The sequence below is a fragment of the Nerophis ophidion genome, linkage group LG05 (genome assembly GCF_033978795.1).
Source record: "Nerophis ophidion isolate RoL-2023_Sa linkage group LG05, RoL_Noph_v1.0, whole genome shotgun sequence".
Taxonomy (NCBI): Eukaryota; Metazoa; Chordata; class Actinopteri; order Syngnathiformes; family Syngnathidae; genus Nerophis; species Nerophis ophidion.
In genome coordinates, this window is record NC_084615.1 from 77,609,429 (window position 1) to 77,736,121 (window position 126,693).

At 40.2% G+C, this 126,693-nt stretch overlaps 1 protein-coding gene across 3 annotated transcripts; it reads right to left on the reverse strand.

Annotated features, from left to right (window-relative positions):
• Positions 1–8,155: 8,155 nt before the first annotated feature.
• spon2a (spondin 2a, extracellular matrix protein) lies at positions 8,156–99,767 on the reverse strand. 3 transcript variants are annotated; one of them, XM_061902068.1, is made up of 8 exons: positions 99,581–99,767; positions 99,132–99,228; positions 94,591–94,711; positions 54,630–54,861; positions 40,105–40,325; positions 17,903–18,094; positions 15,273–15,444; positions 8,156–9,968 (listed from the first exon to the last, which is right to left on the reverse strand). In XM_061902068.1, the coding sequence occupies exons 1-8, from the start codon at positions 99,669–99,671 to the stop codon at positions 9,781–9,783; spliced, it is 1,314 nt and encodes a 437-aa protein (XP_061758052.1). In that variant the 5' UTR covers positions 99,672–99,767; the 3' UTR covers positions 8,156–9,780. The 3 variants fall into 3 exon arrangements, with proteins under 3 accessions (XP_061758052.1, XP_061758055.1, XP_061758053.1); XM_061902071.1 differs by lacking the exons at positions 94,591–94,711; positions 99,132–99,228; positions 99,581–99,767 and adding an exon at positions 83,833–84,037; XM_061902069.1 differs by lacking the exons at positions 94,591–94,711; positions 99,132–99,228; positions 99,581–99,767 and adding an exon at positions 83,829–84,036.
• Positions 99,768–126,693: the final 26,926 nt, after the last annotated feature.

Here is a 126,693-nt window from a genome sequence, read left to right on the forward strand (position 1 = left end):
AGTCGCCAACCCATGGCAGGGCCAACACAGATTGACAGACAACATTCACACCCACATTTTGGAAAAACCTACAATCGAATATTCAATTTCAAAACGAACTAAATATGCGTCATAAACTTCATGACGTCAAATGGACCATAAACCCTTTCGTACACCCGTATAAATTACCAATCATTGGTATGTTTTCATCTACAAAACCATTCTTTGTATCACTCCATCTTATCCATCTTGTCTTTCAACAAAAAAAAACAAGTAAGTCACAATCTGCGTTCAATGAATGTTCTTCAATTTGTCATCCCCAAAGTAAGAACTGAACTGGGCAAGAAAGCATTTAGGTTTTCAGCACCGAAGGCTTGGAATAACCCATCCATCCATCCATTTTTCTATCGCTTATTCCCTTTGGAGTCGCGGGGGGCGCCGGTGACCCTCTCAGCTACAATCAGGCGGAAGGCGGCATACACCCTGGACAAGTCGCCATACCATGGCAGGGCCAACACAGAATGACAGACAATATTCACGCCCACATTTTGGAATAACCTACAATCGAATATTCAATTTCAAAACGAACGAAATATGTGTCACAAACTTCATGACGTCAAATGGACCATAAACACTTTCGTACACCCGTATAAATTACCAATCATTGGTATGTTTTCATCTACAAAACCATTCTTTGTATCACTCCATCTTATCCATCTTGTCATTCAACAAAAAAAGCAAGGAAGTCACAATCTGCGTTCAATGAATGTTCTTCAATTTGTCATCCCCATCCATCCATCCATTTTTTTACCGCTTATTTCCTTTGGGGTCGCGGGGGGTGCCGGTGCCCATCTCAGCTACAATCAGGCGGAAGGCGGCGTACACCCTGGACAAGTCGCCAACCCATGGCAGAGCCAACACAGATTGACAGACAACATTCATGCCCACATTTTGGAATAACCTACAATCGAATATTCAATTTCAAAACGAACGAAATATGTGTCACAAACTTCATGACGTCAAATGGACCATAAACACTTTCGTACACCCGTATAAATTACCAATCATTGGTATGTTTTCATCTACAAAACCATTCTTTGTATCACTCCATCTTATCCATCTTGTCTTTCAACAAAAAAAACAAAAAAGTCACAATCTGCGTTCAATGAATGTTCTTCAATTTGTCATCCCCAAAGTAAGAACTGAGCTGGGCAAGAAAGCATTTAGGTTTTCAGCACCGAAGGCTTGGAATAACACATCCATCCATCCATTTTTTTACCGCTTATTTCCTTTGGGGTCGCGGGGGGCGCCGGTGCCCATCTCAGCTACAATCGGGCGGAAGGCGGCGTACACCCTGGACAAGTCGCCATCCCATGGCAGGGCCAACACAGATTGACAGACAACATTCACGCCAACATTTTGGAATAACCTACAATGGAATATTCAACTTCAAACCCTTGTTACATTGAACGAGTTAAAAGCTTCTGTGAAAGGATTGCAGTCTACCTTGTCTGTATGCACATGTGTCATATGAGCAAGTTTTAATGTTGTAAATGTGATGATTTATGTGTTGTTTACTGTTTTTATTGTAACCTTGCTGCTGCCCTCTTGGCCAGGTCTCCCTTGGAAAACAGATCTTTGATCTCAATGGGGTTATTACCTGGTTAAATAAAGGCTAAATAAAATAAAAACTGTAAAGACTGTGATGGTTGGATACAAGAAGGACATTGATGTTACCTGCACCTTTTGTAACATGCATCCAGAGACTGTTTGGATTGATTGATACTTTTATTAGTAGATTGCACAGTTCAGTACTTATTCCGTACAATTGACCACTAAATGGTAACACCCCAATAAGTTTTTCAACTTTTTTAAGTCGGGGTCCACGTTAATCAATTCATGGTACAAATATATACTATCAACATAATACAGTCATCACACAGGTTAATCGTCATTGTGGAGGGGGTCCGGTCCGATGACCATGGATGAAGTACTGGCTGTCCAGAGTCGAGACCCAGGATGGACCGCTCGCCTGTGTATCGGTTGGGGACATCTCTACGCTGCTGATCCGCTTGAGATGGTTTCCTGTGGACGGGACTCTCGCTGCTGTCTTGGATCCGCTTTGAACTGAACTCTCGCGGCTGTGTTGGAGCCACTATGGATTGAACTTTCACAGTATCATGTTAGACCCGCTCGACATCCATTGCTTTGGGTCCCCTAGAGGGGAGGGGGTTGCCCACATCTGAGGTCCTCTCCAAGGTTTCTCATAGTCAGCATTGTCACTGGCGTCCCACTGGATGTGAATTCTCCCTGCCCACTGGGTGTGAGTTTTCCTTGCCCTTTTGTGGGTTCTTCCGAGGATGTCGTAGTCGTAATGATTTGTGCAGTCCTTTGAGACATTTGTGATTTGGGGCTATATAAATAAACATTGATTGATTGATTGATTGATGCTATAACGAAAAAAATATGACATAACTTACCGTATTTCCTTGAATTGCCGCCGGGGCGCTAATTAATTTAAAACCTCTTCTCACTCCTGCGCTTACCAAAGGCATGCGGTAAAAGTAAGCACGCGCTAATTATTGTAAAACCTCTTCTCACGCCGGCACTTACCAAAGGCATGTAGTAAAAATTTGAGTGTGATGTAAGCTTGGACCTTAAATCCTACTGAATAGCTCTTAATATTCTTCCCTTTATGCGATTTAAAATTACCGGTATTGAAATCAGCCTCCTCCGTTTTGAAAATGATGACAGGGGAAGTGTCACTCGTGACGTCACGAGTTTGAGCAGGCGGTAATACTAAGCATGTGCTAATTATTTTGGGAAGCGGGTTTGACCAAGGCAGGCGCATACTATATACCCTGCGGCAATTCAAGGAAATACGGCATCTGGACTAGAATAGGCTCCAGCACTAGCGGTACAAAATGGATGGATGGATGGATGGAGGGAGGCTCCAGCCACCCCCTGCGACCCCAAGAGGGACAAGCGGTAGAAAAATGGGTGGGTGCATGGATCTTTCAATAACACAAAGCTGTATTTCAGCCTTTTTACCAAATAATTATCAAAGTAGACTTCATATCCTTGTATTTTTTTTAGTATTTGTCCCTTGGTGGACAGTTTGGGCTTCCATAAGAGAAGAGAAAAAGATTGTTATGAATAGCATGACAGTATGAGGAGTAAAATTATGGAAGAGGTTGTGCAAATAATTCAAGACATGTACTAATATGAGCAGCCCGCGACTCTAGAGCCGCATGTGGCTCTTTAGCGCCGCCCTAGTGGCTCTCTGGAGCTCTTTCAAAAATGTATGAAAAATGGAAAAAAATGAGGGGAAAAAAATATATAAAAAAATATTTTTTGTTTTAATAGCGTTTCTGCAGGAGGACAAACATGACACAAACCTCCCTAATTGTTATAAAGCACAATGTTTTTATTAAAGATGCTTCACTGTTTCGAGTATTTGGCGAGCGCCGTTTTGTCCTACTATTTTTGGCGGTCCTTGAACTCACCGCAGTTTGTTTACATCAGGGAAATTTTTTAACGGCACATTTTAAAAATACGATTAAAAAACTACAAAACATAAAGAGTGGTATAAAAGAGCAAACAGGTGACATTTAACAAGAAAATGTTGCAATGTTGTCACTAATAACACAAAGCTGCCATGCAGGATGTTTCTTTCTTTAAAAAAAAAAAGAATCAAAATAAATGTTATTATGAATTATTGACCTATTCAATGCTCCAATTACGTCACATTAAATATTCCATTTTGAGATATTTTTTTGTGTAGAATGTTGCATATTTTGTGTTTGCCACATGTTTTTGTTTTAAAACGAACAAACAAAAAACATAAACAACAATAAAACTTATAATTGGCGGATAGATCTGAAGTTGGTCTCGAGATTATTGTGTTAAAAGTAAACAAAATAATTATAGTTAATTTTTTAACACTTTAATGAGTAGGACCCTTTTGGATCCCCAATAATTTTAGTGTGATTTTTTTCTTTTAAGTGTCACTGCTTAAAAAATAAAAATGAATTAAAATCTATTTTGTTACGACTTATTGACCTTTTTAAAGTTACACTTATTATATAATGTAAAATATTCCACTTAAAAATGTTATTGAATGAAAATATTGCATTTTTTTTTCTATAAAAAAAAATGGTTTTCTTTGACAAAAAGAGCATACAACTTATTTTTTTTTAATGTTATATTGACAGATAGACCTAATGTTGATTTAGAGCAGGGGTCAGCAACCTTTTTGAAACCAAGAGCTACTTCTTGAGTACTGATTAATGCGAAGGGCTACCAGTTTGATACACACTTATATAAATTTCCAGAAATAGCCAATTAGCTCAATTTACCTTTAATAAATAAATCTATATGTATAAAAAAAAATGGGTATTTTTTTTCCTTTTACGGAAGGTTTTTTGTAGAGAACAAATGATGAAAAATACACTTAATTGAACGGCTTAAAGGAGGAGAAAACACGAAAAAAAAGACAATTTAATTTTGAAACATAGTTTATCTTCAATTTCGACTCTTTAAAATTCGAAATTCAACTGAAAAAAAATGAATAGAAAAACGAGCTAATTCGAATATTTTTGAAAAAAAAAAAAAGGAATTTATGGAACATCATTAGTAATTTTTCCTGATTAAGATTAATTTTAGAATTTTGATGACATGTTTTAAATAGGTTAAAATCCAATCTGCACTTTGTTAGAATATATAAAATTGGACCAAGCTATATTTCTAACAAGGACAAATCATTATTTCGTCTAGATTTTCCAGAATTTTTTTTAAAAGAAATTCAAAAGTCTTTGAAACAAGATTTAAATTTGATTCTACAGATTTTCTAAATTTACCAGAATAATTTTTTTGAATGTTAATCATAATAAGTTTGAAGAAGCTAAAATGAAGAATTAAATTAAAATTTACTTAATATTGTTTACAATTAAAAAAAAAAAATTGAACATTGATTTAAATTGTCAGGAAAGAAGAGGAAGGAATTTAAAAGGTACAAATGTATATGTGTTTGAAAATCCTAAAATAATTTATAAAGTTGTATTTTTCTCTAAAATTCTCTTTCTGAAAGTTATAAGAAGCAAAGTAAAAAAATAAATGAATTTATTTAAACAAGTGAAGACCAAGACTTTAAAATATTTTCTTGGATTTTCAAATTCTATTTGAGTTTTGTCTCTCTTAGAATTAAAAATGTCGAGCAAAGTGAGACCAGCTTGCTAGTAAATAAATACAATTTAAACAAAATAGAGGCAGCTCACTGGTAAGTGCTGCTATTTGATCTATTTTTAGAACAAGCCAGCTGGCAACTCATCTGGTCCTTATTGGTGGTGACCACTGATCTAGAGATTTAAGCCTATAATAATAATAATAATAATACTAAATAATGACACATTTTTAATATTTTTTTTTACCAAAACCCTGAGTGGAGGCCTAAATGTATATTTTTCATAAATATATTGAATTGTTTTTTAAAATAAAAAAAATCTCAAAATGGCCCCAGCTTGCTTTGATTTTTCAGTGTTCGGCTCTCAGTGGAAAAAATTTGGACACCCCTGGTTTACATGTAGTTCCTCCTTTCTATGACATGTTTTATGCCACTTCTTTTTCATTTTGTCCACCAAACTTTTAACGTTGTCCATGAATGCACAAAGGTGAGTTTTGTTGATGTTATTGACTTGTGTGGAGTGATAATCAGACATATTTGGTCACTGCATGACTGCAAGCTAATCGATGCTAACATGCTATTTAGGCTAGCTGTATGTACATTTTGCATCATTATGCCTCATTTGTAGCTATATTTGAGCTCATTTGGTTTCCTTTAAGTCCTCATAATTCAATTTATATCTCATGACACAATATCTGTATGTAATATGGCGTTTAATTTTTTACGGCTCCAGACAGATTTGTTTTGGTATTTTTGGTCCAATATGGCTCTTTCAACATTTTACCTTTGAAATGACATTTTTGCGAAAATGACAAATCCATTGCGTTAACCCACATGATTTTCTCCACAACTTTACAACATGTATGTTTTGATAACTATGAAACAATTGCAGTAAATGACTTCATTCTGAGTTCACGCTTTCAGTGCCAGTAGGTGGCACTACCTAAAGTGTCCACTGCATGGCGCTACACAACCAAAAGTATCTCATTGCAGCAGAGGGAGGGGGAGGTAGGGGTCTTGCAGCAAAAAAAAAAAATGGCTTTAATGATTTATCTTCCGTTTTATATGATCAAATAGTCCCTTAGAACAGCGAGCTGGTCCTCCTACACACTTGCAAGTTGTGTTCATTTTGCAAATACATATGAGTTGGGAAATTGTGTTCGATGTAAATATAAACAGAATACAATGATTTGCAAATCCTTTTCAACCCATATTCAGTTGAATATGCTACAAAGACAACATATTTGATGTTCAAACTATTAACTTTTTTTTTTTTGCAGATAATCATTAACTTTAGAATTTGATGCCAGCAACACGTAACAAAGAAGTTGGGAAAAGTGGCAATAAATACTGATAAAGTTGAGGAATGCTCATCAAACGCTTATTTGAAACATCCCGCAGGTGTGCAGGCTAATTGGGAACAGGTGGGTGCCATGATTGGGTAGAAAAGCAGCTTCCATGAAATGCTAAGTAATTCGCAAACAAGGATGGGGTGAGGGTCACCACTTTGTAAGCAAATTGTCAAGCAGATTTAGAACAACATTTCTCAACGAGCTATTGCAAGCAATTTAGGGATTTTACCATCAACGGTCCGTAAAATCATCAAAAGGTTCAGAGAATCTGGAGAAATCACTACACGTAAGCGATGATATTACGGACCTTTGATCCCTCGGGCAGTACTGCAGCAAAAACTGACATCAGTGTGTAAAGGATATCACCACATGGGCTCAGGAACACTTCATAAAACCACTGTCAGTAACTACAGTTGGTCGCTGTATCTTTAAGTGCAAGTTAAAACTCTTACTATGCATAGCGAAAGCCATTTATCAACAACATCCAGAAACGCCGCCTGCTTCGCTGGGCCCGAGCTCATCTAAGATGGACTGATGCAAAGTGGAAAAATGTTCTGTGGTCTGACAAGTCCACATTTCAAATTTATATTTGGAAACTGTGGACGTGGTGTCCTCCGGAACAAAGAGGAAAATAACCATCTGGATTGTAATAGGCGCAAGGTTCAAAAGCCAGCATCTGTGATGGTATGGGGGTGTATTAGTGCTTGGCACTCAGCATTAAGGGTTGGAATTATGGGTTAAATCAAATAAAAAATGATTCCCGGGCGCTGCTGCCACTGCTCCCCTCACCTCCCAGGGGGTGATCAAGGGTGATGGGTCAAATGCAGAGAATAATTTTGCCATATCTAGTATGTGTGTGACAATCATTGGTACTTTAACTTTTTTTATGAGTGCCCAAAGCATAAGTAACTTACACATCTGTGAAGGCACCATTAATGCTGAAAGGTACATACAGGTTTTGGAGCAACATATGTTGTCATCCAAGCAACGTTATCATGGACGCCCCTGCTTATTTCAGCAAAACAATGCCAAGCCACGTGTTACAACAGCGTGGCTTCATAGTAGGAGTGTGGGTACTTTCCTGGCCCACCTGCAGTCCAGACCTGTCTCCCATCGAAAATGTGAAGCGCATTATGAAGCGTAAAATACAACAAGACCCCGGACTGTTGAACAACTTAAACTGTACATCAAGCAAGAATGTTAAAAAATTCCACTTTCAAAGCTTCAACAATTAGTTTCCTCAGTTCCCAAACGTTTATTGAGTGCTGTTAAAAGAAAAGGTGATGTAACACAGTGGTGAACATGCCCTTTCCCAACTACTTTGGCACGTGTTTCAGCCATGAAATTCTAAGTTAATTATTATTTGCCCCAAAAAAATTACGTTTATGAGTTTGAACATCAAATATGTTGTCTTTGTAGTGCATTCAACTGAATATGGGTTGAAAAGGATTTGCAAATCATTGTATTCTGTTTATATTTACATCAAACACAATTTCCCAACTCATATGGAAACGGGGTTTGTACACTGCATATTTTATAGATGGGAAACATAAAGTGTCAATAGTGCAGAATGTTGTCCTAAAACCAAAACATTTAGCTTTTGAATAATGTTCATGCTGAAAACCACACAAAAGTGCCCTACTTGAAAAACACTCCACATTTATTCATGAGTAATACAATATAGTATATACAAAAACATCCACATTAAAATAACAAAATAGATACAAAAAAAAAAAAAATTCTGTAAAAAAACAAACAAAAAACTGCAACTTAGTAGTAAAATAAAGTATTCTTTTTAAACCGGCTAAATATTTCAAACCTTTTCGTCATGGCTTATGTACACTAATGCCTGTAAAAATACATGAAGGGATCAGGGCAATTATTTTGACTCCGGGGGCCAAATTTAGAGAAAAAAAATGTGTCTATTTTTAGGAACACTGATGCAAAACCTCACAAAAATGTCTGATTGAATGCTAAAAACGTTATGACAGACCGCCTTAAAAAACCGAATGGAACTTTCCACTTTTTTTTTTTAACTGAATTAAACACCCAGAATGTACTTGTAAATAAAGTTATTAACTATGAAGGATAAAACACTGAATATTGACAACATATCGTCACATCCCCTTCTCGATCGACATATTGTACAATCAAGTGAAACGCAACAAAAATGCAACAAACATTATTTCTGTAAAAAAACTAACAAAAAAACTGCAACTTAGTAATAAAATAAAATATTCTTTTTAAATCGGCTAAATATTTCAAGCCTTTTCGTCATGGCTTATGTACACTAATGCTTGTAAAAATACATGAAGGGATCAGGGCAATTATTTTGACTCCGGGGGGCCAAATTTAGAGAAAAAAATGTGTCTATTTTTAGGAACACTGATGCAAAACCTCACAATAATGTCTGATTGAATGCTAAAAACTTTATGACAGACCGCCTTAAAAAACAGAATGGAACTTTCCATTTTTTTTTTAACTGAATTAAACACCCAGAATGTACTTGTAAATAAAGTTATTAACTATGAAGGATAAAACACTGAATATTGACAACATATCGTCACATCTCCTTCTTGATCGACATATTGTACAATCAAGTGAAACGCAACTAAAATGCAACAAACACAGCGAAATATGAACGTGAAAGGTACAAAAATAAACCACTTACAATCTGACATAGCTGATATATCACTAAATTTTAGAACTTTGTTCTAAAATTTCAGGCTGGCCGCCCCGGAAACACTTGGTAGAAACGCTCCCCACCCACACCGCTTGGTGCCTGGTCTGAGCTGCTGTGACTTAGATTACCATAGTAACTAATTAGATTACCATAGTAACTAGTATATCATGCAAAAGGGCAGATTCCAACCATTGAAATACTTTGTATAGTTAATTTGAAAACATCACTGCACTTCATAACGGCAGCTACACTTTCCATCTTAAAGATCTAAAAATAAAATATTTGGGAATGTCCTAAGGGCCGGATTGAAAGTCTTCATTTTCCCAGGTCTGGATTGGGTTGTGTGATGGTATGATATGCTTGTCCTACTGCGGGCATGCAAAAAAGGTTTGTTGCATTGGTCCAAGACTCTGCTACACTTACTGAAGGAGACAATAAAACTAGTAGACTAAACAGTGAATACAGTCTTGACAAGGGAATTAAATCCATTGCAATACAGAGAAATAACGCAGTAGAGTTTCTCAGTCCAGCAGTAATATCATGAGTCCCAGTGTCGAATACTGGCAGCACCCACGCTCTGTGGGTTACTGGCGCTTCATGCAGCTGTGTGGCACGCATTCAGCCTGTTCCTCCATCTCAGGACAGGGGACGCCGGTGTTGGCCGGTGGTAGGAGGATGTAGCGTGTGCGATGGCGGACCCCGCCCTTGGAGCAGTGCCCCAGGCACAAGCCCCAGGATGACCAGAGAGACACTTCACAGTCCAGGGGTGTCACTGTGGAAAAAGATGCAAGACAAATAATGACTTTAGAACTTATTGGATCCCACCAGTGACAGGTTTTGTCAGAGGCTTGATGAAATTATGTCTGTCAGGTTCAAACACTGATGACATCTATTAAAGGGGAACATTATCACAATTTCAAAAGGGTTAAAAACAATAAAAATCAGTTCCCTTGTATTTTTTGAAGTTTTTTTCAGAATTTTACCGGTCTCGGAATATCCCTAAATAAAGCTTTAAAGTGCTTGATTTTCGCTATTTGCGATGCGACTATCCATTTCCCTGTGACGTCACACAGTGCTGCCAATGTAAACAAACAATGGGAATACCACAGCAAGATATAGCGACATTAGCTCGGATTCAAACTCGGATTTCAGCGATTTAAGCGATTCAACAGATTACGCATGTATTGAAACAGATGGTTGGAGTATGAAAATATTGAAGAAGAAACTGAAGCTATTGACGCTATTCATAGCCATAGCATGGCCGAATAGCTGCGCTAGCATCGCCGGTAAAATGTGCGGACCAAACGATCAGGACTTTCGTATCTTTTGACACTGGAGCAACTTAAATCCTTTGATTGGTAAGTGTTTGTTTCGCATTAAATGTGGGTGGAAGGAAACGTAATATAGTTGCAAATGCATCTACAGGTTATCCATATGTAACAGGGTCAATTACGTCTTGTAAATAATTTATTTTCTAAAGTTTTATTATTGTTATAATTACACAAAATATGTAAGTTACATGTAAATACCTGAATATTGTTTGATGTTTTGTCAATGTGGAACCATTGTCTCATTGTCCCTCCTACTGCAATAATTACTGTGACACCTGTCTTTTTATATGCGTTAGACACGCCCTCCAACTTCCCTTTTTGTCTACGATAACGGGAGAGGTAGGCGTTCATGCGACGACAGAAAATGTCTTGTTAAAAACTTTAATTCATTTCTTGTTCATTATTATATATTTGTGTAGGGGCTCGACGATGGCACAAAGTTTTGATGACGATTGTATTCTGTTTTATCAGGTATGTTTTTATTTTACTGTGTATGTAACTATGCCGCCCTTTTTGTCTACGATAACGGGAGAGGGGCTCGACGATGGCACAAAGTTTTGATGACGATTGTATTCTGTTTTATCAGTAAAGTGCAGTGGAGAAACCCATGGTGTCGGTCGTCTTATATAAAAAACACACAACGCAGAGGAAAAGACCACCGGTTACACATACATCTCTGTGCCATGTCTGCTTCAGCACCGCCGGTAAATAGCATGTTTGCATCGATTAGCGTAGCATGTTAGCATCGATTAGCTGGCAGTCAACATCAACAAAACTCACCTTTGTGATTTCGTTGACTATCGTTGCAAATGCATCTGCAGGTTATCCATACATCTCTGTGCCATGTCTGTCTTAACATCGCCGGTCAAATGTGGAGACACTCTGGCACATTCAATGGGGGTCTGGCGGCAGACACTTTGGCATCTTTGTGCCAGTGGTGCAACTTGAATCCCTCCCTGTTAGTGTTGTTACACCCTCCGACAACACACCGACGAGGCATGATGTCTCCAAGGTTCCAAAAAATAGTCGAAAAAACGGAAAATAACAGAGCTGAGACCCGGTGTTTGTAATGTGAAAATGAAAATGGTGGGTGTGTTACCTCGGCGACGTCACATTCTGACGTCATCGCCTCCAGCGCGATAAACAGAAAGGCGTTTAATTCGCCAAAATTCACCCATTTAGAGTTCGGAAATCGGTTAAAAAAATAGATGGTCTTTTTTCTGCACCATCAAGGTATATATTGACGCTTACATAGGTCTGCTGATAATGTTCCCCTTTAAACAGACAAAGAAGCAAGGAATTAAACAGAGACAGAATTACATTTGGCTCAACGAGGAGAAATCTATAGACCTGTACCTGTACCCACTGCGCTCTGACGAAAGATTGCACGCCTCCTCTTTTATTTGGACTTTCCCTGATTACATGGCAACAGCTGTTTCTAAAGCAGGGGTCTCAAACACGCGGCTCGCGAGACGTTATTTTGCGGCCCGCACCTTGATATGAAAAGTTAATGTTGGTGCGGCCCACGAGGTTAATACGAATGGCGCTTTACAACGTTATATTTGTATACCTTTGATTTTCCCAGGAGACTCCCAATTTTCAGTGCCCCTCCAGGGGTAATCATTCTCCCAAATTTTACCCATACAACATTATTCTGGTGGTACCGTGGAGGCCTTGCCTTGAAAGCCCTCTACAAACTTTACAGACTGTGTGCCAGCCCAGCCACATGTTGTAAAAATACATAATTCACCCACCTAACTTTAGTTATTAGAGGGTTCCGGTCGGACGTTTTTTCACGGGACACATTTCCGGCGTTATTGCACTCGTGAGCCACGGATAAGGAGACGCTGCTCTGTTCAATCAATCAATCAATGTTTATTTATACAGCCCTAAATCACAAATGTCTCAAAGGACTGCACAAACCACTACGACATCCTCGGAAGAACCCACATTGATTGAAGTAAAGTCTGAATGTCATTAAAACAGTCAGCTCCATCTTTTGACACTTCTTCCACTCCCGTCCTTGCACGCTACACCGCTACAACAAAGATGACGGGGAGAAGACGCTGCCGAAGGTGAGCCACGTAAATAAGACCGCCCACAAAACGGCGCATCCTGAATAGACGCTCAGAAAAAGACTTAAAGATGGTCCGTAAAACATCATCTATGCAACATTTTCACCAAAAAAACCCACCATTACATGTTGTGTAGACCACAAGGAAGTGTTTTACATTTAGAAAAAAAACACAAAAGGACCGCTTTAATGCGCCTTTTGGATGAAAATAGACCTGAATAGACCTGCTCAGGCTTCACGGTGGCAGAGGGGTTAGTGCATCTGCCTCACAATACGAAGGTCCTGCAGTCCTGGGTTCAAATCCAGGCTCGGGATCTTTCTGTGTGGAGTTTGCATGTTCTCCCCGTGAATGCGTGGGTTCCCTCCGGGTACTCCGGCTTCCTCCCACCTCCAAAGACATGCACCTGGGGATAGGTTGATTGGCAACACTAAATGGTCCCTAGTGTGTGAATGTTGTCTGTCTATCTGTGTTGGCCCTGTGATGAGGGGGCGACTTGTCCAGGGTGTACCCCGCCTTCCGCCCGACTGTAGCTGAGATAGGCGCCAGCGCCCCCCGCGACCCCAAAAGGGAATAAGCGGTAGAAAATGGATGGATGGATAGACCTGCTCATCAGCAGTGAGCCTTTCAATCCGGTGCGCCCTATGGTCCGAAAAATAGGGTATTTTGAGTTTTTATATATTTTTCCCTATCCCTTTACATTTTTAACGACTGTTTTTGTCCTTGTTCCCTGCATTTGGATGGTTCATAATGTTACAATGTTCCATTATGAAGATTTTTCATTGACTACAAGCCGTTTAGTTAATGGCTGGAGTTTACAAACCAATACAGTGTAAATGTATCTCATAATGAGGACCATTCAGACTGAAAACAACTTGTTCGTCTGTTTTGTCCAATCTGGGGAATATTCTTACAGGAGAACCTTTGTTTGCAAGTTATTTAGAAGACAGCCATTCATCCGGCATAGACATCATGTAGGATAAGGCTTCTTTTAAAAAACCTTCCCTGCAGATAAATGCTTACTTGAGAGGGACATTCTGGTAGACTCAATTCCAGACATTCTGGTGTAAATAGTGAAATGTAAATACGAAAAAAATAAATAAAATCTGCGATACATTTGGCGGACGGCAGGAAAAGGGAAAGCTCTCAGTATAATGAAGATAACAGCAATAATAAGCAGATACCTTCTTGAGTGTGTAAACCAGGGGTCAGCAACCTTTTTGAAACCAAGAGCTACTTCTTGGGTACTGATTAATACGAAGGGCTACCAGTTTGATACACACTTAAATAAATTGCCAGAAAAAAACAATTTGCTCAATTTACCTTTAATAAATAAATCTATATATATATATAAAAATGGGTATTTCTGTCTGTCATTCCGTCGTATTTTTTCCTTTTACGGAAGGTTTTTTGTAGAGAATAAATGATGAAAAAAACACTTAATTGAACGGTTTAAAAGAAGAGAAAACAGGAAAAAAAATGAAAATTCAATTTTGAAACATAGTTTATCTTCAATTTCAACTCTTTAAAACTCAAAATTCAATCGAAAAAAATTAAGAGAAAAACTAGCTAATTCGAATCTTTTTGAAAAAATTTAAAAAAGAATGTATGGAACATCATTAGTAATTTTTCTTGATTAAGATTAATTTGAAAATGTTGATGACATGTTTTAAATAGGTTAAAATCCAATCTGCCCTTTGTTAGAATATATAACAAATTGGACCAAGCTATATTTCGAACAAAGACAAATCATTATTTCTTCTAGATTTTCCAGAACAAAAATTTTAAAAGAAATTCAAAAGACTTTGAAATAAGATTTAAATTTGATTCTACAGATTTTCTAGATTAGCCAGAAATAATTTTTTTGAATTTTAATCATAATATTCTTAATCGAAAAAACAGAAACTAAAATAAATAATTTAATAAAAATGTATTTATTATTCTTTACAATAAACAAAAAAAAATTACTTGAACATTGAAGTGAAGTGAATTATATTTATATAGCGCTTTTCTCTAGTGACTCAAAGCGCTTTACATAGTGAAACCCAATATCTAAGTGACATTTAAACCAGTGTGGGTGGCACTGGGAGCAGGTGAGTAAAGTGTCTTGCCCAAGGACACAATGGCAGTGACTAGGATGGCGGAAGCGGGAATCGAACCTGCAACCCTCAAGTTGCTGACACCGCCGCTCTACCAACCGAGCTATAACGCCATTGATCAAAATTGTCAAGAAAGAAAAGTAAGGAATTTAAAAGGTAAAAAGCTACATGTGTTTAAAAATCCTAAAATCATTTTTAAGGTTGTATTTTTTATCTAAAATTGTCTTTCTGAAAGTTATAAGAAGCAAAGTAAAAAAAAAAAAAAAAGAATTTATTCAAACAAGTGAAGACCAAGTCTTTCAAATATTTTCTTGGATTTTCAAATTCTATTTGAGTTTTGTCTCTCTTAGAATTAAAAATGCCGAGCAAAGCGAGACCAGCTTGCTAGTAAATAAATACAATTTTAAAAATAGAGGCAGCTCACTGGTAAGTGCTGCTATTTGAGCTATTTTTAGAACAGGCCAGCGGGCGTTGGTGACCCCTGCTGTAAATAAAAACATTACTGTCTTTGGATTTGAGGAGCTATAAGAAATTGCAGTTAAAAAAAAATACTGCAATCTTCTTTGTGCCTCACCTGAGAATCTCTGAGGACTGAAGGAGTTTGGAAGGATGTGATTGGACATGAGGACTTGGCGGTGAAGGGATCTGCTCTGCCGAGTGAGCTTTATGCTGGCAATGGGTGGAAGTTCCTTTAAGCGAGGATAGTAGAAGGAGTTGGCCGGGTGGTTTGGCATTTGAGAGGTGATCTGAAAGACACATCGACACAAAAACATACAGTCAGCCATATTTCTTGGAGAGAGCCAACCAAAGTCCAATTGCCCAACTTTTACTGCCATTTGTTATGTAAGAGTGGTCTTTTTTTTTTTTTACAGGTCAGGTAAAATCTGCCATGGTTTCTCTTTAGAGGAAATGTGGTACAATTTAAGAGGCTGGCGAAGACTGACATCATCTAGTAATTTAATAGTAAAAGCTTATGTTGTTATACTACAAATAGCAAGATTAAACATTGGAAGTTACAATTAAAAATGCTGGATTTTAAGATTATAAGGCGCACTGCCAATGAGCGGGTGTAGTCATGTCTATTTTCATATAAAAGATGCATAATAACTTGAGTTTTTTGGGTGAATAATGTAAACTCACGACACCGGTATGTTTTAGTGCTTTCATGGCGAGTTTACTGTACGATATAAGTAAGAACTTTACACTACTATATAGTACAAAAAGGCAACAGCGGAGGATGAATGTCCCATAACAAGAAGATAAAGAGAAAGAAGAAACTTATCGACTACGGCAGGGGTGTCGAACTCAAATACAGAGTGGGCCAAAATTTGAAACTGAACAAAGCCGCGGGCCAAGGTTGAACAAATTAACCTTTTAATAGGGACCCAAACAAGTTTTGCATTGAATATTGAACGAGCGAGACTTATATAACTTTATAGTCCATCTTCCATCCATCTTCTTCCGCTTATCCGAGGTCGGGTCGCGGGGGCAACAGCCTAAGCAGGGAAACCCAGACTTCCCTCTCCCCAGCCACTTCGTCTAGCTCTTCCCGGGGGATCCCGAGGCGTTCCCAGGCCAGCCGGGAGACATAGTCTTCCCAACGTGTCCTGGGTCTTCCCCGTGGCCTCCTACCGGTTGGACGTGCCCTAAACACCTCCCTAGGGAGGCGTTCGGGTGGCATCCTGACCAGATGCCCGAACCACCTCATCTGGCTCCTCTCCATGTGGAGGAGCAGCGGCTTTACTTTGAGTTCCTCCCGGATGGCAGAGCTTCTCACCCTATCTCTAAGGGAGAGGAAACTCATTTGGGCCGCTTGTACCCGTGATCTTATCCTTTCGGTCATGACCCAAAGCTCATGACCATAGGTGAGGATGGGAACGTAGATCGACCGGTAAATTGAGAGCTTTGCCTTCCGGCTCAGCCCCCTTCTTCACCACAACGGATCGGTACAACGTCCGCATTACTGAAGACGCCGCACCGTGAATGTTTTTATAATGTTTTACATTTTGAACGTTATTTTTAACACTGTGAATACCAGCGGAATTATTAATTACTTATCGTGTTAAGCAATATCAGCAAAGACTTTAAGGTTTTACTACTTACGTATAAAATACTACACGGTCTAGCTCCAGCCTATCTTGCCGATTGTATTGTACCATATGTCCCGGCAAGAAATCTGCGTTCAAAAGACTCTGGCTTATTAGTGATTCCTAGAGCCCAAAAAAAGTCTGCGGGCTATAGAGCGTTTTCCGTTCGGGCTCCAGTACTCTGGAATGCCCTCCCGGTAACAGTTCGAGATGCTACCTCAGTAGAAGCATTTAAGTCTCACCTTAAAACTCATCTGCATACTCTAGCCTTTAAATAGACCTCCTTTTTAGACCAGTTGATCTGCCGCTTGTTTTATTTTTTCTCCTATGTCCCCCCCACCCTTGTGGAGGGGGTCCGGTCCGATGACCATGGATGAAGTACTGGCTGTCCAGAGTCGAGACCCAGGATGGACCGCTCGCCTGTGTATCGGTTGGGGACATCTCTACGCTGCTGATCCGCCTCCGATTGAGATGGTTTCCTGTGGACGGGACTCTCGCTGCTGTCTTGGATCCGCTTTGAACTGAACTCTCGCGGCTGTGTTGGAGCCACTATGGATTGAACTTTCACAGTATCATGTTAGACCCGCTCGACATCCATTGCTTTCGGTCCCCTAGAGGGGGGGGGGGGTTGCCCACATCTGAGGTCCTCTCCAAGGTTTCTCATAGTCAGCATTGTCACTGGCGTCCCACTGGATGTGAATTCTCCCTGCCCACTGGGTGTGAGTTTTCCTTGCCCTTTTGTGGGTTCTTCCGAGGATGTTGTAGTCATAATGATTTGTGCAGTCCTTTGAGACATTTGTGATTTGGGGCTATATAAATAAACATTGATTGATTGATTGATTGATTATCTGAGAGCCAGGTGCAGTCATCAAAAGAGCCACATCTGCTCTAACATAAAATCTGCTTAGTGAGAAGAATGATCTTATCATACAGAAAATAGGCAAATATCACCCTTTTCTGAGATATTTAATCTGACTTAGAATTCAGTTTTTGCAGTACTCTCTTAATAAAATACTTGAATTCCACTTTGCTGTTATGTTTGATTTAATGCCATTACATTTTCTAAAGACAATGAACAGTAAATGAGTAATAAAATATGTATTTTAAGCTGACTGACCTTTGTAATATTTTCCTGTGGGCTCGTGGGGAAGTTGGGGGAAGAGAAGGTGAAGCCGCTGTCCGTCCCAGCATCGAAAGGTTGGAGGTCGATGGTCACGTCCTGTTTCCACTGATCACCCTCGCAAAGGTTGAGGCTGTCTACACCGACGAACCAATCTGGGCTGGGGATCATCTTCACCAACACAGACAGCTGGGGGCAAAAGAGAGGAAATATTCCAAGAATTAATGTCAAATTTTCTAAAATTGTCCTTCAAACTGAGTTTGTTATCAATCAATACAAGAGCGGTATCACGTTAATAATGTTCAAATAACACAGTCAGTCATTAATGCAACGATATGTTGATTAAAGTTAAAGTACCACTGATAGTCACACACAAATTATTCTCTGCATTTGACCCATCACCCTTGATCAACCCCTCGGAGGTGAGGGGAGCAGTGAGCAGCAACGGTGCCGCGCTTGGGAATATTTTTGGTGCTTTAAAGGGGAACATTATCATCAGACCTATGTAAGCGTCAATATATACCTTGATGGTGCAGAAAAAAGACCATCTATTTTTTTAACCAATTTCCGAACTCTAAATGGGTGAATTTTGGCAAATTAAACGCCTTTTCTGTTTATCGCGCTGGAGGCGATGACGTCAGAATGTGACGTCGCCGAGGTAACACACCCACCATTTTCATTTTCACATTACAAACACCGGGTCTCAGCTCTGTTATTTTCCGTTTTTTTGACTATTTTTTGGAACCTTGGAGACATCATGCCTCGTGGGTGTGTTGTCGGAGGGTGTAACAACACTAACAGGGAGGGATTCAAGTTGCACCACTGGCCCCAAGATGCCAAAGTGTCTGCCGCCAGACCCCCATTGAATGTGCCAGAGTGTCTCCACATTTGACCGGCGATGCTAAGACAGACATGGCACAGAGATGTATGGATAACCTGCAGATGCATTTGCAACGATAAAGTCAACGAAATCACAAAGGTGAGTTTTGTTGATGTGACTGCCAGCTAATCGATGCTAACATGCTACGCTAATCGATACTAACATGCTATTTACCGGCGGTGCTGAAGCAGACATGGCACAGAGATGTATGGATAACCTGCAGATGCATTTGCAACTATATTACGTTTCCTTCCACCCACATTTAATGCGAAACAAACACTTACCAATCGACGGATTTAAGTTGCTCCAGTGTCAAAAGATGCGAAAGTCCTGATCGTTTGGTCCGCACATTTTACCGCCGATGCTAACGCAGCTATTCGGCCATGCTATGGCTATGAATAGCGTCAATAGCTATTCGCTCAATAGCTTCAGTTTCTTCTTCAATACTTTCATACTCCAACCATCTGTTTCAATGCATGCGTAATCTGTTGAATCGCTGAAATCCGAGTTTGAATCCGAGCTAATGTCGCTATATCTTGCTGTGGTATTCCCATTGTTTGTTTACATTGGCAGCACTGTGTGACGTCACAGGGAAATGGCCAGTGTTTTCGAAGATAGCGAAAATAAGGCACTTTAAAGCTTTATTTAGGGATATTCCGAAACCGGTAAAATTTTGAAAAAAACTTCAAAAAATACAACAAGCCACTGGGAACTGATTTTTATTGTTTTTAACCCTTTTGAAATTGTGATAATGTTCCCCTTTAACCCCCAATTCCAAGTGTGGGTGTAGTTTGCAGCAGCGACACATTGCATCACACTGAGAGCCATTACTACAATTCCACATTTCAAAACTCAAACTGAGTACGGTTTCAGTTTATTTCCAACATGCATACCCAACAATGTCATGCATCTCATGTTTCCGGTTGTTTCGTTACAGCACGTCTGAAAAGGAGTAGGACGAAGCAGAACAGTTTTACCCCATTTTCCTTCTTCTCAGTTTGTAACAGAACAGTGGCTGAGTAAGTAATAAATAAATATATACACCATAATTAGGTAAACTAATATTAAATACATAAATAATCATCATCTCAATTTTATTTTTAAAAAGGCTTAAAATCTTAGTCATGATTGTTCTTCTATGTTCTTTGTGAACACTTGAACAGTCTCTTAAAAAGGATCATATTTGTCATGATCTGTATCATGTTTTTTATTTTCTGTCAAAGACTCCTTTAGTTCCTGTTTTTTGTGCACCCGTGTTTGTTTTAGTTACCATGGTTACTTATTATTTCCACCTGCCTCTGATTAGTGTTCGCCCGCTCACCTGCTGCCTGAGCACTAATCACAGGCATTATTTAAACCTGCCTTGCCCTACACTCAGTGCTGTATGCTGTGGATTATTCCCTGGATCCTGATTCCTGTGCCTGTTTGCTGTTTCCTGGTTTCTGTTTTCCTTGCCTTTTTTTTTTAACATTAAAACCATGTTTGCGTGTACCAAGCCATCAATTAATCAATCAATCAATCGTTCATTTATATAGCCCTAAATCACAAGTGTCTATAAAGGGCTGCACAAACCACAACGAAATCCTCGGTAGAGCCCACATAAGGGCAAGGAAAAACTCACCCCAGTGGGACGTCGACAATAATGACTATGAGAAACCTTGGAGAGGACCGCATATGTGGAAACCCCCCCCCCCAGGGGACCGAAAGCCTGTACAATATCAGTGCTTTGTTTGATTTCTTTGCTTAATCCAATACATCATTTAATTCTACATACGGATACGCAAAAGGTCTTAAGTGTTGTACATGCATACAAATGTTTTAAATGATATTTTCCTCTAAGGTTATATTTCTCCTCTGTTGTTGAGAAGAATTGTTGCACATTCTTGGGTAGCAGATTATACTTTGCTTTGTACATCATTTTAGCTGTTTGCAAATGCACCAAGTCGAGGAATTTCAATATTTTGGATTCAATAAATAAAATGTTGGTATGTTCTCTATATCCAACATTATGTATTAATCTACGTGATTTTTTTTGTAACACCGTTAGTGAATGAAGTGCACATTTGTAGTGGTTTCCCCATATTGCTACACAATAACTCAGATATGTAACACAAGTGAGCAGTAAAGAATATGAAGTGATTTTTGGTCCAGAACATGTTTTGCTGTACTCATTATTGACGTGTTTCTTGCTACTTTATGTTGTATATTTTTTACATGAGGTTTCCAGTTAATTTTATCATCTATTATTACACCCCAAAATTAATTTTTTTCCTCAGCTTTTCAATATCTACTCTGTCTATTTGTATTCATGTTTGACTTTCTCTTCTACCGTTACTGAATAGCATTATCTTAGTTTTACTGAAATTTAAAGAGTCTGTTTTTTTGTCAAACCATCTTTTATATTTGTTCATTATTTGTATTGTCTTCTGTGTGTTCTCTCCTGAACAAAATGCAGTTGTGTTAGGCTTTTCGCAGCAAATTATTTGTTTGCCCCATTTCGATCTTAAATAGAACTACAGTTTGATTGTATAAGTTGTGAATCAAAGGCTCCAAATGTCAAGAATTATTGGAAATTTAGGCTCTTTACCGAATTCGGTACTTTCATAGGCACAGACTTATTTCCGTCAGTACAAACATGTATCTATTCAGGTAAAATCACACCGTGCCATATTTTAAAACCTTTGTTGCTTGTGACGTTACGTCCGGTTGCAAACTTAACACCGGCTCAGACGGCTCATACACTTAGGGTTGGGGTTAGAGTTAAACCCTAACCCTAAAAAAATCACTCAGAGTGGACTCTAGGTGAGGTACCAATTTTCAATGCCAACCAAGCAACTGATACGCTCTAACGTTCCAAAATGCACTTGCTTGATGCTAATTTAGATTGGCTTTAGGATAGACATGCTACTGATTAACATTAGCAATTTTAAATGGCGATTTTAACACAAAATTTGCTAATGAAAACTACAACTGAAATGGTAAATGGGTGAAACTTGTATATCGCTTTTCTACCCCTTTTTAAGGAGCCCAAAGCGCTTTGACAGTATTTCCACATGAGATGCAAGTTACGATCAAACATCCATCTATCCATTTTCTACCGCTTATTCCCTTTCGGGGTCGCGGGGGGCGCTGGCGCCTATCTCAGCTACAATCGGGCGGAAGGCGGGGTACACCCTGGACAAGTCGCCACCTCATCACAGGGCCAACACAGATAGACAGACAACATTCACACTCACATTCACACACTAGGGACCATTTAGTGTTGCCAATCAACCTATCCCCAGGTGCATGTCTTTGGAGGTGGGAGGAAGCCGGAGTACCCGGAGGGAACCCACGCATTCACGGGGAGAACATGCAAACTCCACACAGAAAGATCCCGAGCCTGGATTTGAACCCAGGACTGCAGGAAAATTCGTATTGTGAGGCAGACGCACTAACCCCTCTTCCACCGTGAAGCCGTTACGATCAAACAGCCAGTGTGTATTAAGTACAAAACTTACAGTATAAAGACTTTGTAGGGCACAACATAAGAATAGACCGGTACATTCCACTTCATGGCAAAAACAGTAGCGTATATGGTGAATGGTTGTACTTGTATACCCCTTTTTTAAGAACCCAGAGCACTTTGACAGTATTTCCATATTCACCCATTCATATAGGCCACACATGGCAGCCTATACAAAATTGGCTACAATGGAATTGCATAGCTTGCACATTCTTGTTTATAATACTTGAAAATGAGACTCATAAAGTGTCAGAAAACAAGTGGACAGCACAGTTGTCATAATCAGCTCATTTCTAAATGTGAAATAAAAAACTAGATTTCCTAATTAAACAATTAACATTTATTAAGACACACAACACCAAAAATCGCTACCATTGAGTACCAGTACCAACTACCAGGTTTCGGGAATTGGAATGGTATCGGTTCAAAGGTGGGAGGTACACAACCCTAATGAAAATACCGTATTTCCTTGAATAGCCGCCGGGCAAAACCCGCTCCCCAAATTAATAAGCGCATGTTTACTTTTACCGCCGGGTCAAATTTGTGACGTCAAGAGTGACTCTTCCCCTGTCGTCATATCAAAACGGTGGAGAAGTTTTTTTTTCTTTTACTGTGTGTAAACCAGGGGTCTTGTTCCACATCCATACAGATCACACTAATGGTTGTGATATAAAACAACTTCAACACTCTTAATAATATGCGCCACACTCTGTGAACCCACACCAAACACATTTCTGGAGAACATATGCCCTGCAAGACACCACAAACGCAACACAACACCTACCCACAATGCAATGCATCCACGACTCCTGGCTACACCGTCCATACACCCGCTGGCACCAAACCCCGCCCCCCTCCGTGCGTTGGTTGAGGTGGGCATGGTTGGGGGCGCGTGTATAACAGCCAAGAGTCACGAATACACGGCATTATGGGTAAGCCCTATGCTGCGTTTTTAATGTGCCACGGAGCCAATGCTCTCCAGAAATGCACTTGGTGTGGGTTCACAGAGTGTGGCGCATATTAGTATGAGTTTTAAAGTTGTTTATATCACAAACATCAGTGTAAAAGGTATGGCTGTTGACCAAGTATGCATTGCAATCTCGTATAAGAAGCAGCGAAACGCCGGTGGGTGCGATGACATGCTGCAGAGCAGTGGTCCCCAACCACCGGGCCGCGGACGCAGAATACATTTTTTAGCATTTATTTTTTATTTATCACACTCAATTTTTTACTGCATGCCATTGGTAAGCGGCATTATGGGTAAGCCCTATGCTGCGTTTTTAATGTGCCACGGAGCCAATGCTCTCCAGAAATGCGCTTGGTGTGGGTTCACAGAGTGTGGCGCATATTAGTATGAGTTTTAAAGTTGTTTATATGACAAACATCAGTGTAAAAGGTATGGCTGTTGACCAAGTATGCATTGCAATCTCGTATAAGAAGCAGCGAAACGCCGGTGGGTGCGATGACATGCTGCAGAGCAGTGGTCCCCAACCACCGGGCCGCGGACGCAGAATAATTTTTTTATCTTTTTTTTTTTTATCACACTCAATTTATTACTGCATGCCATTGGTAAGCCCAGAGGTGAGAAGAGGTTTTAAAATGATTAGTGCCTGCTTACTTTTACCGCATGCTTTGAATAAGCGCAGGAGTGAGAAGAGGTTTTAAATTAATTAGCAATTCGGCGGCTATTCAAGGAAATACGGTATAAACAGTTGGCATCTAAATTGACTTGACAAACAACCACATTGCTTTTGTTCCAGTAGCTGCTTTGAGATGGACTTCTTCTTCTTCTCCTTTTTAAGATCAGGTGGGTGTGCCTAATGTTGTGGCCGATGACTAGAGCAGTGGTTCTTAACCAGGGTTCGATCGAACCCTAGGGGTTCTGTGAGTCGGCCTCAAGGGTTCGGTGGAGCCTCCACTTAAGCCACACCCGACTCATCATGTACATCAAAAGTTCTCCCTATCGGCATATTAGGGATACGGCAACAGGAGAAACCAAACTGATTTGCAGGTGTGTAATTTGTTACGAGTTCATGCACTGTGTTGGTTTTTTTCTTGGAACAAGGTGATGTTCATGCACGGTTGTGCACCAGTAAAAGATCATATAACTTGGTCTTGAATTTGAAAAATATTGTATTTTTCACTAAAGAAGGGTTTGGTGGATGTGCATATGAAACTGAAGGGGTTCAGTACCTCCAACAAGGTTAAGAACCACTGGACTAGAGTGAGTTCAACACGTAAAAAAAACAAGAAGCAGCCTCATTTCCACACACACACACACACACACACACACACACACACACACACACACACACACACACACACACACACACACACACATTCAGTTTAGTGATAAACAATTGCATTTGTGCACACGTATTCCCCCGCTCAGTTTCCTGTGTGATAAATATTTCCGGCGAGCTCATGACCTCATACAGGAAGTGGCCTGGGGGTCAGCACATGCTGCGCTGGCCGACGCCGAGAAAGCAGCAGAATCTCATTATTGTTAAAGGAGCTGCTCTGTACCTACAAAACCCAAAACCAGTGAAGTCGGCACGTTGTTTAAATCGAGAATAAAAAAAACAGAATACAATGATTTTGCAAATCCTTTTCAACCTACATTTAACTGAATAAACTGCAAAGACAAGATACTTAACGTTCGAACTGGAAAAGTTAATTTTTTGCAAATATTAGCTCATTTGTAATTTGTTTCAAAAAAGCTGGCACAAGTGGCAAAAAAACTGAGAAAGTTGAGGAATGCTCATCAAACACTTATTTGGAACATCCCACAGGTGAACAGGCTAATTGGGAACTGGTGGGTGGCATGATTGGGAATAAAAGCAGCTTCGAAGAAATCCTCAGTCATTCACAAACGAAGAAGGGGCGAGGGTCATCACTTTGTGAACAAATGCGTGAGCAAATTGTAAAACATTTCTCAACCAGCTATTGCAAGGAAATTGAGGGATTTTACCATCTACGGTCCGTAATATCATCAAAACGTTTACAGAATATGGAGAAATCACTGCACTTAAGCAGCAATTCTCCAAGACCTTCGATCCCTCAAGCGGTAATGCAAAAAAAAAAAAAAGTGACATCAGTGTGTAAACGATATCACCACATGTGCTAAGGAACACTTCAGAAAACCACCGACAGTAACTACAGTCCGTCGCTACATCTGTAAGTGCAAGTTAAATCTCTACTATGCAAAGCGAAATACATTTATCAACAACACCCAGAAATGCTTCGCTGGGCCTGAGATCATTTAAGATGGACTGATGCAGTGGAAAAGTTTTCTGTGGTCTGACCATAATTCAAATTGTTTTTGGAAACTGCGTGGACGTCGTGTCCTCCGGAACAAAGAGAAAAACAAACATCCGGACTGTTCTAGGCGCAAAGTTGAAAAGCATCTGTAATGGTATGGGGGTGTATTAGTGGCCAAGGCATGGGTAACTTACACATCTGTGAAGACACTATTAATGCTGAAAGGTACATACAGGTTTTGGAGAAACATATTTTGCCATCCAAGTAATGTTATATCATGGACGCCCCTGCTTATTTCAGCAAAACAATGCCAAGCCACGTGTTACAACAGCGTGGCTTCATAGTAAAAGAGTGCGGGTACAACTTAAGCTGTACATAAAACAAGAATGGGAAATAATTCCACCTGATAAGCTTCAAAAGTTGGTCTCCTCAGTTCCCAAACATTTACTGAGTGTTGTTAAAAGGAAAGGCCATGTAACACAGTGGTAAAAAATGCCCCTTTGCCAACTTTTTTGCAATGTGCTGCTGCCATTAAATCAGGGGTGTCAAACTCATTTTAGATGGGGGCCATGTGGAGATAAATCTACTCCCAAGTGAGCTGCACTGGTAAAATCACGGCACGATTACTTAAAAATAAAGACATCTTCACAATAAAAATAATACATTGTACCAATTAAATGTTGTTGGGTTTTGTTTACAATTACCTGCTGCAGTTAATAGTATGATATATTTATTTGTCATTATATATATTTTCTGAATAAATGACGTGATAATGTTCATCAGCCCACTCATTGGTGTTCATTTTCAATCTATCAAGATAAAAAAAATGATATCAAAATCAAATTACAGTATGTTATTTTTGGAGTTTAATAATTTTCGTTGACGGATGTACGAGCAACATGTGGTTTATTTTGTACATATGTGGCATCATCTACAAAGATACAAAGAATTGCTATTGCGACATCCAGTGGACACATTTAGAACAACAGTTTCTTTCATTTAAACATTTCAGGTTCATTCTTATGCTTAGCAAACTTATCCCGCGGGCCGGATAAAACCTGTTCACGGGCCTGATCAGGCCCTCGGGCCGTACGTTTGACACCACTGCATTAAATTCTAAGTTAATGATTATTTGCACAAAAAAAAGTAGTTTCTCAGTTCGAACATTTAATATCTTGTCTTTGCACTCTATTCAATTGAATATAAGTTAAAAAGCATTCGCAAATCACTGTATTCTGTTTTTATTTACAAATTAGAATAGAATAGAATAGACTTTATTGTCATTATATTCGCATATAACAAGATTAAAGACTCCAACTTAAGGTGCGGTTGTGAGAACAAATATGGGGTGAAATAAATAACACAAGAGGTAATAAAGGAAAAACTAACAATTGAAATAAACGGACTACTATCCAATAAAAGTAACAAGCAATCCTGTACAATATACAAAATACTACAGAAATACAAAATACTCCGAGTCCGAGTCCATGGTTCTCGCCCGGAAAAGGGTGGAATGCCATCTCCGGGTTGGGGAGGAGACCCTGCCCCAAGTGGAGGAGTTCAAGTACCTAGGAGTCTTGTTCACGAGTGAGGGAAGAGTGGATCGTGAGATCGACAGGCGGATCGGTGCGGCGTCTTCAGTAATGCGGACGTTGTACCGATCCGTTGTGGTGAAGAAGGAGCTGAGCCGGAAGGCGAAGCTCTCAATTTACCGATCGATCTACGTTCCCATCCTCACCTATTGGTCATGAGCTTTGGGTCATGACCGAAAGGATAAGATCACGGGTACAAGCGGCCAAAATGAGTTTCCAGGTCTCTCCCTTAGAGATAGGGTGAGAAGCTCTGCCATCCGGGAGGAACTCAAAGTAAAGCCGCTGCTCCTCCACATGGAGAGGAGCCAGATGAGGTGGTTCGGGCATCTGGTCAGGATGCCACCCGAACGCCTCCCTAGGGAGGTGTTTAGGGCACGTCCAACCGGTAGGAGGCCACGGGGAAGACCCAGGACACGTTGGGAAGACTATGTCTCCCGGCTGGCCTGGGAACGCCTCGGGATCCCCCGGGAAGAGCTAGACCAGGGGTGGGCATTACGTCGATCGCGATCAACTGGTCGATCTCGGAGGGTGTGTCAGTCGATCTCAAGCCAGGCATTAAAAAATAGACATAAAAATGAGCAATCATCAATCATACCAAGACTTCACTTTCGTCAGTTGTTTGACATTCTCGGCACCCAAGGATCTTGTGAGATGACGCTGGCTGCTGCCAGCTCATATTTAAGAAAACAATCACTAACAGGGCAGACGCAGAGAAACACATTTTATTTCTAGAGACTCCGTACCTACTGTCAAAACTCTAAAGACCGACTGCACACTTCCTGTCTTCACCATAAAAGACCTGTTTCATCCTGCCTGTGCTAACAAAATAAGAGTCTCAGAAAGCTAGCGTGCACAAGCTAGCAAGCTACGGAGTTTGATGCCAATGTATTTCTCCCCCGCCCTCAGCGACCGCTCCCTCTCCTCGCTCGCCCACACACTCACTGACGTCACTCACCTGCTGCCAGACATTAAAGGGCCACACACATATGCTACTCTCATAACAAAGTGTTTAAAAACCAGTATGCAAGTTGGACAAATGAGATGCCAAATCCAACCACTTTCATGTGGTATTGGACAGAAAGGAGGACTTTTTTTTTCCTCCATTTGAAAATGCGGACGTTATCAGCACCACTGTCTAATTCCAATCAATGCAAGTCATCAGAATCAGGTAATACACCAACTTATATTCTTGTCTTCATGAAAGAAAGGAATCTATGTGTGTTAAACATGCTTGTAGTATGATTAAACACCATTAACTTGTTAACAAAAATGTCTCTTTCATAAATAAATACATATAAATTATAAATAGGAATGAGGTAGATCTCCTCGACTTGGTCAATTGAAAAGTAGCTCGCCTGCAGAAAAAGTGTGGGCACCCCTGAGCTAGACGAAGTGGCTGGGGAGAGGGAAGTCTGGGTTTCCCTGCTTAGGCTGCTGCCCCCGCGACCCGACCTCGGATAAGCGGAAGAAGATGGATGGATGGATACAAAATACTGTACAATATACAGAACAAGACAAGAGTACCGAAGTAATAAATAACAATCAGTGTCGGACGTATTGCACTGGAAGGGTAGTATTGCACTGGAAGGGTATTAAGGCAGGATATTGTACAGAAGTGAATTATTATTATTATAAGTTAGAGTTCAACATGGTGACAGCTCTGGGAAAAACCACGTTTAACTCTAACTTATAATAATAATAATTCACTTCTGTACTTTAATTACTCAACGTGCCAACTTCCCTGGTTTTGGGTTTTGTACTTGGACTCGATCGGTCTGGACCTGTGGGTGACACTGCAGAAGATGTCAAACGAGTTCACTGTAAAGTGGATCTGCTGCCTTTCACTTCCTTCCTTTCTCTCCGTGGCCACTGCCCACACCCCTCCCTCTGTCTGCCTTTCACAGCAGGAGACATTTCCAAGGAGCCTTCCTGCCTGCCTGTGTCTTGGACCTGGTGGTTCCATGTCAAAGGTTGCGCAATTTTTACTTTGTCTTCTCCTTGCATAACAACTCTTCCACCGCTAAGAACAAATCCTCCCAGCTTGGAAGCATGTGTTGCAGCTGTTAATGTCCCACTTTATCTGGAAGTTCATGCCCGTTGGCAATCGCTTCAAAAACCAAATGACAATTAAAGCTGCAGGCAGCGATGGACGGGACTGCTTTGGCTGCTGCCCCCGCAACCTAAGCCCAGATAAGCGGTAGAAGATGGATGGATGGATTATTACACAGAGAAAAATTTGTATACACGTGTTATACATCAGTTTCATAGAAGTAACAGTTGTAAAGTGTCTTGGGCATTTTATAAGGACGCCCTGGTGCCGCCCTTTTGAGACTAATGCATGGTGGATGTAATGCAGTTGTTGTATTGAAGTGGGAATAGCAAACTTCCTGTTGATTTTAGTTGGGGGCGGTCAGTGTATGAAATATAGGTCTCAGTGAGACCTATATTGAGGTTTTTGCTTCATGTGTGTATGACAGTCCTACAGTTTTGTCTGAGCAGAAAGTCGCCATTTTGTGACAACAGCAGCAGCGCAATGGTTCTTTGCGAGCTCATAAAATCCAAACCGGGGTAGTAATTAAAACTCTTTATTTAACTTTTAATCAGAAGGGTTCAATTTCTCTTCTGTGCTTATTTGAAGCCAAAACGACAAATGGCCTCAGAGGAGATAATGTTTGAAAAAATGCGACATTTTTTAGCCAACTTTTGTATTGAAGTGGGGAATAGCAAACTTCCTGTTGATTTTAGTTGGGGGCGGTCGGTGTATGAAATATAGGTCTCAGTGAGACCTATATTGAGGTTTTTGTTTCATGTGTGTATGATAGTCCTACAGTTTTGTCTGAGCAGAAAATCGCCATTTTGTGACAACAGCAGCAGCGCAATGGTTCTTTGCGGGCTCATAAAATCCAAACCGGGGTCGTAATTAAAACTCTTTATTTAACTTTTAATCAGAAGGGTTCAATCCCTCTTCTGTGCTTTTTGAAGCCGAAACGACAAACGGCCTAAGAGGAGATAATGTTTGAAAAAATGCGACATTTTTAAGCCAACTTTTGTATTGAAGTGGGGAATAGCAAACTTCCTGTTGATTTTAGTTGGGGGCGGTCGGTGTATGAAATATAGGTCTCAGTGAGACCTATATTGAGGTTTTTGTTTCATGTGTGTATGATAGTCCTACAGTTTTGTCTGAGCAGAAAATCGCCATTTTGTGACAACAGCAGCAGCGCAATGGTTCTTTGCGGGCTCATAAAATCCAAACCGGGGTCGTAATTAAAACTCTTTATTTAACTTTTAATCAGAAGGGTTCAATCCCTCCTCTGTGCTTATTTGAAGCCGAAACGACAAACGGCCTCAGAGGAGATAATGTTTGAAAAAATGCGACATTTTTAAGCCAACTTTTGTATTGAAGTAGGAATAGCAAACTTCCTGTTGATTTTAGTTGGGGGGATCTCAGTGTATGAAATATAGGTCTAACTGAGACCTACATAGTGTTTCATTTTTGTACGACATCCCTACTGGAAGTTACAGACAGTTTTGTCTGTGTTTTCTTCCTAGGGGGCGCTAGAGCGCAATTTTGAGTTTTGGGGTTTGTTTTTTTTGAGTAGATCGCAATTTTCGCCAGTCCTGATGCGTGTGTCAAATTTTGGTGAAGCATGTTAAGGGGGTCAAAATACAGCTCAAAGAGGCGGCCGTATAATAATAAAGAATAATAATAATAAAACCTTAGAAATTCAATAGGGTCCTCTGTCCCAAAGGGACATCGGTGCCTAACAACAATAGCTGGAAGATCATCCGGATTACGGAAACAGGAATCATTGCGTACAAATTGAAAATATTTGCGGCTTTGTACAGGGAAAAGCATGGCCAGTAAAAAAAAATAAAAGCTGCATAAAAGATTAAGCTGTCGGCAGACTCTCATCATGCTGTCATGTTCGACAAACCGCACAAATGTCTGACCCCGGCGTTGCCTTTTCCGCCACATTGTCCGCCCGTCTGGAAAGCAGACGAGCTCATTTGAGAGCAGCCACAAGCGTCAACAAGCTGACGACAACAATGTGCTGAAGAGGCCCGGCGAAGGATTGTTTTGAGTCTTCAAGGCTCTTGAGTTCAGGCAATGGAATAACCAATAAACATATGTAGGTCACCAGACGCACACCTATGTCTTAAACACAACCCTGACCCTCTTAATGGACCACATGTGCTTTACACATAAAATCCTCTATTTCAGTCCGTCTATCTGCGAGGTCACGATCTGTGTTTTTAAGCCTCAACCACAATCCACTGTTGACCTTTTAACATATTAGTATGTGCTGCCGGTCTGGATGACCCCGTACTGCAGGCGTGTCCAAAGTGCGGCTTATTTGTTAATGGCCCCTGGCCCATTCTAAAAAATACTATAATAAAAATTTAAAACATAAAAGAGTGTAATAAAAGAGTAAACAGTGGCTAAAGACGCCGAGATCATTATCCATGCGTTTGTTACGTCTCGCCTCGATTACTGTAACGTATTATTTTCGGGTCTCCCCATGTCTAGCATTAAAAGATTACAGTTGGTACAAAATGCGGCTGCTAGACTTTTGACAAGAACAAGAAAGTTTGATCATATTACGCCTGTACTGTATATACCTTTATATACATATATACATACATATATACCTATACTGTATATACCTTTATATACATATATACATACATATATACCTATACTGTATATACCTTTATATACATATATACATACATATATACCTATACTGTATATACCTTTATATACATATATACATACATATATACCTATACTGTATATACCTTTATATACATACATATATACCTATACTGTATATACCTTTATATACATATATACATACATATATACCTATACTGGCTCACCTGCACTGGCTTCCTGTGCACTTAAGATGTGACTAAGGTTTTACTACTTACGTATAAAATACTACACGGTCTAGCTCCATCCTATCTTGCAGATTGTATTGTACCATATGTCCCGGCAAGAAATCTGCGTTCAAAGGACTCCGGCTTATTAGTGATTCCCAAAGCCCAAAAAAAGTCTGCGGGCTATAGAGCGTTTTAATTTCGGGCTCCAGTACTCTGGAATGCCCTCCCGGTAACAGTTCGAGATGCTACCTCAGTTAGAAGCATTTAAGTCTCACCTTAAAACTCATTTGTATACTCTAGCCTTTAAATAGACTCCCTTTTTAGACCAGTTGATCTGCCGTTTCTTTTCTTTTTCTTCTATGTCCCACTCTCCTTTGTGGAGGGGGTCCGGTCCGATCCGGTGGCCATGTACTGCTTGCCTGTGTATCGGCTGGGGACATCTCTGCGCTGCTGATCTGCCTCCGCTTGGGATGGTTTCCTGCTGGCTCCGCTGTGAACGGGACTCTCGCTGTTGTGTTGGATCCGCTTTGGACTGGACTCTCGCGACTTTGTTGGATCCATTATGGATTGAACTTTCACAGTATCATGTTAGACCCGCTCGACATCCATTGCTTTCCTCCTCTCCAAGGTTCTCATAGTCATCATTGTCACCGACGTCCCACTGGGTGTGAGTTTTCCTTGCCCTTATGTGGGCCTACCGAGGATGTCGTGGTGGTTTGTGCAGCCCTTTGAGACACTAGTGATTTAGGGCTATATAAGTAAACATTGATTGATTGATTGATATAACAAGAAAATGTTGGCACTAATAACACAAAGCTGCCATGTGGACTGTTACTGACCTGCTGAATGCTCCAATTACTTCACTGGAAATTTAGGGGTGTAAAGGTACGTGTATATGTATTGAACCGTTTCGGTACGGGGGTTTCGGTTCGGTTCGGTATTGAGGTGCACCAAACGACACGGACATATTAAGTAGCGCACCGCACGTTTTGTAAACAATGCACACCGAGGCACCATGTATTGATTTACGTGGACCCCGAATTAAACAAGTTCCATCCATCCATTCATCGTCTTCCGCTAATCCGAGGACGGGTCGCGGGGGCAGCAGCCTAATCAGGGAAGCCCAGACTTCCCTCTCCCAACGTGTCCTGGGTCTTCCCCGTGGCCTTCTACCAGTTGGACGTGCCCGAACGCCTCCCTACTTGCGGTCCGCCACTTTAAATGTGCTTTTTTAAACGTGCTAAATATTGCCTGGAAGATTAGTATCACCATATATTCCCTACTCATGTAACAGAGAAGGGAGTTCCTCAAACACGCAAGACTGCACATAAGCACGTAAGGCAGCGCTGTCACAACAGTGTGGTAGCCACATCCATCCCAGGGCAGCTGTGGCTACAAATGTAGCTTACCACCACCCACGTGAGAATGTGAATTAATAATGGGTTCTCAGTTCTCACTGTATCACACTTTGAGTGTCTGGAAACGTGCTTTATAAAATCTAATGCAGGGCTGTCAAACTCATTTTAGCTCAGTGGCCGCATGGAAGAAAATCTATTCCCCCGCGGGCCTGACTGGTAAAATCATGGCATGATAACTTAAAAATACAAAAACTGTTTCCGTATGAGTCGGGAAATTGTGTTAGATGTAAATATAAACAGAATACAATGATTTGCAAATCCTTTTCAACCCATATTCAGTTGAATATGCTACAAAGACTAAATATTTGATGTTCCAACTCATACATTTATTTATTTTTTGCTAATAAAAATTAACTTAAAATTTGAAGGCCGCAACAGGTGCCAAAGTAGTTGGGAAAGGGCATGTTCACCACTGTGTTACATCACCTTTTCTTTTAACAACACTCAATAAATATTTGGGAACTGAGGAAACTAATTGTTGAAGCTTTGAAAGTGGAATTCTTTCCCATTCTTGTTTTATGTAGAGCTTCAGTCCTTCAACAGTCCGTCTCTGAACCTTTCGATGATATTATGGAGCGTAGATGTTGAAATCCCTCAATTTCTTGCAACTGCACTTTGAGAAACGTTGTTCTTAAACTGTTTGACTATTTGCTCACGCAGTTGTGGACAAAGGGGTGTACCTCGCCCCATCCTTTCTTGTGAAAGACTGAGCATTTTTTGGGAAGCTGTTTTTATACCCAATCATGGCACCCACCTGTTTTCAATTAGCCTGCACACCTGTGGGATGTTCCAAATAAGTGTTTGATGAGCATTCCTCACCTTTATCAGTATTTATTGCCACATTTCCCAACTTTCACAAACAAGGTTGGGGCGAGGGTCACCAATTTGTGAACAAATGCGTGAGCAAATTGTCCAACAGTCTAAGAAAAACTTTTCTCAACAAGCTATTGCAAGGAATTTAGGGATTTCCCCATCTATTTTCCGTAATATCATCAAAAGGTTCAGAGAATCAGGAGAAATCACAACACGTGACTTTGAATACCCGTTACCTTCTAACCCGCGGGCAGCGATGCATCCAAAAGCAACAACAGTGTGTAAAGGATATCACCACATGGGCTCAGGAACACTTACAACAACTGTCTGTAACTACAGTTTGTCACTACATCTGTAAGTGCAAGTTAAAACTCTACTATGCAAAGCTAAAGCCATTTATCAACAACACCCAGAAACGTGTTGTGCATTATGAAGCTTAAAATACGACAATGAGGCCTCGTACTGTTGAACAACTTAAGCTGTACATCAAGCAAGAATGGGAAAGAGTTCTACCTAACCCAAAAATTGGTCTCCTCAGTTCTCAAACGTTAACTGAGTGTTGTAAAAAGGAAAGGCCATGTAACACAGTGGTAAAAATGCCCCAGTGCCAACTTTTTTGCAATGTGTCACTGACATTAAATTCTAAGTTAATGATTATTTGCAAAAAAAATTGTGTTTCTCAGTCCAAACATTAAATATATTTCCTTTGCAGTCTATTCAATTGAATATAAGTAGATAAAATCTTTGTATTCTGTTTTTATTTACAAAGTACACAACGAGCCAACTTCACAATTTCAAAAGGGTTAAAAACAATAAAAATCAGTTCCCAGTGGCTTGTTTTATTTTTCGAAGTTTTTTTCAAAATTTTACACCTCCCGGAATATCCCTAAAAAAAGCTTTAAAGTTCTTGATTTTCGCTATTTGCGATGCGACTGTTCATTTCCCTGTGACGTCATACAGTGCTGCCAATAGCTCGGTTTCAGACTCGGATTTCAGCGGCTTAAGCGATTCAACAGATTATGCATGTATTGAAACAGATGGTCGGAGTATGGAGGCAGATAGCGAAAACGAAATTGAAGAAGAAACTGAAGCTATTGAGCGAATAGCTATTGATGCTATTCGGCCATAGCGTAGGTGTACCTAATGAAGTGGCCCATAGCATGGCTGCCTTATTAGCATCGCCGGTAAAATGTGCGGACCAAACGATCAGGACTTTCGCATCTTGTGACACTGGAGCAACATAAATCTGTCAATTGGTAAGTGTTTGTTTTGCATTAAATGTGGGTATCTAGTTTCAAATGTACATACAGCTAGCGTAAATCGCATGTTAGCATCGATTAGCGTAGCATGTTAGCATCGATTAGCTGGCAGTCATGCTGCAACCAAATATATCTGATTAGCACATAAGTCAACAACATCAACAAAACTCACCTTTGTGATTTCGTTGACTTAATGGTTGCAAATGCATCTGCAGGTTATCCATACATCTCTGTGCCATGTCTGTCTTAGCATCGCCGGTCAAATGTGGAGACACTCTGGTACATTCAATGGGGGTCTGGCGGCAGATTTCTTGCCAGTGGTGCAACTTGAATCCCTCGCTGTTAGTGTTGTTACACCCTCCGACAACACACCCACGAGGCATGATGTCTCCAAGGTTCCAAAAAATAGTCGTAAAAACGGAAAATAATTTGTAATGTGAAAATGAAAATGGCGGGTGTGTTACCTCGGTGACGTCACATTCTGATGTCATTGCTAAAAGACCGATAAACAGAAAGGCGTTTAATTCGCCAAAATGCACCCATTTAGAGTTCGGAAATCGGTTAAATAAATACATGGTCTTTTTTCTGCAACATCAAGGTATATATTGACGCTTGCATAGGTTTGGTGATAATGTTCCCCTTTAAAGTGGTCACTGATAGGCTAACAGTGGCAGCTCTTTCCAGGCACTCACACAGGCTAAAAATGCTAAAACACTATCTGTTACTTTGGCATTCAAGCGCCATTTCAGCGGCGTTAAGACTTGTGTAAACAATGTGGCGTAACGGTGGGTCACTTCTTTTTTTACATGAGATGTTGCAAAATGTCTGTGGACTGCACATCCAAACAGATTGGTAGCAGTCTTTTACTTGAAATACAATACAGAAAGTGTTCCATTTGAGAAGCGCGAGTTGAAGAAGTATTTCCAATAAATCCGTGGTTACTATACTGTAAGTCCGTAAGAAAGTTGATCAGTGCCTTTCAAATTTGTGAGACTATTCATTCCACTAATGTCATCTCATGGGCGGACAGAGTTCAGTGAGACAGTCGTTCGGCGAACAGAGCCCAGTCCTTGCAGGATACACTGCAAAAATTCAGTGTTCATAAACAAGAATAAAAAATACAAAAATGAGGGGTATTTTATTTGAACTAAGCAAAATTATCCGCCAATAGAACAAGAAAATTTGGCTCGTCAAGAATTTCCAAAACAAGTAAAATTAGCTAACCTCAATAAACCCCAAAATACCTTAAAATAAGTACATTCTCACTAATAATGTCATGTTCTGTAGTCACGTTTTGTTTAGTTATGTTCTGTTGGTTTAAAACTCTTTTTAGTTCCTGTTTACGCTCCATTGTTTTGTCACCATGACGACCGATTAGTTCACCTGTATTCATTTGGACTCACGCACCTGATTTGTTTAGGACTCACGCACCGGTGTTAATCATGTCACAATTATTAAGGCTTGTAGTTGCCAGGCAGTCGGGCTGGCGTCATTGTTGTTGCTCCATGCTCTGTTCACTCTGGTTATGTATCGCTCTGTTCATTTCCTTCCAAGTAAGTTTTGTTTATTCATGTCCCTTTTAGCCAGTCTTTTGTTTCATATCCGTAGTTTTGCCTTTGTGGTTGTTTTTGTTTTTTAGCCAAGTTTGTTCTCCGCCTTGTGCGCGCCTTTAGTTTGCACTTTTTTTTTTTATGGATAAATTAAATTATGACTTTACCTTCACGCCATGTCCCGTCACCTTCCTTTGCATTCCGGGAAAACAAACCACACCATAGTCCACGTTTTGACAAATAACTGTACTACTATATGAGTAAGTATTTTCTATTGTTTCATTGAAAATAAAACAGCAAAGTCCATTTGGCTGTCATCTGTTTTAATATGAGACATAATTGTGTCGAAGTCATGAATTTTTTTTTTCATGCTTGAAATAAGAAATTATTACTTCAAAAAAATAGTTTTATACTTGTGAGTGTTGATGACACAGCTTATATCAAAAAGTTCTATTTTGGTTTCATCTGACCACATGACATTCTCCCAATCCTCTGCTGTATCATCCATGTATCCATTTTGGTATCAACTCAACTGGTCATGTTTGGAGGAAGAAGAATACTGAGTTGCATCCCAAGAACACCATACCTACTGTGAAGCATGGGGGTGGAAACATCATGCTTTGGGGCTGTTTTTCTGCTAAGGGGACAGGACGATTGATCCGTGTTAAAGGGGAACATTATCAGCAGACCTATGTAAGCGTCAATATATACCTTGATGGTGCAGAAAAAAAGACCATATATTTTTTTAACCGATTTCCGAACTCTAAATGGGTGAATTTTGGCGAATTAAACGCCTTTCTGTTTATCGCGCTGGAAGCGATGACGTCAGAATGGGACGTCGCCGAGGTAACACACCCACCATTTTCATTTTCAACACATTACAAACACCGGGTCTCAGCTCTGTTATTTTCTACTTTTTTGACTATTTTTTGGAACCTTGGAGACATCATGCCTCGTCGGTGTGTTGTCGGAGGGTGTAACAACACTAACAGGGAGGGATTCAAGTTGCACCACTGGCCCCAAGATGCCAAAGTGTCTGCCACCAGACCCCCATTGAATGTACCAGAGTGTCTCCACATTTGACCGGCGATGCTAAGACAGACATGGCACAGAGATGTATGGATAACCTGCAGATGCATTTGCAACGATAGTCAACGAAATCACAAAGGTGAGTTTTGTTGATTTTGACTGCCAGCTAATCGATGCTAACATGCTACGCTAATGGATGCTAACATGCTATTTACTGGCGGTGCTAAAGCAGACATGGCACAGAGATGTATGGATAACCTGCAGATGCATTTGCAACTATATTACGTTTCCTTCCACCCACATTTAATGCGAAACAAACACTTACCAATCGACGGATTTAAGTTGCTCCAGTGTCAAAAGATGCGAAAGTCCTGACCGTTTGGTCCGCACATTTTACCGGCGATGCTAACGCAGCTATTCGGCCATGCTATGGCTATGAATAGCGTCAATAGCTATTCGCTCAATAGCTTCAGTTTCTTCTTCAATACTTTCTTACTCCAACCATCTGTTTCAATACATGCGTAATCTGTTGAATCGCTTAAGTCGCTGAAATCCGAGTTTGAATCCGAGCTAATGTCGCTATATCTTGCTGTGGTATTCCCATTGTTTGTTTACATTGGCAGCACTGTGTGACGTCACAGGGAAATGGCCAGTGTCTTCGCAGAGAGCCGAAAATAAGGCACTTTAAAGCTTTATTTAGGGATATTCCGAGACCGGGAAAATTTTGAAAAAACTTCAAAAACTACAACAAGCCACTGGGAACTGATTTTTATTGTTTTTAACCCTTTTGAAATTGTGATAATGTTCCCCTTTAAGGAAAGAATGAATGGGGCCATGTATCGTGAGATTTGGAGCCAAAACCTCCTTCCATCAGTGAGAGCTTTGAATGGTTGACCAAATACTTATTTTCCACCATCATTTACAAATAAAGTCTTTAAAATTCCTACAATGTGAATTCCTGGATGTTTTGTTCACATTCTGTCTCTCACAGTTGAAGTGTACCTATGATGAAAATTACAGACCTCTGTCATCATTTTAAGTGGGAGAACTTGCACCATCGCTGGCTGACTAAATACTTTTTTGCCCCACTGTACTTTATACTTTCCAAGTCCAAGTCCATGGTTCTCGCCCGGAAAAGGGTGGAGTGCCATGTCCAGGTTGTGGGGGAGATCTTGCCCCAAGTGGAGGAGTTCAAGTATACCTCAGAGTTTTGTTCCCGAGTGAGGGAAGAGTGCATGGTATGGTGAGATCGACAGGCGGATCGTGTATCGATATAACATATATCGCTGCGGTAGAAACACAAGTTTACTGTTCCAAGCCGTACCGTTTTAAATTGAACGACACGATTTGGCGGAAGCGTCTAACCCTCTAGTCTCCTTGGACGTATCCTCGCTCATCCATGCGGACTGGACACTGGCCGAGAGTGGAGTCGGCTGTCTTGGTTGCTTTGTTGGGTCTGCTCCTGTCTCTGGCCATGTTCCCTCCACCCCAGCAGACGATGGCGTGGAACACCGCAGAGGCCACCACAGTGGATATGTTTCTTTTACTTTTTATTCATAGCTGTATGTAGAAGTGTCTGCTTGTATCTGCTGCTTTAATGTCTTTAATGTCCTATGTGTTCTTTGATGTTTGATGTTTCCCTCTTACACACATGTAAGAGGGATGTGTACTATAGCTATGAGTTGTTGTTTTTTTCCCTTGGCCTCAGTCTGCACCCCCTCTCCAGGGCCCAGGCTAAGACCGATTTTTTTAATTTTGTTTTAATCTTCTATTTTTTTCTCCCCCCCTTGTTTACCTGTATCTCATCTTTTTTTGTAAGGGGCGCTGGAAGCCGGCAGACCCGTCAGCGATCCTGTTCTGTCTCCCTTTAATGTTTGTCTGATCTTGAATGGGATTGTGCTGAAAATTGTAATTTTCCTGAAGGAACTCTCCTGACGGAATAAATAAAGTACTATCTAATCTAATCTAATCCAACCCAGTGTGTGCTGTCGTGAATGAGTTGAAGTACCAGTGAGCTCCTGGGCTGCATGAGCAGCTCCGTGGAGCTGTGCCCAATTCCGTTAGGGATGCCGGCCGTCCGGTACATGGCGCCGACTGAGCGTCTCCTCCTAGCATCCTTGGCCGCCTTCATCAGCTCCACCGTAACTCCGAGTTCAGCAAAGTTCTGCACCCCTTCACTGGCCGGAGAATCCTCCTCCCACAGCCGAAAATGGCGATTATGGCTCACCGCTAGAGAGAGAACGACATACAAGACAGCAGTGAGATTCTCCCCCGTTGGAACGCTTCCCAGTGTCAGAGAAGGACCACAGAGCCTCTGCCAGACGCTGAGATCATTTCCATCGCGCTGGAGTTTGTAAGTATTTCGATGGCTGCCTCCAACTTCCTGCATTTAAACAGATCATTCTCAGAAATGCACTGCTCCTGTATAATTGAATATTTTCTCCATCCTGTTCGGATAAAAACCAAATGGCTTTACTGCAACTATTCCAAAACCCTCGTTTTTTAAACAGTAAACCCTCAATGCCTCTTTTTGGGGGGAATTTTGCATATCATTTACTATACCAGGGCTCAGCAACCCAAAACGCTGAACGAGCCACATTGGACCGAGATTACAAAAAAACCAATAAGTGTTATAATGAAGGCAACACATGACGTAAGTGTCTATATTAGCTATTATAGCCTACTATCAAAATGACTATGTGTCGCAGGCTGAAGAAAATCTTCATTGATAGAAATGTTGAAATGTTATATATTTATTCTACACATTTTTACAACATTAGGAAGAGCTGGACGAAGTGGCTGGGGAGAGGGAAGTCTGGGTTTCCCTGCTTAGGCTGTTGCCCCCGTGACCTGACCTCGGATAAACGGAAGAAGATGGATGGATGGATGGATAGAAACCATTAGTAAATCAGATGCTACTCAAAAGGTGAAATAACTCCTGGAAATTACTGTCTTTTAATGGCCAAAGGTAAAGGTGTGTGTATCCAAGTTAAAGGAATCGGCAGGCTGTCTTCTTTTAATAAATTTAGTACAATCTTTGGCAAGCTAGGTAATGTTTGCTGTGGTCTGGAACAACATGGCACACAAACAACTACATTTAAACCAGTGTGGGTGGCACTGGGAGCAGGTGGGTAAAGTGTCTTGCCCAAGGACACAACGGCAGTGACTAGGAGGGCGGAAGCGGGAATCGAACCTGCAACCCTCAAGTTGCTGGCACGGTCACTCTACCAACCGAGCTATGCCGTAAAGGTAAGACCATAATAACGTTTTTTTCTTTACTAAATGTGCTTTTCATGATGGTATCCTTACATTTATCCATCCATCCATTTCCTACCGCTTATTCCCTTTCGGGGTCGCGGGGGGCGCTGGCGCCTATCTCAGCTACAATCGGGCGGAAGGCGGCGTACACCCTGGACAAGTCGCCACCTCATCACAGGGCCAACACAGATAGACAGACAACATTCACACACTAGGGACCATTTAGTGTTGCCAATCAACCTATCCCCAGGTGCATGTCTTTGGAGGTGGGAGGAAGCCGGAGTACCCGGAGGGAACCCACGCATTCACGGGGAGAACATGCAAACTCCACACAGAAAGATCCCGAGCCTGGATTTGAACCCAGGACTGCAGGACCTTCGTATTGTGAGGCAGACGCACTAACCCCTCTGCCACCGTGAAACCCGGTATCCTTACATCACACTCAAATTCATAAGCGCAGGCCTAATTTTACCGCATGCCTTGTGAGAAGAGGTTTTAAAATAATTAGCGGTAAAATACGGTATCCATCAAGTGTTCATTCAAGCATTTTTATCATCCTTAATATCCTGAAAAAAATAAATAAATAAAAAAGACGTGAGTTCCTGTCTCTCATAATGATTGTGAACCATAGGCATAATTCCCGAAAAAGTGGAGTTCCCCTCTAAGCAAACACAATAATTTCACATTGTCAAATTTAGTTCTGGTTCTCTATAAAGAGGCTCGTATTTAGGCTCAACTGGCGCTCCTTATTGGAAACCGCAGAACCACTGGCCTGAGCTTGTGGTTCTAAGGCCAGAGTCGGGTTAGCCAGAAACACGCTGACAAATGCTCTGATGGTTCTGCCTTACCTCACTTTGCAGGGTTGCCTATGCACACACACACACACACACACACACACACACACACACACACACACACACACACACACACACGGTCATACTTAAACAGTCTTGACACATGTATTAATGCACATGCCACATCGAAGCACACACACAACGGCACCAGGACACTTTACACACTATCCTGTTTCTCCCTGCACTGTCATTACTTATGCCCATAATTGCATTTCCATTCCAAGTAGACTCCCACAAGCATCAGGACCTTGAAATGTGATAACACGTCACGTTTTTTGTTTTTTTTCTAAGCCCCACTAAGATGTCAGGGCTTCCCGTACTCTAGTAATTTTTCCGCAGTGTCCTTGAGCCTCGAATGAAAGGAACCTCAAACTACTTCCCCGAACATCTTGACACCCCCTCTACCAAAATCAGGGGTGTCCAAACTTTTTCCACTGAAAAATCAAAGCACGCGGGGTCCAAGTTGATATTTTTTCATGTTCAAAACCAATACAATATACACTTTTTATTATTTTTTTTAATTGTTGGGGCTCCCTCAAGTTAGGTCTTAAAGGCCTACTGAAAGCCACTACTAGCGACCACGCAGTCTGATAGTTTATATATCAATGATGAAATATTAACATTGCAACACATGCCAATACGGCCGCTTTAGTTTACTAAATTGCAATTTTAAATTGAAAACGTCGCGGAATGATGACATCACCGGTGGTAGCGGACATGTTCTTCCAGCACCGATCACGGCTATAAGTAGTCTGTTTTTATCGCATAATTACACAGTATTCTGGACATCTGTGTTGCTGAATCTTTTGCAATTTGTTAAATTAATAATGGAGACATCGAAGAAGAAAGATGTAGGTGAGAAGTGGTGTATTGCGGCTGCCTTCAGCAACACAAACACAGCGGGTGTTCCCCTAAAGATGACGGTGAAGCTTTAATATGGAACAGAGCGGTCAAGCGAACATGGTTCTCTACCACATGTCAACCGGTAGGTTTCAGTGAGAAAATTGTGGTAAAAAGTTGGCTCTGGCCGTAAACATGAGCGGAGCTTGTGTCGTTCCTTCCTATCCAAGAGACAGCTGCGACTTTCTTGGCTCCTCCGTGGCTTCCCTCAGAGACACTGGCGGTCACCACACCCTTCCGACTTTCAGGTATGACTATATAATCTCACTAAAACACTAGTAACACAATAAGCAGATAAGGGATTTTCCAGTATTATCCTAGTAAATGTGTCTAATAACATCTGAATCGCTCCCACTGCCCTCGTCTTTTCTTTTTTTCTTGTAGTCCTTCACTCTCACTATCCTCATCCATGAATCTTTCATCCTCACTCAAATTAATGGGGAAATTTTCACTTTCTCAGTACGAATCGCTCTAGCTGCTGGTGGCCATGATTATAAACAATGTGAGGATGTGAGGAGCTCCACAACCCGTGACGTCACACGCACGTCGTCTGCTACTTCCGGTACAGGCAAGGCTTTTTTAATTAGCGATCAAAAGTTGTGAACTTTATAGTCGATGTTCTCTACTAAATCCTTTCAGGAAAAATGTGGCAATATTGTGAAATTATCAAGTATGACACATAGAATGGACCTGCTATCCCCGTTTAAATAAGAAAATCTCATTTCAGTAGGCCTTTAAGAACCCAAAAGGGTTTTAGTCTTAAAAAAGGTTCAAAATAAGTCATCAATCAATCATTCAATCAATGTTTACTTATATAGCCCTAAATCACTAGTGTCTCAAAGGGCTGCACAAACCACTATGACATCCTCGGTAGGCCCACATAAGGGCAAGGAAAACTCACACCCAGTGGGACGTCGGTGACAATGATGACTATGAGAACCTTGGAGAGGAGGAAAGCAATGGATGTCGAGCGGGTCTAACATGATACTGTGAAAGTTCAATCCATAATGGATCCAACACAGTCGCGAGAGTCCAGTCCAAAGCGGATCCAACACAGCAGCGAGAGTCCCGTTCACAGCGGAGCCAGCAGGAAACCATCCCAAGCGGAGGCGGATCAGCAGCGCAGAGATGTCCCCAGCCGATACACAGGCAAGCAGTACATGGCCACCGGATCGGACCGGACCCCCTCCACAAGGGAGAGTGGGACATAGGAGAAAAAGAAAAGAAGCGGCAGATCAACTGATCTAAAAAGGGAGTCTATTTAAAGGCTAGAGTATACAAATGAGTTTTAAGGTGAGACTTAAATGCTTCTACTGAGGTGGCATCTCGAACTGTTACCGGGAGGGCATTCCAGAGTATTGGAGCCCGAACGGAAAACGCTCTATAGCCCGCAGACTTTTTTTGGGCTTTGGGAATCACTAATAAGCCGGAGTCCTTTGAACGCAGATTTCTTGCCGGGACATATGGTACAATACAATCGGCAAGATAGGATGGAGCTAGACCGTGTAGTATTTTATATGTATGTAGTAAAACCTTAAAGTCACATCTTAAGTGCACAGGAAGCCAGTGCAGGTGAGCCAGTATAGGTATATATGTATGTATATATGTATATAAAGGTATATACAGTACAGGTATATATGTATGTATATATGTATATAAAGGTATATACAGTATAGGTATATATGTATGTATATATGTATATAAAGGTATATATGTATGTATATATGTATATAAAGGTATATACAGTACAGGTATATATGTATGTATATATGTATATAAAGGTATATACAGTATAGGTATATATGTATGTATATATGTATATAAAGGTATATACAGTATAGGTATATATGTATGTATGTATATATGTATATAAAGGTATATACAGTACAGGCGTAATGTGATCAAACTTTCTTGTTCTTGTCAAAAGTCTAGCAGCCGCATTTTGTACCAACTGTAATCTTTTAATGCTAGACATGGGGAGACCCGAAAATAATACGTTACAGTAATCGAGACGAGACGTAACAAACGCATGGATAATGATCTCAGCGTCTTTAGTGGACAAAATGGAGCGAATTTTAGCGATATTACGGAGATGAAAGAAGGCCGTTTTAGTAACGCTTTTAATGTGTGACTCAAAGGAGAGAGTTGGGTGGAAGATAACACCCAGATTCTTTACCGAGTCGATAATATATTGTAATTGGTTTAGTATATTTATAATAACAATCAATAGTATAATTCAGGGGTAGGGAACCTATGGCTCTAGAGCCAGATGTGGCCCTTTTGATGACTTCATCTGGCTCTCAGATAAATGTTAGCTGGCATTGCTTAACACAGGGGTGTCCAAAGTGCGGCCCGCGGGTCATTTTTTTAACGGCCCCACTGCACATTTTCAGAATATAATTTAAAAAAAATTAAAAACAGGTATAAAAGAGCAAACAGGGGAAATGTAACAAGAAATTGTTGCAATGTTTACTCTTATAACACAAAGCTGCCATGCAGGCTGTTTCTTTCTTTAAAAAATAATAATGAATCAAAATCAATGTCATTTTGAAATTTTGACTTATTCAAGGCTTCGATTACATCACATTAAATATTCCACTTTGAGATATCTTTTTGGGGAAAATGTTGCATATTTTGTGTTTTGCCATATAAAAAAGAGAGGGTTTTTTTTGTGTTTTTTTTAAGAATCACCTAAAACAACCAAACAAAACATAAACAACAATAAAACTTAAAATTGATGGATATATCTGAAGTTGATCTCGAGATTATTGTGTTGAAAGTAAACGGTAAATAACATTTCTCATGTACTTTTTAACACTTTAATAATTAGGACACTTTTGGAGTCCCAATTATTTTAGTGTGATTTGTTTTTAAGTGTCATTGCTCCAAAAATAATTATGAATATAAATCCAAAATTAAGGTTCCAATTATTATATAATCTCAAATATTCCACCTTAAATAGTTATTGGGGGAAAATATTGCATATTTTGTGTTTTTTCTAATGTTTATCTAGAGATTTAAAACTTGCTTAATAATAAAAATTATAATACTGAATAATGACACATTTTTAATATTTTTTTTTTACCAAAACCCTTTGGGGTCCCCGGGATCATAACTGAGTGGAGGCCTGAATGTATATTTTTTATACATATATTGTATTGGTTTTTAAAATAAAAATAATGAAAATGGCCCCCGCTTGCTCTGATTTTTCAGTGTGCGGCCCTCAGTGGAAAAAGTTTGGACACCCCTGTCTAAAAACACGATAATTATGAATAATTCCGCTCGTAATCACAGTGCTAAAAATACCGTTCAAAATATAAAACATTCTCATGCATTTTATCCATCCATCCGTTTTCTACCAGACTTGTTCAAGAAGTCGCATTAATGGTAAGAAGTATTTGATTTATTATTGGTTAACTTCGGAATAAGAATGTTATTAAAAAGAATAGGAGATGTATTATACTCCAAACATGTTGGTCTTACTTAAAAATGCACACATTTAGTTGTATTCAGTGTTAAAAAATATTATATGGCTCTCACGGAAATACATTTTAAAATATTTAGCTTTAATGGCTCTTTTGATGACTGCATCTGGCTCTCGGATAAATCTGAGCTGACGTTGCTTAACACGATAAGTAATGAATAATTCCACTTGTAATCACAGTGTTAAAAATAACGTTCAAAATATAAAACATACTCATGCTTTTTGATGTTCAAGAAGTTGCATTAATGGTAAGAAGTAATTTATTTATTATTGGTTGGTGTGGGGCTTGCCCTCCTGGGGGTTCTTCAGACCACCAAGAGCCTGTTTTAGGGTTACAATGTTGTTTTATTTTATTTTTCTCTCAGTTGCTTTCCAGCAATTGTCTTTTTCTCTTTCGTCCTCACTCGCGCTCTGGCTCCAGCCCCAACCCTGTCTCTCCTCCTGGCTGATGCTTATAACAGAGCGAAAGGTGATTAGGTAACAAGGCCCAGGTGGGCCTTCTACGCACCTGTCGCTGATTTCGAGGCCGGTCCTGGCAACATCCTGCTCTGCTGCAGGCCCGCAGGCCACGCCCCCTCCACAGTTAGCTTCAGAATAACAATGTTATTACAAAGAATAAGAGACCTATTATACTCTAGAAATGTTGGTCTTAATTAAAAATGGACGCGTTTAGTTGTGTTCAGTGTTAAAAAAAATGTTATATGGCTCTTAGGGAAATACGTTTTTAGCAGCCAAAAAGGTTCCCGACCCCTGGTATAATTAGTATAATTAGTATTAGTATATAATTAGTATTTAATTTTTTTTTCTAATTTTCATATTTTTATATTTGTTATATTTATGTCCTTTTTGTCCTTAAATCGATCAATAATTTATAGCAACATTGATTTTTATTCGGGCTTCACGGTGGAAGAGGGGTTAGTGCGTCTGCCTCACAATACGAAGGTCCTGCAGTCCTGGGTTCAGATCCAGGCTCTGGATCTTTCTGTGTGGAGTTTGCATGTTCTCCCCGTGAATGCGTGGGTTCCCTCCGGGTACTCCGGCTTCCTCCCACTTGCAAAGACATGCACCTGGGGATAGGCCCCTCCCACCTCCAAAGACATGCACCTGGGGATAGGCTCCTCCCACTTCCAAAGACATGCACCTGGGGATAGGCCCCTCCCACTTCCAAAGACATGCACCTGGGGATAGGTTGATTGGCAACACTAAATGGTCCCTAGTGTGTGAATGTGAGTGTGAATGTTGTCTGTCTATCTGTGTTGGCCCTGCGATGAGGTGGCGACTTGTCCAGGGTGTACACCGCCTTCCGCCCAATTGTAGCTGAGATAGGCGCCAGCGCCCCCCGCGACCCCGAAAGGGAATAAGCGGTAGAAATGGAAAAAAATTGATATAATTAGTATTGATTTTATTCTTCTAATTTTCATATTTTTATATTTGTTGTATTTATGTCCTTTTTGTCCTTAAATCGATCAATAATTTATAGCAACATTGATTTTTATTCATTATTATTTTTGGAGAAATAATTTAAAAAATGGTGTTATTAGAGTCGACAATGCAACTTTTTCTCGTTGCATTTCACCTATTTGCTCTTTTATTCCACTTTTTAATGTTTAAAAAATATATATTTATTTTAGTATTTTTAGAATGATGTGCTGCGGGCCGGTAAAACATTAGCTGCGGGCCGCAAATGTCCCCCGGGCCACACTTTGGACACCCCTGACCTAAATGCAACAGGCCATCATTTTCTGGCAAGACCAGAGTGGTCGAAACGGAAGACAGCCGCAGTCGCCGCAGGCAGTGACGCACAACTCGAGTCTGGCACAAACAAAAAATGGACACACACATCTGACATCCATCACTGGGAGGGGGGGAACAAGGGATGAGCTTTCTTCTCCTCAGAGTCTGACCCCACCACGCCCCGACAGTCATCAACCCACCTTCGCTCAACCCCAAACCTCCCCAGCACTCTTTATCGCCAGTACTGTGGTAAACCAGTGGAAATGTGGGGGGGAAAAAAGACGGATGGAGGGTAATCGAGAAATAGTAAAGATATTACTGGACAAGCGGGAGACAGTTTAGAGCAACACAGAAAGCCATCTGGTAGCGTTTAGGCCGTCTGCGTCTCGCCACTTAGCTCATTAACATCTCGCCACCGATCGTGTCTTTGTGCGAGAAGTGCGTGCTGACAGCAAGGCCGTGAACTGACACTTCATGGAGAGCAAAAAATAATATCCGTCAGCGGGCAATTTGGATGGTTTGGATTGGAAGAGGATGAAGGCGGACTGTCGTTGACTACGAAGGGCCAAACTCCATTAAACAAAGTGGTGCTTTTGAATTAAAGGCGAGGTTGGCAAGTAAAACACCAGATTTTGCCGATTGTATTGTACCATATGTCCCGGCAAGAAATCTGCCTTCAAAAGACTCCGGCTTATTAGTGATTCCTAGAGCCCAAAACAAGTCTGCGGGCTATAGAGCGTTTTCCGTTCGGGCTCCAGTACTCTGGAATGCCCTCCCGGTAACAGTTGGAGATGCTACCTCAGTAGAAGCATTTAAGTCTCACCTTAAAACTCATTTGTATACTCTAGCCTTTAAATAGACCTCCTTTTTAGACCAGTTGATCTGCCGCTTCTTTTCTTTTTTCTCCTATGGATGAAGTACTGGATGGACCGCTCGCCTGTGTATCGGTTGGGGACATCTCTACGCTGCTGATCCGCCTCCGCTTGGGATGGTTTCCTGTGGACGGTACTCTCGCTGCTGTCTTGGATCCGCTTTGAACTGAACTCTCGTGGCTGTGTTGGAGCCACTATGGATTGAACTTTCACAGTATCATGTTAGACCCGCTCCACATCCATTGCTTTCGGTCCCCTAGAGGGGGGGGGGGTTGCCCACATCTGAGGTCCTCTCCAAGGTTTCTCATAGTCAGCATTGTCACTGGCGTCCCACTGGATGTGAATTCTCCCTGCCCACTGGGTGTGAGTTTTCCTCGCCCTTTTGTGGGTTCTTCCGAGGATGTTGTAGTCGTAATGATTTGTGCAGTCCTTTGAGACATTTGTGATTTGGGGCTATATAAATAAACATTGATTGATTGATTGATTAGGGTTTGGAAATAAAAAAAAGCCTGTTGTTTCGTATGATAATAATAATAGTACCGTATTTTCCGAACCATAGGGCGCATCGGATTAAAAGGCGTACTGTCGATGAGCGGGTTTAGTCAGGTCCATTTTCATATATAAGGCGCACCAGATTATAAGGCGCATTTTTAAAGGGGTCATATAATATATTTTTATTTGTAAAAATCACTTTACATTAGATTTAGATTTAGATTTATTGGTCCCTGTTGGGGAAATTCATTTTCACTGCCTTACATTTAAATAAATAGACATTACACATCACAAAACAAAAATAACAAAAAGACATCATACATGACCAACACATTTACAGGCTTTGTCAGACAGTGTTAAAGGCCTACTGAAATGAGATGTTCTTATTTAAACGGGGATAGCAGGTCCATTCTATGTGTCATACTTGATCATTTCGAGATATTGCCTTAATTTTAATGAAAGGATTTAGTAGAGAACATCCACGATAAATTTCGCAACTTTTGGTTGCTAATAAAAAAGCCTTGCCTGTACCGGAAGTAGCAGACGATGTGCGTGTGACGTCACGGGTTGTGGAGCTCCTCACATCCTCACATTGTTTACAATCATGGCCACCAGCAGCGAGAGCGATTCGGACCGGGAAAGCGACAATTTCCCCATTAATTTGAGCGTGGATGAAAGATTCGTGGATGAGGATAATGAGAGTAAAGGACTAGAAAAAAAAAATTAAAAAAAAAAGAAGGCGAGGGCAGTGAGAGCGATTCAGATGTTGTTAGACACATTTACTAGGATAAATCTAGAAAATCCCTTATCTGCCTATTGTGGTACTTGTGTTTTAGTGAGATTATATGGTACCTGAAAGTCGGAGGGGTGTGGCCACGGGTCTGGTGACCGCCAGTGTCTCTGAGGGAAGCGGCATGGCGTAGTGGGTAGAGCGGCCGTGCCAGAAACCTGAGGGTTGCAGGTTCGCTTCCCACCTATTGACATCCAAGTCGCTGCCGTTGTGTCCTTGGGCAGGACACTTCACCCTTTGCCCACACTGGTGAATGAATGATGAATGAATGATAGATGGTGGTCAAAGGGGCCGTAGGCGGAAACTGGCAGCCACACTTCCGTCAGTCTACCCCAGGGCAGCTGTGGCTACTGTTGTAGCTTACCACCACCAGGTGTGAATGAATGATTGGTTCCCACTTCTCTGTGAGCGCTTTGAGTATCTAATAATAGAAAAGCGCGATATAAATCTAATACATTATTATTATTATTATAAACCACGCAGCTACAGCAGGACGCAAGCTCCGCTCATGTCTACGGTAAGAGCCGATTTATTACCACAATTTTCTCACCGAAACCTGCCGGTTGACATGTAGTCGGGATCCATGTTCGCTTGACCGCTCTGTTCCATAGTAAAGCTTCACCGTCGAGAATTTTAAACAAGGAAACACCGGCTGTGTTTGTGTTGCTAAAGGCAGCTGCATTGCACCGTTTCCCACCTACATCTTTCTTCTTTGACGTCTCCATTATTCATTGAACAAATTGCAAAAGATTCAGCAACACAGATGTCCAGAATACTGTGTAATTATGCGATTAAAGCAGACTACTTATAGCTTGGATCGGGCTGGAAAATAATGTCCGCTACAACCCGAGACGTCACGCGCACGGGTCATCATTCCGCGACGTTTTCAACAGGATACCTCGCGGGAAATTTAAAATTGCAATTTAGTAAACTAAAGCGGCCGTATTGTCATGTGTTGCAATGTTAATATTTCATCATTGATATATAAACTATCAGACTGTGTGGTCGCTAGTAGTGGGTTTCAGTAGGACTTTAAGGGCGTCTAGCTGCAAGGATAAGGCTTTTCCAGAGGCGGGCCCTCCAGAATTTGATAGTTCTGAACCTGCGCCCTGGTGGTAGTGTATTTGTGTAGTGGGTGACTGATATGCTGGACTATCGTGTTTGCCAGTCGAATGATGGACCTGTGGTTTAAATCTGAAATGTTACATTGAGCAAACAACCTCAAAGTGCTACAGTGTATTAATAAAAAAATAAAAGTATAATAATAATAAAAAAATAATAAAAATAAATAAAATATAAAAACGGGCTTCACGGTGGCAGAGGGGTTAGTGCGTCTGCCTCACAATACGAAGCTCCTGCAGTCCTGGGTTCAAATCCAGGCTCGGGATCTTTCTGTGTGGAGTTTGCATGTTCTCCCCGTGACTGCGTGGGTTCCCTCCGGGTACTCCGGCTTCCTCCCACCTCCAAAGACATGCACCTGGGGATAGGTTGATTGGCAACACTAAATGGGCCCTAGTGTGTGAATGTTGTCTGTCTATCTGTGTTGGCCCTGAGATGAGGTGGCGACTTGTCCAGGGTGTACCCCGCCTTCCGCCCGACTGTAGCTGAGATAGGCGCCAGCGCCCCCCGCGACCCCAAAAGGGAATAAGCGGTAGAAAATGGATGGATGGAAAATATAAAAACTACAACAGCCTAATAGCTAGAACTACCGTATTTTTCGTACTATAAGTTTTAGTTTTTTTCATAGTTTCATAGTGCGACTTATACTCAGGAGCGACTTATGTGTGAAACTATTAACACATTACCGTAAAATATCAAATTATATTATTTAGCTCATTCACGTAAGAGACTAGACGTATAAGATTTCATGGGATTTATTGATTAGGAGTGAGAGATAGTTTGGTAAAGGTATAGCATGTTCTATATGTTATAGTTATTTGAATGACTCTTACCATAATATGTTAGGTTAACATAGCAGTTGGTTATTTATGCCTCATATAACCTACACTTATTCAGCCTGTTGTTCACTATTCTTTATTTATTTTAAATTGCCTTTCAAATGTCTATTCTTGGTGTTGGGTTTTATCAAATACATTTCCCCCAAAAATGCGACTTATACTCCAGTGCGACTTATATATGTTTTTTTCCTTCTTTATTATGAATTTTCGGCAGGTGCGACATATACTCCGCAGCGACTTATACTCCGAAAAGTAAGGTACATGTTATTATATCAAGTGTGTGTGTATGGCGCGGTGCAGTAGGGGAGGGCCTTCAGGAGTCTTGTACATGGGGCCCAGTATTTGGTGCTTCCAATACACTATTGTGCAACCTACGAGACGTCTTTAAAATTGTTGACAAATAGTAGACATTGTTATCACCAGGAAAGATGAGATCACCTACCTAGGTTCCGTTCTAGAGGCCAATCTTTCCTGTGATAAAATGGCAACAACCAAGGTAATCAAAAAGGTCAACCAAAGAACGACATTCCTCTGCAGAATCTCCTCTCTGGTCAACAAAAGCACCTTGAAGATTCTAGCGGGAACTCTCATTTTAAGGGACGGCGTGGCGCAGTGGAAGAGTGGCCGTGCGCAACCCGAGGGTCCCTGGTTCAATCCCCACCTAGTACCAACCTCGTCACGTCCGTTGTGTCCTGAGCAAGACACTTTACCCTTGTCCTGATGGGTGCTGGTTGGCGCCTTGCATGGCAGCTCCCTCCATCAGTGTGTGAATGTGTGTGTGAATGGGTAAATGTGGAAGTAGTGTCAAAGCGCTTTGAGTACCTTGAAGGTAGAAAAGCGCTTTACAAGTACAACCCATTTATTCAACTCTTTTTCGATTACGCTTGCACCTCCTGGTACCCCAGCACCCCCAAAACCCTCAAATCTAGACTCCAAACATCCCAGAACAAGCTAGTCCGGTTACTTTTAGACCTCCACCCCAGATCACACCTCACTCCAACCCACTTCTCCAAAGTGGGCTGGCTCAGGGTGGAGGACAGAGTAAAACAACTTGCACTGAGCCTGGTCTATAAAATCCGCTACACCTCCCTGATACCGAAGTACATGTCAAACTACTTCCTTAACGTAAATGACCGCCACAAACCACGTTAAACCCAGATTCCGATCTAAGAAAGGTCTTAACTCATTCTCTTTCTATGCCACATCAATGTGGAATGCACTCCCAACAGGTATAAAAGTAAGTGCATCTCTATATTCCTTCAAAACCGCTCTAAAACCACACCTCCAGGCAACTTCAACCCTTTAGCTCGGTTGGTAGAGTGGCCGTGCCAGCAACTTGAGGGTTGCCGGTTCGATTCCCGCTTCCGCCATCCTCGTGACTGCCGTTGTGTCCTTGGGCAAGACACTTTACCCACCTGCTCCCAGTGCCACCCACACTGGTTTAAATGTAACTTAGATATTGGGTTTCACTATGTAAAGCGCTTTGAGTCACTCGAGAAAAGCGCTATATAAATATAATTCACTTCACTTCACTTTACTAATACCCTCCTCCATTCACATTCCATCTCCCCGGATTGTAAATAACCTAATGTAAAAAATCAAATGTACTTCTAATGTATATACTTGTTCTTATGCTATGTGAACTCACTATGTTCTCTGCTGGCTGTACATATCCTACTAAGTAAGACCTAAACAGTTTCAATGTTGATGCAATTGTTGACTGAAGTACTGATATCAACCAAAGCTCCTCATCCCACCCCCCGGATTGTAGATAATGTAAATAATTCAATGTATGTACTATGATGATTAACTTGTGTGATGACTGTATTATGTTGATAGTATATATTTGTACCATGAATTGATTAACGTGGACCCCGACTTAAACAAGTTGAAAAACTTATTGGGGTGTTACCATTTAGTGGTCAATTGTACGGAATATGTACTAAACTGTGCAATCTACCAATGAAAGAATCAATCAATCAATCAAAAGAATATAGACTTTTTCACGGTTGGCAGCGGTCTGCCCTTTGCTATTTTCAGTGTTGCTGAGCTATCTGCTGTTTGAGTAACGGTGAACAATAAATCTCTCGCCATATGTGACTGCAACATAGCAGAGGTTTGTTTACATTCAACACCCATCGGACATTGAAAAGGTCAGCGAGGTTGTATTTATATTCCGGTATGTTCTCACCTATGAGCTTGGACCACTGGGCAGGGGGCCGGAAGAGGGGATACTGCTTGGGGAAGGCCTGCGGGCTCCAGTGCCCCGTAAACACCACAATGTAAGAAGCAGGGCCTTTGGCCGTGCATTCGGTTCCATTGAGGGGCCGCAGTGGACCAGCAAAAGCGAGGCAGAGCTTCAAAAGTACAGGCAGAAGCTGCCTCAGCCAGCTGCTGCTCAGGTGTCGTGACGATGACATCATCTGAAAGAAGCAGACGGGAAATAGGGTTCAGTGAATGCATCTTTCCATACCAATTGCTCAGGATAGTTCGGAAAATTCCTGCACATACACAACAACATTTTCCATTTCCAGACCTTGTTTTCACAGCTTTTCTTGTAAATCCTTAAGTTTACGTGAGTCAGCTCACTTGACGGGCATTCATTGACTATATGTGGTCCTCACTTTGTCAGAGTTATTTGTTAATGAACCCCAAGATCCAGAGACGGAGGCAGGTATAGAATATGAAAACATGATTTAATTAAAAGTAAACAAGAACAAACAAAAAGCACGCACGCGAGCGGAACAACAAACTAAGGGAGCTAGCACTGTAAGCTAGGAAACAAAAAGGAACGTTAGCATGGAAGCTAGTGGATAGCAAACAGAAAAAACTGGAAATAACTAATGCTAACAGAAACAGCTTACCGCTACAACGACCAGGACAAAATGTAGCATGACAGGTAGTAGCTGTAACAAAACGACACGACAGGTAGCATGACAAGAGTGACATGTGGCAACGACAATACAATGATCCAGCAACTGACACAAGACAAAGGAGGTACGAATAGGAGCCGGCTGATTGGCAACAGGTGTGGCCAGATGCCAATCAGCCGCAGCTGAAGGGGAACACAGCACTCAGGGAACAAGACAGGAAGCTGACAAAATAAGAGCACTATACAGGAACTAAGGACAGGAAATACTAACACTGAGGAGGAACACAGCACTCAGGGAACAAGACAGGAAGCTGACAAAATAAGAGCACTAGACAGGAACTAAGGACAGGAAATACTAACACTGATGAGGAACACAGCACTCAGGGAACAAGACAGGAAGCTGACAAAATAAGAGCACTAGACAAGAACTAAGGACAGGAAATACTAACACTGATGAGGAACACAGCACTCAGGGAACAAGACAGGAAGCTGACAATATAAGAGCACTAGACAGGAACTAAGGACAGGAAATACTAACACTGAGGAGGAACACAGCACTCAGGGAACAAGACAGGAAGCTGACAAAATAAGAGCACTAGACAGGAACTAAGGACAGGAAATACTAACACTGATGAGGAACACAGCACTCAGGGAACAAGACAGGAAGCTGACAAAATAAGAGCACTAGACAAGAACTAAGGACAGGAAATACTAACACTGATGAGGAACACAGCACTCAGGGAACAAGACAGGAAGCTGACAAAATAAGAGCACTAGACAGGAACTAAGGACAGGAAATACTAACACTGAGGAGGAACACAGCACTCAGGGAACAAGACAGGAAGCTGACAAAATAAGAGCACTAGACAGGAACTAAGGACAGGAAATACTAACACTGATGAGGAACACAGCACTCAGGGAACAAGACAGGAAGCTGACAAAATAAGAGCACTAGACAAGAACTAAGGACAGGAAATACTAACACTGATGAGGAACACAGCACTCAGGGAACAAGACAGGAAGCTGACAAAATAAGAGCACTAGACAGGAACTAAGGACAGGAAATACTAACACTGAGGAGGAACACAGCACTCAGGGAACAAGACAGGAAGCTGACAAATTAAGAGCACTTGACGGGAACTAAAAGACAGGAAATACTAAACACAGGAAACAGACAAATGCAGAGAAAAAAACTAAAACATAGACAAACTGTCAGGGGCAAGCCTGACACACTTCTCACTTTATTATTATTCTCCTGATTCCATTTGAAACTCTCGAAGGAGTATGACTCACAGGTTTTCCCGCTACCAACATGACCCAGGCTCAGAACACAAATCCCCTCCTGTCAACTGCAGCAATAATAACTTTATCATCCGTGCTGAACTCCTTAATATCTGCACCTGGCTCGCCGACAACAACCAATCCATACACTTAGCTAAAACGGAATCCATCCTGTTTGGGTCCCATATCAACCTTCTTAAAGTCAGTGACTTCACTATAAAAGTGGGTGACATTGTTATTACCAGGAAAGATGAGATCACCTACCTAGGTTCCGTTCTAGAGGCTAATCTTTCCTGTGATAAAATGGCAACCAGGGTAATCAAAAAGGTTAACCAAAGAACGAGATTCCTCTACAGAATCTCCTCTCTGGTTAAGAAAAGCACCTTGAAGATTCTAGCGGGAACTCTCATTCAACCCTTTTTCGGTTACCCCAGAACCTCCAAAACCCTCAAATCTAGACTCCAAACATCCCAGAACAAGCTAGTCCGGTGACTTTTAGACCTCCACCCCAGATCAGACCTCAATCCAACCCACTTCGACAAAGTGGGCTGGCTCAGGGTGGAGGACAGAGTCAAACTAGGGATGCTCCGAAATGAAAATTTGTGGCCGAAGCCGAAGCCGAATAAAATTTAAACGCTTGGCCGAATGCAGTTTTTCACAATTTTTTTAATATTGCATAAATAGCCTAGAATAAATATTTAGACATGTTTTTCAAATAGAGTATTTTTTTATTGAATATTGACATTTTTTTAATATTCCAGTAGTCTTTGCTTTTCAAAAAAAGCACAAAGTTTTTCATTTATATTAGGCCTTCAAACAAAACATGCATTCCAAAAAAAAAATAAAGCGCATTAAAGTGGATAAACCCACAACAAATGAATTGTTGTCCTTTTGGCAAAAGTCTTCTTAGCCACAGTAGATATGCTAATAATGTAAACAGAAGGCTCAAGTAAATCTCAAATAAGTGTGTGCTTGTAACCTCATACACTTATACAGGTAGCCTACACAACAGGCTAATAATGTAAACAGAGGCCCCACTAAATCTCAATAAGTGTGTGCTTGTAACCTCATACACTTATACAGGTACACAACATTGTAACCTCATACACTTATACAGGTACACAACATATCCCAACGTCACCGCGTCAAAAAATTGCGTCACACGCCACTATTCGGCCTTGTTTTTAACTCATTCCACCGAAGGTCGAATGTGGCTTTTTTTGCCATATTCGGCCGAATATATTCGGTTTCCGATTAATCGGTGCATCCCTACATTCAACTGAATATGGGTTGAAAATGATTTGCAAATCAATCAATCAATCAATGTTTACTTATATAGCCCTAAATCACTAGTGTCTCAAAGGGCTGCACAAACCACTACGACATCCTCGGTAGGCCCACATAAGGGCAAGGAAAACTCACACCCAGTGGGACGTCGGTGACAATGATGACTATGAGAACCTTGGAGAGGAGGAAAGCAATGGATGTCGAGCGGGTCTAACATGATACTGTGAAAGTTCAATCCATAATGGATCCAACACAGTCGCGAGAGTCCAGTCCAAAGCGGATCCAACACAGCAGCGAGAGTCCCGTTCACAGCGGAGCCAGCAGGAAACCATCCCAAGCGGAGGCGGATCAGCAGCGCAGAGATGTCCCCAGCCGATACACAGGCAAGCAGTACATGGCCACCGGATCGGACCGGACCCCCTCCACAAAGGAGAGTGGGACATAGAAGAAAAAGAAAAGAAACGGCAGATCAACTGGTCTAAAAAGGGAGTCTATTTAAAGGCTAGAGTATACAAATGAGTTTTAAGGTGAGACTTAAATGCTTCTACTGAGGTAGCATCTCGAACTGTTACCGGGAGGGCATTCCAGAGTACTGGAGCCCGAACGGAAAACGCTCTATAGCCCGCAGACTTTTTTTGGGCTTTGGGAATCACTAATAAGCCGGAGTCCTTTGAACGCAGATTTCTTGCCGGGACATATGGTACAATACAATCGGCAAGATAGGCTGGAGCTAGACCGTGTAGTATTTTATACGTAAGTAGTACAACCTTAAAGTCACATCTTAAGTCCACAAATCATTGTATTCTGTTTATATTTACATCTAACACAATTTCCCAACTCATATGGAAACGGGGAAACGTTACAATTGGACGGATGTGTAAATTGGTGCGATAATGGTGAAATCCTGCAGGGATTGTCTATTAGGCGTCCGCGTTGTGTTGCTTTTAAACAAATATGCCAAACGAGATGCTGTTTTCTCATTTGCAGGCTGTGGTCAGGCTCTCTTCCATTTAAAAATAACAGAAGTATTTATTGTTAGAATACATCCCTCATAAAATCATCACCCCGGAACAAAAAGTGGACAGCGATAAATAAAAACGATGTCATGAAGAACAGATACGGGACAATCAATCGGAGGCTTGACACTGAAATCTCCCTATGAGCTGACATAACACCACCTCTATCTTCTTTAAGCTGGGTGAACCTGTTGAACCTCTTCGCCTTTTTTGAATTCATCTATTCCCCTTGGCTGGGCCAAGTGTGTGTGTGTGTGTCCGTCCCAAAAAAAGACAACATGGACTACATCCGTAATGATAGACGCAAATCCCGTCTGCTCTGCTGCTCTACTGACCTCAGCGGCTGACCACGCTGCGGCCGCCATCTTTGACTGGCGCTCACTTCCTCCAATAAGCCGCGCACTGAGGCAGGAGCGTGTCTTTGATCCCTGCATATTTCAGTTGGCTCGGCCTCTCAATCATTTAATAACCCTAGAAGGAGCAGACCTGCATTCGTGGCCTGCACTGGAATAAAAGACGGCGTTTGCTATGAAGAGGATGAGCATAGAAATTGGAATCCTTTAGTCTTCCTGTGCGGGCATGTGAGCAACCATGAGAAAAAAATAAAAATAAATATATACTACCGTATTTTCCGGACTATATGCGCACTTAAAACCCTTTAATTTTCTCCAAAATCGACTGCGCCTGTCATACAAACCCCGTTTCCATATGACTTGGGAAATTGTGTTAGATGTAAATATAAACAGAATACAATGATTTGCAAATCATTTTCAACCCATATTCAGTTGAATGCACTACAAAGACAAGATATTTGTTCCAAATAAGTGTTTGATGAGCGAATCTGGTAACAAATAAAGGAAGACCTAATTCCCAATAAAAACAGCAGGGGGTCCATCGTCTGGCGGTGGTCTGGCTTCAAGAGGGAATTTGTCGAACAGACAACCGTAATTTGTCAAGTGTGGGGCAAAAGCGTTGCTACAAAAAGTATCATTACTGCTAATATGTAGCATCATTTGAAAAGTCACCTGCGAGAGAATGAAGAGTGATTACTCTGCATGTCAACATCTCCGTTCGGCGCCACACACCCACACCATCAAAATGCCGAGGCAAACATTTCAACACCGTATGAAAAAAATATTCAACAACAAAAGCAGATAATGTCCGCAAGTAACCTACCACATAGCGAAGGACATACACTATTTGATTTCCTATTATGCAGCTCATTTTTATTTGACAGTTATTGAAGTATCTTGTGTGACATCATGCACAAAAGTATGCGGCAAAAGCGTTGCTACAAAAAGTAGCAGCACTGCTAATGTGTAGCACCATTTGAAAAGTCAGCCACTAGAGAATGAAGAGTGCTTGAAACTCCGCATGTCAACATCTCCGTTCGGTGCCGCACCCACAAAATGCAAAAGCAAACATTTCCACATCAACAACGTATGAAAAAAATAGTCAACAACAGAAGGAGATAACGTCTGCAGGAACCTACTAAAAAGTGAAAGACATACACTATTTGATTTCCTATTATGCAGCTCATTTTTATTTGACAGGTATTGAAATATCTTGTGTGACATCATGCACAAAAGTGCACTTTATTTGTTTTAAACTATTGTAGTGGCGTTTTGTACAAAAAGTGCACTTTAGTTTAGTCTTGATTTGATATGTCATAGCTTAGCTGTGATGCTAGCAATGTGGTAACAAATGAATGAAGAATTCATTCCCAAGAAAAAAAGCAGGCAAAAGTATGCGGCAAAAGCGTTGCTACAAAAAGTAGCAGCACTGCTAATGTGTAGCAATTTTGAAAAGTCAGCCACTAGAGAATGAAGAGTGCTTGAAACTCCGCATGTCAACATCTCCGTTCGGTGACGTACACACAAAATGCAAAAGCAACCATTTACACATCAACAACGTATGAAAAAAATAGTCAACAACAGAAGGAGATAACGTCTGCAGGAACCTACTAAAAAGTGAAAGACATACACTATTTGATTTCCTATTATGCAGCTCATTTTTATTTGACAGGTATTGAAATATCTTGTGTGACATCATGCACAAAAGTGCACTTTATTTGTTTTAAACTATTGTAGTGGCGTTTTGTACAAAAAGTGCACTTTAGTTTAGTCTTGATTTGATATGTCATAGCTTAGCTGTGATGCTAGCAGTGTGGTAACAAATGAATGAAGAATTCATTCCCAAGAAAAAAAGCAGGCAAAAGTATGCGGCAAAAGCGTTGCTACAAAAAGTAGCAGCACTGCTAATGTGTAGCAATTTTGAAAAGTCAGCCACTAGAGAATGAAGAGTGCTTGAAACTCCGCATGTCAACATCTCCGTTCGGTGACGTACCCACAAAATGCAAAAGCAACCATTTACACATCAACAACGTATGAAAAAAATAGTCAACAACAGAAGGAGATAATGTCTGCAGGAACCTACCACATAGTGAAGGACATACACTATTTGATTTCCTATTATGCAGCTCATTTTTATTTGACAGGTATTGAAATATCTTGTGTGACATCATGCACAAAAGTGCACTTTATTTGTTTTAAACTATTGTAGTGGCGTTTTGTACAAAAAGTGCACTTTAGTTTAGTCTTGATTTGATATGTCATAGCTTAGCTGTGATGCTAGCAATGTGGTAACAAATGAATGAAGAATTCATTCCCAAGAAAAAAAGCAGGCAAAAGTATGCGGCAAAAGCGTTGCTACAAAAAGTAGCAGCACTGCTAATGTGTAGCAATTTTGAAAAGTCAGCCACTAGAGAATGAAGAGTGCTTGAAACTCCGCATGTCAACATCTCCGTTCGGTGACGTACACACAAAATGCAAAAGCAACCATTTACACATCAACAACGTATGAAAAAAATAGTCAACAACAGAAGGAGATAACGTCTGCAGGAACCTACTAAAAAGTGAAAGACATACACTATTTGATTTCCTATTATGCAGCTCATTTTTATTTGACAGGTATTGAAATATCTTGTGTGACATCATGCACAAAAGTGCACTTTATTTGTTTTAAACTATTGTAGTGGCGTTTTGTACAAAAAGTGCACTTTAGTTTAGTCTTGATTTGATATGTCATAGCTTAGCTGTGATGCTAGCAGTGTGGTAACAAATGAATGAAGAATTCATTCCCAAGAAAAAAAGCAGGCAAAAGTATGCGGCAAAAGCGTTGCTACAAAAAGTAGCAGCACTGCTAATGTGTAGCAATTTTGAAAAGTCAGCCACTAGAGAATGAAGAGTGCTTGAAACTCCGCATGTCAACATCTCCGTTCGGTGACGTACCCACAAAATGCAAAAGCAACCATTTACACATCAACAACGTATGAAAAAAATAGTCAACAACAGAAGGAGATAATGTCTGCAGGAACCTACCACATGGTGAAGGACATACACTATTTGATTTCCTATTATGCAGCTCATTTTTATTTGACAGTTATTGAAAATTACTTGTGTGACATCATGCACAAAAGTGCACTTTATTTGTTTTAAACTATTGTAGCTGCGTTCTGTACAAAAAGTGCACTTTAATTTAGTGTTGTTTTGATGTGTCATAGCTTAGCTGTGATGCTAGCAGTGTGGTAACAAATGAAGGAAGAATTCATTCCCAAGAAAACAGCAGGCAAAACTTTGCGGCAAAAGCGTTGCTACAAAAAGTAGCAGCACTGGTAATGTGTAGCACCATTTGAAAAGTCACCTGCTAGAGAATGAAGAGTGCTTGAAACTCCGCATGTCAACATCTCCGTTCGATGCCACACCAACAAAAATGCCGAAGCAGCAATTTCCACATCAACAACGTATGAAAAGAATATTCAACAACAGAAGGAATGATGTCTGCAGGAACCTACCACATAGTGAAGGACATACACTATTTGATTTCCTATTATGCAGCTCATTTTTATTTGACAGTTATTGAAATATCTTGTGTGACATCATGCACAAAAGTGCACTTTATTTGTTTTACACTGTTATAGTGGCGTTCTGTACACAAAGTGCACTTTAGTTTAGTGTTGTTTTGATATGTCATAGCTTAGCTGTGATGCTAGCAGTGTGGTAACAAATGAAGGAAGAATTTGTTCCCAAGAAACAAAAGCAGGCAAATTATGCGGCAAAAGCGTTGTTACAAAAAGTAGCAGCACTGCTAATGTGTAGCACCATTTGAAAAGTCACCCGCTAGAGAATGAAGAGTGCTTGAAACTCCGCATGTCAACATCTCCGTTCGGTGCCGCACCCACAAAATGCGGAAGCAACCATTTCCACATCAACAACGTATGAAAAAAATAGTCAACAACAGAAGGCGATAACGTCTGCAGGAACCTACCACATAGCGAAAGACATACACTATTTGATTTCCTATTATGCAGCTCATTTTTATTTGACAGTTATTGAAATATCTTGTGTGACATCATGCACAAAAGTGCACTTTATTTGTTTTACACTATTGTAGCGGCGTTTTGTACAAAAAGTGCACTTTAGTTTAGTCTTGATTTGATATGTCATAGCTTAGCTGTGATGCTAGCGGTGTGGTAACAAATGAAGGAAGAATTCATTCCCAAGAAAAAAAGCAGGCAAAAGTATGCGGCAAAAGCGTTGCTACAAAAAGTAGCATTACTGCTAATGTGTAGCACCATTTGAAAAGTCACCTGCTAGAGAATGAAGAGTGCTTGAAACTCCGCATGTCAACATCTCCGTTCGGTGCCACACCCACAAAATGCGGAAGCAACAATTTCCACATCAACAACGTATGAAAAAAATAGTCAACAACAGAAGGAGATAACGTCTGCAGGAACCTACTACATAGTGGAAGACATACACTATTTGATTTCCTATTATGCAGCTCATTTTTATTTGACAGTTATTGAAATATCTTGTGAGACATCATGCACAAAAGTGCCCTTTATTTGTTTTAAACTATTGTAGCTGCGTTCTGTACAAAAAGTGCACTTTAATTTAGTGTTGTTTTGATGTGTCATATCTTAGCTGTGATGCTAGCAGTGTGGTAACAAATGAATGAAGAATTCATTCCCAAGAAAAAAAAGCAGGCAAAAGTATGCGGCAAAAGCGTTGCTACAAAAAGTAGCAGCACTGCTAATGTGTAGCACCATTTGAAAAGTCAGCCACTAGAGAATGAAGAGTGCTTGAAACTCCGCATGTCAACATCTCCGTTCGGTGCCACACCCACAAAATGCAAAAGCAACCATTTCCACATCAACAACGTATGAAAAAAATAGTCAACAACAGAAGGAGATAATGTCTGCAGGAACCTACCACATAGTGAAGGACATACACTATTTGATTTCCAATTATGCAGCTCATTTTTATTTGACAGTTATTGAAATATCTTGTGTGACATCATGCACAAAAGTGCACTTTATTCATTTTACACTATTGTAGCGGCATTTTGTACACAAAGTGCACTTTAATTTAGTCTTGTTTTGATATGTCATAGCTTAGCTGTGATGCTAGCAGTGTGGTAACAAATGAAGGAAGAATTCATTCCCAAGAAAAACAGCAGGCAAAAGTATGCGGCAAAAGCGTTGCTACAAAAAGTAGCAGCACTGCTAATGTGTAGCATCATTTGAAAAGTCACCCGCTAGAGAATGAAGAGTGCTTGAAACTCCGCATGTCAACATCTCCGTTCGGTGCCATATGCACAAAATGCGGAAGCAACCATTTCCACATCAACAACGTATGAAAAAAATAGTCAACAACAGAAGGAGATAATGTCTGCAGGAACCTACCACATAGTGAAGGGCATACACTATTTGATTTCCTATTATGCAGCTCATTTTTATTTGACAGTTATTGAAATATCTTGTGTGACATCATGCACAAAAGTGCACTTTATTCATTTTACACTATTGTAGCGGCATTTTGTACACAAAGTGCACTTTAGTTTAGTCTTGATTTGATATGTCATAGCTTAGCTGTGATGCTAGCAGTGTGGTAACAAATGAATGAAGAATTCATTCCCAAGAAAAAAAGCAGGCAAAAGTATGCGGCAAAAGCGTTGCTACAAAAAGTAGCAGCACTGCTAATGTGTAGCACCATTTGAAAAGTCACCCGCTAGAGAATGAAGAGTGCTTGAAACTCCGCATGTCAACATCTCCGTTCGGTGCCACACCCACAAAATGCGGAAGCAACCATTTCCACGTCAGCAACGTAACAACAGAAGGAGATAACGTCTGCAAGAACCTACCACATATCAATCAATCAATCAATGTTTATTTATATAGCCCTAAATCACAAATGTCTCAAAGGACTGTACAAACCACTGAGACTACGACATCCTTGGAAGAACGCACATAAGGGCAAGGAAAACTCACACCCAGTGGGACGCCAGGGACAATGATGACTATGAGAAACTTTGGAGAGGACCTCAAATGTGACTAACCCCCCCCCCCCCCTCTAGGGGACCGAAAGCAATGGTGAAAGACATACACTATTTGATTTCCTATTATGCAATTCGTTTTTATTTGACAGTTATTGAAATATCTTGTGTGACATCATGCACAAAAGTGCACTTTATGTGTTTTAAACTATTGTAGTGGCGTTCTGTACAAAAAGTGCACTTTAATTTAGTGTTGTTTTGATAAACACAAAGCTCAAACGAAATCTCGTTGACATGAATGACTTAAGTGTTATATACGACAATGACAATAAAGGAATTGATTGATTGACTTGTCATCTTAGTGACATCATGCACAAAAAGTGCCGTAATAGCTCGTTTTAAAATGTCTCTGACAATCTTGCACTTTCTGTTTTGAAATGACATGAATGTTTGTTCCACTGCTTAATAACTGTTTAATAAATACAGTTTTGGTCAATTGACTTAGTTGTGATTTCCTTCTCTGTAAGAAAGATTAAAATGAGCATTTATTAAAGCAGTATGAGCAAGAATGTTTGAATGTAGACACATAGAATCATCATCCTGCTGTGATTATATGCATCAAGTGTTCATTCAAGGCTAAGGCAAAATATCGAGATATACATAGTGTATCGCGCTATGGCCTAAAAATATCGAGATCTTAATGGGGAAAATTATCACAATTTCAAAAGGGTTAAAAACAATAAAAATCAGTTCCCAGTGGCTTGTTGTATTTTATGAATTTTTTTTCAAAATTTTACCGGTCTCGGAATATCCCTCAATAAAGCTTTAAAGTGCCTTATTTTCGCTCTCTGCGAAGACACTGGCCATTTCCCTGTGACGTCACACAGTGCTGGCAATGTAAACAAACAATGGGAATACCACAGCAAGATATAGCGACATTAGCTCGGATTCAAACTCGGATTTCAGCGACTTAAGCGATTCAACAGATTACGCATGTATTGAAACAGATGGTTGGAGTATGAAAATATTGAAGAAGAAACTGAAGCTATTGAGCGAATAGCTATTGACGCTATTCATAGCCATAGCATGGCCAAATAGCTGCGTTAGCATCGCCGGTAAAATGTGCGGACCAAACGATCAGGACTTTTGCATCTTTTGACACTGGAGCAACTTAAATCCGTCGATTGGTAAGTGTTTGTTTCGCATTAAATGTGGGTGGAAGGAAACGTAATATAGTTGCAAATGCATCTGCAGGTTATCCATACATCTCTGTGCCATGTCTGCTTTGGCACCGCCGGTACATAGCATGTTAGCATCGATTAGCGTAGCATGTTAGCATCGATTAGCTGGCAGTCAACATCAACAAAACTCACCTTTGTGATTTCGTTGACTATAGTTGCAAATGCATCTGCAGGTTATCCATACATCTCTGTGCCATGTCTGTCTTAGCATCGCCGGTCAAATGTGAAGACACTCTGGTACATTCAATGGGGGTCTGGCGGCAGATTTCTTGCCAGTGGTGCAACTTGAATCCCTCCCTGTTAGTGTTGTTACACCCTCCGACAACACACCGACGAGGCATGATGTCTCCAAGGTTGTGACAATCTGTCACTTCATTTCTGTTAGTTTTTCGTGTTTTGGTATTTACTTCCTGTTCAGTGCTCTTATTTTGTTGTATTTCCTGTTTTATTCACGCAGCACTGTTGTTTTTCTCTTTTCATTGATTGGCAGCGGTTCACAACTGCTGTCAATCACACTAGTGTCTATTTATGTTGCACTCGAGCACTCCTCAGTGCTCGATGATAAAATCTATGTTGGAGAATTTACTATGCAAGACTGCTTCATGTTTATTTCTGTTTCTTATGAGTATTAAATTATTTTCTTACCTTCACTCAACTCTCCTGGATTCTTGCATCATCGGGGACACACAACTGCAGCCATGCGAGTTCTCAACAAAGGTTCCAAAAAATAGTCGAAAAAAACGGAAAATAACAGAGCTGAGACCCGGTGTTTGTAATGTGTTGAAAATGAAAATGGTGGGTGTGTTACCTCGGCGACGTCACATTCTGACGTCATCGCCTCCAGCCCGATAAACAGAAAGGCGTTTAATTCGCCAAAATTCACCCATTTAGAGTTCGGAAATTGGTTAAAAAAATAGATGGTCTTTTTTCTGCACCATCAAGGTATATATTGACACTTACATAGGTCTGCTGATAATGTTCCCCTTTAAAAAAAAGGCCATATATTTCTTTTCTCTATTCATCTTCATCCAACATCACTCCTCTTCTGTGACAATGCTCATCCTCATTGTTTCTCACTATTACCATCGGAAGTTAGCCCATCTTTCATTCATCCCACCATCCTCTCTTAGTTCCCCATCATTTTACCCTTCACCTTATATTATTCTTGCAGACAAAGACAGTTTTATATGTTGAGCTGAGGCATGAAAAACTCCAGCCAGACAATGAGTCTAATTTGGGGGCTGACAGGTAACGTGATCTCATGTATTTGTCTGTATTATTAGCAGATGTATTACGTTTTTATTTATGTGTATGTGAGGATGCTTGCATGCTACTACACTATAACTAACCCTCAGAACAGCTGCAGAATGCCCTCAGTTAAATTTGGTCCAGTTGGCACCAACACATCATCCCTGAGGTCTATTTCGAGAGGTCAGATTGTGTTACTCTGCCATTGTAGCTGCAAAACCCTTTTTTTTTTTTGGTCTGAGCGCAGGCCTCCTACGTCACGGGTGTTTTATCAATCCCGCCATCTCCATTAAGTGGTGTATTAACCTCGGCACGGTTTTTAAGAGCCTGCTGTTAAAATGCCTGCAGGACGGAGACGCACAGGAGTCCAGCTTTGAGCTCACTGCTCAGTCATGTGATTACCTCACCGGCTGCAGGAGGCGAATAAAACGGTGAAATGCTGAGCTACAACGAAAGCTGCAGACCGTGACTGTCGGCATGGAGCGTCACACACCCGGATCGACAATTTTCATGGACTTGTCTACGATTGTTTGCAAATGGGATACGCTGTAAACGTAAAAATTATTATTTTTTATTTCTGCAAATACAAAATCCAAAACCAGTGAAGTTGGCACGTTGTGTAAATGGTAAATAAAAACTGGATCCAATGATTTGCTCATCCTTTTTAACCTATATTCCATTGAATAGACTGCAAAGACAAGATACTTAAAGGGGAACATTATCAGCAGAACTATGTAAGTGTCAATATATACCTTGATGGTGCAGAAAAAAGATCATCTGTTTTTTAAACTGATTTCCGAACTCTAAATGGGTGAATTTTGGCGAATTAAACGCCTTTCTGTTCATCGCGCTGGAGGCGATGACGTCAGAATGTGACGTCGCCGAGGTAACACACCCACCATTTTAATTTTCAACACATTACAAACACCGGGTCTCAGCTATGTTATTTTCCGTTTTTTGGACTATTTTTTGGAACCTTGGAGACATCATGCCTGGTGGGTGTGTTGTCGGAGGGTGTAACAACACTAACAGGGAGGGATTCAAGTTGCACCACTGGCCCCAAGATGCCAAAGTGTCTGCCGCCAGACCCCCATTGAATGTGCCAGAGTGTCTCCACATTTGACCGGCGATGCTAAGACAGACATGGCACAGAGATGTATGGATAACCTGCAGATGCATTTGCAACGATAGTCAACGAAATCACAAAGGTGAGTTTTGTTGATGTTGACTGCCAGCTAATCGATGCTAACATGCTACGCTAATCGATGCTAACATGCTATTTACCGGCGGTGCTAAAGCAGACATGGCACAGAGATGTATGGTTAACCTGTAGATGCATTTGCAACTATATTACGTTTCCTTCCACCCACATTTAATGCGAAACAAACACTTACCAATCGACGGATTTAAGTTGCTCCAGTGTCAAAAGATGCAAAAGTCCTGATCGTTTGGTCCGCACATTTTACCGGCGATGCTAACGCAGCTATTCGGCCATGCTATGGCTATGAATAGCGTCAATAGCTATTCGCTCAATAGCTTCAGTTTCTTCTTCAATATTTTCATACTCCAACCATCTGTTTCAATAAATGCGTAATCTGTTGAATCGCTTAAGTCGCTGAAATCCGAGTTTGAATCCGAGCTAACGTCGCTATATCTTGCTGTGGTATTCCCATTGTTTGTTTACATTGGCAACACTGTGTGACGTCACAGGGAAATGGCCAGTGTCTTCGCAGAGAGCGAAAATAAGGCACTTTAAAGCTTTATTTAGGGATATTCAAAGACCAGTAAAATTTTGAAAAAAACTTCAAAAAATACAACAGGCCACTGGGAACTGATTTTTATTGTTTTTAACCCCTTTGAAATTGTGATAATGTTCCCCTTTAAAACAGAAAACTACAGCCCGAGGCAGACAAGGGGATTACAGTTGAACCTTGATTTACGAAACCCTCATACAGACTTTTCGATATATGGACCACAAGCTGACTAGAAATATGCCTTATTGTACGAACCTTGCCTCAATTGTACGAATGGGGGGTTTTTGCCCACATATGCGGTCGTCTCCAAGGTTTCTCATAGTCATCATTGTCACCGACGTCCCAATGGGGTGAGTTTTTCCTTGCCCTTACGTGGGCTCTACCGAGGATGTCGTTGTTTGTGGTTTGTGCAGCCCTTTGAGACACTGGTGATTTAGGGCTATATAAATAAACATTGATTGATTGATATACGTTGTCTGTCTATCTGTGTTGGCCCTGCGATGAGGTGGCAACTTGTCCAGGGTGTACCCCGCCTTCCGCCCGATTGTAGCTGAGATAGGCGCCAGCGCCCCCCGCCACCCCAAAAGGGAATAAGCGGTAGAAATGGATGGATGGATGATTGATATACAGTACTGTATAACGCTTTATGTTGTGTTGAAAGTAAACACATTTTTTTTTAAAAGATGGAGTTTGTTCAAAGCTTGAAACTGTTATTCATGTTTACATTGTTTCTTATGGAGAAATTTGCTGCAATATAAGAACTTTTATTTTTAAGAACCTTAGTAAGTTCAAAAATATAGGTTCAACTGTGTTCTTGAATTGAAGACATTGCTAAAAGAAGTAAGTACAAGTATTCCACTTTGATGTCCAGTGTGCCTGGGAGGTAATAATATGCAAGAACAGCACTGCAGCTGTGCTCACTTTATGGCTTTGACCTGGTGCTTTCTGACAAAGGCAGCGAACATAAAAACGACTTGGTTTGGTCATTTCGAACTTTAGGGTCGAGTAGGCCCGCCAGAGACTCAAATATGTGCACATAAAAAAGTCAGTTTTGCGTAATATGTCAACGTGTGCGGTAAACTGGAGAGTAGTGGCTAATGGACGACATATCCCTTTGATGTTGACATGATCTATGGATCAACTGCTACCAATAAATCCAGGTTAATGATCTGATCTGCTAAGATCCAAATATTATGCACCGGTACAAAAATGGATTTTGATACTTTTTGGTACTTTTTTTAAAGAAAGGGTACCACAAAAAATGGCATTATTTGCTTTAACAAAAAAACTTATGGGTACATTAAACATATGTTTCTTATTGCAATCAAATAACAATTTGATTGCGTAATCTGTTGAATCGCTTTAGACGCTGAAATCCGAGTCTGAATCCGAGCTAATGTCGCTATATCTTGCTGTGGTATTCCTATTGTTTGTTTACATTGGCAGCACTGTGTGACGTCACAGGGAAATGGACAGTCGCATCGCAAATAGCGAAGATCAAGCACTTTAAAGCTTTATTTAGGGATATTCCGGGAGATGTAAAATTTTGAAAAAAACTTCGAAAAATAAAACAAGCCACAGGGAACTGATTTTTATTGTTTTTAACCCTTTTGAAATTGTGATAATGTTCCCCTTTAAATCATGTTTTTACTTGCACGCTTTGTCCGGAGTTGTCCGTTTGCATCCCGGGGAAACAAACCTCGAAGTAAGCTGCAACCCCGCCGTGAAACTTAAAGATCTGAAAAAAATTATTTAGGAATGTCCGGTGGGCCAGATTAAGTTAAAGTTAAAGTACCAATGATTGTCACAAACACACGATGTGTTGTGAAATTTCTCCTCCGCATTTGACCCATTCCCTTGTTCACCCCCAGGGAGGTGAGGGGAGCAGCGAGCAGCAACGCTGGCCGCGCCCGGGAATCATTTTGGTGATTTAACCCCCAATTTCCAAACCTTGATGCTGAGTGCCAAGCAGGGAGGTAATGGATCCCATGTTTATAGTCTTTGTTGTGACTCAGCCGGGGTTTGAACTCACGACCTACTGATCTCAGGGCGTACACTCTAACCACTAGGCCACTGAGCAGTGGCAAGTCATAGTTGTTGAGTGGTTGAACTGTATTCCATCATGCACTTTTTTCTACGTTTGCTCAAAAGAAAGGCATTAATAATATATTTTGTATCTTTATAAAGCATTGGAGTTACCGTATTTCCTTAAATTGCCGCCGGGGCATTAATTATTTTAAAACCTCTTCTCACTCCGGCGTTTACCAAAGGCATGCGGTAAATTTAGGCCTGTGCTTATAAATTTGAGTGTGATGTGATCACACTCAAATCCTGATCAAAAGCATCGATAACTTGTTTATAGAAGTCTTCCTTATCTTTCTTCAGTTTTAAAAGTCTGTCTCGATGGAGATCTTCCTTTATTACCTCCTGCTTCGATTGAAAGTCCAGTTTTAAAAACTGTTTTATTTTAGATATGTAATCCTCCATGTTAAAAGTGCAAGCGAGAGGAAAAAATAAAGGATCGCTGCTTGTTGTCACTGATGACACCCAACTCTACATGCCCCTAAAGCTGACCAACACGCCGGATTGTAGTCAGCTGGAGGCGTGTCTTAATGAAATTAAACAATGGATGTCCGCTAACTTTTTGCAACTCAACGCCAAAAAAACGGAAATGCTGATTATCGGTCCTGCTAGACACCGAACTCTATTTAATAATACAACTCTAACATTTGACAACCAAACAATTAAACAAGGCGACACGGTAAAGAATCTGGGTATTATCTTCGACCCAACTCTCTCCTTTGAGGCACACATTAAAAGCGTTACTAAAACGGCCTTCTTTCATCTCCGCAACATCGCTAAAATTCGCTCCATTCTGTCCACTAAAGACGCCGAGATCATTATCCATGCGTTTGTTACGTCTCGCCTCGACTACTGTAACGTATTATTTTCGGGTCTCCCCATGTCTAGCATTAAAAGATTACAGTTGGTACAAAATGCGGCTGCTAGACTTTTGACAAGAACAAGAAAGTTTGATCACATTACGCCTGTACTGTATATACCTTTATATACATATATACATACATATATACCTATACTGTATATACCTTTATATACATATATACATACATATATACCTATACTGTATATACCTTTATATACATATATACATACATATATACCTATACTGTATATACCTTTATATACATATATACATACATATATACCTATACTGTATATACCTTTATATACATATATACATACATATATACCTATACTGGCTCACCTGCACTGGCTTCCTGTGCACTTAAGATGTGACTTTAAGGTTTTACTACTTACGTATAAAATACTACACGGTCTAGCTCCATCCTATCTTGCCGATTGTATTGTACCATATGTCCCGGCAAGAAATCTGCGTTCAAAGGACTCCGGCTTATTAGTGATCCCCAAAGCCCAAAAAAAGTCTGCGGGCTGTAGAGCTTTTTCATTTCGGGCTCCAGTACTCTGGAATGCCCTCCCGGTAACAGTTCGAGATGCTACCTCAGTAGAAGCATTTAAGTCTCACCTTAAAACTCATTTGTATACTCTAGCCTTTAAATAGACTCCCTTTTTAGACCAGTTGATCTGCCGTTTCTTTTCTTTTTCTTCTATGTCCCACTCTCCTTTGTGGAGGGAGTCCGGTCCGATCCGGTGGCCATGTACTGCTCGCCTGTGTATCGGCTGGGGACATCTCTGCGCTGCTGATCAGCCTCCGCTTGGGATGGTTTCCTGCTGGCTCCGCTGTGAACGGGACTCTCGCTGCTGTGTTGGATCCGCTTTGGACTGGACTCTCGCGACTGTGTTGGATCCATTATGGATTGAACTTTCACAGTATCATGTTCTCATATGTTCTCATAGTCATCAGTATCATCAGTATTACAGTATCACGTTCTCATAGTCATTATTGTCACCGATGTCCCACTGGGTGTGAGTTTTCCTTGCCCGAGGATGTCGTAGTGGTTTGTGCAGCCCTTTGAGACACTAGTGATTTAGGGCTACATAAGTAAACATTGATTGATTGATTGATTGACTTCTTCTGCAGCCGAGTAGTCGCAAGAAGGATCACTAGCGCCCTCTACCACCAGGAGGCGGGAGTCATTTAATGACTCATATTTGACACACGCAGCTACGGTATATTAATAAAACATAGCTGCTTACTGTTCTTTTTAGCTTAATCAATAGCTTGGACCTTCAATCCTACTGAATAACTCTTAATCTTCTTCCCTTTATGCGATTTCTAATTATTGAAATCAGCCTCCTCCATTTTGAAAATGATGACAGGTGAAGTGTCACTCGTGACGTGACGTGACGAGTTTGACCCTGGGGAAATTCTAGGCATATGCTAAATATTTGGCGAAACGAGTTTGACCCGGCAGTAATTCTAGGCAGGAGCATACTATATACCCGGCGGCAATTCAAGGAAATACGGTAATACAACTGCATTAATCTGACTTTCCTTGTACTGTTATTAATGTCTTAGTGAACATGGGTGGCTGAAGTCAAGATGGCTCAGAGAGGATTATAATGAACAGGTTCTGACCTGGATTTCGAGCAATGCGGGTTAATGAAAGTTCACCACCCGCGGCCGAGCTTTTTCCTGAACCGCCGCGGTTTCGTGGGTCCTCTCTATGCTTGGGATGGAAAAGGAGGTCAGTCATGTCAGGCATAGATTAATTCGTCACACACACTTATAAAAGAAATGCACACGGTACAATATGCATTCCTTTTTTGTGCAACAAGTCTGCTAGGGCAATTAGCGGCTGGTCATGTGACTACGACTACCATGTGAGCCGATTGTGAACAGTGGGATTCAGGTCAGGGTTTTTTATCCTTGTACTTTTAAGAGACATTTCTGGAATTTCTGCACTGACAAACTGAACTGTCAGACAACAATGATGGCCGTTAAAAAAACATTACACTTGTGATATTAATAGTCTGTCTCCGATGTATTTAGGTCAGGGGTGTCCAAACTACGGCCCGCCTCAGTCTTCGGTGCGTCCTGCCAGACATGACAAGTTTAATAAGAAGATTACCGCATTTTACAGACCTAGGGCACACCGGATTATAAGGCACACTGCTGATGAGCGAGTCTAGTCAGGTTTATTTTCATATATAAGGTGCATTAAAGGGGTCCGTGGCAGTGCATGCTGGAGCCCGGCCCAAGGAGCCCGGCGAGGAGGCGGGGCGTGCCGGGATCGACGCCACAAGCGAGATCAGGTGCGTGGATCGCGCACCTGGACACAATTAATGTATCTCCTCTCGATGTATAAAATGGGAGAAGGAGGAGAAAACGGGGCAGAAGGAGGAGAGACACGAGAGACACCACTAACAGCAGCGCATCCAAGAAGTAAGAGAGCGACAGCCAGAGGCAGACGCGAGCTATGTGGACAGCTGAAAAGCGACACGGTGGAGCGAGCAGTGAGAGCACGGACGGCTAAAAAGCAGCCCGCGAAAGACTGTTCTTATTTGAAAAAATAAAGAAGTCTATACCTGCGAGCAATGTCCTTCCTTGGTGGTCCATGGAACCCGCACGACGGCACAAGTCCGTCACGGGGTCATATTTTTATTTTTTTCTAAATGTAAAAGACTTCCTTGTGGTCTACATGACGTGTAATGGTGTTTTTGGGGGTCAAAATGTTGCATAGATGATGTTTTACAGATCATCTTCAAGTCGCTTCAGGATGCAGCGTTTTGTGGGCGGTCTTTATTTACGTGGCTCACCTTCGGCAGCATCATCTCCCCGTCGTCTTTGTTGGAGCGGTGTAGCGTGCAAGGACGGGAATGGAATAAGTGTCAAAAGAGGGCGCTAACTGTTTTAATAACATTCGGACTTTACTTCAATCAATAACGGAGCAGCATCTTCTAAAGTCCTTGGGTGAATAATGTAAACTCACTACACCGGTATGTTTTAGCGCTTTCCTGGCGAGTTTACTGACATATATAAGTAAGAACTTTACAGTACTTTATATTAGAAATGGCAACAGCGGAAGATGAATGTCCCATAACAAGAAGATAGAGAAAAAGAAGAAGCTTATCGACTACGGTGTCGACACGGACTACAAAGGCGGGCGCGCGCAATTTTTCAGGACTTATCCAGATCCCAAATACAGATCAGCAGGTACCAGAAGGTACGAAAAGTTGCTTTTGGATAATATTGCGAAACAAAACGCCAGAAAATATGTCTTACCTTATACACACACACCATAATAATACTGGTATGTTGAAGCACAGTACAATCCATCAAGCTGTGTGGCTTCATAGCTTACCAAAGTCGTACTAAAACATTTTGACAGAATTTGGAGCGCCGTGTGTAATGTTTTATATTTTCAATTAAACTTATAAAATATCGGTGCTGTTTACTTGAGTCATATTGCAGTCTATACGTGGCGCGGTTGAGAGAGTGGCCGTGCCAGCAACCTGAGGGTTCCTGGTTCAATCCCCACCTTCTACCAACCAAGTCACGTCCGTTGTGTCCTTGAGCAAGACACTTCACCCTTGCTCCTGATGGGTCGTGGTTAGGTTCTTGCATGGCAGCTCCCGCCATCAGTGTGTGAATGTGTGTGTGAATGGGTGAATGTGGAAGTAGTGTCAAAGCGCTTTGAGTACCTTGAAGGTAGAAAAGCGCTATACAAGTATATATATATATATATAAATAAATAAATGTATATATATATATATATAGGCTATATATATATGTGTTTATATATATTGTTATTTTATATATATATAGGTTATATATATATATATATATATATATATATATATATATATGTATATGTATATAATTTTCGGCCCCTGGCCACATTTTATTAGACCAATGCAGCCCTTGAGTCATACATACATACATACATACATACATACATACATACATACATACATACATACATACATATATATATATATATATATATATATATATATATATATATATATATATATATATATATATATATATATATATATATATATATACATATATGTGTGTATTGTGTATATATATACATATATATATATATGTATGTGTGTATATATATATGTATATATATATATATATATATATATATCCATCCATTTCCTACCGCTTATTCCCTTTTGGGGTCGCGGGGGGCGCTGGTGCCTATCTCAGCTACAATCGGGCGGAAGGCGGGGTACACCCTGGACAAGTCGCCACCTCATCGCAGGGCCAACACAGATAGACAGACAACATTCACACTCACATTCACACACTAGGGACCATTTAGTGTTGCCAATCAACCTATCCCCAGGTGCATGTCTTTGGAGGTGGGAGGAAGCCGGAGTACCCGGAGGGAAGCCACGCATTCACGGGGAGAACATGCAAACTCCACACAGAAAGATCCCGAGCCCGGGATTTGAACCCAGGACTGCAGGACCTTTGTATTGTGAGGCAGACGCACTAACCCCTCTCCCACCGTGAAGCCATATATATATATATATATATATATATATATATATATATATATATATATATATATATATATATATATATACAGGCTATATATCTGTGTTTATATATATTGTTACTTTACATGCAGTCAGTTTTTGGACCCTGGCCACATTTTATTAGACCAATGCAGCCCTTGAGTCAAAGACTTTGGACACCCCAGATTTAGGCCTACATTTATTTAGATTTCACATTTATACGCCTATTAAAAGCTGATCAGTCAGCATACCTGGACACATGCAGACATTTTTTTAGTTTCGCCCCTGTCCTCGTCCCAGACACAAGACATAATAAAAGCAGGGGGAGATGGCGTGGAGCCAAATGTGTCTCCACCCGGGCACGCCTGACTGCGTGATTACAACAGAGTCCCGCAGAGATAATACACACATTCACCCCAGCTTATATACACAAGCACGCAGCAATGCACGCACAAGCGCACTTTTGCACAGGCGTGGCGAGCGGTCAGACGGTGGTTTTCAACAAGGAGATGTCGGGAGGGTCATTGGCCTGAGATGTGCTCAAAGTTGGCGAGCGTGGACGCGCAGACAGACAGAGGGATAAATGGCTCAGCTTTGGCACCGACACAACTCGACTGGGTCTCATGCAGGCCGAGGGGGGGAAACCACGACACTGCAGGCAACAGTTCAGAGAGGAAAAGTGAGAAGAGAGCGGCTCTTAAAAGCCTCGTTTGTGAGCGCGCGTTTGAGAAGAGAGAACCACAAAGGATTATGCTTGAATTTAGGAGCACCTGAGGCTGCTAAATGTGCAACTCCAGCTTGGGGTGGTCAGTACTCGCTCAAGTGAGACATTCCTGATGGCGGTATCAGCGTATTATGGTATAATAACCTTATTTCTTCATGCAGGTTGGAGTTCTCTGCAGACCTTACTACAAACCCCGTTTCCATATGAGTTGGGAAATTGTGTTAGATGTAAATATAAACAGAATACAATGATTTGTAAATCATTTTCAAGCCATATTCAGTTGAATATGCTACAAAGACAACATATTTGATGTTCAAACTGATAAACTTTTTTTTTTTTGCAAATAATCATTTACTTTAGAATTTGATGCCAGCAACACGTGACAAAGAAGTTGGGAAAGGTGGCAATAAATACTGATAGAGTGGAGGAATGCTCATCAAACACTTATTTGGAACACCCCACAGGTGTGCAGGCTAATTGGGAACAGGTGGGTGCCATGATTGGCTATAAAAAAAGCTTCCCAGAAAATGCTCAGTTTTTCACAAGAAAGGATGGGGCGAGGTACACCCCTTTGTCCACAACTGTGTGAGAAAATAGTCAAACAGTTTAAGAACAACCTTTCTCAAAGTGCAATTGCAAGGAATTTAGGGATTTCAACATCTACGCTCCATAATATCATCAAAATGTTCAGAGAATCTGGAGAAATCACTCCACGTAAGCGGCATGGCCGGAAACCAACATTGAATGACCGTGACCTTCGATCCCTCAGACGGCACTGGATCAAAAACCGACATCAATTTCTAAAGGATATCACCACATGGGCTCAGGAACGCTTCAGAAAACCACTGTCACTAAATATGTTTCGTCGCTACATCTGTAAGTGCAAGTTAAAGCTCTACTATGCAAAGCGAAAGCCATTTATCAACAACATCCAGAAACGCTGCCGGCTCCTCTGGGCCCGAGATCATCTAAGATGGACTGATGCAAAGTGGAAAAGTGTTCTGTGGTCTGACGAGTCCACATTTCAAATTGTTTTTGGAAATATTCGACATCGTGTCATCCGGACCAAAGGGGAAGCGAACCATCCAGACTGTTATCGACGCAAAGTTGAAAAGCCAGCATGTGTGATGGTATGGGAGTGCATTAGTGGCCAAGGCATGGGTAACTTACACATCTGTGAAGGCACCATTAATGCTGAAAGGTACATACAGGTTTTGGAACAACATATGCTGCCATCTCAACGCTGTCTTTTTCGATATTTTACGGTAAATGGAAAAAACTGGAAGCTTATTTGCCAGAATTTTTGTGTTAAATTTACATTGGTTTCTACAACATTATATTGTTGATGAAGTGCTGGCTGTCCAGAGTCGGGACCCGGGACCCGGGGTGGACCGCTCGCCTGTGCATTGGTTGGAGACATCTCTGCGCTGCAGACCCGTCTCCGCTTGGAATGGCCTCCTGCTGGCCCCACTATGGACTGGACTCTCACTATTATGTTAAATCCACTATGGACTGGACTCTCAATATTATGTTAGATCCACTATGGACTGGACTCTCACACTATTATGTTAGATCCACTATGGACTGGACTCTCACACTATTATGTTAGATCCACTATGGACTGGACTCTCACTATTATGTTAGATCCACTATGGACTGGACTCTCACACTATTATGTTAGATCCACTATGGACTGGACTCTCACACTATTATGTTAGACCCACTATGGACTGGACTCTCACTATTATGTTAGATCCACTATGGACTGGACTCTCACTATCATGTTAGATCCACTATGGACTGGACTCTTACTATTATGTTAGATCCACTATGGACTGGACTCCCACTATTATGTTAGATCCACTATGGACTGGACTCTCACTATCATGTTAGATCCACTATGGACTGGACTCTCACTATTATGTTAGATCCACTATGGACTAGACTCTCACACTATTATGTTAGAGCCACTATGGACTGGACTCTCACACTATTATGTTAGATCCACTATGGACTGGCCTCTCACACTATTATGTTAGATCCACTATGGACTGGCCTCTCACACTATTATGTTAGATCCACTATGGACTGGACTCTCACTATTATGTTAAATCCACTATGGACTGGACTCTCAATATTATGTTAGATCCACTATGGACTGGACTCTCACTATTATGTTAGATCCACTATGGACTGGACTCTCACACTATTATGTTAGATCCACTATGGACTGGACTCTCACTATTATGATAGATCCACTATGGACTGGACTCTCACACTATTATGTTAGATCCACTATGGACTGGACTCTCACACTATTATGTTAGATCCACTATGGACTGGACTCTCACTATTATGTTAGATCCACTATGGACTGGACTCTCACTATCATGTTAGATCCACTATGGACTGGACTCTCACTATTATGTTAGATCCACTATGGACTGGACTCTCACTATCATGTTAGATCCACTATGGACTGGACTCTCACACTATTATGTTAAATCCACTATGGACTAGACTCTCACACTATTATGTTAGAGCCACTATGGACTGGACTCTCACACTATTATGTTAGATCCACTATGGACTGGCCTCTCACACTATTATGTTAGATCCACTATGGACTGGACTCTCACTATTATGTTAGATCCACTATGGACTGGACTCTCACTATTATGTTAGATCCACTATGGACTGGACTCTCACACTATTATGTTAGATCCACTATGGACTGGACTCTCACAATATTATGTTAGATCCACTATGGACTGGACTCTCACTATTATGTTAGATCCACTATGGACTGGACTCTTACTATTATGTTAGATCCACTATGGACTGGAATCTCACTATTATGTTAGATCCACTATGGACTGAACTCTTACTATTATGTTAGATCCACTATGGACTGGACTCTCACTATTATGTTAGATCCACTATGGACTGGACTCTCACACTATTATGTTAGATCCACTATGGACTGGACTCTCACTATTATGTTAGATCCACTATGGACTGGACTCTTACTATTATGTTAGATCCACTATGGACTGGACTTTCACTATTATGTTAGATCCACTATGGACTGGACTTTCACAATATTATGTTAGACCCACTCGATGTCCATTGCATCCGGTCTCCCCTAGAGGGGGCGTGGTCACCCACATCTGCGGTCCTCTCCAAGGTTTCTCATAGTCATTCACATTGACATCCCACTGGGTTGTGAGTTTTTCCTTGCCCTTATGTGGGATCTGAACCGAGGATGTCGTTGTGGCTTGTGCAGCCCTTTGAGACACTTGTGATTTAGGGGCTGTATAAATAAACATTGATTGATTGATGTTTAATGGAAAAACAGAACAAGTTATTTTTTCATTCTGGCAACTTAGCTGCCAGTTTTTCTACTGAAAAAACAAATGTACCGTTTTCCATTTACAGTAATAACCGTTAAAAACAACAACCGTGGATTTGAGAGTCAAAAACTGGCAGTTCAATTAAGAGAATTTTTACACAAAAAATTGGCATTTTTTTTCAATTTACGGTAATATGCTTTAAAGAACACTGTACATTTTTTTTACATATATATACGTATACATGCATGCATATACATACTGTATATATATACATATACATACACCCACATATATATACATAGATACATACATACGTATATACATACATACATTTGTCTAAACATACATACGTACGTAACTACACACATGAACGTACATTCATACATACATACGCACGTACATACATTCATTCATATGTATGTACGTACATACATTCATGCGTACGTATGCACATACATTCATACGTACGCACATACATATGTAACCACATACGTACGTACGTAAGCACACACATACGTACGCACGCACGTACATACGTACGCACATACATACATACGCACATACATACGTACGTACGCACATACATACGTACGTACGTACATACATATGCACGTACATACATACATACGTACACATACGCACATACATATGTACATACATACATACGTACGTACATACATACATACGTACGTACATACATACATACGTACATACGTACGTACATACGTACATACATACGTACATACATACATACGTACATACATACATACATACATACATACGTACGTACATACATACATACGTACATACGTATATACATACGTACATACATACATACATAAATACGTATGTACGTACATACATAAATACATACGTACGTACGTACCTACATAAATACATACGTACGTACGTACCTACATACATACATACGTACATACATAAATACGTATGTACGTACATACATAAATACGTACGTACGTACATACATACATACATACATACGTACGTACGTACATACATAAATACGTATGTACGTACATACATAAATACATACGTATGTACGTACCTACATACATACGTACATACATACACACGTACATATGTACATACATACATACGTACGTACGTACGTACGTAGATACATACATACATATGTACGTACGTACATACATACGTACGTACGTACATACATTCATACATACGTACGTACGTACATACATTCATACATACGTACGTACGTACGTACATTCATACATACGTACGTACGTACGTACATTCATACATAGGTATTTACTGTACATATGTACATAGGTATATACATACGTATGTAGATGCATGCATACATACATATACATGTATATACATACTGTATAAACACACATATACAGTACATACATATGTATACATATACACACACACACACATATATATACACATGCATAAACATACATATACACATATATGTAGAAGGGCCGTCAAAAATGTGTTATTTCAACCACAAAAAATGATTGCATGAATAATGCATACATGCAGAATAATGACGCATAGTTGCCTAAAAGGTGGTGTGGTCTGTTCTCCGGTCAGTGATCAGGTCAGTGCAAAGATGAGTGATGAGACTCCAACTAGTGTGCTCGCTGGCAAGTTTCACTTCAAAATAAACCCTGACTGGACTTAAGATAAAAACTGTCAAATATGTGCATTCAAATACAGTTGTGTCCAAATATCGGGGTACTTTTTTAACTTACCGTATTTCATTGAATTGCCGCAGGGCATAAAGTATGCGCCTGACTTGAATTACTGCTGAGTCAAACTTGCTTCGCAAAATAATTCGCGCGTGCTTAGTATTACCGCCTGGTTAAATTTGTGACATCACGAGTGACACTTCCCCTGTCATCATTTTCAAAATGGAGGAGGCTGATTCCAATACCGGTAATTTAAAATCGCATAAAGAGAAGAAGATTGAGAGCTATTCAGTAGGATTTAAGGTGCAAGCTTTCATCACACTCAAATTTTTACTGCATGCCTTTGGTAAGTGCCGGAGTGAGAAGAGTTTTTAAAATAATTAGCGCATGCTTAGTATTACCGCCGGATCAAACTCGTGATGTCACGAGTGACACTTCCCCTGTCATCATTTTCAAAATGGAGGAGGCTGATTTCAATACCGGTCATTTGAAATTGCATAAAGGGAAGAAGATTAAGAGCTATTCAGGAATTAAGGTGCAAGCTTACATCACACTATTTTTTTTGCTGCATGCCTTTGGTACGTGCCGGAGTGAGCAGAGGTTTTAAAATAATTAGCGCATGCTTACTTTTACCGCATGCCTTTGGTAAGCGCAGGAGTGAGAAGCGGTTTTAAATGAATTAGCGCCCCGGCGGCAATTCAATAACCTGGGACTAATCACAATTATTTTATTGATTAATCCGACTGAAAACAATAATGGTTTGACAGCACTATTACAAATGTTTGCAATTGACTCCGAAATGTAACTAAATATGGTTATTGTGTAAAAATCGAACATTTGTCCAGTAAAAGGCCAATTAAGGGTTAAAGGTTGCAGTAGAAGTGTCTTCTCTCCTTTTTCTTGCATAAAAACCACAGCGATGACGAGTGAAATTCAAAAGGAGCGAGTGAATCTGATCAAATGTGACATGAGCGTATTAAGAGTCAAAAGTGCCAAATGAAAACCTCTCATGCAAGTGGAGTGGAATTCCAAATGCACACCAGATCTTTTTTTTTCCCCCCCCCAATTGGCATCCTTAAGGAAACGGAGAGAATGAATGGAGGCCAGTGAGTCCTACCTGCCTTGCTTCAAAGTCAGTCACTGGCTGAGCTGCACGGTCGCCGGTTTCGAGACCTCAAACTCCACTTGAGCTGTCACTGGCGCAACCTTATCAACCTTTACCGGCTTTATCTCCCGGCTCCAAGTTTCTCTCCTCCCTTCTCTCGCATCGTTGTCTCCCGTTGTCACCCACCTCCCTCTCTGGCTTTCTCCTCCCCCCTCCTACTCCGACCCGTCCTTGTATGGAAAGGAGGTTAAAAGAGCCTCGCTCTACTCCTCCGCTGTCGCGCTCCTCCATCTCGCCCCCCTTTCTCGGTCCCTGCTGACTGGCTAATCAACGCCACATTGGCCTCTCTGAGCGTGTGCACGCATGTGCAGGTGTAGGGCTTGATGAAAAATGAAAATAGTCCGCATGGAAAAGAACACAGCTGTTTATTTACTGATTAGGAAAGAAAAGCAAAGCATTTTTTTTTCCTGAGATCCGGCTGTGATGTCAGCTGAGGAGCTGCTTTACTTCAGGTTTTCATGTGTGTGTGTGTGTGTGTGTGTGTGTGTGTGGTCACACAGCTGGTACACACATGCACAAATAGGGAGGTTTTTATTGCCGGACGCCCCTCACTTATCATCATGTCAAAGCTGCGACTAAATGAGTCGGTTTGGAAAGGTTTCCAAAAATAGGTAAGAGTGTATATATTTTTCTTAAAGGGGAACATTATCACCAAACCTGTGTAAGCGTCAATATATACCTTGATGTTGCAGAAAAAAGACCATGTATTTTTTTAACCGATTTCCGAACTCTAAACGGGTGAATTTTGGCGAATTAAACGCCTTTCTGTCTATCGGTCTTGTAGCGAGGTAACACACCCGCCATTTTCATTTTCACATTACAAACACCGGGTCTCAGCTCTGTTATTTTCTGTTCTTTTGACTATTTTTTGGAACCTTGGAGACATCATGCCTCGTCGGTGTGTTGTCGGAGGGTGTAACAACACTAACAGGGAGGGATTCAAGTTGCACCACTGGCCCCAAGATGTCAAAGTGTCTGCCGCCAGACCCCTATTGAATGTACCAGAGTGTCTCCACATTTGACCGGCGATGCTAAGACAGACATGGCACAGAGATGTATGGATAACCTGCAGATGCATTTGCAACCATTAAGTCAACGAAATCACAAAGGTGAGTTTTGTTGATGTTGTTGACTTATGTGCTAATCAGACATATTTGGTCACGGCATGACTGCCAGCTAATCGATGCTAACATGCTATGCTAATCGATGCTAACATGCTATTTACGCTAGCTGTACGTATATTTGAAACTAGATACCCACATTTAATGCGAAACAAACACTTACCAATCGACCGATTTAAGTTGCTATAGTGTCAAAAGATGCGAAAGTCCTGATCGTTTGGTCCGCACATTTTACCGGCGATGCTAATAAGGCAGCCATGCTATGGGCCACTTCATTAAGCACGCCGAATAGCGTCAATAGCTATTCGCTCAATAGCTTCAATTTCTTCTTCAATTTCGTTTTCGCTATCTGCCTCCATACTCCGACCATCTGTTTCAATACATGCGTAATCTGTTGAATCGCTTAAACCGCTGAAATCCGAGTCTGAATCCGAGCTAATATCGCTATATCTTGCTGTGGTAACCGCCATGCTGTTTACATTGGCAGCACTGTATGACGTCACAGGAAAATGGATAGTGGTTTCGAAGATAGCGAAAATAAGGCACTTTAAAGCTTTATTTAGGGATATTCCGGGACCGGTAAATTTTTTTTAAAAACTTCAAAAAATACAACAAGCCACGGGGAACTGATTTTTATTGTTTTTAACCCTTTTGAAATTGTGATAATGTTCCCCTTTAAAAAAAAAAAAAAAAGGCTGATGCCGCTGATTAACGTTCATGAGATCACACTGCAAAAAGTCAGTCTTCAAAATCAAGAGAAAATTAAAGCTGCAAGCAGCGATGGACGGGACCGCTTTGGCTGCTGCCCCCGCGACCCAAGCCCGGATAAGCGGTAGAAGATGGTTGGATGGATGGATTATTACACAGAGAAAAAGTTGTATACACATGTGTTATACATCAGTCTCATGGTAGTAACAGTTGTAACGTGGCTTGGGCATTTTATAAGGATGCCTTGGTGCCGCCATTTTGATACTGTAATGCAGTTATTGTATTGAAATGGGAACAGCAAACTTCCTGTTGATTTTAATTGCGGGTGGTCAGTGTATGAAATATAGGTCTCAATGAGACCTATATTGAGGTTTTTGTTTCATGTGTGTATGACAGTCCTACAGTGAGTTAGAAGCAGTTTTGTCTGAGCAGGAAGCCACTATTTTGTGACAGCAGCAGTGCTACAGCATGAGCAGGGCTCATAAAATCCAAACCGGGGTAGTAATTAAAACTCTTTCATTAAATTTTAATCAGAAGGGTTCAATCCCTCTTCTGTGTTTATTTGAAGGCGAAACGACAAACGGCTTAAGAGGAGATAATGTTTGAAAAAAAGCGCCATCTTTTAGCTAACTTTTGTATTGAAGGGGGAATTGCAAACTTTCTGTTGATTTTAGCCGGGAGGTGTCAGTACATGAAATATAGGTCTAACTGAGACCTACATAGTGGTTTTTGTTTCATGTTTCTACCATGTTCCTATTGGAAGTTAGAGACACTATGCCATATTGATATGGCATAGAAAGAGAATGAGTTAAGACCTTTGTTAGATGGGAATCTGGGTTTAACGTGGTTTGTGGAGCTCCCCCTGGTGTTGTGGTTATGGCGGTCATTTACGTTAAGGAAGTAGTTTGACATGTACTTCGGTATCAGGGAGGTGTTGCGGATTTTATAGACTAGGTTCACTGCAAGTTGTTTTACTCTGTCCTCCACCCTGAGCCAGCCCACTTTGGAGAAGTGGGTTGGAGTGAGGTGTGATCTGGGGTGGAGGTCTAAAAGTAACCGGACTAGCTTGTTCTGGGATGGTTGGAGTCTAGATTTGAGGGTTTTGGAGGTGCTGGGGTCCCAGGAGGTGCAAGGCTGATCATTTAAACTCAGCTTATGTCATCAAAATAACTTGGGATTGACCAGTAACTTAAATGCCCTTGGAGGAACATCTGGTCCAAACGCAACATTACTTTAGGGGTCTACTAGCCGCTCAAGCAAATCATATGGTCTAAAAATGCAGTTTTCCATCCATACCATGACATCATCGCGCCAAGTGCGTGCTCTTTCAGTCAATTAGTGCACATATACAGCCCGGCTCCTGGCCAAGATTTTTTTCATTGTAATTTTGAGGAATTTACCTAAATGTGCATGAACTATTTCTGTTCAAAATTGTTTGAAATGTCACATATTAAATGTTTAAATAATAACTGTCAGTTTGCTGTACTGTGCCAACTGTACTGAGACATTTGTGATTCAGGGCTATATAAATAAACATTGATTGATTGATATGACTACGTGTTTTCTATTGTTTCATTGAAAATAAAACGGTTCTTTTAATGACACACAATTGTGTCAAAATCATGATTTTTTTTTTCATGATTGAAATAAGAAATTATTTCATTAAAGTAGTTTTATACTTGTGAGTGTTGATGACACAGCTTTGCAACAGTTGATATTCTAGTTTCAAGCATGTTTTACTCAATATAGGTCATCAAATCTCAGCAACAAGCTGTAATATCTTACTGAGATCATTTAGGACCAAAACCCTTAAAGGGGAACATTATCACAATTTCAAAAGGGTTAAAAACAATAAAAATCAGTTCCCAGTGGCTTGTTGTATTTTTTGAAGTTTTTTTCAAAATTTTACCGGTCCCGGAATATCCCTAAATAAAGCTTTAAAGTGCCTTATTTTCGCTATCTTCGAAACCACTATCCATTTCCCTGTGACGTCACACAGTGCTGCCAATGTAAACAAACAATGGGAATACCACAGCAAGATATAGCGACATTAGCTCGGATTCAAACTCGGATTTCAGCGGCTTAAGAGATTCAACAGATTACGCATGTATTGAAACAGATGGTCGGAGTATGGAGGCAGATAGCGAAAACGAAATTGAAGAAGAAATTGAAGCTATTGAGCGAATAGCTCAGACAAAACTGCTTCTAACTCACTGTAGGACTGTCATACACAGATGAAACAAAAACCTCAATATAGGTCTCATTCAGACCTATATTTCATACACTGACAACCCGCAATTAAAATCAACAGGAAGTTTGCTATTCCCACTTCAATACAACAACTGCATTACAGTCTCAAAATGGCGGCACTAAGGCGTCCTTATAAAATGCCCAAGCCACGTTACAAGTGTTATTACTAGGAGACTGATGTATAACACATGTGTATACAACTTTTTCTCTGTGTAATAATCCATCCATCTTCTACCGCTTATCCGGGCTTGGGTCGCGGGGGCAGCAGCCAAAGCGGTCCCGTCCATCGCTGCCTGCAGCTTTAATTTTCTCTTGATTTTGAAGACTGACTTTTTGCAGTGTGATCTCGTGAACGTTAATCAGCGGCATCAGCCTTTTTTTTTTTATTTTAAAGGGCAACATTATCACAATTTCAAAAGTGTTAAAAACAATAAAAATCAGTTCCCGGTGGCTTGTTGTATTTTCTTAAGTTTTTAAAAAAATTTTACCGGTCCCGGAATATCCCTAAATAAAGCTTTAAAGTGCCTTATTTTCGCTATCTTGGAAACCACTATCCATTTCCCTGTGACGTCATACAGTGCTGCCAATACAAACAACATGGCGGTTACCACAGCAAGATATAGCGACATTAGCTCGGATTCAGACTCGGATTTCAGCGGCTTAAGCGATTCAACAGATTACGCATGTATTGAAACAGATGGTCGGAGTATGGAGGCAGATAGCGAAAACGAAATTGAAGAAGAAATCGAAGCTATTGAGCGAATAGCTATTGACGCTATTCGGCCATAGCGGGGGTGTACCTAATGAAGTGGCCCATAGCATGGCTGCCTTATTAGCATCGCCGGTAAAATGTGCGGACCAAACGATCAGGACTTTCGCATCTTGTGACACTGGAGCAACTTAAATCCGTCGATTGGTAAGTGTTTGTTTCGCATTAAATGTGGTTATCTAGTTTCAAATGTACATACAGCTAGCGTAAATAGCATGTTAGCATCGATTAGCTGGCAGTCATGCCGTGACCAAATATGTCTGATTAGCACATAAGTCAAAAACATCAACAAAACTCACCTTTGTGATTTCGTTGACTTAATGGTTGCAAATGCATCTGCAGGTTATCCATACATCTCTGTGCCATGTCTGTCTTAGCATCGCCGGTCAAATGTGGAGACACTCTGGCACATTCAATGGGGGTCTGGCGGCAGATTTCTTGCCAGTGGTGCAACTTGAATCCCTCCCTGTTAGTGTTGTTACACCCTCCGACAACACACCGACGAGGCATGATGTCTCCAAGGTTCCAAAAAATAGTCGAAAAAACGGAAAATAACAGAGCTGAGACCCGGTGTTTGTAATGTGAAAATGAACGTTCTGACGTCATCGCTAAAAGACCGATAAACAGAAAGGCGTTTAATTTGCCAAAATTCACCGATTTAGAGTTCGGAAATCGGTTAAAAAAATACATGGTCTTTTTTCTGCACCGTCAAGGTATATATTGACGCTTACATAGGTTTGGTGAAAATGTTCCCCTTTAAAACAAGTAAAAGTCTAACATTAAAATCTGCTTAGTGAGAATAATTATCTTATTAGACAGAAAATGAGCAAATATCACCCTTATTTGAGTTATTTCATCTTACTTAGATTTCAGTTTTTGCAGTGCAGCGACTAACGAGAAACAGCAGCAACACACAAGTGTGTGTACGCATGAGCGGACGCACTAAATGACTCACTGTCTGAACTCCGCGTTGACCCCGGGCACCAAAGAGAAGGCCTTTGGCTTGAGATTTGATGAGGACTTGGAACACTCTGACCGTATACTGCATGCACGCACACACACACACACACACACACACACACACACACACACACACACACACACACACACAATGCCTAACAGAGGCCAACGTCCAAGATCTCAGGTTGCTTCCTGTCAATGGCGTGCTCACGCCAATGTCACATGAGCCAGGTCAGTGAAGCATAGCGAGGCCAACCAGCAAACTAATCACAGCACATCAGCTTAGCGCTAGAGTGCAACAAACCCTGCAGACATTCGCACACGATGCACAAACAGAGGGCACAACTTAAAAGTGGAACCCGATCCGGTCCGGAACGCATGCTGCCGATTTTCCCAATGGCGAAACTTCATTTCATATAGGAAACCAAGAAAATGGAAAGAAGCTGTTCCAGGATCTAACTGTCAGCAGTGGTATCGTAAGTGTATAAAGCAATTCAACAACCTCCAACACTACCCGTTTATACACCTACAGACGGATTTGTGTATTTTTATGGAAATTCAAGTAAAAAATGGCTATTCAATTAAAAAAAAAGTATTTTCAAACAAAAAATGTCGTTGCTAATCATTTTTTGGTCTTGACTCAACTTCAACTTTTTTGGCGTAGCCTCCTTTGAACAAAATGCTACAAATATTTTTATTGGTCAGTCTTGGAAGGTGTGACCATATGAGCGGGACTGATGACTACTTCTACACTAAACACTTTCATATCAAAGCCTAGGGCTGGGCGATACTGAACTATAATAATATATTTTATTATATTATTATTGCCTGGGGATAGGTTTATTGGTCCCCAATGGTCCCTAGTGTGTGAATGTGAGTGTGACTACTTGGTATCGGATTTATACCCAAATTTATACCCAAATTTGTGGGTTCTTCCGAGGATGTTGTAGTCGTGATGATTTGTGCAGTCCTTTGAGACATTTGTGATTTGGGGCTATATAAATAAACATTGATTGATTGATTGAACTAATGTAAAGTATCAAACAGAAGAATAACTGATTATTACATTTTAACAGAAGTGTAGATATATGATAAAAGAGAAAATAAGCAGATATTAACATCAAATGAACAAGTAAATTAATAATTCATTTTCTACTGTTTGTCCTTAATAGTTTTGACAAAATAAAAGAATGGAAAATGACACAATATTTTACTGCATACATCAGCGGCTAAATTAGGAGCCTTTCTTTGTTTACTTACTACTAAAAGTAAAGTTGTCTTGGATGTTAACTATTTTATTTAAGGACAAAATTGCAATCAGAAACATATGTTATTGTACCGTAAGATTTAATTGTATGTAAGATGTTAAAATAAAGACAATAATGCCATTTTTTGTGCTCCCATTCATTTAGAAACGTATCGAAATACATTTTGGTACCAAAATATTGCCCTAAAACACACAAAACGTCACACTCTTAACTGTAATTGTCAGGCTTGCCCCTGACAGTGTGTTTGTATTTTAGTTTTTCCTCTGTGTGTAGTATTTCCTGTCTTTAGTTCCTGTTTATTTTGTCTGTTTCCTGTCTTTCTCCCTGAGTGCTGTGTCCCCTCAGCTGCGGCTGATTGGCACCTGGCCACACCTGGTGTCAATCAGTCCGCTCCTATTTAGACCTGTCTTCCCATCCAGTCTGGGCTGGATTATTGCCGTGTCGATGTCATGTATTGTCGCTCGGGGCGTGCCATGTCTTGTCTTTGCAGTGTAGCGGTAAGCTATATTCGTTAGATGTTTGTAACTTACAGTTTTCTGTTCCCTGCTTCCAATTTGTTTTCATATTACATGTACAACTTCTGTTTTCCTGCTCGCTACATGCTAGCTACCACGCTAGGCCCTTTTTGTTTTTTGCTAGCTTCCATGCTAAGCTCCCTTTGTGTTCTAGCTCCCATGCTAGCTCTCTTAGTTGGTTATCCGCCTCGTGCGCACTTTTTGTTGCACCCCTTTGGTTTGTTCTTGTTTTAGTATCTTTATTAAATTATGTTTTCCTATCCAATGCCTGCCTCCATCTGTGCATCTTGGGGTCCATCACAAACTAACTCTGACAGTTATGACAAAGGAGACTACAGTTATTTCCATACAAAATGTTGGCCTGATTGTAAATTCCGGTTGAATACTGAGAAACAAGGTTTCACAAGGAGTGAATGCATCATAATGAAAGTGTTTGTGTAATATCACCATTACGGAATAAGGCTGTCGCCAAGATGTTAAAAGATAACTGGTGTTGTTCTATACCAGGGGTCGGGAACCTTTTTGGCTGAGAGAGCCAAGAAGCCAAATATTTTAAAATGTATTTCCCTAAGAGCCATATAATATTTTTTAACACTGAACACAACTAAACGCGTGCATTTTTAAGTAAGACCAACATTTCCAAAGTATGATAGGTCTCTTATTCTTTGTAATAACATTGTTATTTCGAAGCTAACTGTGGAGGGGGCGTGGCCTGCGGGCCTGCAGCAGAGCAGGATGCTGCCAGGACCGGCCTCGAAATCAGCGACAGGTGCGTAGATGGCCCACCTGGGCCTTGTTATCTAATCACCTGTCGCTCTGTTACAAGCAGCAGCCAGGAGGAGAGACAGGGTTGGGGCTGGAGCCAGAGCGCGAGTGAGGACGAAAGAGAAAAAGACAATTGCTGGAAAGCAACTGAGAGGAAAATAAAATAAAACAACATTGTAACCCTAAAACAGGCTCTTGGTGGTCTGAAGAACCCCCAGGAGGGCAAGCCCCACACAAACCAATAATAAATAAATTACTTCTTACCATTAATGCAACTTCTTGAACATAAAAAAGCATGAGAATGTTTTATATTTTGAACGTTATTTCTAACACTGTGATTACAAGTGGAATTATTCATTACTTATCATGTTAAGCAACGTCAGCTCAGATTTATCCGAGAGCCAGATGCAGTCATCAAAAGAGCCACATCGGGAACCTTTTTGGCCGAGAGAGCCATTAAAGCCAAATATTTTAAAATGTATTTCCGTGAGAGCCATATAATATTTTGTAACACTGAATACAACTAAATGTGTGCATTTTTAAGTAAGACCAACATTTGTAGAGTATAATAAATCTCCTATTCTTTTTAATAACATTCTTATTCTGAAGTTAACCAATAATAAATCAAATACTTCTTACCATTAATGCAACTTCTTGAACAAGTCTGGTAGAAAACGGATGGATGGATAAAATGCATGAGAATGTTTTATATTTTGAACGGTATTTTTAGCACTGTGATTACGAGCGGAATTATTCATAATTATCGTGTTAAGACAGGGGTGTCTAAACTTTTTCCACTGAGGGCCGCACACTGAAAAATCAGAGCAAGCGGGGCCCATTTTCATTATTTTAATTTTAAAAACCAATACAATATATGTATAAAAAATATACATTCAGGCCTCCACTCAGTAATTTTTATTATTAAGCAAGTTTTAAATCTCTAGATAAACGTTAGAAAAAAAAAAATGGAAAAAAGACAAAATATGCAATATTTTCCCCCAATAACTATTTAAGGTGGAATATTTGAGATTATATAATAATTGGAGCCTTAATTTTGGATTTTGATTCATAATTATTTTTGGAGCAATGACACTTAAAAACAAATCACACTAAAATAATTGGGACTCCAAAAGTGTCCTAATTATTAAAGTGTTAAAAAATAAATTAGAAATTCATCAGCTCAGATTTATCCGAGAGCCAGATGCAGTCATCAAAAGAGCCACATCTGGCTCTAGAGCCACATCTGGCTCTAGAGCCACAGGTTCCCTACTCCTGTTCTATATTGTCAAGCAAACCCTGTGAAAAAACAAATCGCTCCGTTTTTAATCAGCCGTCTTTTTGTGCATTGGCTGTAAGATTTATGACATTACTCTAGCAGCAATTAGCTGGGTAAACACACAGTAAGTGAAATGGGCTTCTGGGCACAGAACGAAGTCACGCACCCACGTGTGCGATGTAATGGGAGCACTGTTATGATAGCTGCTGTGTGTGCATGTGAGTGCGTGGGATGGAGGGATGGCAGCAGCGGGCAACCTAAAGTACAGACTTGGACACACGAAGGAACTTTAACGGCCAAAAAAATCTACTATGAGATGCAGACTTAAAATCCTTCCACTTGTTGGCACAGGAAGGCTTCTCACCAATATAGTAAGTCTCTACTGGCTCCTGCACCATATTGCATCATTTGAGAAAAGTAGGCGTAAATCTAGCAACCAACCAAGAAAAATGTTTCAGTGCAAACCAGAATTTAAGCAGCTAAAAGTAGCAGGTTTTGGTGAAGATGGCAAATAGGTTAGACGCCAACGATGTTCCTCTTGAGGCTGGGAGGTTTTGGGCTAAAACGAAATTACAATGATTTGAAAATGTTTGACTCGATTTCGGTTAATAAGCTATAACTATAATTTTTCGGACTATAAGGCGCACTTAAAATCCTTTCATTGTCTCAAAACTCGAAAGTGCGCTTTATGTACGGAATAATTTTGGTTGTGCTTACCGACCTCAAGGCTATTTTATTTGGTACATGGTGAAATGATAAGTGTGACGAGTAGATGGCAGTCAAACATAAGAGATACGTGTTGACTGCAATATGATGGCAGTCAGACATAAGAGATACGTGTACACCACAATAGTAAACAACACCAAAATGTAACATGTTCCATTGAAAATACAGACCATTACACACTGCACTCAAAAATCTATCAAAATGTTTTAGTACGACTTTGGTAAGCTATGAAGCCGCACCGCTTGATGAATTGTACCGTGCTTCAACATACCAGTATTATTATGGAGTGTGTATAAGGTACGACATATTATCTGCCGTTTTGTTTTGCAATATTATGCAAAAGAAACGTTTCTTACCTTCGGGTACCTGCTGATCTGTATTTGGGATCTGCATAAGTCCTGAAAATTTGTGCGCCTCCGCCATTGCAGTCCGTGCAGACTCCGTAGTCCAGTGGTTCTCAAATGGGGGTACTGGAAGCTATGCCAAGGGGTACATGAGATTTTTATTTTTTTTTAATTCTAAAAATAGCAACATTTCAAAAATCCTTTATAAATATATTTATGGAATAATACTTCAACAAAATATGAATATAAGTTCATAAAGTGTGAAAAGAAATGCAACAATGCAATATTCAGTGTTGACAGCTAGAGTTTTTGTGTTCCATAAATATTGATGTTAAAGATTTCTTTTTTTGTGAAGAAATGTTTAGAATGAAGTTAATGAATCCGGATGGATCTCTATTACAATCAGATAATTGAAGGAGTCATATAATTGAATTTTTGTTTTTCTAAATTGAAATCACTTCCTTGTGGTCTACATAACATGTATCGGTGGATCTTTGGTCAAAATGTTGCACGGATGATGTTTTACAGATCATCTTCAAGTCGCTTTCTGACAGTCGCTTCAGGATGCGCCGTTTTGTGGGCGGTCTTACTTACGTAGCTTACCTTCGACAGCTTCATTTCTTCTTAATCTTTGTTGTGGCGGTGTAGCGTACAGAGTCAAAAGATGGCGCTAACTGTTTTGATGACATTCAGACTTCACTTAAATCAATAACGGAGCAGCATCTCCTCATCCGGAAACGACAACAACACCGGAATTGTGTCCCGTGAAAAACCGCCCGACTGGAACTCTCTAATAACTAAAGCTCTTAGGGTGAAAAATTTAAAATCACTACACCGGAATGTTTTAGCGCTTTTATGGCGAGTTTACTGACAGATATAAGTACTTTACACTACTTTTTATTAGAAATGGCAACAGCGGAAGATGAATGTCCCATAACAAGAAGATAGACAAAAATAAGAAGCTTATCAACTGCGGAACCGCACAGACTAAAAAGGCGGACGCGTGCAAATTTTCAAGACTTATGCAGATCCCAAACACGGATCGGCAGGTACCAGAAGGTATGAAAAGTTGCTTTTGCATAATATTGTGAAACAAAATGCCAAATAATTGGTCTTACCTTATACACACACAATAATAATACTTGTATGTTTAGCGCACCGACAATACATCAAACGGTGCGGCTTCATAGCTTACCAAAGTCGTATTAAAACATTTTGATCGATTTTTGAGCGCCGTGTGTAATGTTCTATATTTTCAATGGAACATATAAAATGTTGGTGTTGTTTACTTGAGTCATATTCCCATCATATTGCAGTCTACACATGTCTCTTATGTTTGACTGCCATCTACTGGTCACACTTATCATTATACCCATCCATTTTCTTTCGCTTGTTCCCTTTGGGGTCGCGGGGGGCGTTGGTGCCTATCTCAGCTACAATCGGGTGGAAGGCGGAGTACACCCTGGACAAGTTGCCATCTACCATGTACCAAATAAAATTGCTTGGAGGTCGGTAAGCAAAACCAGAATTATTCCGTATTATATGCGCACCGGGTTAAGGCGCGCTGTCGAGTTTTCGAAAAAGAAAATAAATAAAAAAATTTAAGTGCGCTTTATAGTCCGGAAAATACAGTACGTTCCTTCATCAAGTCCCCCTAAAATAGGCTTAACCACGCCAATGAAGTTGACCTCTAGCTAGAAGTTATTGCTAGCGAGAAAGACCAGATGTTTAGGATCAAATCTTAGGAAGTCATTCCTACAAACACTACTGTCAGGCTCTTTGTTTCCTGTCAGCGCTCTTATTTTGTCCGTTTCCTGTTTGTCTCCCTGAGTGCTGTGTCTCCCCAGCTGTGGCTGATTGGCACCTGGCCACACCTGGTGTCAATCAGCCAGATACTATTTAAATCTGCCTTCCCCTCCAGTCAGTGCTGGATTATTGTCACCACTACCTGTCAATGTCATTAATACTTATAGTTGTAGCTGTGTCTACTTCTGTTCACTCTGCTCATGTCATGGTTCCTTCGTGTCCAGGAAGTGTTTTTGTTTCTAGTCCACAGTTAGCCTTTGTGCTAGTTTTTGTTCATTGCCAAAATTCTTCTCCGCCTTTTGTTTGTTCTTGTTTTAGTGTTAAATTAAATCATGTTTTCCCGCACAATGCCTGCCACCATCTCTGCATCTTGGGGTTTGTCACAAACGCAACGTGACAACTACGTCTCGTAGCAATTGGGAGGTCCAAAACTCAAATATATGCTCACAGCAAACGCAAAGGGCTCATATCTGAAAATATCCACAAGTCGGGATTCTCGTAAATTGAGGTACCACTGTAGGATCAAAGCCGTAACAGAGGCGGGACAATGTTCGAAGGTAAGGGAATGGCGCCATGCAGGGAAGTGTGACGTTTCACGGGCGGCATAGCTCGGTTGGTAGAGTGGCCGTGCCAGCAACTTGAGGGTTGCAGGTTCGATTCCCGCGTCCGCCATCCTAGTCACTGCCGTTGTGTCCTTGGGCAAGACACTTTACCCACGTGCTCCCAGTGCCACCCACACTGGTTTAAATGTAACTTAGATATTGGGTTTCACTATGTAAAGCGCTTTGAGTCACTAGAGAAAAGCGCTATATAAATATAATTCACTTCACTTCACTAACGACTCCCAAATACTCGCCGTTGTCGGACGAGTATTTTATACGTCACACTAGGGTAGGGGTCGGCGAGTCGCATGCGCCTCTTTAGCGCCGCCTTAGTGGCTCTCAGGAGCTTTTTCAAAAATGTATGAAAAATGGAAAAAGATGAGGGGAAAAATACATAAAAAATATATTTTTTGTTTTAACTTGGTTTCTGTAGGAGGACAAACATGACACAAACCTCCCTAATTGCTATAAAGCACACTGTTTATATTAAACATGCTTCACTGATTTGAGTATTTGGCGAGCGCCGTTTTGTCCCACTCATTTTGGCGGTCCTTGAACTCACCGTAGTTTGTTTACATGTACAACTTTCTAAGACACGTTTTATGCCACTTCTTTTTCTGTCTCATTTTGTCCACCAAACTTTTAACGTTGTGCATAGATGCACAAAGGTGAGTTTTGTTGATGTTATTGACTTGTGTGGACTGATAATCAGACATATTTGGTCACTGCATGACTGCAAGCTAATCGATGCTAACATGCTATTTTGGCAAGCTAAATGTACATTTTGCATCATTATGCCTCATTTGTAGCTATATTTGAGCTCATTTGGTTTCCTTTAAGTCCTCTAAATTCAATTTATACCTCATGACACACTATCTGTATGTAATATGGCTTTTATTTTTTTGCGGCTCCAGACAAACTGTATTTCCTTGAATTGCCGCCGGGGCGCTAATTAATTTAAAACCTCTTCTCACTCCGACGTTTACCATGAATTGATTAACGTGGACCCCGACTTAAACAAGTTGAAAAACTTATTCGGGTGTTACCATTTAGTGGTCAATTGTAGGGAATATGTACTGAACTGTGCAATATACTAATAAAAGTATCAATCAATCAATCAATCAATCAATCAATCAAACCAAAGGCATGCGGTAAAGGCAAGCATGCGCTAATTATTTTAAAACCTCTTCTCACTCCGGCACTTACCAAAGGCATGCGGTAAATTTAGGCCTGCGCTTATAAATTTGAGTGTGATGTAAGGATAACATCACGAAAAGCACATTTAATAAAAAAAAACGTTATTATGGTCTTACCTTTACTTATAAATGAAGTCCATGCGCAGCTCCTTCTGATCAAAAACATTTGATAACTTGTTTATAGAAGTCTTCCTTATCTTTCTTCAGTTTTAAAAGTCTGTGTCTCGATGGAGATCTTCCTTTATTACCTCCTGCTTCGATTGAAAGTCCAGTTTAGAAAACTGTTTTATTTTAGATATGTAATCCTCCATGTTAAAAGTGCAAGAGAGAGGAAAAAAAATAAAGGATCACTGCTCACTCTTGCTGCTTGTTGTCACTTCTTCTGCAGCCGAGTAGTCGCAAGAAGGATCACTAGCGCCCTCTACCACCAGGAGGCGGGAGTCATTTAATGACTCATATTTGACACACGCAGCTACGGTATATTAATAAAACATAGCTGCTTACTGGTCTTTTTAGCATATTCAATAGCTTGGACCTTAAATCCTACTGAATAACTCTTAATCTTCTTCCCTTTATGCGATTTCAAATGATTGAAATCAGCCTCCTCCATTTTGAAAATGATGACGGGGGAAGTGTCACTCGTGACGTGACGAGTTTGACCCGGTGGAATTTCTAGACATGCGCTAATAAGAAAATAATATTTTGCGAAACGAGTTAATCCTGAGCCGGCGGTAATGCTAAACATGCGCTAATTATTTTGCGAAACGAGTTTGACCCGGCAGTAATTCTAGGCAGGCGCTTACTGCATACCCAGCGGCAATTCAAGGAAATACGGTATTTGTTTTTGTATTTTTGGTCCAGTATGGCTCTTTCAACATTTTAGGTTGCCGACCCCTGCACTAGCACAATGCTGCGGTAAATCGAAACTAAGAACAATAATTGTACTTACAACTTTCCGAAGGTAATCACTGGATGTGTGATGATTGACAGGTAGACCATCCGATGACTGCAATGCCAAGCAGAGCGATGATTGGCATCTTCACTGACTGCATGAAAAGAAAGTGAGATGTCAGCCAATGACGGTATGGAAAGTCAGCATTCAGCAATAGGAAAAGAAGACCGGACCTAAAGAGGAATGTAAGTCGCAGAGCAGTGGAATTTTTTTCACTCAGGTAAATAATACTGTACATTAAATCAATTATAGCAGTCGAAAGCCAAGGAGAAAACACTTGGAAAATACATCTCAGGTTGCATATATAAGTCATGTAAACTGATAGGGGAATTTAATTAAATTACATTCAAGTTGTGTACATTAACTGCCAACAGTGCTCCAAATGCCATGTTTGGAAGATCAGCCTGATTTAGTGGAAAAAAATACCCTCATTCCCACATACATACCCTCCTGAGGGCATTCCATTCCCCTGAGTTCCCTGCAGTGTCTCTGTGGCTGTGTGGGGAGAAAACAAACACGCAAATGATGGCTATCCATCTTACGCCGTCAAAGAGGTGTTATTCATGTGATCATTCTGGAAAAAAAACGACTTCCACAAGACTTTGTAAGATCATTGTCAAAATGATGTGTTTTAGGCTTTGACGTTGACACTCGTGTGACAGTTCAGGTGAACAAGTGGAATGCATTTGTGATGTGACTCATTACGCCTTTGATTGATTGATTAATTGATTGATTGAAACTTTTATTAGCTCGGTTGGTAAAGTGGCCGTGCCAGCAACTTGAGGGTTGCAGGTTCGATTCCCGCTTGTGCCATCCTAGATAGATTGATAGATAGATAGATAGTACTTTATTGATTCCTTCAGGAAAATTAAAATTCCAGCAACAGTGTACAGAGTTGAGATCAATTCAAATAAAAGTAAAAATTAAATAATGGGGGTTTAAATGGAAACAAAATAGAGAAATATTACAATAAGAATATAATGGGTTGTACTTGTATAGCGCTTTTCTACCTTTGAGATACTTAAAGTGCTTTGACACTACTTCCACATTCACACACTGATGGAGGGAGCTGCCATGCAAGGCGCTAACCAGCACCCATCAGGAGCAAGGGTGAAGTGTCTTGCTCAGGACACAACGGACGTGACGAGGTTGGTACTAGGTGGGGATCGAACCAGGGACTCTCGGGTTGCGCACGGCCACTCTTCCACTACACGCCACTAAAAAGCAACAATGGGAATAACAATATAACAGTAAAATAACAAGACAAAGTAGGCAGTAGTGACCATGTTATGAAAACGTATTACACTGTTATTGTTTTGCATCCCCTGTCATCCTTTTACCCCCCCGCCCCCGTCCCAGAGAGGAGTTGTACAGTCTAATGGCGTGTGGCACAAAGGAGTTCTTGAGTCTATTAGTCCTGCACTTGGGATGAAGCAGTCTAGAACTGAACAGGCTCCTCTGGCTACTGATAACACTATGCAGAGGGTGACTGGCATCATCCAGGATGCTCACTAGTTTGTCAACAGTCCTCTTCTCTGCCACCCTCACCAGTGAGTCCAGTTTCATTCCCATTGTAGAACCGGCCCGCCTGATCCTAGTCACTGCCGTTGTGTCCTTGGGCAAGACACTTTACCCACCTGCTCCCAGTGCCACCCACACTGGTTTAAATGTAACTTAGATATTGGGTTTCACTATGAAAAGCGCTTTGAGTCACTTGAGAAAAAGCGCTATATAAATATAATTCACTTCACTTCACAATTAGTAGATTGCACAGTACAGTACATATTCCGTACAATTGACCACTAAATGGTAACACCCCAATAAGTTTTTCACCTTGTTTAAGTCGGGGTCCACGTTAATCAGTTCAATTCATCGAAGATCTGACTAAGCCTTTTATTATCTTTTTTTTAAAAGAGTTAGCATTAGTAGTTGGGTTTAGGATAACACCTTTGCCATTAGTAACTGGATTGCTTTCACACGTCAACAATAACAGTGCCAGTTTTGCCATATAGAAAACCTAAAACCAGTGAAGTTGTCACGTTGTGTAAATCGTAAATAAAAACAGAATAGATTAATTTGCTTAACCTTTTCAATTTATATTCAATTGAATAGACGGCAAAGACAAGAAATTTAATGTTCGAACTCCATCCATCCATCCATCCATCATCTTCCGCTTATCCGAGGTCGGGTCGCGGGGGCAACAGCCTAAGCAGGGAAACCCAGACTTCCCTCTCCCCAGCCACTTCGTCTAGCTCTTCCCGGGGGATCCCGAGGCGTTCCCAGGCCAGCCGGGAGACATAGTCTTCCCAACGTGTCCTGGGTCTTCCCTGTGGCCTCCTACCAGCTGGACGTGCCCTAAACACCTCCCTAGGGAGGCGTTCGGGTGGCATCCTGACCAGATGCCCGAACCACCTCATCTGGCTCCTCTCCATGTGGAGGAGCAGCGGCTTTACTTTGAGTTCCTCCCGGATGACAGAGCTTCTCACCCTATCTCTAAGGGAGAGACCCAAACTCATTTGGGCCGCTTGTACCCGTGATCTTATCCTTTCGGTCATGACCCAAAGCTCATGACCATAGGTGAGGATGGGAACGTAGATCGACCAGTAAATTGAGAGCTTTGCCTTCCGGCTCAACTCCTTCTTCACCACAACGGATCGATACAACGTCCGCATTACTGAAGACGCCGCACCGATCCGCCTGTCGATCTCACGATCCACTCTTCCTTCACTCGTGAACAAGACTCCTAGGTACTTGAACTCCTCCACTTGGAGCAGGGTCTCCTCCCCAACCCGGAGATGGCATTCCACCCTTTTCCGGGCGAGAACCATGGACTCGGACTTGGAGGTGCTGATTCTCATTCCGGTCGCTTCACACTCGGCTGCAAACCGATCCAGTGAGAGCTGAAGATCCCGGTCAGATGAAGCCATCAGGACCACATCATCTGCAAAAAGCAGAGACCTAATCCTGCGGCCACCAAACCGGAACCCCTCAACGCCTTGACTGCGCCTAGAAATTCTGTCCATAAAAGTTATGAACAGAATGGGTGACAAAGGACAGCCTTGGTGGAGTCCAACCCTCACTGGAAACGTGTCCGACTTACTGCCAGCAATGCGGACCAAGTTCTGACACTGATCATACAGGGAGTGGACCGCCACAATAAGACAGTCCGATACCCCATACTCTCTGAGCACTCCCCACAGGACTTCCCGAGGGACACGGTCCAATGCCTTCTCCAAGTCCACAAAGCACATGTAGACTAGTTGGGCAAACTCCCATGCACCCTCAAGAACCCTGCAGAGAGTATAGAGCCACCTAGGAAAAAAAAAAAAACAGACCGCTTGTAACTTCCGTTAGCAATGTCATAGAGACATGAAACAAAAACCTCTATGTAGGGCTGACTTAGACCTAGATTTCATAATTTTACTTTCTAGGGCAAAAGTCAACCAAAATTTTGCAAAAACCCTATTCAAAGCTAAATTTTCGCAAAAAAATGCTATTTTTGCCTCTTTGAGCTGTAATCTGACCCCCTTAAAATGCTTTAAAACTCATCAAACTTGGCACACACATCAGGACTGGCGAAAATTGTGATCTAATGAAAAAAACAAATCCCAATACTCAAAATTTCGCTCTAGCGCGATTTTTGAATAAAACACAGCAAAAACTACTCCTAGGAAGAACACACAAACAAAATTGCTTGTAACTTCCAGTAGGAATGCCGGAAAGACATGAAACAAAAACTTCTATGTCGGTCTCACTTAGACCTACATTTAAATAATCGACATCCTTCAGCAAAAATCAACAGGAAGTTAAAAATTACCCCTGCAAAATAAAAGTCTCCTTTTTTCAAAAGTTATCTCCTCTGAGCGGGTTGTCGTTCCGGCTTCAAACTCGCACAGGAGAGAGATTGAACCCTTCTGATTAAAAGTATATAACAGAGTTTTGATTACTGCTCCGGTTTTGATTTTACGCGCCTTCAAAGAACCCTTGCGCAAAGTTACCTAAAAAATGTCATTTTTGCCTCTTTGAGCTGTAATTTGTGGCAAGTTAAAGCTCTACTATACAAAACGAAAGCCATTTATCAACAACATCCAGAAAAGCCGATCTGCAATTTGACCCCCTTACCATGCTTTAAAACTCACCAAATTTTACACACACATCAGGACTGGCGAAAATTGTCATCTAATAAAAAACCAAACCCTAAAATCTAAATTGCACTCTAGCGCCCCCTAGGAAAAAACCCAGACAAAACTGCATGTAACTTCTGTTAGAAATGTCGTACAGACATGAAATAAAAACCTCTATGTTGGTCTGACTTAGACCAGGGTTTGGGTAGCGGCGGCGGCAGCCACAGGCGGACCCGACCAACGCTGCTTGCAGCTTTAATTGTATTTGCTGTTGTTGTTTTTGTCTCTCTGTCTAATCCCCCTCTTATCCCCACAATTTCCCCCTCTGTCTTCCTTTTTTCTCTCTTTCTATCCCCTCCTGCTCCGGCCCGGCTGCACCAAATGATAATATAAATACACTTAATAAAGTCAAACTCAAATAAGGCAACAAGAGAAGTAAATCTGAACAGCCCATATGGGCATCTACATCAACTATATGATTTGCCTGAGAAGCTGGACAGGACAAAAAAACAATACACCAATATTAATAGTTCCCCTTTGATGCAAGTGGAGTTATTTCTTTCCTTTTAGCGACCGTCCGCAAGCTGGAGAAGTTACGCAATCAGGATGACCAGCAGCGAGCCAGCTTCACTGTGCGGGCAAGAGTGCTCCGACTTTACTGCCTTGGCAGCTTCTCACACCCGACTTATCCCGCTGGGCTTTCAGCGCCATAACTCTCTGTCCCTTGTGGAGGTGTACAAATAAATACAAATAATCTGGCAGTCCAGCATGGGAGCTGACAGCGCTTAATGTATCGCGCGGTTGCACAATCCTGAGTCGGACTTTCGGAGGTAATGAGGCAGAGTGCGCCTGAATCAGGCCTGTAAAAATACTGCTCGCATTCTTCCACCCCAAAAACTTGTATACGCATGCTCTTACGCAATCCTTCATGTATGGACACCGTGTGCACGCTGCTGGAGAGGACCATGATTCAAATAACATACAGGTATACAAAAAGGAAAGACGTTAAATGTACTTTGTCATCCGAGCAACGACACACTTCACTGCACGGCATGGAAATGTTGAGCGCTTTCCTTCATCGTCTGTCAAGTTTTTTTACCTTTTACTATTATTTATTGTCACACTCGTGAGCCGATCAAGATGTAAAATTAGACATGTCCGAAAACATCGGCGGATAAATGCTTTGAAATGTAATATCGGAAATTATCGGTATCAAAAAGTACAGAGCGCCAATAAACCTAAAATACCTTTGCATGCCGGATCAGTCACATAATATATGCTGCGTTTACACAAAAACACAAGTGAATGCAAGCATACTTGGTCAACAGCCATACAGGTCACACTGAGGGTGGCCGTATAAACAACTTTAAAGGGTGTAACTCCCTCCAAATAGCACTGACACAAAGGCTTTCTTTGACCGATTTATTCAAGGCTTCCTTTCCCTTCAATTCACCATGAAAACTGTTAATAAAATAAAGCACGTTACAAACGTAAAAATAACATGCACAGCATGTGGCTCAAACATTTTACCGAAGTAAAATACAAACAGAAATGACAAATACCTCGTTGGCCTGCATGCTTCCTTTAGGACAGGGGTCGGGAACCTTTTTGACGGAAAGAGCCAAGAAGCCAAATATTTTAGAATGAATTTACTTAAGAGCCATATAATATTTTTTAACACAACTGCATTTTTAAGTAAGACCAACATTTTTAGATTATAATAGGTCTCTTACCAGCCACCCCAAAGGGAATAAGCGGTAGAAAATGGATGGAGGGTTTCACGGTGGCAGAGGGGTTAGTGCGTCTGCCTCACAATACGAAGGTCCTGCAGTCCTTGGTTCAAATCCAGGCTCGGGATCTTTCTGTGTGGAGTTTGCATGTTCTCCCCGTGAATGCGTGGGTTCCCTCCGGGTACTCCGGCTTCCTCCCACCTCCAAAGACATGCACCTGGGGATAGGTTGATTGGCAACACTAAATGGTCCCTAGTGTGTGAATGTGAGTGTGAATGTTGTCTGTCTATCTGTGTTGGCCCTGTGATGAGGTGGCGACTTGTCCAGGGTGTACCCCGCCTTCCGCCCGATTGTAGCTGAGATAGGCGCCAGCGCCCCCCGCAACCCCAAAAGGGAATAAGCGGTAGTAAATGTATGGATGGAATAGGTCTCTTATTCTTTGTAATAACATTGTTATTCTGAAGCTAAATGTGGAGGGGGTGTGGCCTGTGGGCCTGCAGCGAAGTGGGGTGTTGCTAGGATCGGCCTTGAAATCAGCGACAGGTGCGTAGATGGCCCACCTGGGCCTTGTCATCTAATCACCTGTCGCTCTGTTATAAGCAGCAGCCAGGAGGAGAGACGGGGTTGGGGCTGGTGCTGGAGCCAGAGTGCGAGCGAGAACGAAAGAGAAAAAGACAATTGCTGGAACGCAACTGAGAGACTGATTGAAAAATAAAACAATATTTTAACCCTAAAACAGGCTCTCATGTCGGTGCTTGGTGGTCTGCAAGCCCCACACTAACCAATAATGAATAAATAACTTTTTACTTTTAACGCAACTTCTTGAACAGGTGTGGCAGAAAACGGATGGATGGATTAAAAATGCATGAGAATGTTTTATATTTGAACGTTATTTTTAACACTGCGATTACAAGTGGAATTATTCATTACTTATCGTGTTAAGCAACGTCAGCTCAGATTTATCCGAGAGCCAGATGCAGTCATCAAAAGAGCCACATCTGGCTCGCGAGCCATAGGTTCCCTACCCCTGCTTTAGGAGGAAATTGTGATCTTCCGGCTGTCATAGCCCAAACGCTGAAAGTCCTTGTGCCACTTTTTAGTCCTTTTTACCATCAGTCGCTGTCTTTATCCCTTCTCATTGCATCAAACAGATGTTCCCTCATACCCGGAAGTAGCTTCACAGACCAATCGAGACACTTCAAAACAAACAAATGCCCACAAACCCAACAAAAAGGCATGAAATTACATTTTTAACCATAGTAACTTAAATAAAGCCTTCTTATGAACTTTTATACATTTTGATTCCCTTTTATGAACTTTACTTATTCTGTTTTTAGAGAAATAAAACAAACTATAATAATTACTAGTAGCAACAGTTACAAAGGGCCTACTGAAATGAGATGTTCTTATTTAAACGGGGATAGCAGGTCCATTCTATGTGTCATACTTGATCATTTTGCGATATTGCCATATTTTTGCTGGTAGAGAACATCGGCGATGAAGTTCGCAACTTTTGGTCGCTAATAAAAAAGCATTGCCTGTACCGGAAGTAGCAGACGATGTGACCAATGTATGATCCTGTAACTACTTGGTATCGGATTGATACTTAAATGTGTGGTATCATCCAAAAACTAATGTAAAGTATCAAATAAGAGAAGAGTGAGTGATTATTACATTTTAAGAGAAGTGTAGGCAGAACATGTTAAAATAGAAAATAAGCAGATATTAACAGTAAATGAACAAGTGATTAATAATCATTTTTTACAGCTTGTCTTTAATAATGTGTATAAAATAATAGGTGTATAAATGGCGACTTTGTTTGTTTACTTACTACTAAAAGACAAGTTGTCTAGTATGTTCAACATTTTATTTAAGGACTAAAATACAATAATAAACATATGTTTCATGTACCCTAACCTTTTTTGTTAAAGTAAAGCCAATAATGACATTTAAAGGGCTACTGAAATGAGATGTTCTTATTTAAACGGGGATAGCAGGTCCATTCTATGTGTCATACTTGATCATTTCGCGATATTGCCATATTTTTGCTGAAAGGATTTAGTAGAGAACATCGACGATAAAGTTTGCAACTTTTGGTCGCTAATAAAAAAGCCTTGCCTGTACCGGAAGTAGCAGACGATGTGCACGTGACGTCACGGGTTGTGGAACTCCTCACATCCTCACATTGTTTATAATCATGGCCACCAGAAGCCAGAGCAATTCGCACCGAGAAAGCGACGATTTCCCCATTAATTTGAGCGAGGATGAGGATAGTGAGAGTGAAGGACTAGAAGAAAAAAACAAGTTAAAAAAAATAAATAAAGGCGAGGGCAGTGGGAGTGATTCAGATTTTATTAGACACATTTACTAGGATCATTCTGGAAAATCCCTTATCTGCTTATTGTGTTACTAGTGTTTTAGTGAGATTATATGGTACCTGAAAGTCGGAGGGGTGTGGTGACCGCCAGTGTCTCCGGTGGGAGGAGGTAAGAGAGTCCGCAGCAGCTGCAGGAGGATGCAAGCTCCGCTCATGTCTACGGTAAGAGCCGACTTATTACCACAATTTTCTCACCAAGACCTGCCGGTTGATTGACATGTGGTCGGGAACTATGTTCGCTTGACCGCGGTAAAGCTCGGTTGGTAGAGCGGCCGTGCCAGCAACTTGAGGGCTGCAGGTTCGATTCCCGCTTCCGCCATCCTAGTCAATGCCGTTGTGTCCTTGGGCAAGGCACTTTACCCACCTGCTCCCAGTGCCACCCACACTGGTTTAAATGTAACTTAGATATTGGGTTTCACTATGTAAAGCGCTTTGAGTCACTAGAGAAAAGCACTATATAAATATAATTCACTTCACTTCCATAGTAAAGCTTCACCTTCGGGAATGTAAACAAGGAAACACCGGCTGTGTTTGTGTTGCTAAAGGCAGCTGCAATACACCGCTTCCCACCTACATCTTTCTTCTTTGACTTCTCCATTACTAAATGAACAAATTGCAAAGGATTCAGCAACACAGATGTCCAGAATACTGTGTAATTATGCGATTAAAGCAGACAACTTTAAGCCGTGAGCGGTGCTGGAAGAACATGTACGCTATGACCGGTGACGTCACGCGCACGCGTCATCATCACTTTATCATTCCGCGACGTTTTCAACAGGATACTTCGCGGGAAATTTAAAATTGCAATTTAGTAAACTAAAAAGGCCGTATTGTCATGTGTTGCAATGTTAATATTTCATCATTGATATATAAACTATCAGACTGCGTGGTCGCTAGTAGTGGCTTTCAGTAGGCCTTTAACATTGTTACAAATATGCACCACACTGTAAACCCACACCAAACAAGAATGACGAAACATATTTCGGGAGAACATCTGCACTGTAACACAACAGAACAAATACCCAGAACCCATTGCAGCACTAACTCTTCCGGGACACTACAATATACACCCCTGCTGCCACCAAACCCCGCCCACCTCAACCCCCCTCCCATCTCCAAAATTCGGAGGTCTCAAGGTTGGCAAGTATGCTCTAGTACAGTGGTTCTCAAATGGGGGTACTTGAAGGTATGTCAAGGGGTAAGTGAGATTTTTTTTAAATATTCTAAAATTAGCAACAATTCTAAAATCCTTTATAAATATATTTATTGAATAATATTTCAACAAAATATGAATAAGTTGATAAAGTGTGAAAAGAAATGCAACAATGCAATATTCAGTGTTGACAGCTAGATTTTTTGTGGACATGTTCCATAAATATTGATGTTAAAAATTAATTTTTGTGGGAAGAAATGTTTAGAATGAAGTTGATGAATCCAGATGGATCTCTTTTACAATCCCCAAAGAGGGCACTTTAAGTTGATGATTACTTCTATGTGTAGAAATCTGCATTTATAAATAAATCACTTGTTTATTTCTCAACAAGTTTTTAGATATTTTTATATCTTTTTCCCCCCAAATAGTTCAAAAAGACCACTACAAATGAGCAATATTTTTGCACTGTTATACAATTTAATAAATCAGAAACTGATGACATAGTGCTGTATTTTACTTCTTTATCTCTTTTTTTCAACCAAAAATGCTTTGCTGGGATTAGGGGGTACTTGAATTAAAAACATGTTCACAGGGGGTACATCACTGAAAAATGGTTGAGAACCACTGCTCTACTATACTCTGAACCAGGGGTGCCCACACTTTTTCTGCAGGCGAGCTACTTTTCAATTGACCAACTCGAGGGGATCTACCTCATTTATATATATCATTTATATTTATTTATTTATGAAAGAGACATTTTTGTAAACAAGTTAAATGTGTTTGATGATAATACAAGCATGTGTAACACATATAGATGTCTTTCTTTCACGAAGACAAGAATATAAGTTGGTGTATTACCTGATTCTGATGACTTGCATTGATTGGAATCAGACAGTAATGATGATAACGCCCACATTTTCAAATGGAGGAGAAAAAAAGTTGTCCTTTCTGTACAATACCACATGAAAGTGGTTGGTTTTTGGCATCTAATTCATCCAGCTTCCATACACTTTACAAGAAAAACATTGGCGGCAAATTCCGTAGCTTGCTTGATTGACATTCACGGCACCCGAGGGTCTTGTGAGATGACGCTGGCTGCTGCCAGTTCATTATTATGAAAAAATGACAGAGAGGAAGGCGAGAAACACTTTTTATTTCAACAGACTTTCGCGCCGTCCCTTCCGTCAAAACTCTAAAGGCCGACTGCACATTTCCTATCTTCACAATAAAAGCCCTGCTTCATGCTACCTACGCTAACAAAATAAGAGTCTCGGAAAGCTGGCGTGCACAAGTGATGTGCACGCCAGCTTTCTGAGGGATCGCTTGTGCACGCCAGTTTTCCGAGACTCTGTATTTAGTTAGCGCAGGCAGCATGAAGCAGGGCTTTTATTGTGAAGATAGGAAATGTGCAGTCGGCCTTTAGAGTTTTGACGGAAGGTACGGCGCGAGAGTCTGTTGAAATAAAAAGTGTTTCTGGCCTTCCTCTCGGTCATATTTTCATAATAATGATCTTGCAGCAGCCAGCGTCATCTCACAAGACCCTCCGGTACCGTGAATGTCATTTAAGTGACGTCTTGGTGAAGATTGATGATCACTCATTTTTAGGTCTATTTTTTTTAAAAGCCTGGCTGGAGATGGACTGACACACCCCTCGCGGTCGACTGGTAGCTCGCGATCGACGTAATGGGCACCCCTGATTTAACCTGTAACTGATTACTGTATTATATTTCCATTATTTCCTATTCTATGTGTTTAAACGTCAACACATTTTATTGGACCAGTGAGGCTGTACTATACAAAGTAAGCAAAGTTAAATAAACATGACCTGGTGTACACATTCTGGCTACTACGGTATATTCCAGGTGTGTCTATTTGAAAAAATAATGACGCAAAATTGCGCAGTAAACATGAAGCCCAGATAGTCATCTCGGCAAAGCAATTCCCTTACCAGTCATATTTCTAAAGGCAAAAACAACGTACAAAAATACAATCTGTTTTGATGTAAAAAGCACATTTCCAGTGATAAATTATTTTGTTTGGGCATGATGATAAGGAGGAAATTATGTGGGTTTTAGCACAAGTGTCAATAGTTTGAGGTGGTTTTGGTAACAGTGATTGAAAGAGACTGAAAACACATTTTTCCAGAGTCTGTGGTGGAAGCAATAACCGAGTACTACTATTACTTTTCCATATGAGATGATGAAAACTGTTTGGTAGTCAAGAACAAAAACTTTCATCGATTGATTGAAACTTTTATTAGTAGATTGCACAGTTCGGTACATATTCCGTACAATTGACCACTAAATGGTAACACCTTGTTTAAGTCGGGGTCCACGTTAATCAATTCATGATAACTGCTAGAAACTGTTGTAGACTGTAAATAATTTGTTTTCATCATTACACTGAAAATAGAGCTGTCAAAATATAATAGATTTAAGGAAAAGTAATAGCGTAATTAACTCGCTGAATGGAGATATACACATCCCGTTTCCATATGAGTTGGGAAATTGTGTTAGATGTAAATATAAACGGAATACAAAGATTTGCAAATCCTTTTCAAACCATATTCAGACAAAGACAACATAATAAACTTTTTTTTTGTTGCAAATAATCATTAACTTTAGAGGTATATGCCAGCAACAAGTGACAAATAAGTTGGAAAAGGTGGCAATAAACACAGATAAAGTTGCGGAGTTCTCATCAAACACTTATTTGGAACATCCCACAGGTGTGCAATTGCAAGAAATTTAGGGATTTCAACATCTACGCTCCATAATATCATCAAAAGGTTCAGAGAATCTGGAGACATCACTCCACGTAAGCGGCATGGCCGGAAACCAACATTGAATGACCGTGACCTTCCATCCCTCAGACGGCACTGTGTCAAACACAGACATCAATCTCTAAAGGATATCACCACATGGGCTGAGGAACACTTCATAAAACCACTGTCACTAAATACAGTTGGTCGCTACATCTGTAAGTGCAAGTTAAAGCTCTACTATGCAAAGGAAAAGCCATTTTTCAACAACATTCAGAAACGCCGCCGGCTTCTCTGGACCCGAGTTCATCTAAGATGGACTGATGCAAAGTGGAAAAGTGTTCTGTGGTCTGACGAGTCCACATTTCAAATTGTTTTGGGAAATATTTGACATAGTGTCATCCGGACCAAAGGGGAAGCGAACCATCCCGACTGTTATCGACGCAAAGTGTAAAAGCCAGCATCTGTGGTGGTATGGGGGTGCATTAGTGCCCAAGGTATGGGTAACTTACACATCTGTGAAGGCACCATTAACGTTGAAAGGTACATACAGGTTTTGGAACAACATATGCTGCCATCTAAGCGCCGTCTTTTTCATGGACGCCCCTGTTTATTTCAGCAAGACAATGCCAAGCCACATTCAGCACGTGTTACAACAGCGTGGCTACGTAAAAAAGAGTGGGGGTACTTTCCTGGCCCGCCTGCAGTCCAGACCTGTCTCCCATCAAAAATGTGTGGCGCATTATGAAGTGTAAAATACGACAGCGGAGACCCCGGACTGTAGAACGACTGAAGCTCTACATAAAACAAGAATGGGAAAGAATTCCACTTTCAAAGCTTCAACAATTAGTTTCCTCAGTTCCCAAATGTTTACTGAGTGTTGTTAAAAGAAAAGGTGATGTAACACAGTGGTGAACATGCCCTTTCCCAACTACTTTGGCACGTGTTGCAGCCATGAAATTCTAATTTAATTATTTGCAAAAAAAAAATAATGTTTATGAGTTTGAACATCAAATATCTTGTCTTTGTAGTGCATTCAACTGAATGTGGGTTGAAAAGGATTTGCAAATTATTGTATTCTGTTTAATTTACATATAACACAATTTCCCAACTCATATGGAAACGGGGTTCGTAATTTTACATCCTAAATTAAGATTTTTATCTCTGGAAATAAAAAAAGAAAAAAAAAATGTTTATATAAAATATTTTTTTTCTGAAAACAAGCATTTTCCAGTTTACAATCCTTGAAATAAGCATTCCTGAGATTCAAACAAGATTTTCCGGGGTTGGGGAGGACACCAAAACATCTTATTTGAAGTTATTTTATCGATTTTAACAAAACATAATTATTTATGCTAAAATTAAGATTAGTCAATGACAAAACATAAGTACATAACTCTTAAAACTAGGGAACATTTTAGAAATGCAATTTTAAATTGTGTGTTGCTTGTCATACCATGAATTGATTAACGTGGACCCCGACTTAAACAAGTTGAAAAACTTTTTGGGCTGTTACCATTTAGTGGTCAATTGTACGGAATATGTACTGTACTGTGCAATCTACTAATAAAAGTATCAATCAATCAATCAATCAATCAATCAATCAAAAGTCGACTGTAAGGGACAATACAATAATTAAGAGCATTTCTAACTAATAAAAGCTATTAGGGGACGGTGTGGCGGAGTTGGGAGAGTGGCCGTGCCAGCAACCTGAGGGTTCCCGGTTCGATCCCCACCCTCTACCAACCTCGTCATGTCCGGTGTGTCCTGAGCAAGACACTTCACCCTTGCTCCTGATGGGTGCTGGTTAGCGCCTTACATGGCAGCTCCCTCCATCAGTGTGTGAATGTGTGTGTGAATGGGTGAATGTGGAAGTAGTGTCAAAGCGCTATACAAGCATAACCCATTTACCATTCATTTCAAATTATTAAATATATACACACACATACATACGTATACACATACATACACATATACATATATATATATATATACACACATACATATGTATACACAAACATATATATATACACACATACAGTACATACATACGCATACACATACATATATACTGTACATACATATATATATATATATATATATATATATATATATATATATATATATATGTGTGGGAAAAATCACAAGACTACTTCATCTCTACAGAACTGTTTCATGAGGGGTTCCCTCAATCATCAGATGATTGAGGGAACCACGGTATCGAGCACTATTCTCTGGATAATCCAATCAAGACATATATATATATATATTGTACATATATATATAGTACATATATATATATATATATATTTACAGTAACATGCTGAAAAAAAATTCACGCAAAAAACAATACCACTGTTTTTCACGGTACAAAACTGGCAGCTAAGTTGCCAGAACATTACTGTAAAAATGCAGTTTTAAAATTACAGTAGAAAAAACCCTGTATATTTTACAGTAAAATTCTATCAACTGAGCTGCCAGTTGTTTTTTGGGTCCGGCTGGAAATCAGGACAAAGGTTGTCCTGGGAGATGTTCGGGAGAGGCACTGAAATTCGGGAGTCTCCCTGAAAATTGGGAAAGTTGGCAAGTATGACATTAAGAACACAAAATGACCGACGGAAAGGCCAGAAAAGGCCATTTCCACACACTCCCTCGCCTTACATTCTGTCACAAGCCCAAAGACAGACTGCACAGTTCCTGTCTTCACAATAAAAGCGCTGCTTCATCCTGCCTGTGCTAACAAAATAAGAGTCTCAGCTAGCTAGCGAAGACGCACAAACTCGCAAGCTACGGAGTTTGCCGCCAACGTATTTCTTGTAAAGTGTATGAAAACAAGTATGGAAGCTGGAGGAATGACAACCACTTTCATGTGGTATTGGACGGAAAGAAGGACTTTTTTTCTCCTCCGTTTAAAAATGTGGACGTTATCATGACTAGTGTGTGATTCCAATCAAAGCCAGTCATCAGAATCAGGTAATACACCAACTTATATTCTCGTCTTCATGAAAGATAGGAATTCGTGTGTGTTAAACATGCTTGTATTATCATTAAACACCATTAACTTGTCGACAAAAACTTATTTCATAAATAGATATGTTTATATATGAATGTCGTAGCGTTACTTACCAAGTCTTTCATTACCGAAGATACAAGAGATTAGTGCGCATGCGCGGTGCGACCTTCAGTGACAGCGCCAACTACTGGTCTGGCGTGCAAATTACAGCAACATCCTTTGATTGATTGATTGATACTTTTATTAGTAGATGGCACAGTACAGCACATATTCTGTACAATTGACCACTAAATGGTAACACCCCAATAAGTTTTTCAACTTGTTTAAGTTAATCAATTCATGGTAAAATCCGTGCCCAAATGTATTGTCTTTAGTGTTTATGGCACAGGTGTCAAACTCAAGGCCCGGGTGCCGGAGTTGGCCCGCCACATCATTTTATTTGGCCCTCTAGAAAGCCTGGAAATAATAAGTCATTAAAGTACTTTATATTTTCTTACTAAATGTCATAGTTTCCATTTTGCCAGAAAAAATCCATGTACTCAATGCAACCGCATATTTTTTCAAGGTTATAGAACCATACATTCAGTGTTTTTGTTAAACGCGAAAAAAAAATACTTTTCATCTGCTTGACTGATGATTTCAAAGCAAGTTATTCATCAAATTGTCAAATTTTATTAATAGATTTTACAGCAACTTTATGACATTTACTGTGATTTTACTGTACATGAAAAAACAGTACCACTGTTATTAGACCATAAAATGCTGGCAACTGAGCTGCCAGTTTTTTACTGTAAAAAACAAAACAAAAACGGTTGTACTGTTTTGCTATTCACATTAGTACACGGTAAAATCTACAGTTGTCGTTTTTACGGTAAAATCCGGCAGCTAAGTTGCTGGAATTTTTCTGTAGAAATGCAGTTTTATATTGTACAGTGAAAAACAGTGTTACTGTTTTTTTTCCATTTACAGTAACATGCTGGGGGGGAAAAAACAGTACAAATTTTCACTGTACAAAAATGGCAGATAAGTTGCCAGAGTTTTACTGTAAAAAATAGTTTAAAAAAAACAACTGTACATGTTACAGTAAAATTCTATCAACTGTGCTGCCAGTTTTGCACTGTGAAAAACAGTGGTACTGTTTTTTTTCCATTTACAGTAAAATGGTGAAAAAAATGTTTACTTAATAAAATACCAGTGTTTTTTGACCATAAAATGCTGGCAACTGAGCTGCCAGTTTTTTACTGTAAAAAAAACGGTGATACTGTTTTTCTATTCGCACTAGTACACGGTAAAATTTACAGTTGTCGTTTTTTACGGTCAAATCTGGCAGCTAAGTTGCCAGAATTTTACTGTAGAAATGCAGTTTTATATTTACAGTACAATTCTATCAACTGAGCTGCCATTTTTGTACAGTGAAAAACAGTGGTACTGTTTTTTTTCCATTTACAGTAACATGCTGGAAAAAATAACAGTACCACTTTTCACTGTACAAAAATGGCAGATAAGTTGCCAGAGTTTTACTGTAAAAATACAGTTTTTAAAAAAAACCTGTACATGTTACAGTAAAATTCTATCAACTGAGATGCCAGTTTTGTACTGTGAATACAGTGGTACTGTTTTTCCCCCAGCATGTTACTGTAAATGGAAAAAAAACAGTACCACTGTTTTTCACTGTACAAAAATGGCAGCTCAGTTGATAGAAATGTACTGTAAATATAAAACTGCATTTTTACAGTAAAATTCTGGCAACTTAGCTGCCGGATTTTACCGTAAAAACGACAACTGTAGATTTTACCGTGTACTAATGTGAATTGCAAAACAGTACAACCGTTTTTCCATTTACAGTAAAATGGTGAAAAAACATTTTACTTAAAAAAACAATACCCGTGTTTTTTGACCATAAAAGGCTGGCAACTGAGCTGCCAGTTTTTTATTGTAAAAAAACGGTGATACTGTTTTGCTATTCACAATAGTACACGGTAAAATCTACAGTTGTCGTTTTTTACGGTAAAATCTGGCAGCTGAGTTGCCAGAATTTTACTGTAAAAATGCAGTTTTATATTTACACTAAAAGACACTGTACATTTTTCAGAAAAATCCAGTTAACTGAGATGCCCGTTTTGTACCGTGAAAAACAGGTAGGTTTTTTTTTCATTTACAGTAACATGCTGAAATAAACAATTTTGGAAAAAAAAATACCACCATTTTTCACGGACATAACTGGCAGCTAAGTTGCCAGAATTTTACTGTAAAAATGCAGTATTTTTACAGTAAAAAAAAAAAAAATTTACAATAAATTTCTATCAACTTAGCGGCCAGTTTTATACCATGAAAAACAGTGGAACCGTTTTTTCCATTGACAGTACCATGCTGAAAAATACACTAAATTTTACAGAAAAAACAGTACCAGTGTTTTTTGACCATAAAAAGCTGGCAACTGAGCTGCCAGTTTTTTACTGTAAAAAAAACGGCGGTACTGTTTTGCTATTCACAATAGTACACGGTAAAATCTACAGTTGTTTTTTACGGTAAAATCTGGCTGCTAAGTTGCCAGGATTTTACTGTAAAAATGCAGTTTTATATTTACAGTAAAAAAAACTAAATTTTACACTAAAATTCTATCAATAGAACTGCCAGTTTGGTATCGTGAAAAACAGTGGTACTCGTTTTTCCATTTACAGTAACATGCTGAAAAAAAACTACCACTTTTTTTAATGGTACAAAACTGGCAGCTAAGTCGCCAGAATGTTACCTTAAAAATGCAGTTTTATATTTACTGTAAAAAAAAAAGTTCAACCGTAAAATTCTACCAACTGAGATGCCCGTTTTGTACCGTGAAAAACAAAGGTAGTTTTTTTTTTTAAATTTACAGTAACATGATTAAAAAACACAATTTTACGGAAAAAACAATACCAGTGTTTTTCACGGTACAAAACTGGCAGCTACGTTGCCAGAATTTCACTGTAATAATGCAGTTTAATATTTACAGTAAAAAAACCAACTAAACTTTACACTAAAATTCGATCAATAGAGCTGCCAGTTTCGTATCATGAGAAACAGTAGTACTCTTTTTTCCATTTTTAGTAACATGATGAAAAAAAATTTTTTACGTAAAAAACGGTACAAGTGTTTTTTGACCATAAAATGCTGGCAAATGAGCTGCCAGTTTTTTACTGTAAAAAAACATAGTACTATTTTACTATTCACAATAGTACACGGTAAAAGCTACAGTTGTTTTTACGGTAAAATCCAACAGGTAAGTTGCCAGAATTTTACTGTGAAAATACAGTTTAAAAAAAAAACCTGTACATGTTACAGTAAAATTCTATCAACTGAGATGCCAGTTTTGCACTGTGAAAAACAGTGGTACTGTTTTTTTTTCCATTTACAGTAAAATGGTGAAAAAACATTTTACTTACAAAAACAATACACGTGTTTTTTGACCATAAAATGCTGGCAACTGAGCTGCCAGTTTTTTATTGTAAAAAAACGGTGATACTGTTTTGCTATTCACAATAGTACACGGTAAAATCTACAGTTGTCGTTTTTTACGGTAAAATCTGGCAGCTAAGTTGCCAGAATTTTACTGTAAAAATGCAGTTTTATATTTACACTAAAAGACACTGTATATTTTTCAGAAAAATCCAGTTAACTGAGATGCCCGTTTTGTACCGTGAAAAACAGGTAGGTTTTTTTTTCATTTACAGTAACATGCTGAAATAAACAATTTTGGAAAAAAAAAATACCACCATTTTTCACGGACATAACTGGCAGCTAAGTTGCCAGAATTTTACTGTAAAAATGCAGTATTTTTACAGTAAAAAAAAAATAAAAATTTACAATAAATATCTATCAACTTAGCGGCCAGTTTTATACCATGAAAAACAGTGGAACCGTTTTTTCCATTGACAGTACCATGCTGAAAAATACACTAAATTTTACAGAAAAAACAGTACCAGTGTTTTTTGACCATAAAAAGCTGGCAACTGAGCTGCCAGTTTTTTACTGTAAAAAAAACGGCGGTACTGTTTTGCTATTCACAATAGTACACGGTAAAATCTACAGTTGTTTTTTACGGTAAAATCTGGCTGCTAAGTTGCCAGAATTTTACTGTAAAAATGCAGTTTTATATTTACAGTAAAAAAAACTAAATTTTACACTAAAATTCTATCAATAGAACTGCCAGTTTGGTATCGTGAAAAACAGTGGTACTCGTTTTTCCATTTACAGTAACATGCTGAAAAAAAACTACCACTTTTTTTAATGGTACAAAACTGGCAGCTAAGTCGCCAGAATGTTACCTTAAAAATGCAGTTTTATATTTACTGTAAAAAAAAAAGTTCAACCGTAAAATTCTACCAACTGAGATGCCCGTTTTGTACCGTGAAAAACAAAGGTAGGTTTTTTTTTTAAATTTACAGTAACATGATTAAAAAACACAATTTTACGGAAAAAACAATACCAGTGTTTTTCACAGTACAAAACTGGCAGCTACGTTGCCAGAATTTCACTGTAATAATGCAGTTTAATATTTACAGTAAAAAAAACAACTAAACTTTACACTAAAATTCGATCAATAGAGCTGCCAGTTTCGTATCATGAGAAACAGTAGTACTCTTTTTTCCATTTTTAGTAACATGATGAAAAAATTTTTTTTACGTAAAAAACGGTACAAGTGTTTTTTGACCATAAAATGCTGGCAAATGAGCTGCCAGTTTTTTACTGTAAAAAAACATAGTACTATTTTACTATTCACAATAGTACACGGTAAAAGCTACAGTTGTTTTTACGGTAAAATCCAACAGGTAAGTTGCCAGAATTTTACTGTGAAAATGCAGGTTTATATCTACAGTAAAAAACATTGTACATTTTTCAGTAAAATCCAATAAACTGAGCAACCCAATTTGTACCTTGAAAAACAGTGGTACTGGTTTTTTTTTTTTCATTTACTGTAACATGCTGAAAAAAAGTGTCACAGATTTTTACGGTACAAAACTGGCAGCTAAGTCGCCAGAATGTTACTGTAAAAATGCAGTTTTATATTTACTGTAAAAAAAGTTTAACCGAAAAATTCTATCAACTGAGCTGTCAGTTTTGTACCATGGTACTGTTTTTTCCATTTACAGTACAATGCTGAAAAAAACAAAATTTTACGGAAAAAACAGTACCAGTGTTTTTTGACCATAAAATGCTGGCAACTGAACTGCCAGTTTTTTATTGTAAAAAAACTGGTGGTACTGTTTTGCTATTCACAATAGTACACGGCAAAATCTACAGTTTTCGTTATTACGGTAAAATCCGGCAGCGAAAGTTCGCAAGAATTTTTCTGTAAAAATCCAGAATTAAATTTACAGTAAAAAAAAACACTGTACATTTTCAGTAAGATTCTATCAACTGAGCTGCTATTTTTGTACCATAAAAAACAGTGGTACTGTTTTTTTCATTTACAGTAAAATACTGGGGAGGGGGAAAAAAAAAGAGAATGTTACTGTAAAAATGCGGTTACATATTTACAGTAAAAAAAACTACTGTAAAATTCTATCAACTGTGCTGCCAGTTTTGTACCATGAAAAATAGTGGTACCATTTTTTTCCATTTACAGTAACTTGCTGGAAAAAAAAAAACATTTTACGGAAAAAAAAACACAATTTTTTTTTACCATATAATGCTGGCAGCTCTGCCAGTTTTTTACTGTAGAAAAAACGGTGGTATTGTTTTGCTATTCACAAAAGTACACGGTAAAAGCTACAGCTGTCGTATATACGGTAAAATCCGTCAGCTAAGTTGCCAGAATTTTATTGTAAAAATGCAGGTTTATATTTACAGTGAAAAAACACAGTAAATTTTACATTAAAATTTCATCAACTGTGCTGCCATTTTTGTACCGTGAAAAACAGTGGTACGGTTTTGTTTTTCATTTACAGCAAAATGATGAAAAAAAAACAGTATCACTGTTTTTCACGATACAAAACTGGCAGTTGAGTCACCAGAATGTTACTGTAAAAATGCAGTTTTATATTTAGAGTAAAAAAAAAAAGTTTTACTGTAAAATTCAATCAACTGAACTGCCAGTTTTGTACCATGAAAAACTGTGGTACCATTTTTTTCCATTTACAGTAACTCTCTGAAAAAAAAAAAACACATTTTACGGAAAAAAAAACAAAATTTTTTTTTACTATATAATGCTGGCAGCTCTGCCAGTTTTTTACTGTAGAAAAAACGGTGGTATTGTTTTGCTATTTGCGATGAGGTGGCGACTTGTCCAGGGTGTACCCCGCCTTCCGCCCGATTGTAGCTGAGATAGGCGCCAGCGCCCCCCGCGGCCCCAAAAGGGAATAAGCGGTAGAAAATGGATGGATGTTTTGCTATTCACAATAGTACACGGTAAAAGCTACAGCTGTCGTATATACGGTAAAATCCGTCAGCTAAGTTGCCAGAATTTTATTGTAAAAATGCAGGTTTATATTTACAGTGAAAAAACACCGTAAATTTTACAGTAAAATTCCATCAACTGAGCTGCCATTTTTGTACCGTGAAAAACAGTGGTACTGTTTTTTTTTCATTTACAGTAAAATGCTGAAAAAAACAGTATCACTGTTTTTCATGATACAAAACTGGCAGTTGAGTCACCAGAATGTTACTGTAAAAATGCAGTTTTATATTTACAGTAAAAAAAAAAGTTTTACTGTAAAATTCAATCAACTGAACTGCCTGTTTTGTACCATGAAAAAGTGGTAGAGTTTTTTCCATTTACAGTAACCTGCTGAAAAAAAACACATTTTACGGAAAAAAACACCAGGTTTTTTTACCATATAATGCTGGCAGCTCTGCCAGTTTTTTACTGTAAAAAAAACGGTGGTATTGTTTTGCTATTCACAATAGTACACGGTAAAAGCTACAGTTGTCGTATATACGGTAAAATCCGTCAGCTAAGTTGCCAGAATTTTATTGTGAAAATGCAGGTTTATATTTACATTGAAAAAACACTGTACATTTTACAGTAAAATTCCATCAACTGTGCTGCCATTTTTGTACCGTGAAAAACAGTGGTACGGTTTTGTTTTTCATTTACAGCAAAATGATGAAAAAAAAACAGTATCACTGTTTTTCACGATACAAAACTGGCAGTTAAGTCACCAGAATGTTACTGTAAAAATGCAGTTTTATATTTAGAGTAAAAAAAAAAAGTTTTACTGTAAAATTCAATCAACTGAACTGCCAGTTTTGTACCATGAAAAACTGTGGTACCATTTTTTTCCATTTACAGTAACTCTCTGAAAAAAAAAAAACACATTTTACGGAAAAAAAAACAAAATTTTTTTTTACTATATAATGCTGGCAGCTCTGCCAGTTTTTTACTGTAGAAAAAACGGTGGTATTGTTTTGCTATTTGCGATGAGGTGGCGACTTGTCCAGGGTGTACCCCGCCTTCCGCCCGATTGTAGCTGAGATAGGCGCCAGCGCCCCCCGCGACCCCAAAAGGGAATAAGCGGTAGAAAATGGATGGATGTTTTGCTATTCACAATAGTACACGGTAAAAGCTACAGCTGTCGTATATACGGTAAAATCCGTCAGCTAAGTTGCCAGAATTTTATTGTAAAAATGCAGGTTTATATTTACAGTGAAAAAACACCGTAAATTTTACAGTAAAATTCCATCAACTGAGCTGCCATTTTTGTACCGTGAAAAACAGTGGTACTGTTTTTTTTTCATTTACAGTAAAATGCTGAAAAAAACAGTATCACTGTTTTTCACGATACAAAACTGGCAGTTGAGTCACCAGAATGTTACTGTAAAAATGCAGTTTTATATTTAGAGTAAAAAAAAAAAGTTTTACTGTAAAATTCAATCAACTGAACTGCCAGTTTTGTACCATGAAAAACTGTGGTACCATTTTTTTCCATTTACAGTAACTCTCTGAAAAAAAAAAAACACATTTTACGGAAAAAAAAACACAATTTTTTTTTACTATATAATGCTGGCAGCTCTGCCAGTTTTTTACTGTAGAAAAAACGGTGGTATTGTTTTGCTATTTGCGATGAGGTGGCGACTTGTCCAGGGTGTACCCCGCCTTCCGCCCGATTGTAGCTGAGATAGGCGCCAGCGCCCCCCGCGGCCCCAAAAGGGAATAAGCGGTAGAAAATGGATGGATGTTTTGCTATTCACAATAGTACACGGTAAAAGCTACAGCTGTCGTATATACGGTAAAATCCGTCAGCTAAGTTGCCAGAATTTTATTGTAAAAATGCAGGTTTATATTTACAGTGAAAAAACACTGTACATTTTACAGTAAAATTCCATCAACTGTGCTGCCATTTTTGTACCGTGAAAAACAGTGGTACGGTTTTGTTTTTCATTTACAGCAAAATGATGAAAAAAAAACAGTATCACTGTTTTTCACGATACAAAACTGGCAGTTGAGTCACCAGAATGTTACTGTAAAAATGCAGTTTTATATTTACAGTAAAAAAAAAGTTTTACTGTAAAATTCAATCAACTGAACTGCCAGTTTTGTACCATGAAAAACTGTGGTACCATTTTTTTCCATTTACAGTAACTCTCTGAAAAAAAAAAAACACATTTTACGGAAAAAAAAACACAATTTTTTTTTACTATATAATGCTGGCAGCTCTGCCAGTTTTTTACTGTAGAAAAAACGGTGGTATTGTTTTGCTATTTGCGATGAGGTGGCGACTTGTCCAGGGTGTACCCCGCCTTCCGCCCGATTGTAGCTGAGATAGGCGCCAGCGCCCCCCGCGACCCCAAAAGGGAATAAGCGGTAGAAAATGGATGGATGTTTTGCTATTCACAATAGTACACGGTAAAAGCTACAGCTGTCGTATATACGGTAAAATCCGTCAGCTAAGTTGCCAGAATTTTATTGTAAAAATGCAGGTTTATATTTACAGTGAAAAAACACCGTAAATTTTACAGTAAAGTTCCATCAACTGAGCTGCCATTTTTGTACCGTGAAAAACAGTGGTACTGTTTTTTTTTTCATTTACAGTAAAATGCTGAAAAAAACAGTATCACTGTTTTTCACGATACAAAACTGGCAGTTGAGTCACCAGAATGTTACTGTAAAAATGCAGTTTTATATTTAGAGTAAAAAAAAAAAGTTTTACTGTAAAATTCAATCAACTGAACTGCCAGTTTTGTACCATGAAAAACTGTGGTACCATTTTTTTCCATTTACAGTAACTCTCTGAAAAAAAAAAAACACATTTTACGGAAAAAAAAACACAATTTTTTTTTACCATATAATGCTGGCAGCTCTGCCAGTTTTTTACTGTAGAAAAAACGGTGGTATTGTTTTGCTATTTGCGATGAGGTGGCGACTTGTCCAGGGTGTACCCCGCCTTCCGCCCGATTGTAGCTGAGATAGGCGCCAGCGCCCCCCGCGGCCCCAAAAGGGAATAAGCGGTAGAAAATGGATGGATGTTTTGCTATTCACAATAGTACACGGTAAAAGCTACAGCTGTCGTATATACGGTAAAATCCGTCAGCTAAGTTGCCAGAATTTTATTGTAAAAATGCAGGTTTATATTTACAGTGAAAAAACACTGTACATTTTACAGTAAAATTCCATCAACTGTGCTGCCATTTTTGTACCGTGAAAAACAGTGGTACGGTTTTGTTTTTCATTTACAGCAAAATGATGAAAAAAAAACAGTATCACTGTTTTTCACGATACAAAACTGGCAGTTGAGTCACCAGAATGTTACTGTAAAAATGCAGTTTTATATTTACAGTAAAAAAAAAGTTTTACTGTAAAATTCAATCAACTGAACTGCCAGTTTTGTACCATGAAAAACTGTGGTACCATTTTTTTCCATTTACAGTAACTCTCTGAAAAAAAAAAAACACATTTTACGGAAAAAAACCCACACATTTTTTTTACTATATAATGCTGGCAGCTCTGCCAGTTTTTTACTGTAGAAAAAACGGTGGTATTGGTTTGCTATTTGCGATGAGGTGGCGACTTGTCCAGGGTGTACCCCGCCTTCCGCCCGATTGTAGCTGAGATAGGCGCCAGCGCCCCCCGCGACCCCAAAAGGGAATAAGCGGTAGAAAATGGATGGATGTTTTGCTATTCACAATAGTACACGGTAAAAGCTACAGCTGTCGTATATACGGTAAAATCCGTCAGCTAAGTTGCCAGAATTGTATTGTAAAAATGCAGGTTTATATTTACAGTGAAAAAACACCGTAAATTTTACAGTAAAATTCCATCAACTGAGCTGCCATTTTTGTACCGTGAAAAACAGTCGTACTGTTTTTTTTTCATTTACAGTAAAATGCTGAAAAAAACAGTATCACTGTTTTTCATGATACAAAACTGGCAGTTAAGTCACCAGAATGTTACTGTAAAAATGCAGTTTTATATTTAGAGTAAAAAAAAAAAGTTTTACTGTAAAATTCAATCAACTGAACTGCCTGTTTTGTACCATGAAAAAGTGGTAGAGTTTTTTCCATTTACAGTAACCTGCTGAAAAAAAACACATTTTACGGAAAAAAACACCAGATTTTTTTACCATATAATGCTGGCAGCTCTGCCAGTTTTTTACTGTAAAAAAAACGGTGGTATTGTTTTGCTATTCACAATAGTACACCATAAAAGCTACAGTTGTCGTATATACGGTAAAATCCGGCAGCTGAGTTGCCAGAATGTTATTGTAAAAATGCAGGTTTATATTTACAGTGAAAAAACACAGTAAATTTTACATTAAAATTTTATCAACTTTGCTGCCATTTTTGTACCGTGAAAAACAGTGGTACGGTTTTGTTTTTCATTTACAGTAAAATGATTAAAAAAAACATTATCACTGTTTTTCACGATACAAAACTGGCAGTTAAGTCACCAGAATGTTACTGTAAAAATGCAGTTTTATATTTACAGTAAAAAAAAAAGTTTTACTGTAAAATTCTATCAACTGAACTGTCAGTTTTGTACCATGAAAAACTGTGGTACTGTTTTTTTTCCAATTACTGTAACATGCTGAAAAAAAAGTTACGGTAAATTTTTTGTGACTGTCTTTTTACTGTAAAAATCTAAAAAAATATTTTGTCACATTGTACATAAAAAAATAATCATCAAATGCATAGGCAAATGTGTATGAATATCATTCACTGTTAGAAGTGGCCCTCTGAGGGCAAACATAACTGTGATATGGCCCCTGGTTTGTGGTAAAACGTGTGTGATTACAGCCTAATAAAGAATATTTTCATTTCTCTTCAGATATGTTGCAGCTTGTCTGAAACAAATACATCTGATAATACTTTGGGTGTCAACATACAGCTAGCAGGTTCCTCATGTGACTGCTTTTAGTCCAGTGTCATTTAAAAAGCAAGCGCAGAGTTACGTGCATGTGTTAGCAATTTTAGGCCCGATAATCCCCCCCACTCACTCCTCGCCTGCGGGTGCACACAAAATCCCCTTTCCCGTGTGCACCCCCGAGCGCCTTGGCACTGCGGATCCCCCTGACGCTCTATAAAAGAACCGACAAACCGCGGTAAACAATTTTGTTTACGGCGAAAGCTCTGTAAACTCAAATCCAGGTCCTAAAGCGGCGCGGTGTAATGAGTGGGATTGCACACCGGCAATCAGTCTCAGACTGTTTGGATGTAATGAGGTATAAAACCTGTGTACACAACAGGGTCTAATGGAACATTTAGGACAGGGGTCTCAAACTCAATTTACCTGGGGGCCACTGGATGCAGAAACTGGGTGAGGCTGGGCCGCAAGAAAAGTTTTCTTAAGAATATCTAACATGCACTTTTTAATGAATTCACCTTCTTTAAAATGGCTTTCCCGCCCTTGCAACATACTTGCCAACTCTCGCGATCTTTCCGGGAAACTTTCTGTGCCCCTCCAGACAATCTCCCGGGGCAATCATTCTCCCAGTTTTCACCCGGACAACAATATTAAGGACGTGCCGTGATGGCACTGCCTTTAACGTCCTCTACAAACTACCATCTTGTCCGCTTTTCCACCATACTAACAGTGTGCCTCTGTCACTGTTACAAATATGCGCCACACTGTGAACCCACACCAAACAAGATTGACAAACACATTTTGGGAGAACATCCGCGCCGTAACACTACAGACACAACAGAACAAATACCCAGAATCCAATGCACTCCTAACTATTCCGGGCTACAATAGGCGGCGGGGTTGAGGGGGCTGGAGTGTATATTGCAGCCCGGAAGAGTTAGGGCTACATGGGATTCTGGGTATTTGTTCTGTTGTGTTTATGTTGTGTTACGGTGCAGATGTTCTCCCAAAATGTGTTTGTCATTCTTGTTTGGTGTGGGTTCACTGTGTGGCGCATATTTGTAACAGTGATAAAGTTTTTTATACGGCCACCCTCAGTGTGACCTGTATGGCTGTTGATCAACTA

Excerpts from the sequence above, each read along its gene's own strand:
- spon2a (XM_061902068.1), bottom strand. The coding sequence starts at position 99,671 with ATGGATAGCCATCATTTGCGTGTTTGTTTTCTCCCCACACAGCCACAG. Across the intron at positions 99,229-99,580 it reads AATGGAATGCCCTCAGGAGG|TCAGTGAAGATGCCAATCAT; the intron begins GTATGTATGTGG and ends CTTTTCATGCAG. Across the intron at positions 9,969-15,272 it reads CAGTCCTCAGAGATTCTCAG|TGACACCCCTGGACTGTGAA; the intron begins GTGAGGCACAAA and ends CTTTTTCCACAG.